Raw genomic sequence first — 144179 nt, 5'->3', positions numbered from 1 at the left:
CCCAATGAGACTTCTGTTCTCGTCCACAGGTATTTGGTCCACTCGTCGTACGCAAACTGTTCCTTGTGTCTCAAGTGTGAAGGTGCCTTCTCCAGACTGCAGGTTTCAGCTCCTTCCACAGATGTTCAATAGGATTTAGGTCAGGGCTCATAGAAGTGACGCGCCCCCTGGGCAGTGGGGGTACCCGGAGCCGGGCCTTGTAGATGCTGGGGGTTGTGGTCACCGTGGCGGCGACCCGGTCCCGTGGCTCAGGGCGGTCAAACCAGTCGCAGTCTATTTATGTGGTTTTTATTATTATTAAATGTCAGACTACGCCACCTGTGGATTGCGATTAGGAGGAACTGCCGCTGCTGGGCAGGCCGCTGAGGCTGATGAGGTGTGCAGCTAGATGGTGTGACTCCCCACAGGAAGAGTATTGCCTCAGGGCAGCATGAGTGGAAGATGAGAGTTGTGGTGCAAGGGCGCAGCAGAAACGACTCAGAGTCTTTGCAGTGCAGTCCAGGATCTTTACTCACAGTTGTTAATTCAGATTATTACAGCCGGTCATAATCTCCCGCGTCGTACTGCGTTCACCAAGTGAGGGGCTCGGCCGACTCCCAGATATCTTTGGAGTACTTATCAGGACCCCCCTTCATGTGTCCTTTCTCTGGCCCTTCGTGCCTCACACCTTACACCGCTTCTGTCCAGCTGCCTCGGGTCTTGGCGGGCGACGTGTGTTCCGTCCCCTGGACCCTATGTGGTGCCTTCCTAGCGTGGACTGTGAGGGGCTGTGACACATGCAATGCCACAGCCTCCGGTGATTAGCTGAGCGTGGTTTCTGCCTCCACTAGTTAAGGGAACCGGTTCCCTGTCTTGGCCTGACCCCCCTACCTCCAGGTAGCGGCGGGCGTACGGCCGGCTTGCTGCACGGCCCATACCCCTGGGGTCCCTTCACTCCTTCTCCTGGAGCCTTTCCTACTCCCTCCCCTCTCTGCTCTTTCTCCTCTCAGGCTGTGTGCCCACGTAGCGTTTTTCAAGCGTTTTTGATGCGGAATTTCCGCAGCGGAAACGCTTGTAAAACGCTTGGTAACCCGCACCCCATGGTCCCCAATGGGATTCCGCAAGTTCTATGCACATGCTGCGGATTTTTCCGCAGCGTTTATGCTGCGTTCAAAAATCCGCAGCATGTCATTTAATTTTGCGTTTCCGCAAGCAGAATTGCCTTTGTCCAATGCATAAAAAACGCAAGGCAATTCCGCATGTGGAAAACGCGTGATAAACGCGCGAAAAATGCGCGATAAACGCGTGCGGAATTCCGCATGCGTTTTTCCGGGAGAGGACTTGCAGAAATGAAGCAGAAATTTTCTGCTTCATAAATGCAACGTGGGCACATAGCCTCAGTCTTGGGCCTCTCAGGCTAGGCCCGCCTCCTGGAGCAGAGCTTCACAGAGCCCTGCTCTTTCACTTCTCCCCTCTGACTGAACTCCTCTCCACTTCTGTCTGACTACTGAACCAAGATGGTTCCTACTTTTATATGCTCCTACTCCAGTGCTCCCAGGATTGTCGCCCTGTCCCCCGGAAATGTGGTGTAGTGGATGTAGTGTTAGGGTCCTGAGTCATACTCCGTTCTTACCTGAGAGTGAGATATCACACCTCTGGGTGAGATGCAATACCTCTGTAGCGACCGAACCCTCGGGGTGCTACACTCCCCCTTGGTAAATCACAGCACGTCCGCGGGCTGGAACAGAGTAAAAGACAATTTTATTTCAAGACATGCAAAAACATTTTAAATGCAACCATATAAAAGCAATTCAACATTTTCTTTTTCCCTTTATGGGAGACAACTTTTCCTAACTGTTACCTTCAGCATTATTAAACTTTACTTTTTAATATATATAAAATTTTCTTTCAAATATATAACTCTCGGCATATATATGTATATAAAACATCTCTTCAAGTAGAAAGCACAAACTATTCTCAGCAGCATTCTTGCGACGAAGTCTCTTTAGTAGGTCACAGTCCATGCTGCGGCCAGGTATCCATATCAACAGGATAACAAAGTGCAATATACAAGGTGCAGCTTTCAAACGTTGCGGGGATCTGTCTCAACAAAACCCCAAGTTCCTAGCCCTGGGCGTGGCGGCAAGGCTTAACTAACTACTTGGACCACAAGGGGGCCACGCCGGACAGATTTTTCTTCCTTGGTCAACTTCAAAAGAGGGCACCTTACCAGATGCAACTATCTACATGGGAAAGTTTTCAGGGCGATCACCGTCCTCTGCCCCAATGTTTTTGTACCCTTACGGGTAACTAATAAAACAGGTAACGATTTTTCAACAGATTGTAACTTTTTAACTCGTTCTTCACCCCGACGGGTAACTATGTACAGTTCAGTCCCACTTACTGTCCTTCAGTAAGGGTGCTCCCTCCGGGGAGGCTCTTGTCCTCCATAGGCTGGCCAGCCTGGTCTTCAGCGCTGTAGGGTGAAGGACTTTTCTTTGTCTCCACCCTGTGTACATTCAGGGCATACCAGCCCCTCTCACTGCTGTGCCTGGTGCAGATGACGTGATCACCAGCGTACAGTTCTGGGGTGTGAGTGAGCGGGATAAGCGGTTCTGGCTGGGGGACCAGGGACTGTGCAGCGCCAGTTGCGTCCGGGACAGGGACATCACTCTTACCTGCTCCCGCGACCGCTTCAGCTCGGCACATCACCTCCCGATCCACGAGCAGCTCCGCCGGGGCTTGGGCGCCGCCGATCACTTGCAGCGCCACCCCCGGTGTGCACGGCATGGAGAATGGCATTACCGTGGCAGCGGCCGCGCCTGCGGCTGAAATTCCCTCCATATTGGGCGTCTTCCTCCCCCTTGGTGAACCGTGGCCTACCTTATTTTCTTTCTTCTCCGTAGGCCGCAGCTGCACAGGTAATGGTCTGCGTTGAGGACCTGGCGTCGCGCACTGCTGACGTCAGCGCTCGCTGGGCTCCTTCTAGGACCTTGCGCAGCGTCCGTGCGCAGGGCGGGGCTTCAGATCTCACGTGCTTTTGGCGTCCACGCCTCTATTCTTCCCACGCAGCGTCCTGAAGATGGCGTCCAATAGCGGGAAAATGGCTGCGGATGGCGGGAAACCTTCACCACGGTAAGTATCAGTCTCTGAAGGCGCGCAGTACCCGGTGGTAGCGGGCACGTAATCCTGCCGACTACGCCAAAGTTGACGCGCCCCCTGGGCAGTGGGGGTACCCGGAGCTGGGCCTTGTAGATGCTGGGGGTTGTAGTCACCGTGGCGGCGACCTGGTCCCGTTGCTCAGGGCGGTCAAACCAGTGGCAGTCTATTTATGTGTTTTTTATTATTATTAAATGTCCGACAATGCCACCTGTGGATTGCGGTTAGGATGAACTGCCGCTGCTGGGCAGGCCGCTGAGGCTGATGAGGTGTGCAGCTAGATGGTGTGACTCCTCACAGGAAGAGTATTGCCTCAGAGCAGCGTGAGTGGAAGATGAGAGTTGTGGTGCAAGGGCGCAGCAGAAACGACTCAGAGTCTTTGCAGTGCAGTCCAGGGTCTTTACTCACAGTTGTTAATCCAGATTATTACAGCCGGTCATAATCTCCCGCGTCGTACTGCGTTCACCAAGTGAGGGGCTCGGCCGACTCCCAGATATCTTTGGAGTACTTATCAGGACCCCCCTTCATGTGTCCTTTCTCTGGCCCTTCGTGCCTCACACCTTACACCGCTTCTGTCCAGCTGCCTCGGGTCTTGGCGGGCGACATGTGTTCCGTCCCCTGGACCCTATGTGGTGCCTTCCTAGCGTGGACTGTGAGGGGCTGTGACACATGCAATGCCACAGCCTCCGGTGACTAGCTGAGCGTGGTTTCTGCCTCCACTAGTTAAGGGACCGGTTCCCTGTCTTGGCCTGACCCCCCTACCTCCAGGTAGCGGCGGGCGTACGGCCGGCTTGCTGCACGGCCCGTACCCCTGGGATCCCTTCTTCTCCTGGAGCCTTTCCTGCTCCCTCCCCTCTTTGTTCTTTCTCCTCTCAATCTTGGGCCTCTCAGGCTAGGCCCGCCTCCTGGAGCAGAGCTCCACAGAGCCCTGCTCTTTCACTTCTCCCCTCTGACTGAACTCCTCTCCACTTCTGTCTGACTACTGAACCAAGATGGTTCCTACTTTTATATGCTCCTACTCCAGTGCTCCCAGGATCTACGTTCTCCACCCATCCACTACCTAGTTCCCCCTCTCTAGGTGGTTCCTCCCCACTCCAGCCAGGGATCAGGGACAGTTGTGCTTCCCCACAGGAGCATTGTCGCCCTGTCCCCCGGAAATGTGGTGTAGTGGATGTAGTGTTAGGATCCTGAGCCATACTCCGTCCTTACCTGAGAGTGAGATATCACATCTCTGGGTGAGATGCAATACCTCTGTAGCGACCGAACCCTCGGGGCGCTACAGAAGCCTCTTCAGATGAGTCCAATTCTTTGCTGTGAGCCATTCTTAGATGTTTTTAGCTGTGTGTTTTGGATCATTATCCTGTTGGAGGACCCATGGTCTACGACTCAAACCAAGCTTTCTGACATTTTGCTCCAGAATGCCTTGATAGTCCTGATATTCCATTGTAGCCTGCACAGATTCAAGACACCCTGTGCCAGATGCAGCTCCGAAACATAACCGAGCCTCCTCCATGTCTTACAGTAGGTACAATGTTCTTTTCTTTGCATGCTTCATTTTAGATCGGAAAACATAGAGCTGATGTGACTTGCCAAAAAGCCCCAGTTTTGTCTCATCCATCCAAAAGACATTCTCCCAGAAGCTTTGCGGCTTTCAAATATGCATTTTAAGAAATTTTGTCTGGCCTTTTTTTTATAATTTGCTTTCAACAGTGGTTTCCTCCTCGGTAGTCTTCCATGAAGTCCACTTAGGCCAAGACAGTGACGGAGGGTGCGATCTGATACTGGTGTACCTTGACCTTGCAATTCACCTCTAATCTCTTTGGAAGTTGTTCTGGGCTCTTTAGTTACAATCGTATTATCTATCTCTTCAATTTGTCATCAATTTTTCACTTTCAGGCATATCCAGGGAGGTTGGCTACAATCCCAAAGACCTTAAGCTTCTGAATAGGTGGCGCTATAGAGTTCAAGTCCTCTTTTTCTCTGACGAGGCAATTTGCATATTAAATTTCCCAGAGGAGCATTGCACGGTGAATAAGCCTCCTTACCTAGACATGCCAGAGCCTGTATGTCACTCTCCACAAGGAGAAACTTTACCCCTTAGACCTCACTCCAGAGCCTCTCATCTAGTCAAATAAGTTCTCATACTTTATACTGATGAGGGGCAATAGCCAGAAATACTGTGTCTCCAAATTGAGATTCTGATTTGGCTTTTATCCTAAGACATATTGTAAGACTTGTTAAAGGGTTGATTGTGACTTGTAGGATTGCTGCTTCCGATAGGTGGCGCTATAGAGTTCAAGTCCTCTTCCTGTCTGAAGAGGCAATTTGCATATTGAATAATATGTTCAACTGTAGTAAAAGGGAACATTAGGTTATTTGGAGATGATCTTATAGCCTTTACCTTTAACATGTTTGTGTTACGCACGCAGGTGGCGCACGTGGTTTTGAAGCCCACTGTGCCATGGGGCCCGACTTACCTAGGAGGGGAGTAGCCAAGCGGCGACCAGGTGTTCACTGGAGCTCCAGATGGTGGAGTGAGGCTTGGCTGCAGGTAGCCGCCAGGTACCACTCCTAGGCAGTCCCCGGTACTGCAAGTGCTGACTCCAGGGGTCAAGTACGCAGACATAGATAGGACTAGGGCTCTGTTCAGACTACTAAGTTCTGGATCCTTTGTAGAACGGTTACTGATACGGACACAGTCTCTATTCAGACTACTAGTTCCAGGATCCTCTCCTGAGCAGTTACTGACAGAACGGTTTGTGACATGGAGTCTCATCAGGTCTGATTCAGGGACTGGTTGTAGTAATCTGGATATATGGGGTACTCGGATACACACACGTTCAGACACAGATTTCGGATACTGATTCAGGGACTGGGACCAGGGGGATGAGGTTCAGGCACTGGCCGTACTAGGACCAGGGACTTCGAATTCAGGACTGGCCACACAAGAGCCAGGGACTAAAAATTCAGGACACTGGCCGCACCAGGACCAGGGGACCTAACAATTCATTAGTAGACTACCACACTGCCTAATGATTGTCAGTGTTGCTTGGCCCCTCCCTATTGGATGCCTCATTGGCTGGGAGCCATCTTGCAGGTGCACATTAATACTAAATGCCTTCCAGCCATTGGCTGGGGGCATTTTACTTTGTGCGCTCTGCCCCTTTAAAAGCAGGATTGCGCACACACTAGTCACGTTGCCACGATGTGCTGGAGACAGTGAGCATGCTGAGGACCATGCAGTGACAGTGAGTATGCCGGCGTCCTTGCATGGGGAGGGGAACCATGCAGGGATGCCGGCAATAGCATTACAGTTGGTCTATAATTTTCTTTCTAATCTCCTGAGACAAATCTCTCCTTACCTTTCTTTGGATCATGTTCAGTGTGGTACACACCATGACAACAAACAGCACATTGACTACTTTTCACCCTTTAAATAGGCAGACTGACTGATTACGTGTTTGTAGACACCTGTGATGCTGATTACAGGGCACACTTTAGTCTAACATGTCCCTATAGTCAAATGATTTTCAATCTTTTCTGTATGCATGTGTTCTGTATGGGTGGAGGAAAGTAAACCTCTGCCAGACGCCCCTCCAGGAAGAGAGAACAAAATGACTGGGCATTTAAATTTAAACTTCTTTTCCCAAACATCATCTGTCAGGGAGGAATTCCCCAACATCATCTGTCAGGTAGGAATTCCCCAACATCATCTGTCAGAGAAAATCAGAAAGGCCCCTATTAACATTAGATGTCTGGCCTGTCCAAGGGGAAAATATCAGAGTGTTCGGCCGACTTTCATTTCAATGTCAACAATTGTTCTGCAGGTGAAATTTAACAATTTTTGGCATCATCTGAAAAGAAGTTTGCATGCTTCACATTTTTGCCCCGTAGGCTGGGGCTTCTAAGGCCTTTGCCGTAACAAGAAAAACATTATAGTAGGCAAAGTATATTGAGAAAAATCTCAGGTTATTTTGTACATTGTCTAAATGTCCTGATGCAAGCCAGTGAGATTCAGAAAGCTCTCTTCTGGTTATCCTTCTCATTTCAGACTCAGACAGGTAATTAAAATGCAAATTAAAAATGGAAATTAGGCATGTTTAACACATCTCCCAAGAATACACCACAAGGAGCTGCTGGATCTTGTTTTTTTTTCTATATGCCCAGCAATGCAGAGAAAGATAGTGACAGCAGTCTACTTGGTACTCACCCGCCTCTCGTCAGCTTTCATTTGGTCAACAGTTTTGATATTTGCCAGGCAGGATTGCAACTTGATGGATTTGCTCATAATTGTTTTTTTTTTGACAATTTAATGAAAATAAAAGAAACAAATAAAACACGGAATCATTAAACAAAGTTACATTTATAGCATAAAGTGTCATAAGATTTCAGAATATAAACTGCATACACTATTTAATAGATCTCAGACCTTATGGAACTAGTGTACTTACTGTGAAAATCCATGTCAGAATGACTATAACATCCTTCTTGAAACAAAACTCATTTTCCACTCACTCAGTCTGATTGTCAGTTCCTCAGTGTCCCCCCTCTCTGCTGCTGAATCTATAAACTCACCTTGCCCAATTGACAGATCCTCAGTGTCTCTCTCTGATGCTGAATCTCTGCCCACCTAGCCTAACAGTTCCTTAGCATCCCTCCTCTCTGCTGCTGAATCTCCACCCACCTAGCCAGACTGACAGCTCATCAACGTCCCTCTTCTCTGCTGCTGAATCTCCGTCTATTTAGCCTGATTGACAGCTCCTCAGTGTCCCTCCTCTCTGATGCTGGATCTCCTGCCCACCTAGCCTGAGAGGTCCTCAGCATCCCTCCTCTCTGCTGCTAAAACTTTGCCCACCTAGCCAAACTGACAGCTCATCAATGTCCCTCCTCTCTGCTGCTGAATCTCCGTCTATTTAGCCTGATTGACAGCTCCTCAGTGTCCCTCCTCTCTGATGCTGGATCTCCTGCCCATCTAGCCTGAGAGGTCCTCAGCATCCTTCCTCTCTGCTGCTGAATCTCCGCCCACCTAGCCAGACTGACATCTCCTCAATGTCCCTCCTCTCTGCTGCTGAATCTCTGCCTATTTAGCCTGATTGACAGCTCCTCAGTGTCCCTCCTCTCTGATGCTGGATCTCCTGCCCATCTAGCCTGAGAGGTCCTCAGCATCCCTCCTCTCTGCTGCTGAATCTCTGCCCACCTAGCCAGGCTGACATCTCCTCAATGTCCCTCCTCTCTGCTGCTGAATCTCCACTCAGGTAGCCCCATGGACAACTCATCAATGTCCCTCCTCTCTACTGCTGAATCTTTGACCTACCTAGCCTGATTGACAGCTCGTCAATGTCCCTCCTCTCTGCTGCTGAGTCTGTCTACCTAGCCTTATTGACAGCACATCAATGTCCCTCCTCTCTGATGCTGATTCACTGCCTCTCCCCCAGACCGACAGTTCCTCAGCATCTCCCCTCTCTGATGCTGAATCTCAGCCCATTTAGCCTAATTGACAGCTCCTGAGTGTACCTCCTCCCTGCTGCTGATTAAATCTCACACTGCTCAGGACAATCATCTGCTTGTATCCCTTAGTCAGGCTTGGTGGGCAGAGACTGAAACACTTGGACTCATGAAGTATTTTACTCTTTAGCTTGACTTATAAAAGGCACATGGGGTTGAAATTTGAAAGCATGTTTAAATTGTTAACAACCTTGCGGGACTCATTTTCCAGGTATGTTCTGACAACCAAGGAAAAGATACAATAATACATTTAATACTGTTTAACAAACGGTATTGTATTTGTTCTTTTTGAACCCTCTATCTGTAATGAAGTACAATGTTAAATACCCTGTTCCTATCGTTGTTACGTTTCGTATTGGTTTCTTAAAAAAACATACAAGTGCGGAAGACGCAAGATTTTTTTTTCCAACCAATACTGTGTAGCCAAAATTACTATTTTTTAAATGAAGTCATACTCTTCTAATTAAAGGGTTGTCCAATACTTTCATATTGATTACCAATCTTAAGGATAGGTCATTAATATCAGATCGGTGGTGGTCCAACACCCGGCTTCAGCTGTTCTCAGAGCCAATCTGCAGTGGCCACTAAATAGTTGATAGAGGTGTTCTGTTCAGCTTTATGAATAGCTGATTGGTTGGGATGCTGAGTGTCAGGCCCCCATCGATCTGATTTTTATTCCAAAGTCATCAATATCAAGGACTTGTTCCAAAGTCATTAATATCATTATCAAAGTAGTGGAACAAACCTTGAGCTATCGGGGTTACTGGTCCCCCATTAGGTAGGGAAAATTTATGTGCCACATGGAAGCGCACAGGTTGTACACCCCTCATGGTGTCAACTCCAATTGATGATTATAAGTTATGTACAGGAGGGTGCATTGGTGTATTATAGATTATGGATGGCCGAGGACGACCATCATTAAAGAAGGGGGAAATGTAAGGAGATGGACATCTGTCTTACTCAATAGTGATTTGTTTGAAATATCCTGGTATATGTAAGATGATTTGCCATTGAGGACTCTAGAAACATTGGATGACCCCTCCTAAGAGGAGCTTTGGTGGCAGCCATGTTGAGTGATATACAGAATACTAGTTTAACTAGCTTCTCAAAAGGAAAATCAATGGCTAAAATTAATGGCTTCTGCTTACATGCATTTTTATATTTTTTTGGGGGTAGAACTTCCTTTTAGTGCAACATTGAAAGGGTTAACTAGATTGCCAAGTAATAGAATATCTTCCGCACGTTAACAGTGGACTGAATTGCCGCTTTCTGACGTGAAACTAGTAAACGTTTGTCATTGAAAATTTTCTGAGTGCCCATAAATCTTCAGCGTTACTTGTATATCGTGATGGACGACTCCCATCAGCTTCCAACGAAAACTCAGTGAGAGATGTTTTACCGGGTGCGCGGACGGCGCTTAATATCAGATTTGTGTTTTCACGGACAGAAACAGACAGAATATGAAATGTTCATTTAATTATGGCTTCAGAATCCCTACATGAAGCTGATCGATATTCAGCTCACGTTAAGATGAAGACATTGGGGATGAAATGTATTTCTGTACAGATAGAAAGCGGAGACGGCGGCAGCGGGGACGCCAGAAATGAATGAGGGATGAGTAAGAAGGATGTCCTTCTCACTTGTTTGTTACAATCAGGCGCGTAGAACAGATGCTTGATGATAAAGTACATCTGAAATGGATGTTTTTGTTAGGCTGAGTGCTAAGTGGATTGCTAAAATAACTGTTGATTAGGTTTATCAGACGCTAGAGCTTCTCGGAGAGGAGGAGACGAGATACACGAGCATGCAAAAAACAACACAAAAGCCGTAAAAATCACACCGTAGTCCGAAAAATAACTAGCATATACGTAACACTTCAATCAATGTACTGAAACGCAACTGGGGATGCAAATAGGTACTTGTACGGCTCTTTAAGGGCTAGTCTGCCAACTCCCAAAAATTCCCAGTTTTAACTATTTCAGCTTTAAAAAAAATTTGGGTTTGGATATTTGTTGATATTTGTTTTTTTTTCTTTACTTGTCATCATGTATGGGAAATCATGATGGGGTAGGGTCTTATTCTAGTGCAACTTTTTGTAGGTTGCAAGCCAACTTTAAAATACATAGCATTTTGATCAGCGAAAAAATGTAAAAGTTGTCGACGGGATCGGTGATAACTTGCTGATCACTAGGTGTTTGGTTGTTGGGACCAGCACTGTTCTTGAAATCAGGGGTCCGAAATGCCCCATAACATTGAAGTAAAGACTAATCGTGTACGCCACCACTCCATGCATTGCCTATGGGACAGCAGATGGGAGTTGAAAGCTGTGCTTCGCTACCTCCATGAGAAAATTAAAAAGGGTGATGGTGCACATATGCGGCTACCGATTCATTGTCGCAGAGAGTCAGAGCCCTTTTCTCAAGTTAGTTAAAACCCTTTTAAGAAAATAAAAATCTGATGAAATGATGATACTGATATTACACTAATGTTAAAGGGATGTTTTAAACTAAAAAAAAAACCATTGAGACAAAATCACTAAGTAATGCCATACAAATTCCCTGCCGCCCCCGTTTTGACGTTACTAGAGCCCCTGACCAGTCTCTGTGTATCCTTGTCCATCTGGGTAGCCTTGTGACTTCCAAGGCCAATGACTTGCTCTGGCAGTCACATGTGCTCCTAGTTTTTGTAGTTCCTGCAACCACTGCAGGCAGTGATTGGCTGCAGTGTACTCATGTTCATCTAGATGGCAAAGGAAGTACAAAATCTGAGAGGTCATCTGATCAAAGCCAATCAATTGGACTGATGGGGGAACCCAAGACACTTTGAAGCCTGAGCAGTGAGGGATTGGTAAGGTGTGTATTACCTATTTTTTTAAATTATTTTACACCATTTTTAAAAAAAGTGGTCGGACAGCCCTTTTTAACTGTCAGCGATAAGTTTTTGACTCTTGTATAAAGTTTTAGTAATGCTAAGATCTTCCAAGTGCCACTAAGGGACAAAATTATCTGCAGTTGTCAACAGTCAAGGAGCAAAATAAAGGATACCTGGGTGAATGGTGGGGAAATACTGTCCTAATATAATGAAGTCCCTCCCATCCTACGTTACAGAGTACTCCTGACTAAAAGAAATAATCAAGGCATACACATGGTTAAATTAAGATGGCATACAGAATAGAGCTCCAAAATGTAAAGCCTAGGAGAGAAACATTGGCATGGGATTAGTACATTTTCCATTGGTCTCTGTCACGGGTGTGTCAGAGGTGACAGACAGTCGCCCTGCAGTTGGTTGCAGGAGATCTCTACGTTTGACATTACAGACATCTTCTTAGAGGCTGTCTCTAGGACCCAGCGGCTACCTCCGTCTGGCTAATTAACACCCTACCTGGGTGCTGTGTTTCAGAGGGAGGTGCCAGCGATATTCATTACTACTTGTGAGTTTAGCAGAGCAGTACTTCGTCCTCTCTGGAGCTTGAGGACATGTGCGCATTTGTCTGAATTTGTCTAAAGCTAAGCAAATTCCCCTGTTTGTCCACCCTTGTTGTCTTTAGTGTTTAGTGGAGATCGACTAGTGCTCATCTTCTCCCTTCCCTAGCCTTAGCCATACGCCAGGGAAAGACTGGACGAGGCACGCGTGTGGCGATTGGTGAAGAGCCAATAAAGGGACGTTGGGGAGACAGGGTGATGCTAGATCAGCCTAGGAGGTCTCCACACACCCCTTTCCCTAGTGTCTGGGCTCCCTTTCCCTTCCCTTTGTGTTGCACTAAGTCTTTCCCACACCTTGCGCGACAGTTTCTTCCACATATTTCAGTTTCCATACACACTCCCGAAAATCCTATTAAATTCCTAGAAAATAGTTTCTGGTGATTACCTGTGATATTCAAAGTAAGAACCAAATTGGATATTTTTGCACTGCTTAACCCAGAACTTGAGTTGGTTCTCCAGCATTTTGTTGCTCTGCTTGGGCAGTGATCAGTCAGAGCTCAGTACACAGTGAGTGCACTGTAATCATTCCCGCAGCTCCTTCACTGCATGTACGCAGAGCAGGTCAAGGTGAATGTACTGAGCTGTGTGGTTGTGAATCCAGCACATACTAGAAAGCTGCAGCACAATCTCAATGTTTCTCACTATGCTGAGTGCTCCTCACTGCTCTTGACCTGTCTCCTCTACATAGAAGATAATAGGAGGTGTAACCTGATACCTCAGTGAGCTGACAGTCCATACTGTTTTGACCAAGATGTTTTTTTTTCATAGTGAATAATGAGTTCAGGAGGCAGATGGGTGGCAGTAAGAAGTGGCATACACCCGAATCCCGTTTTGTGGTTCAGATGCAAGCACCGACGGGACCACTGAACGTCGGCAAGAACGCAATGTGACAGGAGCCTAATTTAAATATACAAAAGATACTAAAACACTTTTATTTCCAACAGTGCTCTGATTTTCCCTGATCTGATACAGAAGAGAGTGTACCATGTTGACATGTGACCGGTGCTATTTTGGAAGCAGGCTGTCTGGCTGATCTTTTTATTAGCTAAGCCAGTCCCCTTCTCTATCAAGGCTTTAGTATAGAAAGAGAAGGGACCTGACTTAGCTATTGAAATGAGCTGTCAGACAGCCCTTGTAACAAATCGGCGAAGGAAACTCCTTTGCCTAGCACAAGCGAAAAGTGGAGCTTGTAGATTGGGGCACCTTTGAGATAAAAGTAATATTAGTATTAGGTTCTATATATTTACATTAGGAACAATTCTTAAAGTGGTTGTCCATTACTCAGACAACCCTTTCTTAAATATTATATCCCCAAGTGTAAAATAAAAATAACAGATCCTCACCTCCTGCACCAGTGCTGTCCTAGCACTATTGATGCTGTGTCACCCAGGGCTTGCGTGACATTGTTATGCCACTGCAGCCAATCAGTGGCCACTATGCTTGCTGTTCTCACACTTTGACCAGATGTCTGAGGTTAATCTGAAGGAAGTGTGAGCAACCGCTGATTCTTAGGCCATGTGAGTACTGCAGCCAATGTCACGCTAGCCCCGGGAGACCGAGCGATGATATCACTGGAATTTTGTCAGTGCGGGAGATGAGTAGCTGTAATTTTTATTTTACACTGGATACTATAGTACTTGAAGGGAATGTACCATCAAAAAAATTTTTTTCAACAATTGTGACTTGCCCCCTGGGCCGCATCTGGAACCCGGAACCGGGCCTCTGGTGGGATACTGGGGGTGGTAGTCTCAGTGTGGAGGCGACCCGGTCCGTGGCTCAGGGTGGTCAAACCAGTGGCAGTCTTAGTGTAATAACAAATGTCCGACTACGCCACCCGTGGATTGCGGTCAGTGGGGACCGCCGCTGCCCTGCAGGCCGCTGAGGCTGATGTTGTAAGCGCAGCCAAGTATGGGATAACTCCCCACGGGAGAAGTATTGCCTCAGGGCAGCTAGTGTGGATGATGGGAGTGATGGTGTGAGCGTCCCAGTACTAATGGTGCTGGTGCGGCGATGAAACACAGACGTGTGGTGCAGTTCAGGGTCTTTACTGATGGTATAAAGCAGACCCTCCCGGGAGTACTGGTTAGCAGTAGAGGCCTGGTCAGTCTGTGAGCAAGCAGGATCTCCCCCTGGCCAGGTGGAGTTGTAGGCCTCCCCGTCTATCTGCACTCTTTCCTGGCTACCTTGCTCTATGCGGGTAGAAGTAGCTCACGTCCCTGAGTATACCGTGTGGTGCTCACCCGTATGGCCGGTGACTTGGGGCCTTCTGTTAGCCTCCGCTCCATGACGGCGGTGCTGGTCCCTTGCTTGTGACCGTGCCTCCGGGCTTCTAAGGCCAGAGGGCCTGGAATCCTCTGCCGGTTGGATTCTGCTGCTGGACCTGGATGTCCCCACAGCCTCGGACTCCATGTCCGGGTATAGTGTCTTCAGCCAAGGCGAGCTATCTAGCTTCCAGCCTCTGGCACTCACTCCTGCTCCTACAGAGCTCTTGCTGTATCTTTCCCTCTCCAAGCTCTGACTCACTAATCCCGCCCCAGACCCAGTTTATAAGGGCAGATTCCTCCCCTCCCAGGTCTGAGCGGGCGGTGTTGCATGCTTAGGGCTCCTGACCAGAGAAACCTCCCACTTGCTCTCAGACATAATATTTCTATTACTGTGGCAACCAGACTCCTGGGGTGCCACAATTGCATTTTTTAACATTTTTTAATGCTCTAAAATATGAAAAATAATTTAAAAAGTTTGATGTTTCCCACTTTTAAAACACTAGGGGGAGCATCTGTTGAAGTTTGCATGAAAACCTAGTGTCTAACTAGCTCAAATTACGACTGCAGTAAAAGTGGGCGGGGTATTCTCACCTGTCTGATGTCTCCTCTCCTCCCCTTCTGGTTGTTTGTAAAAGGATAAGGGAGGATGAAGTTTAGGATCACAGTGCGGAGACATTGTGTTGGTGACTGCAATGTGATAGACGTGGACAATGTCACAGAGGACGGCCGGCAGCACCGATTCTGTTAGTTGGTGCTGCTCGTAGTATCACTTGCTGGCGTTAGATACGTGAAGGGTATCATGTGCTGGGATTAGACACATGGACTGTATCACACGTTGGAATTAGATACAGGGCTCTGTGTAGTGTATTACATATAATGGGATTACATTCAGGGATCAGCGGACTGTATTACACAGGGTAGGATTAAATAAAAGGACTGTATTATATGCTTGGATTAGATACACGCCATGTATCACGCACTGGGATTGGATATGCAGAGTATATAATGCACTGAGCTTGGACAAGCAGACTGTATAATGTGCTGGGATTGGATACATGGAGTTGTATCACATACTGGAATTTAATACGCGTCTCTGCATCACGCACTAGGATTAGATATGCTTTTCCTCGAGCTCATCACTCGTGATGGGGATAGGTACTTGGCTCTGCGAATGTATCACACATGGTGGGGTAGCTCTGCGGACTGTCTAACACAAGATGGGCATTAGTATGCTGGCTGTATCACACATGACAGGGGCTAGATACGTGGCTCTGCAGGCTGTATCACACAATAGGCATTAGATAGGCGGCACTGTGGGCTGTATCACACATGATGGGGATTAGATACGCAGCACTGCTTGCTGTATCACACATAATAAGCATTAGATAATTGGCACCGTGCACTGTAGCACACATGATGGGGATTAGATAGGCATTTCTGCGGGCTGTCTCACACATAATGGGCATTAGATATGTGTCTCAGCATTAGATACATGACACTTCGGGCTGTGTCACACATGGTGGGGATTAGATACATGGTACTGCGGGCTGGATCACACATGACAGGGATTAGATACGTGGCTCTGCAGGCTGTATCACACATGATGGACATTAGATATGAGGCACTGCGTGCTGTATCACACATGATGGGATTAGATATGTGGCTCTACAGGCTGTATCACACATGCTGGGTTAAGATATACGGCTCTGCTATGTCAGTGTAGGCCTCCTTCAGATGTCTGTAACGCAGGGATGTCTGAACCAGTTGTTACACTGACATAGCAGAGCTCAGTCAGTGCACAGAACACAGCAGCGTGATGGTTACACTGCTGTGCTCTGAGCACTGCAGGAAGAAGTCTCCGAGTACAAAATGTTCTCAATGCTGAGAGCAGTGACTTCTCCAGCAGTGAGAATGTGGCACCCCAGGGGTCTGGTTGCCACAGTGGTAGAAATACCATGTCTGAGAGCGAGCATGGGTTTTCCTGGTCAAGAGCATTATTGCATGCCACACCTCCTGCCCCAGTCCAGGGAGGGGAGGAACCTGCCCTTTATAAACTGGGTCTAGGGCGGGGTTAGGGAGTCAGAGCCAAGTCAGAGTCCAGGAAGGGACAGAGCAGCAGCTAGGAGCTCTGTAGGAGCCAGGAGCTGAAGACCAGGGCTGGAGCAGCAGAGCTCGCCCTGGCAGAAAGACGCAGATAACCTGACACTGGAGTCCGAGGTTGTGGGACCCTTCAAGCCCAGCAGCAGAAACCACCTGGCAGGTGATTTCAGGTCCTCTGGCCATAGAAAGCCCGGAGGCTCAGTCACACGCAAGGGGCCAGCACCGCCATCGAGGAGCGGAAGGAATCAAAGGCCCCAAGTCACCAGCCATACGGGTGTGCACCACACGGTACACTCAGGGACGTGGGCTACTACACGACTACAGCAGGGTAGCCAGGAAGAGTGCAGTCAGACGGGAAGGCCTACACCTCCACCTGGCCAGGGGGACTCTTGTTCGCTCACAGACTGACCAGGCCTCCAATGTTAGCCAGTACTCCCGGCAGGGCCTTCTGCATTACCAACAGTAAAGACCCTGAACTGCACTGCACGGACTCTGAGTCATTTCTGCTGCACCCACGCACCACAACCCTCACCATCTATAGACGCTGCCCTGAGGCTATACTCCTCCCGTGGGGAGTTATACTACCCTCGGCTGCGCACACAACATCAGCCTCAGCGGTCTGCCCCACAGCGGTGGTTCTCAGTGACCACAATCCATGGGTGGCGTAGTCGGACATTTAATCATAAAAAAACACATAAATAGACTGCCACTGGTCTGACCACCCTGAGCCACGGGACCGGGTCGCCGCCACGGAGACTACAAACCCTAGCATTACACAGAGACCCGGCTCCGGGTATTCCCCTACACACAAGGCCCAGGGGGCGCGTCAACTTTGGCGTAGTCGGCAGGATTTCGTGCCTGCAACCACCGGGTACTGCGTGCCTGAAGAAAGACTGTGATACTTACTGTGGTGAAGTTTCCCGCCATCCGCAGCCATTTTCCCGCCATCCGCCGCCATTTTCCCGCCATTGGGCGCCATTTCTGGGACGCCGCGCGGGAAGAAGAGGGGCGTGGACACCAAAAGCACGCGAGAGCTGAAGCCCCGCCTTACGCACTGACGCTGCGCAAGGTCCTGGAAGGAGCCCAGCGGACGCCGAAGATCGCCTGCGGAGCCGCGGCCTACGGAGAAGAAGCAACGGAAGGTAGGCCACGGTTAACTAGGGGGAAGGAAGACACCAGGAATGGAGGGAGCTCCCACCGCCAGTGCGGCTGCTGCCGCAGTGATGCCGTTCACGATGCCGTATATCCCCGGAGCGGCATGGCTACCCCAGTACTCAGGGGAGTCGCATACCCTGAGCGACTTTAAAGAAAGACTGAATAGCCTATTCAAAGTATACCCCCTGTCCGAGGAACAAAAAGTGAGCATCCTGACAGGCCAATTAATCGGGGCAGCCCAAAGAGAAGTGAAGTCCTGGTCAGCCAGGGAAAAGGGGACTGTAAAGGAAATACTGGCCCGTCTAAAGGACACTTTTGATACCCGCACCTCAGCAGAGATTAAACTAAAATTTTATGGATGCAAACAGTGGGCACAAGACAGTATACGGGACTATGCTTTGAATTTGCAGGAGGCCCTGAGAGCCATTAAGCAGGCAGACCTTGACAGCGTGTGGAATGAGGATAAGCTGTTGACTGAACAGTTCATTGAGGGTCTGCTGTCCAGCGCCCACCGAACCCAGTTGCGTGTAATTGCCTTGCAGAACCCTGATTTGGACTTTGTGCAGTTCAAAGACAGGGCCATCCGGGTGCTCCGAGAACCAGCACCAAGTGGCGCTGTAACCCACATGCGCCCTGCTATCACCTATCACCAGGAGGCGGCGCCCTTGTCTGCAGAGCCTGTGGGAGCCGATGCACGGGCTTTGGCAAAGACCCGGCTACAGACCTGCACCATCAGGTCCAAGAACTGACCAAAAGCGTTGCCGCGTTAACCAGAACTGTGCAGTCTTTACAGGTGTCTTCCCCAGGAAAGATCCAGCTGGCTTCCAGTCCAGAGGACGTCCCTTGGAGTCGACGGAGGAGGATCCCATCGCCCAGAGGAAGGCCCAGCGACCGCTACAACCAGGACGGACAACCCATCTGCCGCTGCTGCAACCAACCAGGACATATGGCAAGGTACTGTCATTTAAACGGGCTCAACCTGGGGCAGAGGGCCGACCCCCAGGCATAAGATCATCAGGCCCATCGAGCTGGCGTGACAAGTACGTAGGGGGACGACCGGTCTTGCCTGTGGTGCTGGATGGCATTCCTATGAGTGCACTACTGGACACCGGGTCACAGGTAACCACCATCCCCTATGTGCTTTTTAAGCGGTACTGGAATGACTCAGATATTACCCGCTACCCAGACGACGACTTGAGCATCATCGTCAGCAATGGTCAGCCCGTACCGCAGGTGGGATTCAAAGAGGTGACCATCAAAATTGGTAAAGTTGAACAGCAGCGCAAGGACTGATTATTGTGGACATTGACCGTCGTGAAAGCCACCCTAAGATAACCTTGGATACTAATGTTATTGAAAATTGTCTTGCAGAGATAATTCTCATATTACAGCAGGTTGCGGTGAATGCCAGCTCCAGCCAGCAGCGTGTCCTACAAAAAGAGATCAGAGCCCTGATGAAAAGGCAACAAGTAGAACTGTCTGGTGGTGAGATTGGTAGTGTAAGGATGAGTGACCCGTTCCCTATCGCTATGCCCCTAAAAAGTGAGATGATCTGGTGCCGGACTGCAATCGGGTTAAGAGGAAGGGACTACCAAGGTATGGTAGAACCCGTCTACTCAGACAGTAGGCCCAACATTTTGACAGCACGGGGGGTGGTCGATGTACGCCATGGGAGGGTACCCGTCCGTATCCTAAACATTGGGGAAAGAGAAGTACACTTGCCCCGGTATGCCACTCTAGCCAAATTATTCACCGTTAACCAAAACTCTGTAAAGGCCGTGGAACCCTTGCCTCCATCTCAACCAGACGAGGGTAACGGCTCCAAGAAACAAATGGAGGACTGGTGTCGGAAACTGCATGTTGGCACCGACTCCACTCTCCCACACCACAAACAGGGAGTCTACCGGGTGGTTCAGGAGTACGAAAGAGTTTTTAGCTAACACCCGCTAGACTTTGGGCAAGTAAAGGGGGTAGAACACCACATCCCCACAGGAGACCATCCACCCATAAAGGAAAGATACCGACCTGTACCCCCTGCACACTATCAGAATGCCAAGGGAATGTTGCGAGAAATGAAGGAGGCTGGGGTAATCAGGGACAGCTGTAGCCCCTAGGCAGCTCCACTAGTTCTTGTGAAAAAGAAAGATGGCACCATGAGAATGTGTGTAGACTACAGGAAGGTCAACCGTATTACACACAAAGATGCGTACCCGTTACCTTGGATAGAGGAATCTTTAGCTGCATTAAAGTCTGCTAACTTCTTCTCCACTTTGGATCTTACTAGCAGGTACTGGCAGGTTCCTGTAGCAGGGGCCGACAAGGAGACGACCGCGTTCACCACCCGATGGGTCTCAGCGAATTCAACTGTATGCCGTTCGGGCTCTGCAACGCACCAGGAACCTTCCAGCGGTTGATGGAGTGCTGCCTGGGGCACAGGAATTTCGAGACGGTCCTGCTATACCTGGATGATGTCATCGTGTATTCCAAAACATACGAGGACCATCTGAAACACCTGGCAGAGGTGTTTGACGCCCTGGCAGGCTACGGCCTAAAGGTGAAACCCTCCAAGTGTCATCTACTGAAACCAAAGGTACAGTACCTGGGACACGTGGTGAGTGCTGACGGAGTAGCTCCAGACCCTGATAAGATCACAGTGATTAAGGACTGGCCAAGACCCTCCAGCATAAAGGAAGTGCGGCAGTTCCTCGGGTTGGTAGGCTACTACCGAAGATTCATCTCTGGGTTCACCAAAATGGCAGCTCCTATGCAGGACCTCCTGATAGGCCAGTCCAGGAAGGCCAAAAACCAGAAGCCGTCCTTCAAATGGGACAAGCTGGAGGATGAGTCTTTCCGCCGGCTGAAGATGGCCCTCACAGGGGATGAAATCCTGGCGTACCCTGATTACGGCCAGCCTTTTATTCTCCACATGGGCGCGAGCAACATCGGGCTAGGGGCGGTGCTGTCCCAGATCCAACAGGGCAGAGAACGGTTAATCGCTTATGCCAGCAGGAAGCTCCGGCCCACAGAAAGGAATCCTGAAAATTACAGCTCCTTCAAGCTAGAGTTCCTCGCGGTGGTATGGGCAGTGACAGAGCGCTTTAAACATTACCTTGCCTCTTCCAAGTTCACCGTGTACACGGACAACAACCCGTTGACACACCTGGACACTGCAAAACTTGGTGCCCTGGAGCAGAGATGGGTGGCCCGCCTATCCAACTTTGAGTTCACCATCAAATATCGGGCGGGACGCGCAAACGCTAACGTCCAGGATGCCAAACTTGCCGGACGGAGGGGAAGATCCAGAAGAACTGGAAGAGATTGAACTCCCTGCGTTCCACCGTCATGGGATTACCCAGTATTCCCACCATGTAAGGGACAGGCTCTCTGCCACGTTCAATCCCTTACCCCACTACAGCTGGGCGGAGACGCAAGACAGTGACCCAGCAGTCCACCTGGTAAAGGAGATGCTGACACAGACTGATGCCCACCTTGACCCAGACGCTCCAGAAGAAACCAAACAGCTCTGGAAGGAGAAGAGTAAGCTGTTTCTCAACAAGGGAAAGCTGTGCCGGAGAATTGTCAACTCCCGGACACATGAGCTGACCTGGCAGGTAGTGGTCCCGAGACGAGACGTGGCTATGGTCCTGGAGGCATACCCCGACGGAGCAGGGCACTTTGGATGGAAGAAGTTGGAGTTCCTGTTACGTGAACGGTTCTTCTGGGTAGGCATGAGAGGGGCCATTGAGAGATGGTGCAGAGACTGCGGCCCGTGCAACCTGAGAAGAAAGGACCGTGCCAGCCAGAAGACTCCCCTGCAGTCCATCATCACCAAGCAGCCACTAGAACTGGTAGCCCTGGACCATGTGAAGCTGGCTCCAAGTAGGTCCGGGTACGTCTACGCCCTCACCATCGTAGACCACTACTCCCGGTTCCTGGTGGTGGTCCCTGTCAAGGACTTAACGGCTCAGACAGCAGCTAGAGCCTTCCAGCAGCACTTCTGCCGTCCACACGGGTATCCGGAGCAAGTGTTGACTGACCAAACTCCAGCCTTCGAAGCGGAGGTCTTCCAGGAGTTCTGTAACCTGTATGGCTGCAAGAAGATAAGGACAACGCCCTATCACTCCCAAACCAATGGATTATGCGAGAAGATGAACCAGGTGGTGATAGACTTGCTGAAAACGTTGCCCCTGGAAGAGCGCAGTCTGTGGCCTGAAAAACTGACTGATCTGGTGGACTTGTATAAACACATCCCAGTAAATTCCACCAACTGCACCCCGGCTTACCTAATGAGAGCAATACCCGGTAAGCTGCCTATTGACCTGGATATGGGAGTCCTGACACCTGAGGACACCTCGCCAGAGGCAGACTGGGATACAGAACGGCAGCAGCAGTACCGGAAAGTACAGGAGAGTGTTAAGAGAAGTCTGTCTCAAGCAAGAGAAAGGCAAGAGAGGACTTACAACCAGCATGCTTCCGCTGCTCCCCTGGCACCTGGAGAGCAGGTCTTGAAAAGGAAGAGGCGGCTCCATAAGTTGGATGACCAGTGGGAGAAAGAACCGTACACAGTACTGCCCTCAAGCCATGAAAATCCGAAAGTATGTGTTATCAGTAAGGATGGAGGAGAGACCACAGCCACTGTCTCCAGAGACCACCTGAAGAAGTGTCCCGAGCAGCTGCAAGGCACAGATGAAGACCAAGATAGCCCTCAACCCGCAGAGGAAAGGGAAGAAATGGTCAGTACAGTACTCGGAGAATTTCCACGGTCCTGGACACAAATTAACAACGCTATTGTGGTACCCATCCTTACCTTTCTCCAGCCAGCCCCTCAAGGGCCTACAGAAGAGCAAGTGGTGTTGGGAGAGCAACCGGCCCCGGAGGCAGAAGATTCCATACCAGCAGCCCAGGAGAATCAACCCTCTGCTAGTAGTGAGCCTGCCGCGCCCGTGGTAAGCCAAAGAGTACGTAGAAAGCTGCCCAACCTACCCGTAACATCTCCAAACACCTGTAGTGCAGACACTAGAAAGCCCACTACACAAGGGGTGGAAACAGGGGACCCAGAAAGAGCACCACCAGATAGTGTGTTATGTAGGTCCACCAGGAGCACTAGGGGTCAGATGTCCGCTCGCTGGAAAATTTAAATGTGATATATATCTGTATATTGCACCTGTTGAAACGTTTAATGTTTGTTGCCTGCATACTAATTGTGTTTTTCTAGTTACCCGACAGGGTTTATGGACTGACAGGTTATGGACAATGAATAACCGGAACTGTACCTTGTAGTTGCACCTGTGAAGTGCCTTTTTGTCCCAGACCACAGAACAAAAACCCGTGGAGGTGGCTGAAGACGTGGTCCAACGCCGGATCATCAATGCCCTGTAGCCACCCCAGGGCCTACGAGGAGGGTTTGGGACGGGTCCCTCAAAATACTTCTTGGGTGACATGGACACCTGGTTACGGAAGCGCCGTGACCTATAAAGACAAAACTTCTTGTATATATGTTGCATTATTGCTTATACCCTGTTATGTTATGTTTTCAAAAATGTGTTTAGTCCCGGAGTACTAAAATTTACTAGGGGGCCCTTTATAAACTGGGTCTGGGGCGAAGTTAGGGAGTCAGAATCTAGTCAGAGTCCAGGAAGGGACAGAGCAGCAGCTAGGAGCTCTGTAGGAGCCAGGAGCTGAAGACCAGGGGCTGGAGCAGAGCTCGCCCGGGCAGAAAGACGCAGAGAACCGGACACTGGAGTCCGAGGCTGTGGGACCCTTCAAGCCCAGCAGCAGAAACCACCTGGCAGGGGATTTCAGGTCCTCTGGCCATAGAAAGCCCGGAGGCTCAGTCACACGCAAGGGACCAGCACCGCCATCGTAGTGGGACATTTAATCATAAAAAAACACATAAATAGACTGCCACTGGTCTGACCAACCTGAGCCACGGGACCGGGTCGCCGCCACGGAAACTACAACCCCCAGCATTACACAGAGACCTGGCTCCGGGTATTCCCCTACACACACGGCCCAGGGGGCGCGTCAAGAACAGCACAGTAGCCTGACAGTAGTGCACCGCTTACTGCCCTGATACTCACCTCATCCCGGACCTCCGCCCAGTGTTCACCGCATCCCTGCACCTCCTGTCACCGCTTGTGCTGAGCACTGTGAGCGGTGATGGGGGTAAAGGGCACCTGACACCCCCCAAAGCTGTGACTTGGACAGCCCAGGGGGTACGCCCAGTTCACAGCTGAAGGCAGCAACAATGTAGGAGATGTGATTGGACACTGACCGCAGTCTCCTATGTAAAGGGGCTGCCATATCTGAGGTGTCGTGCTCACACACCAGAAAACAAAAATTGCAGTCCCTGGGCGGCTGCAGAAAAAAATTAATAAATAAAAAACTGTTTAAATATGACATTTCATTTTGTCTTAAAAATAATTGATTATATACTAAATTATTAATACAAAAATAAAAATCATGGCACCTTCCCTTTAAGAATAGGCCGAGTAGTGCACAACCCCTTGTAACATTAAAAAAAAGTGAAAAAAAAAAAAAAAAAGAAATAAGATTTTTGTGTTTAGATTATGCTCTTTCTCTGTAAAAAAAATAATCCAAATACTAGCATTTTCTTGAAAGCAAATAACTATATATTGAATTTACATATTGTTTCAAGTTAAATATATTTTAATATTTAATTTTCTAATTTCGAGTACTTTTTATATTACCTGTAGTATATAAAAACATGCAATCTTCTTAGAATTTAACTAAAAATAAATATATATTATTTTTTTCACAATACAGCGGGAACGGTTAAAGAATAAAAATAATTTCAGCCCCCGGTTTAAATGAAATGATGAGCTTGAGAAATTCCTTGGATTGCAGGAATGCCGATACCTGTATTAAGTCAAGTTAAAGATAATGCTACAAGCCATATGATAATTTCTTGCTTCGACGACTTCAATTTTAAGTCTATTATTTCCTCTCATGCATGTAAATAAATTTTTCTGATTCCAGACAAATATGAAGCCGCCTTACAGTGTGACGCCCGGCTTATTTGGATCCTATTATATTGTAATGAAACATTGTTCGTGAAAGTGTGCTCCATTATTATAGGGCAAAATGGTAAGGACAAAGGTACACTGTAGATTAATTTCACAAAAGCAAATAATATTTCTAGGATTTGTTTTCCCCTTATTATTCCTTGTACATCTGGAAAACGGTGTCAGGATAATAGTAGCATTTTATAGAGGCAAAATTAATGTTTTTTTTTTTTTAAATAATTTTAAAATCGTCATATTTAAAATACTTACGGTACATATCGTAAAATATATAAAAATCACCTACTTGAGGGGAAAAAATGAATTACAAAAAGTTAAAAAAATATAATTTAAAAATAGGAAAAAACCAAAACAAGCCATTTTTTTTCAATACCAAACTCATTTATTCAAAAAATATAAAGACAAAGTATTAAAATTATAAATGCTTTCTGCAAATAACAAAAGCACCATTGCAATTTATTTTTTTCTATTCAGAAGCAGATTTAATTAATAGTTTTATCGAATGCACAGATAATAATTATGTTTATTTATGACTTCTGTATAGTAAATGATTCGAAAAAAAACAACAACAAAAAACCCATCACATATCCCTCCATGAACTAGAGGAATTTTTTTGTTTGTAGGTAATAAATGTAATTTTTTTATTTTAAAGTGCCATTGTTATTTTTGTCTCAGTCTAGTAATTAGAGTAATTAAAGCCAACCCTTAAATTTGGAAATTCTTTTTTTTGTGTATTATGATGCGGCTTAGGAGCTGTGGTTAATTGTTAACATATCTTTGGTTTATTCCATAACATCAATTGATTTATCCTATTGGAGTCAAAGCAAAAAAAAACCTCACACATTTCGTGAGATAAATATTCACATTTCATCTTATGTAATTATTTTAGGAATTCCCTCAAAAAATCGCTGTAAGATATTTTAGACTTTAAATCTTTGTCAAAGTAACCAAAAATGTAGAAGAATTCATCCTCGGAAAGGTTGAAGCCAAATTTTCGTAGAACCTGCAATGAGAAATGGATGTAAATCACAATAATCAAACATACAGTACTAAATGCAATCGGTGATGGGATTACAGTTGGATATATACATCTTAGATATACAGTATATGTCATATATATATATGTCTACCTATGGCACCAACATCTATTTTGGAATAGGGGCTCTATCGTGTACTACAAAGAATAGAGATGCTTTATTGGCAATTTCCAAAACTCCCATACGAATGAAAGGAGAGAGAAGTCTTTGTCTGACCACCTCTCCATTCCTGGTCTCAAGTATGGCACCAACATCTATTTTGGAATTGGGACCCAATTGTGTGCTACCAAGAATAGAGATGCGTGCTTGGCAATTTCCAAAACTCCCATATGAATGAAAGGAGAGAGAACTCCTTGGGTGACCACCTCTCCATTCTTGGTCTCAAGTATGGCACCAACATCTATTTTGGAATTGGGACCCAATTGTGTGCTACCAAGAATAGAGATGCGTGCTTGGCAATTTCCAAAACTCCCATATGAATGAAAGGAGAGAGAAGTCCTTGGGTGACCACCTCTCCATTCCTGGTATCAAGTATGGCACTAACATCTATTTTTGAATTGGGGCACTAAGATCTATTTTGGAATTGGGGCCCTATCGTGTAACACCAAGAATAGAGATGCATTCTTGGCAATTTCCGGAACTCCCATGCGAATGAATGGAGAGAGAAGTCCTTGTGTGACCACCTCTCCTTTCCTGGTCTCCATTATGGCACTAAGATCTATTTTGGAATTGGGGCCCTATCGTGTAACACCAAGAATAGAGATGCGTTCTTGGCAATTTCCGGAACTCCCATACGAATGAATGGAGAGAGAAGTCCTTGTGTGACCACCTCTCCATTCCTGGTATCAAGTATGGCACTAACATCTATTTTGGAATTGGGGCACTAACATCTATTTTGGAATTGGGGCCCTATCGTGTAACACCAAGAATAGAGATGCGTTCTTGGCAATTTCCGGAACTCCCATACGAATGAATGGAGAGAGAAGTCCTTGTGTGACCACCTCTCCATTCCTGGTCTCAAGTATGGCACTAAGATCTATTTTGGAATTGGGGCCCTATTGTGTAACACCAAGAATAGAGACGCGTACTTGGTCAATTTCCAAAACCCCGTAAAAATAAATGGAGAGAGAAGTCCTTGTGTGACCACCTCTCCATTCCTGGTCTCAGGACAGATGCAGGTCCAAAAGGTGAATCCGATCTCAAAAAATGCAAAATTCTACACCTTTGGGTCCACCACAACCTTTATACACTTTTCTGTGATCATTCCTATGTTACCTGTTTAAAATCCTGAATGTTGATATAGCCAGACCTTGTCTCATCGTAAGACTGAAAAGTTCTTCTAATTGGTCTCCAGTTGCTCAGGATCTGTGGCTGGATCCTAAGCATGGCATCAAGGAAATAGGGTCCGTATAATCCAGTACCCATCTAGTCCAATAAAATATGCAAGTTAATGACAGAAACATCTTACAAGGGGTTGTTCACATTTGGGGATATTTTTTTTTACTTAAATGCATGTAATTGGGGCTAAAAATAATTTTTTTGTGATTAGCCTGTTTTAGCCTCTGGGTCTATTGATGCCTGCAGAATGGGTTAACTGAGAATATGTCAGTGAGTTCATTCTGATGGTCCAATGGGAGAGTTTCTATCTCTTTTATCTGTCTTTTTCTGAGCTCCTCTTAGCTGATTTATGACCACAGACCACATCAAAGTAGAATGTGAAAGGAAACAACATCTGTAAAAGCCAAGGGTGTAATTTTATTTAATGAAACCCAATTGCAAAAATGATATTAAGCTCCACATACAGACATATAAGAAAAAAAAACTTAGCCCTAAAAGGTGGATAACCCCTTTAACCATAAAAAATAACACACACAATGTGAATGCCACTTTTAGGTAGAAGGCAGCTTTGGAGAATTGAGACCTCCACTGACATTTTTATGCATTCTCATCCCTGCCTGTTTTTAATAAAAAGTAACAGGAGTGGCGAAGGAGAACTATTCTTCAATCCGAATGACAATAAGTAAAAGACATATCATATACCCCCCCAAAAAACTGTTAAAGTGTACACAAAACTGGTCGAAAAGAGTGGTCTTGCTGCCCCCATCACCTACAATAAGAGTAAAACTGCTTTTCATTCGCATAAAAGTCTGATATTCCCAGGACCGATCCTGATTCTCATACTTTGCAATTTGCCATCCACTTTTTATCAGTGCGCTGTTTCTCTTCATCAACATTCTGCCAGCACTATAGGTGCTGGAACTTCCTTTCTCCTCACTACCCAGTATGCATTGTTTTTGCATTGCCCATTGGCTTCCCTGTCATGAAGTGAATGCCTGTCTCTCTATTATTCTTATATGCAAGGTTGACAGATAGGAGAGCAGAAGCAGAGACAAAGACCTGCCCCATTTTCTATGGAGAGACATAGCCCCACCCTCACTTCCTGTAGAGGGACAAAGCCCCACCTTCACTTCCTGTAGAGGGACAAAGCTCCGCCCCCACTTCCTGTAGAGGGATAAAGTCCCACCCCCACTTCCTAAAACTGTCGTATTTGCAACTTGAGATGGATTACACTTGACAACAGGCAATTAACAGCAAGACGGGCAGAAGGAAAACACCTAGTGGTTGGCACTTTAATGTGATCTTCCAGGGGTAAAACAACATAGTTTTTAAACAAAGTGATTTGCAGATTGTCTAGTTATAACATTATCTATCAAATGAGACCAAGTTTTGTGAAAGTCCAGGAACACTTTAAGACATGATGATTTAGAGATCAGTATATTTCCTACATACCGGTATGCGCGGCTTCTGCAGTTTCATCCTGTGTAGGAGAGTATTATTTTGAGGTGTTGCTCCGGGGGTGAAGGTCCGAAGGAAATCTGAATAGGAGACCTTTCCACTGTTTCCCAAATCATATTTCAGTATTAAACTCTTCAATTCTTCATCAGAAAGGTCCATATTAAACTGATGCAGAACAGCTACAAGGTGTAGAAAGTATCTTAGTTGATATAAGGAGACTTATATGGCCATGTACATCACGTAAAAAAGATTTGGGGGTCAAAACAAAATAAAAATCGATAAATTTTAGTATTAGAGGTTATCTAACAAATAAATGTAGGACTGCTGGGATCTCAAGATCTTGAGAAACAAGGTCTAAAGTCCCCTGTGTGAAAGAAACAGTAGTGAGCATGTGCGACCACTGCTCCAACAGACAGGCAGTGGTCGTACATGCTCATTGACGTTTCATTCAAACAGGGGACTTTGAGATCTCCGTCTTTGTGATTGGTCGCCTGCGATCATTCAACGTACATTTATGACCTGTGATGTGGTTGCTGTTTATATGACAGGCCCTTAATATAAAAACAGTCTTTTGTGAAGACCCCTGTAGACATTAAGTCCTTCTCTCCAGCCAAGTATCAGTGCCTGAGGACATATGGGCCTAATTTTTGGTTCTTTTCCATTCTGGATCCCAGTGAAGATCCCAGTAGCGTTCCCATCTGCGATGGAGCAGCCACCGGCGAAGGGGTTCTACATTGATATGAGCCAAAGAGTTGTGCTTATCTATAGAATGGGTTAGTAGGTCCTAATTAAGGATTATCAGGGGATCGATTTTTACCTAGCTATATGGTTCAAGTGACCGCTGTAAACTGCAATACCACATCCAACCTGTGGACAATTGGGGGTGCAGTTTATATTAAAAATATAAAAGATTTGAGATATACTGTATACATATATATATATATAAATATATATAATCATTTATTGCTAAATTAAAGAAGGTTTAATGACGCTGGCCGTGGAATGGGTTTTTTGTACTAATGATCAAAACAAACTGTACAGTTAATTATCTCCATAAAATCTGTAACTCTTCATTAAACGTCATTAGCTGTGTGTTCATCTCAGCGTAGGAAACCAAGTTTTTGCTAAAAGGGAGGACCCCTGTGGGCATCTAACTTTAATTGTAGTGAGATAAACAATGATAAAAATCTATATCATCACTTCACCCATGATGCCGGGGCGGTATCGGACAAAGAAGTCATGGGCGCCACTACCACCTGCCTTCTATCAACAGCTCTGGCCTGTTACCACCAGGACTAGATCATGGTCAGATTATTATTATTATTATTAATTTATATAGCGCCATTGATTCCATGGCTCTGTACATAAGGGGTTACATACAAAATAAGAATATCACTACAGTAAACAAAGTAACAATGATAGACTGGTACGGGGGAAGAGGACCCTGCCCTTGCAGGCTTACATTCTATGGGAATAGGGAGGAGACAGTAGGTTGGGGGGTTGCAGTAGTAGTAGCTTCGGCGTGGTTGAGGAGGCAGCGTGGTCAATGTAGGCTGTAGCTTTCTTGAAGAGATGGGTTTTCAGGTTCCGTCTGAAGGATCCGGATGTGGTGGATAATCGGACGTGTTGAGGCACAGAATTCCAGAGGATGGGGGATATTCGGGAGACATCTTGGAGGCGATTGCGTGAGGAACGGATAAGTGTGGAGGAGAGAAGGAGGTCGTGGGAGGACCGGAGGTTACGTGAGGGAATATATCGGGAGATTAGTTCAGAGATATACGGAGGAGAGAGGTTATGGATGGCTTTGTAGGTCAGTGTTAGTAGTTTGAACTGGATGCGCTGGGTAATTGGGAGCCAGTGAAGAGATTTGCAAAGGGGGGTAGCAGAGGAGTAGAGAGGCGAGAGGTGAACGAGTCATGCAGCAGAGTTGAGGATAGACTGGAGGGGTGCGAGAGTGTTAGCAGGGAGGCCACAGAGGAGGATGTTGCAATAGTCGAGGCGGGAGATGATGAGGGCGTGCACAAGCAGTTTAGTAGAGTTAGGGTTGAGGAAAGGACGGATTCTGGAAATGTTTTTGAGCTGGAGGCGACAGGAGGTGGCGAGAGCTTGGATGTGGGGTTTGAAGGACAGGGCAGAGTCAAGGGTTACTCCGAGGCAGCGGATTGCCGGTACAGCAGAAAGAGTGATGTTGTTTATTGTGATAGATAGATCAGGTGGGGAAGATATACGAGATGGGGGAAAGATAATGAGTTCAGTTTTGCCCACATTGAGCTTGAGGTAGCGGGAGGAGAAGGAGGAGGATATGGCTGCTAGACATGCTGGTATTCTGGACAGCAGAGAGGTGACGTCTGGGCCAGAGAGGTAGATCTGGGTGTCATCAGCGTACAGATGGTACTGGAAGCGATAGGATTTTATGAGCTGTCCCAGGCCAAGGGTATAGATTGAGAAGAGTAGGGGTCCTAGGACAGAGCCTTGAGGGACTCCAACAGAGAGGGGGATGGGTGAGGAGGTAGCGTGGGAGTGGGAGACGTTAAATGTGCGGTTAGAAAGGTATGAGGAGATCCAGGATAGGGCAAGGTCTTTAACGCCAAAGGAAGAGAGGATCTGTAGTAGGAGGCAGTGGTGTATCGAAAGCAGAAGACAGGTCAAGTAGAAGGAGTACAGAGAATTGTCTGTTAGCTTTGGCTGTAAGTAGGTCATTGGTGATTTTGGTAAGGGCAGTTTCGGTGGAATGGTGGGGGCGGAAGCCGGATTGTCGGTTGTCGAAGAGAGAGTTAGATGAAAAGTGGGAGGAAAGTTGAGCGTGAACGTGTTGCTCAAGGAGTTTGGAGGCAAATGGGAGCAGCGATATGGGGCGATAGCTGGACAGGGCGGTTGGGTCGAGGGATGGCTTTTTGAGGATGGGTGTGATTGTGGCATGTTTGAAGGCAGCAGGGAAAGTACCAGAGGATAGTGATAGGTTGAAGAGATGGGTTAGGGATGGGACGAGTGTGGGGGTGATGTTAGGGAGGAGGTGGGATGGGATGGGGTCGAGTGCACATGTGGTGAGGTGTGATTTGGAGAGGAGACGAGTAAGTTCTCTTTCCGTGATGTTGGGAAGGGAGGTTATAGGGGTGGGGAAGTGGTGTGGAAGACAGAGGGGTTGTGGTGGTCGGACAGTAAAGACTTGCCGTGTTTGGTCAATCTTGTTTTTGAAGTGTGTTGCAAACTCCTCAGCAGAGATGATGGAGGTCGGAGGGGGCAGTGGAGGGCGGAGGAGATAGTTGAAAGTGTTGAATAGTTGTTTGGGGTTGTAGGATAGGGAAGATATGAGGGTTGTGAAGTAGGCCTGTTTAGAAGAGGTGAGTGCTGATTTGAATGCGAGCGTTGCTTGTTTGAATGCAGTGAAGTCATCTTGAGTATGTGTTTTCTTCCAACGCCGCTCCGCAACCCTGGACGCTTGTCGAAGCTGTTTAGTGAGGTTGTTGTGCCAGGGTTGCCTGTTGACTCGTCGCGCTCTGCCATGCATAAGAGGGGCGACTGAGTCAATAGCTGATGCGAGAGTGGCATTGTAGAAAGCAGTGGCGCTGTCTGTGTCATGGAGTGAGGATATGGATGTCAGTGGTAGAACAGAGTCAGAGAGTGTGTGAGTGTCTAGATGTGCAAGGTTTGTGCGGGGGTGTGTTAGTTGCTGGACATGGGTGACAGGTGAGGAGTACAGGGATCAGAATGTGAGTAGGTGGTGGTCAGATAGGGGTAGGGGGGAGGTTGTGAGGTTAGATAGGGAGCAGAGTCGGGTGAAGATGAGGTCTAGTGTGTGTCCGTCTGTGTGGGTGGCTGATGAGGACCACTGAGTAAGTCCAAAGGATGAAGTAAGCGACAAGAGTTTTGATGCTGCTGACTGGCGAGTGTCAGTGGGGATGTTGAAATCGCCCATGATGATTGTGGGAATGTCAGCCGAGAGAAAGTGAAGAAGCCAGGTGGAGAATTGGTCGATAAAGGCAGTGATCGGGCCCGGGGGTAGGTATATGACAGCCACTTGGAGGTTGGAGGGAGAGTAAATGCGGACGGAGTGGACTTCAAAAGAAGGGAGAATAAGGGAGGGAAGAGAAGGAGTAGGGCTAAAGGTGCAGTTGTTAGAGAGGAGAAGACCCACTCCTCCACCATGTCTGTTTCCAGGGCGAGGAGTGTGGGTGAAGTGGAGGCCGCCATAACACAGCGCAGCAGGGGAGGCAGTGTCAGAGGGTGTCAGCCATGTTTCTGTGATGCCCAGGAAGGAGAGATTGCGAGAGGTAAAGAGGTCGTGGACAAAATGGACCGAATAGGAATGATTTTCTCTTACTTTGTCTGGAAATGTAGAGTATAAAGAGTATAACCTGCCAAGTCCTGGCCAGGGACCCCAAATTGTAAATCGTTCTGAGGGTCATTTTGTCACACCTTTTGCAATGGTTATAGGCAGTCTCCACTTTGGACAATCCCTACTTGTTAGGAAGGTCTCTTGACAATAATAAGACTAGAATGTGTCTTCCGCAGAGTCCCCAAGTGATCTGCTGTCGTCAGCTGGGAAATTTGTCAGTAACTGTCCAATTTCCCTGCAGCACTCCCGCAGGAGAAATTGGTTATTACACAATACTCATTGAAATCACTGGGTTGTCTCAGTTGAGAAATTTGTCAGTAACTGTCCAATTTCACTGCAGCACTCCCGCAGGAGAAATTAGGTATTACACAATACTCATTGAAATCACTGGGTTGTCTGTGTAATCTCTTTCCAAGAGATAAGGATGCCCCTTTAGTAAATGTATACATGGCAATAGTTTTTCTAAACCGAAAAAGCCCTATAAATGTAAAGATCCAAAATCCTCCCTGCTGGTGTCACCACCTCCTATGCCAAGGGCTAGGAGTTACTCCATAAGAGGCCTCCAAAAAAAGATTGCAGTGTTAGCCCTGTGTGTTATTTACTCTACCTGTAAAATCCGTGGGTGTGACCTGACCCTCCTTTTGCAGGTCTTTTTCTCGAAATGCTCTATGAACGTCCAACCAGCGTTTGGAGATTTTACTTTTCAACTTATTTTCGATTTGCTCACAATTGATGATCGGAGCAGGGTGTGGTGCCGCTGTATGTGGTCTCGGAGCAGGAGTCTGTAGGAAGAAAGGGTTAAAGCTGTGGTCCTGAAAAATATGGCTGCTTTCTTTCGGACTACAGACTGTGCATGGTATTTCAGCTCAGTGCCATTCACTTCAATGGGTAAATTGGCATACACTAGGTGAATGGAGCCCTATGGATAGGTCTCACAGTAGTAATTCTAATAATCGTAGCTCACGTGATGCAAACAGAGCCTTAAAGGGGTTGTCCAGCCTTGGGGTAGAAAACTGCAGCCACTCTATGTGACTGCAGACTTGTGAACCTTTCCAACGAGCACTACGCTGTGAGGATTCTCTGGTGCTGGTGCCGGGAGTGGGCCGTCATGTGACCCCAAATATGTGATTTGCATATTTCCGGCCACATTCCGACTAGACATGTCCGGTCTCGCTCAATGCAAGTGTATTGAGCGAGGCCAGACACGTCTAGTCGGCATGTGATCGTATCTATGCAAATTACATACTTGCAGTCACATGCAAGTATGTAATCCTTGCAGCGTGCAATGTCAGGATTCACAAAGAGTGACTGCAGACTTGTACCCTAAGGCCGGACAACCCCTTTAATAGGTTATTCACATCTCAGCCTTTCAGGGCACAGACGGTAATAACTCCATTGTAGCCCCAACCAAAAGCTCTGCCTTCCTCCATTATTTCCATAGATCCACCTCCCAGGAAGAAGTTACTACCGTCTCTGCCCTTAAAGGCTGAGATGGGAATATAGACATTACATTAAAGTCGGGATCCTCCAGACTCACCCCAGGCAAATGATGTATTGGATCAGGGAAGGATGAGGGAGTCTGGATTCAAATGCCCAAACTTTTTTTTTCTCAGGGAAAATAAGCCGCTGCCAGAAATGTCTGGCAGGGGATTTCTCCCCTCTCTCAAATTGGCCAATCATGGGGAATGGGGAGAGACGACAGTCAGCTAATGGAGCGTTATCTAAGGTATTAAGGCATCTTTAGTCACTGTCATATCAACATGATAATGCTCATATTACTATACTATAACCCATGTGTAGGTTTCCTGTTTTCCATGTAATGGTCATATGTGAAGGAGAACTTACAGGAGGTTTATTTAAGGTAGATGGCGCTGTTTTAGGTCGTCTGGTCACCGGTGGCCGAGCTTGTGTGACCGATTGCTCTGGCTTATAGTTCGGTTCTGCATTACGTGGTAATGGTAACGGAGTAGTTGGCACTTCACTGCTAAACATCTTCAAGAAATCATGGTATTTGAGATTGCCATATGTATTCAGAGGCAAAATGCTCCAAAGGTGGTCAAACTGTGGAGAAAAAGGGACATTTCAATAAATATCCATAAATGTGAGCTAAAAGTAGTTGGTCCTACAGTAAGAGAGGATTAAAGAAGTAAAAAAACAACAAAAAAAGAAATAAAATGAATATAAAATACATATTTTTATTTAAATGTCCAATTATAACATATATATGGCAGAGGGCAATTTTCGCCTGTGCCGAATAGTGGAAACAATCAGTTTACTGTTTCCATTCTATACAGGATTGTTAACAGTTCTCAATGTTGCTGAGGAGCCTGTGCAACTCTGCTACATAACCGGCTATTCTGTTGCGTTAGACCTGTGTTAAAATTGAAAGAGGTTGAGGAGAACCTATGCCCATATGTCCTATTAAAGAGTTTTTGCCAATATTGTAAGCTATCTCCTATCCATTGGATAATTTACTGATCACTGGGGGGGCACAGATCGAATGGAACGTGGCTCTGCAGAATTGGGTAGAGGTGCGCATGCTCAACCTTTGCTCCATTCATTGTATATGAGAGTACCGACAGTCCCATAGATAATGAATGGAGCACAGGTGGAGCATGCGCACCCCTGCTCCGGTCAAGACAAGCTCAGCAGAGCCTTCCCCCACGGATTCAAAAACCCATTCTCAGAATCGGAGGTGGTTCCCGCAGTAAGTCACTATCAATAGAGGCTTGCCGGTCAAGACAAGCTCACCAGAGCCTGCCCCTGCGGATGCCGAAACCCATTCTCAGGATCGAAGGTTCCAGCAGTAAGTCACTCGATCACTAGGGGCTTGCCGGTCAAGACATGCTCAACAGAGCCTGCCCCCGCGGATCCAGAAGCCCATTCTCAAGATCGCAGGTGGTTCCCGCAGTAACTCACTATCAATAGAGGCTTGCCGGTCAAGACAAGCTCAGCAGAGACTGCCCCCGCGGATCCAGAAGTCCATTCTCAGGATCGCAGGTGGTTCCCGCAGTAAGTCACTCTATCAATAGGGGCTTGCCGGTCAGGACAAACTCAACAGAGCCTGCCCCCGCGGATCCCGAAACCCATTCTCAGGATCACAGGTGGTTCCCGCAGTAAGTCACTCTATCATTAGGGGCTTGTCAGTCAAGACAAACTCAACAGAGCCTGCCCCCGCGGATCCAGAAGCCCATTCTCAGGATCGCATGGAGTCAGTAAGTCACTCCTAATCCTAATTTACATTTTTAGAAATAACCCTTAAAATAGGTATTCCAGTCAAAAACATTTACTGTTTCCAACTGTGCCATAAACTTGAATGTAGCCGAGGGGCGAATGCTCGACCATCGCTCGGTTCAAATTACCAGCTAGAGGTAATGAAGTAAAAATGCTTCTAGCTGGAACACCATCTTAAAAGCATTAACAGGTCATTAAGGAGGGATCACCCACTAAGGACTCCCTTCAAGGAGCCAAATTGGAGAGCGCGGAATAATTGGCTGGGAAGTAATACTGCATTTTTCCTAAGTTAAACCATTAAGTTGATCACAAGGTCATTGTCTACATAAACACTTGATCTATTTTGGAAAACCCATGTTCTAAATATTAAATTAAAGGGTCACCCTTTCAGGATTCTAATCTGTAAGACAAACTAGAGAGTGGTTATCCCTTTTCTCTACGAAGAAGACAACATACTGATGTGAATTGGTGCAGTGTAATGCTGAAGTTCCCCTGTGATGGTACTGAAGGGAAACTGAACACTTACTACCAATTTCCACCACAGATCACGGGTGATCACTGAAGGTCCCAGCAGGAAGGCATCTTGTGATCAACTTTTTGGCCAAGAGTCCCTTCTAACAGTTATTAATGGCAGATAGTGGTGACTTAGATTCCCCTTACCTGGTCATCTGTTAGCAACATGAAATTTTTATAAAAAAACTCTCGGAAGTCTTCCTTTGAGATGACATTGATGCCGGCATAATCTATGTTGAAGAGGTCCTTAGCGACGGAGTAAAAGCGAGAGGCCGTAACTTCCCGTATATGTGTCACGATGTCCTTCATTGTCAGATCTTGACCAGATCTTGGCCTGGTGGCCCTCTCCACTCTCTCCACCCAGGTGGAAACCGGCTGTGACATGAGAAAAATTAGTGTTTTAATGGATTTTACATTAAAATGTTGAAGAAAGTTGTAGGTTTGATGGTCTATGGAGAGCTGTGGCCCCTGGGGGTGTAAGTAAATTCTGAACTTGTGGCATCATGGGCCACTGAAGTGAAGAATATAAATTTAATGTAGCGATCTCTAGGTGCTGGGAAGATGTGGGCATGCGCCTATGGCCCTAGACACAAGTTGGGAGAATGGGTTTAGGAAGTCTGTATTTTGCACCATAAGTCACTGGCAAATGGTGAGAATGCTAATGGTGAAAGACTTGAGGAATATGCCTCTGGAACCATGTACCAGCCACTAGTTGAGAGAATCATTGGGGTCTAACTCATGGTCCACCAATGGTGTCCTCTTCTGACATGTCCATGTGCCACCTAAAATAGGTGAAATCATAACTACGACTGGTCTTGAGCTGGATGGTGCCCTGTGTCCTCCATATTGTCTGCTGCCATATAAAATACCATGTCACTGCTTACATCCAGCCTCGGTGGGAACTGAAAATAGCCAACTAGTAGGGGCTACAGCTGAGCAAAAAGATGTGCAGGAACCTGCTTGGTAGTTTGTGGCTGCAGGACTAGAGCCCTGTGAACATCCTCCTATCTGCCGGCATTCCTGGTGCCTCTTTCGATTAGTAGGGTTGCTGTGACGTCATGCTTTTGAAATTGCAGGAAAGTAGAAGACATACCGGGGATATCGGCAAGTAGGAGGAGGTTCACGGGGCTCTGATCAACCCTGGTGCCTCTTTCTATCAGTAGGGTTCACATTAGGTCATGCTTTTGAAATTTCAGGAAAGAGGTATCGGGGATATTGGCAAGGAGGAGGAGGTTCTAAGGGCTCTGATCAACACTGGTGCCTCTTTCGATTAGTAGGGTTGACATGACGTCATGCTTTTGAAATTGCAGGAAACTAGAAGGAGGTACCGGGGATATCGGCAAGTAAGAGGAGGTTCACAGGGCTCTGGTCTAGTGGCCATGGAATGACCTGGTAAACTGTTCGCTCAACTCTAGTATGGGTGCAAGGTGTCCTATCCCCACCGATCTGATATTGATGACCCGTCCTGTGGATAAGAGGTCTGGAAAATCCCTTTAATCTTAAAATCCATAAATCCTAGGGTGTCAGGCCATTGGTGGATCCCCCGGAGTTGGGCTCCTCACTTTTCACGGTCCCCTAATCATCAGCGTGGTCGGCTCTGATGCCTTGCCTACACCTAGCCTTTTCGCGACTGTTCCCACACTTACACCAAGCATCTAATGTGACCATCCATTATGTAATAATGATTGTGTTTATCTTGACAGACGTTTTCTTTCTTTTTCCTGCAACAAGTAGTCGAAATCGTCACTCGTTAGTAAAACGTCCGTTCCTGGTAATCAAACTACGGAGAAGACAGACGGCCTCGCGTCTTATTGTTTGCATGTCAGCGGTGTTTTTTTTCTTAAAAGTGTTTTTCGGTCAGGAGCTTAATAGTCAGTTTTACACTAAATTATAGGTTTTATTTGGAAATTCTTGATGCGAGAACAACAAAGGAAGAAAAAAAAAAAATTCATAGTGCTTCTGTACGTGAGGCGGTCGTTCCTACCTCGTCGGTGAAGGTAAAGAAATTATGTAGGAAGCTTCTCCAGTCTATTGTGTCGCTCTCGCTCGGCGCCAGTTTACTCAGGACGTACTTGAATTGCTTGTCCGTAAGCTTAAAGCAGAAACTGTCAAGAATCCGGTGTAATTGTGAAGACTTTATTGTGCCGGTGTCGTCCTTATCAAATGAAGAGAACGCCTGAAGGTGACAGGAGAAGGGGCTGAATTAGTTTTCAATCGTAGTTATAATGCGCGATGACTTTATGGCCGACGTCTTCTCCGCCTGCCGTGTTCTTATGTAAAAACAATAGATTTCTCACACAACTCCCATCTTGGTACGACTGATGCAGGAGGTAATGACGGGCAAAATGTGACTGTCATAAAAATAGGGAGAAGAGAAAATTGTGATATTGAGCTCAGGAGGGAAGAAGATGATAGAAGGTTTAAAGGGATACCCTATGGACATCATAAAGGGGGAGTCTCAGGCACCAAACTTCCCGTCTATGACATCTGTGCCACTGTGTAAGAGTGTCTCCCTTTGTGGCAAATTTGAGCGGCGCCTTATATTTGATCTGAATGTCAGCCATGTAATACTATATTTCCCCTGCAGAGGTCACTGCAGAGAAAACGTCTAGTTGTTGGCTGGACCTGGGGCAATCAACTGATCGCTCTAGTAGCTGCTGTCCATGGTCACCATTTGGGGGGAGCTCAGGAACATATTGCATACTGTTTATATATTAAAGGGAACAATTAAAAGGGTTGTCCACTACAGGACCCCTTCATAATCAACTTAAAGGTGTTGGGGATGGGGGCAAAAAAACCAAACCGATACTCACCTCCCAGACTGCTGCTGTTTCTCCGTTCTCAGCGCTGCATTTCCAGCTGGAATCAACATCCAGCGGGGCGTGACGTGAGCAATGCAGCCGGGCTCAGACGAAAGGTGAACGTTGCAGCCACTGATAGGCTGCAGCGGTCACGTGATGCCCCACTGGATGTTGATGTCTGCAGACCGTGTGAGGATGCAGCACTGAATGGCACCAGGGAGGAGAATATTTTTTCTATTCAACTAATGTTAAGAAGGGGCTGTCCAATAGTGGACAATGCCTTTAAAGAGGACCTGTCACTTGCCATAAATGTTTCACTTTTGTAACCAACTATTAATGCCGCTGTTCTCCTGAATCAGGCGATGTTTTTCTTTTGTTCCTGCGCCTCTCCGTTCCTGAGATATGGCCTTCTGTTTCCTGTATGTAAATCTAGTCTTCTTAACCAAATGGGATTGAAACCCACGCCCACTTGGTTAAAAAGACTAAATATATACACAAGGAAGAAAAGGCCATATCTCAGGAACAGAGAGGCGCAGGAACAAAAGAAAAACATCGCCGGATTCAGGAGAACAGCGGCATTAATACCAAGTACAAAAAATACATATTTATGACAAGTGAGAGTTCCCCTTTAAGCATCTATGAACTGTACAAGCATGAAACAAGGCGTTTTTCGATATCGTGACTTTAAATACATGTGGTTGTCTTACCTCATGTAAAGTCCCCTCCTCTAAAAGGCTAAGGAATTTATGAAATTTGCAGATAACGTGATGATATAATAAAATAGAATAAATAACTTACCTTTCAAAATTCTACACTGTTCGGTGCCGCTTCCCCTGGGGTTCACACCTGTCCTCCAGCAACATCATCACTTACATAGCTCACATGACTGCTGCAGCCAATCACTAGCCTCAACGGTGATACTGGCGTGTAGGGCATGGGACCACTGAAGCCAGTGATTGGCTGCAGCGATAGCTTGATAGCATGTGACCAGCTGCATGACCAGAGACGACCCGTGGAGTGATGATAGAATGGAAGGATTTTAAAGGTAAGTTAAAGTTCTTTTATTATGGTATCACATTGCCTGCAAATAGGCAAATTTTATAAAATCGTAGAGGGAGTGAGCGACCCCTTAAAACCTCCACCCCCGGGTGATTTTCCGTTTTCACTTTTTCCTCCTCTTCTTCCAAGAGCCATAACTTTTTTTATTTTTCTGTCACATATTTGATGTTTTATTTTTAATGGGGCAAATGGGGAGTGATTTGAACTTTAGTGTTTTTTTTTCATATTTTCAAAACATTTTTTTTTTCACTTTTAACTGTTTTTAATAGTCCCCTTAGGGGACTTGAAGCTGCGATCGCTTGTGCTATACATACAATGCATCAGCACTGCTATGTATAGCTAAAATCACGATCTCCTATGAACACCAGCCACGGGCTGGCTTTCACAGGAGGATCGTAATGACAGGCACGGGGCTCATCAGCAGACCCCCGGCTGTCATGAAAACCCATTGGCGCCCTGCGAACATGTCACGGGTGTGCCGATGGGAGCGTGACACGTGCCCTTATGCCGACACGTGCCAAATGCCGTTGTCAGCGGGACTTTTTGTAGCCAGATTTTGATCTCTGAATATATGAATATATCTTATCAGAGAACCTTGCTTCTTTCTCCACTTATGAGCCACTTCTTATCCTTTTCCCTGGCCTCATGTACTCATAATTCGCTCCGAAAAGCAGCTAAAATCAGCCTCGGGCAAAAGAAGACAAACTGTCATCTCACTGAGGGATCAGATTACAGCTGAAGTCTATACAGAGGAGAGGAGGAGTAGCGAGAAGCACATAGCTACACGGACTTCTGGATACCTGGATACACATCTACACTGCTCAGTACTGCTGCTGTGGCTTCAGAGCATGTGGTGCATAAAGACGAGAGAGAGCAGGAATCGCTCATGTCTGTGTGCGCTGTATATGTAGGACATTATAGCAGCTAGTCACCACCCACCAGCTCAGAGACAACTGAAAATTAGAAATAGAGCCTGCAGAGGGGAAAACTGGTGACAAATGCATGATACAAGTCATGTAATGGGTATAAATTGTGTTATTCCTCATGTACACATAACAGCTTGTTCTAAAAAGTTACCTCAAAGTACAAGGACTATGTAAAACGAGATTTGGAGCTCTGACAGTGCTCTGATTATATGAAGACATATTAAGACATCATCACCGCCTTCCATTTTGCACCAGGAACAGATCTGAGAGAACACGGAAGGATGATATACAAATTATATAGACTGATCTGATCCAGGTCTTCTATAACCCCTGGCAAAAATTATGGAATCACGAGCTTGGAGGATGTTCATTCAGTTGTTTAATGCTGTTGTAAAAAAGCAGATCACAGACATGGCACAAAACTAAAGTCATTTCAAATGGCAACTTTATGGCTTTAAGAAACACTAAAAGAAATCAAGATTAAAAATGTGGTACTCAGTAAGGGTAATTTTTTTCAGACCAAGCAGAGGGAAAAAAATATGGAATCTCTCAATTCTGAGGAAAAATTATGGAATCATGAAAAACAAACACACAAAAAAACACTCCAATACATCACTAGTATTTTGTTGCACCACCTCTGGCTTTAATAACAGCTTGCAGTCTCTGAGGCATGGACTTAATGAGTGACAAACTGTACTCTTCATCAATCTGGCTCCAACTTTCTCTGATTGCTGTTGCCAGATCAGCTTTGCAGGTTGGAGCCTTGTCATGAACCATTTTCTTCAACTTCCACCAAAGATTTTCAATTGGCTTGAGATCCGGACTATTTGCAGGCCATGACATTTAGCTTATGTGTCTTCTTTCAAGGAATGTTTTCACAGTTTTTGCTCTATGGCAGGATGCATTATCATCTTGAAAAATGATGTCATCATCCCCAAACATCCTTTCAATTGATGGGATGAGAAAACTGTCCAAAATATCAATATAAACTTGGGCATTTATTGAAGATGTAATGACAGCCATCTCCCCAGTGCCTTTACCTGACATGCAGCCCCATATCATCAATGACTGTGGAAATTTGCATGTTCTCGTCATGCAGTCATCTTTATAAATCTAATTGGAACGGCGCCAAACAAAAGTTTCAGCATCATCACCTTGCCCAATGCAGATTCACGATTCATCACTGAATATGACTTTCATCCAGTCATCCACAGTCCATGATTGCTTTTCCTTAGCCCATTGTAACCTTGTTTTTTCTGTTTAGGTGTTAATGATGGCTTATGTTTAGCTTTTCTGTATGTAAATCCCATTTCCTTTAGGCGGTTTCTTACAGTTCGATCACAGACATTGACTCCAGTTTCCTCCCATTCGTTCTTCATTTGTTTTGTTGTGCATTTTCTGTTTTGGAGACATATTGCTTTAAGTTTCCGGTCTTGCCGCTTTGATGTCTTCCTTAGTCTACCAGTATGTTTGCCCTTAACAACCTTCCCATGTTGTTTGTATTTGGTCCAGATTTTAGACACAGATGACTGTGAACAACCAACAGCTTTTGCAACATTGCGTGATGATTTACCTTCTTTTAAGAGTTTGATAATCCTCTCCTTTGTTTCAATTGACATCTCTCGTGTTGGAGCCATGATTCATATCAGTCCACTTGGTGCAACAGCTCTCTAAGGTCTGATCACTCCTTTTTAGATGCAGACTAACGAGCAGATCTAATTTGATGCAGGTGTTAGTTTTGGAAATGAAAATTTACAGGGTGATTCCATAATTTTTTCCTCAGAATTCACTGATTCCATAATTTTTTCCCTCTGCTTGGTCTGAAAAAAATTACCCTTACTGAGTACCACATTTTTTTTCTTGATTTCTTTTAGTGTTTCTTAAAGCCATAAAGTTGCCATTTGAAATTACTTTAGTTTTGTGCCATGTCTGTGATCTGCTTTTTCACAACAACATTAAACAACTGAATGAACATCCTCCGAGCCCAGTGATTCCATAATTTTTGCCAGGGGTTGTATATGTCTTAGCTTGCAGTAAGCAAAATGGATTTAACAGGTCGACAGAGTCTGGAGAGCAAATACAGTGTCCAGTTCTTACTTTATGCAGCTCCTCCTGACAGTTCTTCACTGATTCCTTCAGCTTAACAAGCGCCTTCTGTGGACTGATGTGCTGGACGGTCTCCGTGGGCGCAATCATCTCGCGCCTCTGTCCGTATTTTGAAGCCCTCCCGTCGTCAATCATTTTCAGGAAGTCAAAGTAGGAGAGTTTGTTGTCAAAAACTCTTAGCCTTAACCTTTAAGAGAAACGAAGAGCACTTACACCGGGAAGTCATATCTTATTCATTTCCCAATCTAACTCCGATAAGTTGTCTATACTGATGAAGGCTCAGTACTGTAATCTGTGCTGCGCCACCATGAATAAGGCCCGGTGTCATACCTGCTGCTGGTGCCCCCACTGCCATATGGTAACCATATAATGTAGTGCCCAAATGGACGTGGAAAGATATTGGAGCACACGTTTTAATCATTCAATTCCAGTTTTTCATTCATCTCCATTGCTGCCAGTGTATAACATCCGTCCCCCTCGTCCCCCGGTGTATAACATCCAGCCCCTCACCCCCAGTGTATAACATTCCTCCCCATTGTCCCCGGTGTATAACATCCGTCCTCATTGCCCCCGGTGTATAACATCTGTCCTCATGGCCCCCGGTGTATAACATCTGTCCTCATTGCCCTCGGTGTATAACATCCATCCTCATTGCCCCCGGTGTATAACATCCGTCCTCATTGCCCCCGGCGTATAACATCCGTCCTTATTGCCCCCGGTGCATAACATCCGTCCTCATGGCCCCCGGTGTATAACATCTGTCCTCATTGCCCTCGGTGTATAACATCCATCCTCATTGCCCCCGGTGTATAACATCCGTCCTCATTGCCCCCGGTGTATAACATCCGTCCTCATTGCCCCCGGCGTATAACATCCGTCCTCATTGCCCCCGGTGTATAACATCCGTCCTCATTGGCCCCGGTGTATAACATCCGTCCTCATTGGCCCCGGTGTATAACATCCGTCCTCATTGGCCCCGGTGTATAACATCCGTCCTCATTGGCCCCGGTGTATAACATCCGTCCTCATTGCCCCCGGTGTATAACATCTGTCCTCATTGCCCCCGGTGTATAACATCTATCCTCATTGCCCCCGGTGTATAACATCTGTCCTCATTGCCCTCGGTGTATAACATCCGTCCTCATTGCCCTCGGTGTATAACATCCGTCACCATTGTCCCCGGTGTATAACATCCAGCCCCATTGTCCCCGGTGTATAACATCCGTCCTCACTGTTCCCGGTGTATAACATCTGGTCCCTCGCCCCCCTGGTCCCTGGTGTATAACATCTGACCCTCACTCCATAATGTATAACATTCAGCCCCTCGCTCACCGGTATATAACATCAAGTCCCTTGCTCCCCTCGTCCCTGGTGTATAACATCTGGCTCCTCGCTCCCCACTTTATAACGCCGGTCCCTCACCCCCCTCGTATAACATCTGACCCTCACTCCCTGATGTATAACATATACCGGGGGGCGAGGGGCCGAATGTGAAAAATCACCAGTGTTCTGCTGACTCCATAACTGCAAAGTCCAGGCCTCCTTTGGTATAACATCAGCGCAAACACTGCGTCCCCTCCAGGAGCTTCATGGCCGAGCAGCTGCGTGCAGCCGTACATCACCAAGCACAATGCCGAGAGTCGGATGGAGTGGTGTAAAGCCGCGACCACTGGACTCTGGAGGAAACGTGTTCTGTGCAGTGTCAAACCACACTTCTATATCTGGCGTCTGATGGACAAGTCTGGGTTTGGTGAATGACAGGAGAACGTTACCACCTGATTGCATTGTGCCCGCTATAGTTTGGTGGAGGATAATGCTATGGGCTTGTTATCAGGGGTCAGCCTTGGGCCCTTAGTTCCAGTGAAAAGAAATCTCAATGCTTCAGCACAAGACATTGTGGACAATTGTAGCTTCCGGCTTTGTTGGAACAGTTTGGGGAAGGCCCTTTCCTGTTCCTCATGACTTGGTAGCCAGATGGTTCGGGAGAATTGGCAAGTACGATTGAAGTCAACTAAGTCTACTAAGTCAGATGATATTATGAAAAAAAAATAAGCATTAAAAAGGCTGCGGGTGACATTCACGTTATACAGTGGGTACGGAAAGTATTCAGACCCCTTTAAATTTTTCACTCTTTGTTTCATTGCAGCCGTTTTGTGAATTCTAAAAAGTTCATTTTTTTTTTCTCATTAAAGTCCACTCTGTCCCCATCTTGACTGAATAAAAACAGAAATGTAGAAATTTTTGCAAATTTATTGAAAAAGAAAAACTTAAATATCACATGGTTATAAGTATTCAGACCCTTTGCTCAGTATTGAGTAGAAGCCCCCTTTTGAGCTAGTACAGCCATGAGTCTTCTTGGGAATGATGCAACAAGTTTTTCACACCTGGATTTGGGGATCCTCTGCCATTCTTCCTTGCAGATCCTCTCCAGTTCCGTCAGGTTGGATGGTGAACGTTGGTGAACAGCCATTTTCAGGTCTCTCCAGAGATGCTCAATTGGGTTTAGGTCAGGGCTCTGGCTGGGCCAGTCAAGAATGGTCACAGAGTTGTTCTGAAGCCACTCCTTTGTTATTTTAGCTGTGTGCTTAGGGTCATTGTCTTGTTGGAAGGTGAACCTTCGGCCAAGTCTGAGGTCCAGAGCACTCTGGAAGAGGTTTTCATCCAGGATATCTCTGTACTTGGCCACATTCATGTTTCCTTCAATTGCAACCTGTCGTCCTGTCCCTGCAGCTGAAAAACACCCCCATAGCATGATGCTGCCACCACCATGTTTCACTGTTGGGATTGTATTGGGCAGGTGATGAGCAGTGCCTGGTTTTCTTCACACATACTGACTAGAATTATTACTAAAAAGTTCTATCTTCGTCTCATCAGACCGGAGAATCTTATTTCTCATAGTCTGGGAGTCCTTCATGTGTTTTTGAGCAAACTCTATGCGGGCTATCATATGTCTTGCACTGAGGACAGGCTTCCGTCAGGCCACTCTGCCATAAAGGCCCGACTGGTGGACGGCTGCAGTGATAGTTGACTTTATGGAACTTTCTCCCATCTCCCTACTGCATCTCTGGAGCTCAGCCACAGTGATCTTGGGGTTCTTCTTTACCTCTCTCACCAAGGCTCTTCTCCCACAATTGCTCAGTTTGGCTGGACAGCCAGGTCTAGGAAGACTTCTGGTGGTCCCAAACTTCTTCCATTTAAGGATTATGGAGGCCAATGTGCTCTTAGGAACCTTGAGTAATGCAGAAATTATTTTGTAACCTTGACCAGATCTGTGCCTTGCCACAATTCTGTCTCTGAGCTCCTTGGGCAGTTCCTTTGAGCTCATGATTCTCATTTGGTCTGACATGCACTGTGAGCTGTGAGGTCTTATATAGACAGGTGTGTGCCTTTCCAAATCAAGTCCTATCAGTTTAATTAAACACAGCTGGACTCCAATGAAGGAGTAGAACCATCTCAAGTAGGATCGCAAGGAAATGGACAGCATGTGACTTAAATATGAGTGTCTGAGCAAAGCGTCGGAATACTTATGACCATGTGATATTTCAGTTTTTCTTTTTTAATAAATTTTCAAAAATTTCTACATTTCTGTTTTTATTCAGTCAAGATGGGGTGCAGAGTGTACTTTAATGAAAAAAAAAATGAAAAATGAACTTTTTAGAATTTACCAAATGGCTGCAATGGAACAAAGAGTGAAAAATTTGAAGGGGTCTGAATACTTTCCGTACCCACTGTAGAGAGGCCTGGTGTTGCATAACTTACCAAAAAAATTGGAGTAAAATATGCACAAAACTTGAGCTAAAGTCAAATATGCGACTGTGCTGTGTGACCGTATGTAGCCCAGAGCTATTAATATTTATGCCCAATATTACAGCACATTTTATTTATTCTAGTATCTTTTTCGCTGCCTTTTCAGCCTTTATCTCCTATCTGTCTTCCAGTTACCGGCCTCCTATGGGGCCGCACATATAATTAATTAGTGAGTAACGTTAAACAAACAGCCGTCTCCCCGTCAGCTTTGCCAGAGGGGTGCGCAGGGTATTGCCAAAATCATTCTGAAAGACCGTGGTACCGTAGAAGAATATTTCTACATTGTAAGAGGCTGTGATGTGCGGAGGTCTGGGAACACGTGCCTGCAAGTCAAGCTCCAAACATCTGCAGCCTATGAGGGAGGAGTTGGCACCGTACCCGGGCAGCTGCCTGTGAGGGCTCCTGTCAGCTGCCAGATCTCCCCTTTATGTTTTTCCAATATTACAAAAACTAGGGAGTGGGGCGACCATGGTGAGAAGAATCTACTCACAGAAAGGAACACACGGAATGCTCTCCTTTACCCGGCATTATACCAGCCATTGACACCCTAATCAGCCTGACTGAAATAGATAAATATGGAGAAGACCTTGCTAGTGAACTGTAATGATGGGGTGTAATACGTAGCCCACTCCTGAATTGCAATATTTGGCAACAAGAATTCAGTACGTCCAAGTGCTTATATACACTTGCTGCCTAAGATCTCAGGGAACCAAATGGACATGCAGTGTGCCCAGCAGAACCATGAAGACTCGCAGAACCATGAAGACTCCCAGAACCATAAAGACTCCCAGAACCATAAAGACTCCCAGAACCATAAAGACTCCCAGAACCATAAAGACTCCCAGAACCATAAAGACTCCCAGAACCATAAAGACTCTCAGAACCATAAAGACTCTCAGAACCATAAAGACTCTCAGAACCATAAAGACTCCCAGAACCATAAAGACTCGCAGAACCATAAAGACTCGCAGAACCATAAAGACTCGCAGAACCATAAAGACTCGCAGAACCATAAAGACTCTCAGAACCATAAAGACTCGCAGAACCATAAAGACTCACAGAGCCATGAAGACTCGCAGAGCCATGAAGACTCGCAGAGCCATGAAGACTCGCAGAGCCATAAAGACTCACAGCACCATAAAGACTCGTAGAACCATAAAGACTAGCAGACCCATAAAGACTAGCAGAACCATAAAGACTTGCAGAGCCATAAAGACTTGCAGAGCCATAAAGACTCGCAGAGCCATAAAGACTCCCAGAAACATATAGACTCCCTGAACCATGAAGACTCCCGGAACCTTGAAGACTCCCGGAACCATGAAGACTCCGGGAACCATGAAGACTCCCGGAACCATGAAGACTCCCGGAATCATGAAGACTCACATAACCATGAAGACTCCCAGAGCCAAGAAGACTCCCAGAGCCAAGAAGACTCCCAGAGCCATAAAGACTCCCAGAGCCATGAAGACTCCCAGAACAATGAAGACTCCCGGAACAATGAAGACTCCCAGAGCCATGAATATGCCCAGAGCCATGAAGACTTCCAGAGCCATGAAGACTCACAGCACCATAAAGACTCTCAGAACCATAAAGACTCTCAGAACCATAAAGACTCACAGAGCCATAAAGACTCACAGAACCATAAAGACTCACAGAACCATAAAGACTCACAGAACCATAAAGACTCCCAGAACCATAAAGACTCCCAGAACCATAAAGACTCTCAGAACCATAAAGACTCTCAGAACCATAAAGACTCCCAGAACCATAAAGACTCGCAGAACCATAAAGACTCGCAGAACCATAAAGACTCGCAGAACCATAAAGACTTGCAGAACCATAAAGACTCGCAGAACCATAAAGACTCGCAGAGCCATGAAGACTCGCAGAGCCATGAAGACTCGCAGAGCCATGAAGACTCGCAGAGCCATAAAGACTCACAGCACCATAAAGACTCGTAGAACCATAAAGACTAGCAGAACCATAAAGACTAGCAGAACCATAAAGACTTGCAGAGCCATAAAGACTTGCAGAGCCATAAAGACTCGCAGAGCCATAAAGACTCCCAGAAACATATAGACTCCCTGAACCATGAAGACTCCCGGAACCTTGAAGACTCCCGGAACCATGAAGACTCCGGGAACCATGAAGACTCCCGGAACCATGAAGACTCCCGGAATCATGAAGACTCACATAACCATGAAGACTCCCAGAGCCAAGAAGACTCCCAGAGCCAAGAAGACTCCCAGAGCCAAGAAGACTCCCAGAGCCATAAAGACTCCCAGAGCCATGAAGACTCCCAGAACAATGAAGACTCCCGGAACAATGAAGACTCCCAGAGCCATGAATATGCCCAGAGCCATGAAGACTTCCAGAGCCATGAAGACTCACAGCACCATAAAGACTCTCAGAACCATAAAGACTCTCAGAACCATAAAGACTCACAGAGCCATAAAGACTCACAGAACCATAAAGACTCACAGAACCATAAAGACTCTCAGAACCATAAAGACTCTCAGAACCATAAAGACTCACAGAGCCATAAAGACTCACAGAACCATAAAGACTCTCAGAACCATAAAGACTCGCAGAGCCATAAAGACTCGCAGAGCCATAAAGACTCGCAGAGCCATAAAGACTCGCAGAAACATATAGACTCCTGGAACCATGAAGACTCCTGGAACCATGAAGACTCCCGGAACCATGAAGACTCCCGGAACCATGAAGACTCCCGGAACCATGAAGACTACCGGAACCATGAAGACTCCCGAAACCATGAAGACTCCCGGAACCATGAAGACTCCCGGAATCATGAAGACTCCCGGAACCATGAAGACTCCCGGAATCATGAAGACTCACATAACCATGAAGACTCCCAGAGTCATGAAGACTCCCAGAACATGGGGATTTCTTCTGGAAGTGTCATCAGAGCTCCCAGGTTCCCCACATATTCATCACTCCCTATTCTTGAGTTTTCCTCTGCTCCTGGCCCACCATCGTTGACTGCATCCCGATACCAAGTGACAGCTGGATATTGTCCTGGCCTGTGGGGGCATCGCATGGCTTGTGGGGGCAGCATATGGCCTGTGGGAGAAGCATATGGCCTGTGGGAGCAGCACATGGCCTGTGGGAGCAGCACATGGCCTGTGGGGGCAATGTGTGGCCTGTGGGAGCAGTGCGTGGCCTGTGGGGGCAATGTGTGGCCTGTGGGGCAATGTGTGACCTGTGGGGGCAATGTGTGGCTTGTGGGGGCAGTGTATGGCATGTGGGGGCAGCGTATGATCTGTGGGGGCAGTATATGGCCTGTGGGGGCAGTATATGGCCTGTGGGGGTAGTACAACTTTCCAATACATAGCCCTGGGAATGCTGGAGATAGTTGGGCGTTGTACTCCACTATCTCTAGCAGTCCCATAGACAATAAATACATTGGTGTCGTGCTCAACTCCATCCTAACAGATAATCTTCGAGCCCTGCTCTCGAGATCGGTGGGTTCCCCAGAAGTCAGACCCCCAGCAATCAGCAGATTATCACCAATAATGATGGATGGATGATAACTTACCGAGATGGGACAACCCATCCCGAGACTAGAACGCCATTATTTGCTGGAGTCAGTAATTTCTTCTTCTGGTCCGATCTCACATTACCTGTACAAGAGGTTGAGGAATTGATCGTCATCTAAATGAAAGTTCAGGTCTTCAAGCATTAGCCGGAAATCGTCTGTGGTGATCAATCCGTCCTTGTTTTTATCTATTTTAGTGAATGCCGCCGCAAAGTCGGGGTAATACTCTCTGAACTTGTCTCTGCGGATACAAAGGTGTAAATATATCAGAAAGGTAGAAACTAGCCGACATCATGCCCAGTGTATTACTAAGCATCAGGATTATAACAGAAGGCGGGGGAATGAAAAAGGGAAAGTGTCATCAGATAATTGTTTCAAATCAAGTTTTAATTTTAAATATGTGTTTTACATTTTTTGCCAATTTTTTTTCATCTTTCTATATCATTGTGTTATATAAAAAAAAAACAGAAATCTTGCAATTTTTACAAATACTCATATTAAACTCATTATTATTGTGCTCTATAGAAAACTTTAAGTAGTCTCATTATCATCACAGACAGGTAACACCTCTATATACAGTAGATAATACAGAATCCACCATTCACAATAGGTGATGTCACAGCTCACCTCCTCCTCCTGTACAATGGCTAATAACACCTCTATATACAGTAGATAACACAGGATCCACCATTCACAATAGGTGATATCACAGCTCACCTCCTCCTCCTGTACAATGACTGATAACACCTCTACATACAGTAGATACGGTAATACAGGATCCACCATTCACAATAGGTGATGTCACAGCTCACCTCCTCCTCCTGTACAATGACTGATAACACCTCTATATACAATAGATAACACAGGATCCACCATTCACAATAAGTGATGTCACAGCTCACTTCCTTCCCTCCTGTAAAATGACTGATAACACCTCTATATACAGTAGATAACACAAGATTCACCATTCACAATAGGTGATGTCACAGCTCACCTCCCCCTCCTGTACAATGACTGATAACACTTCTATATACAGGAGATAACACAGGATCCACCATACACAATAGGTGATGTCACAGCTCACCCCCTCCCCCTCCCTTCACTATGACGTAGATTAGAGCATGCGCAGATGATGCCAAGAAATAGTGTCTGAGTCAGTCTATTAGTTCTAATGCCCATTTAAAGAACAAGAAGTTAGAGTCTAAGGCTACGGCCCCACTATCAGTATTTGGTCAGTATTTTTTCTCAGGAGTGGGAGCCAAAACCAGGAGTGGGTCAAAAATGCAGAATTAGTGACTTGTTTCTATTATACTTTTCCTCTGATTGTTCCTCACCTGGTTTTGGCTTACAAATACTGAGGAAAAATACTGACCAAATACTGATAATGGAGCCGTAGCCTAATATTAAGCCTAGTGGCCAGTACGAAAATGGCAAGATTTGGGTGTTTTTTTTTAATATGGTGATTTTAAAAATAAAAAACAACCCATCAATTTGGAGATATGATGGGAGTAGTGGGCAGATTTCCCAGGGCACCACACTCAGATACAGGAGATCCTTCCATTGAGAGCTCCTGTGACTGCATGTTGTGGGTTCACAGCAACAGATTCCAAAATGCAAATGCTACACCTGGAATCAGATCTAGACCTTTTACCTACTTAATTGATGATGGATTAACAAGTAAATAGCCTAGGCAGCCCATTAAAGAGCTTTTGAGATTATTGTCCAATTACCACTTTATGCCCATCTTGATTATATAACTGGATCTTGAATATGTTTTGGTAAACAGCTAAAGTGCCAAAACTTCATGGCCATTTATGAAAATGTGTGGCAAGTAAACCTACATTTTTTTTTTGTACAGTGACATTTTTGTGGTGCTTTAGTTTTGATTCAAAGCAGGCAGGGGCCCCGGAGTCACAGCTGATAATAAAGTTTCACCAAGTGCCACAATTGGCACAATGGTTCAATTAATAAATAACTTTAAGGTCTTACTTGATCTGCTGTTCTACATCGTTCATGTTCAGGGCTCGGGTTTGGTGCTTGTGAAACTCGTGCATATCTTGGAGGATCTTCTGCTGGGAGCTGTAGTGTTTCTCTAGAGTTTGGTGGTTGTCTTCTATGATGCGTTTGCTTGGACCGCTGTCTCCGGAGGCGAAGTTCACTCCTAGTTTCTGGAGGAATTCTTGATGGGTGAGATGGCCTTTACCTTCGGGATCATACCTAGGAAGACAATGTTCACAAGATCTTTGGACAACTTGACAATGGAATGAAAATGTCACAGGATAGAGCCTGGAGATGCATATCGATCACCGACGAGTCCCAGCTAGACCGTACTTCAAGTGTCACTCTCAGTGGAGAGAATCTGATTGGAAAAAATTCTTCAGGATGGGATTTATTATTAGGGTCTCGCATCTAGGCACCATGTGTCACGCATGGTGTGGGAAAGACTAAGTGCAACACGAAGGGATGAGGGGAGGATAGCCCAAATGCTAGGGAAAGGGGGAGTGGAGACCCCTAGGCAGATCTAATATCACCCTATCTGTCCAACCGTCCCTAAATAGGTTCTGCACCTATCGCCGAACAGGATATCCCTACAGCTTGGCCCTAGATAGGAAGGAGGAGTGAGCACTGGTCAGTCCCCACTATAAACTAAAGACAAAAAGGGAGACAAGCAAAGGGGGGAAAACTTTGCCTGAGCAGACACCAGAAAGATAACACCAAACGTCCTCCAAGGGCACCAGAGAGGAAGCTAGCCAACTGCTATTGCTCCAAACCTTCACAAGGGAAAATGAGAATATCACCGGCGACTCCCTGAAGCAGACTTAGAGTTTATAAACACCCAGACCAGGGTGTGTATATCAGAGCAGGAGGGAGGCTGCCGCTGGGTCCAAAAGTACAAAGGATTAAGAAGGCGTCTGCAATGCCAAGCGCAGTGTCCTTCAGCAGCCAGATCCAGAGCAACTGTCTGTTACATTTGGCAGACCCGTGACACCATGTGGGCTTTGTGATTGCTCCAATTAATATTTTTAGTTGAGTGGCTGTGGCGTAGTGCCAGAAGTACTATCTGCTTGGTAGGTTTTTGTCTGGGTCACTATTTGACACCAGGTTTGTTCAGGGCCCTGTGTAAGGAGCACTATAGTGGAAGAACAGGTAGCCGAGCTGCAGTACCGAGAATGGCCACTACACAGTGTATGGAGCCGAGCTGTACCGCCTCCGTCCACCACATCCGGCCACAGTGGGAGCTTCAATCATCTGATCATTGGTGTCGGACCCCCACCGATCTGATATTGATGACCTATCCCAAGGATAGGCCTCCAAAATATAAGTTATGGACCATCTCTTTATAGTGGCTGGAAATGATTGATTGAAGCTATGTCAGACAGAATTAACTTATGAGGGCTAGAATAATAAAAGAGGAGTAGATGTAAAAAGGTGAGACCACGTGGACTTCCCAGAAGAGTTGGTAAATCTCCTCAGTTTCAGAGAAGCCTCCCAATATCTCCCGGAAAGAAACTCTCTCCCTGCCTTTTTATTCAGGGGGGCATAAATACGGCACTGATGGGGGTAGCCTTCCAGAAAAGGGGTATGTTTACGCAAATAAAAATCCCTTGTGCCCCCCAAACCTCTATGAATATTGTAAAAACGATCACAGTTACAAGCAAACGCAGGCCAAGATGAGTCAGCGGAGAAGATGATCACTAAGGACTAAACCAGATATGGCGCTTTAAGTGGCGACTATTTTAGTTTTCTCCATCATCCAAGAACATAAAAAAAGATCAAAAACTTACGATAACTAATGTGACACTAGGGATATATGTGAGGGGAGATGTTTTCTCCAGCATGTTATGTGTTGGTGGTTAAACCACCATTTTTAAAGGGAGTGGGTTTTTGCGAATGACCATTGTTAAGGGTGGGAGGTCATTCACCATATCTCCACCTCAAGGGTGTAGCTGAGGAAGTTCAATGCTCAGTCACTGTTTTTTTTTTTACTCTGTTGTGAGTTTGGAGAAGGAAGTCTCCAGACTGTGTGGAACTTCAGCTCAGGAGGAGCTGAAGTGTGCTGCAACTTAAGAGGGTGAATCCTGCATGAATATGGACTGTGCCATCATTTATATTTTGTTTTACCATCATGCCAGCAAGGCCATGTTTATTTTGTGGAACCTGCAGTGCTTTATGACCTTGTACATAAACCAGTAGATGAAAACATTCCTGTGTATACTTCTGGAAGCAGCAGAGTGAGTCGTCTTATCACACTAATTACAAGCTCAGGTGTTCACAGAAAAACATTTTTTAATGCATTTAAGTAAAAAAAATAAAAACTAGAATGTAATTTCTCTTTTCAAACATTTCACATCAGAGTAGGAATTTTAATACAACGGAAATAAAGAAATATTTTCTAGCGCAAAGTATGATAAGTACAATAAAGTCCTCCAGTGTGAGCACTTAGACATGACAGAAATGTGCATATAAATTGTTTAAAAAAAAATAAATCAATTTTCATGTAGAAGATTTTTCTATTTCGGTATGAACTGTTTAATTGGCACTGATAAGGCTTCACCTTACGTGACACAGCCCCATGATTGTGACTGCTGTGGAGGACCAACCAATACGCTGAAATTAATTATGTTCACTATTAATATTAACATATTAATTACAATTATAATGATCATTTTATATTTATATTATCACTTAATACTGAGCTGAATAAAATATGCTGGCATCCCCTATATACAGCATGAGCCCCCACATAGCCCCCTATATACAGCATGAGCTCCACACAGCCTCCCTATATACAGCATGAGTCCCCACATTGCCTCCATAATACAGCGTAAGCCTCCTCATAGCCCTCTATATACAAGATGAGCCCACACATAGCCCTCTATATACAGTAGGAGTCCTCACATTTCCTTCTATATACAGTGTGAGCCCCCACATAGGCTCCTAAATACAGTGTGAGCCCCCACATAGGCTCCTATATATAGTGTGAGCCGCACACATAGCCTTCTATATACAGTGTGAACCCACACATAACCTCCAATATACAACTTGAGCCTCCACATAGCCCCTTAAATACAGTATGAGCCCCCACATAGCCTCCCTATATACAGCATGAGCCCCCTATATACAGCGTGAGCCCCACACAGCCTCCGTATATACAGCATGAGCCCCCATATTGCCTCCTTAATACAACGTGAGCCACCTCATAGCCTTCTATATACAGCGTTAGCCCCCATAGCCCCCTAAATACAGCGTGAGACCCCACATAGCCCCTTATATACAGTATGAGCCCCCACATAGCCTCTCTATATACAGCATGAGCCCCCATACAGCCTCCCTATATACAGCATGAGCCCCATACTGTCTCTTTAATACAGAGTGAGCCTCCTCATAGCCCTCTATATACAGCACTAGCCCCCACATAGCCCCCTAAATACAGCATGAGCCCCCACATAGCCTCCCTATATACAGCATGAGCCCCCACTTAGCCCCTTATACAGTTGTGCTCAAAAGTTTACATACTCCGGCAGAATTTTTGCTTTCTTGGCCTTGTTTCAGAGAATATGAATGATAACAAAAAAACTTTTTATTGGTTGGGTGAAGCCATTTATTATCAAACTACTGTGTTTTCTCTTTTTAAATCTTAATTACAACCAAAAACATCCAAATGACCCTGATCAAAAGTTCACATACCCCAGTTCTTAATACCGAGTATTGCCCCCTCTAACATCAATGACAGCTTGTGGTAGTTGTGGATGAGGTTCTTTATTTTCTCAGATGGTAAAGCTGCCCATTCTTCTTGGCAAAAAGCCTCCAGTTCCTGTAAATTCCTGGGCTGTCTAGGATGAACTGCGCGCTTGAGATCTCCCCAGAGTGGCTCAATGATATTGAGGTCAGGAGACTGAGATGGCCACTCCAGAACCTTCACTTTGTTCTGCTGTAGCCAATGATAGGTCGACTTGGCCTTGTGTTTTGGATCGTTGTCATGTTGGAACGACCAAGAACGTCCCATGCGCAGCTTCTGGGCTGATGAGTGCAAATTTGCCTCCAGTATTTTCTGATAACGTGCTGCATTCATCTTTCCTTCAACTTTTACCAAGTTTCCTGTGCCTTTGTAGCTTACAGATCCCCAAAACATCAGCGATCCACCTCTGTGCTTTACTGTAGGAATGGTGTTCCTTTCATCTCTCCAAATGTAACGTTTATGGTTGTGGCCAAAAAGTTGAATTTTGGTCTCATCACTCCAAAGTTTTGAGGCTTGTCTCTGTGCTGTTTGGCGTATTGTAGACGAGATACTTTGTGGCATTTGCGCAGTAATGGCTTTCTTATGACGACTCGACCATGCAGCCCATTTTTCTTCAAGTGCTTCTTTATTGTGCATCTTGAAACAACCACGCCGCTAGTTTTCAGAGAGTCCTGAATTTCAGCTGATGTTATTTGTGGGTTTTTCTTTGCATCCCGAACAATTTTCCTGGCAGTTGTGGCCGAAATTTTTGTTGGTCTACCTGACCGTGGTTTGGTTTTTACAGAGCCCTTGATTTTCCATTGGTTAATCACAGTTGGAACGCTGCTGACTGGCATTATCAATTCCTTGGATTTTTTTTTGTATCCCTTTCCTGTCTTATACAGTTCAACTACCTTTTCCCGTAGATCCGTTGACAATTTTTTTGCTGTCCCCATGACTCACAATCCAGAAAAGTCAGTGGCTGGATGAAAGATGCAAGAGTCTGTCTGGATCCCAGAAACTCACTCAGCTTTTATGCACACACTGCTTACAAGCAAACAGGTCACAGGTGAGGATGTTACCTTTAGTAGCTATTCAAACCCATTTGTGTCAAATTCTGTGCATGTTATCAGGCCAAAATCACCAGGGTATGTGAACTTTTGATCAGGGTCAATTGGATGATTTGGTTGTCATTAAGATTTAAAAAGAGAAAACACAGTAGTTTGACAATAAATGGCTTCACCCAACCAATAACCATGAGTGGAGAAAAAGTTTTTTTGTTATCATTCATATTCTCAGAAACAAGGCCAAGAAAGGAAAAATGATGCCGGGGTATGTAAACTTTTGAGCACAAATGTATACAGTATGAGCCCCCACATAGCCTCTCTATATACAGCATGAGCTCCCACACAGCCTCCCTATATACAGCATGAGCCCCTATATTGCCTCCTTAATACAGCGTGAGCCTCCTCATAGCCCTCTATATACAGCGTTAGCCCCCACATAACCCCCTAAATACTGTGTGAGCCCCCACATAGCCTTCCTATATACAGCATGAGCTCCCACTTAGTCCTTTATATACAGTATGAGCCTCCACATAGCCCCCCTACACGCAGTATGAGCCCCACATAGCCTCCTAAATACAGCATGAGCCCTCCCATAGCCTCCTTTATACAGTGTGAACCCCCACATAGTCCCGTTAATATAGTATGAGCCCCCACATATAAGCATTCCTCACATATACATGTAAACATTCCATACAAATAAGAACGAAAAAAAAAAAACATACTCGCCTCCCTCTCGTTCCCCCAGCGCTCTACTCCTGTGCCCGGACTCATCGCATCTGCTGTCTCGCATGCTGATTGGTGGAAGAAGGAGCCAGCAGCCCTGTCCTCCACCAATGTATTCACCAAATCCACATCCTGAGGATAAGGACAGTGGTGACAGCGGAAGGAGGCGGACGGGCAGTAGTGGGCTCAGTGTGGCCCGTGGGCCACGGTTTTCAGATTCCCACATGGAAGTCATAAGAGGAATAAGGAATAAAAAGGGAACAGAAGAGACTAATGGCACTTGCTCCAGCGATCACGTGTTCATCAGGTGTCGGCTGATGGCAGGAGCTGCTGGGTCTTAGCAAACGCAGATCAGGAGGCTGAATTTCCTCTTTAACTTGAATTTATATACTGACCCTAGTTACAGGGAAAATTAGCAAATAAAAAATATACACTGTAAACTCGAAATTACCACCAAAAGTCTTTTATGATCTTTTTGGGGGACATATTGTGTGAAATAGATAAGACAGATTTTTTTTTTGCTGATAACAGGGAAAGAAATGATGAAAGGAAAAATAGGAAATACAAGTGTATATTTCCACATATTTTTTTTTACGACCACAAGAGACTGCTAAAAATATTTTAAAATGCGCTCCTATTTCCATATAAATTATTTTTATATATTGGACATGTTTTTTTTTTTTACAGGGGTTCGGCGAAAAACAACAATTATGGACTGAAAATGTGTTGTTTATTTTGTTCCTTTTTTTTAGTTTTGCGTTACTTTTTTTTCTTGTTTTTTTTTTCTTCATTTATTTTACACATAGTGCCCCCCATTAAAAGACTTTGGGGGAGGGGGGCATTTTACTATATCAATACATTCTTTTTTTTGTCGATTTACCTTTTTACAGGGAAAATTCAGCCTCTTGCCTGCATAGAGGACAGTTGTGAACAACAGGGGCGCGCAATACTGAAGCAATAATATAGATAAATCAATTGGATATGTCATATATTATAATGCAGTAAACACAAAAGAAATGTCATATCATACAAACAATATAAATAATTCTGCATTGAGACTCTGGTAGATCTAAAAGGGCATATATAAGCATATTAAAATGTATTATTAAGCCCAGCGAGAGCTATGTTGCATTGCCTTTTACATCAAATACAGGAGCTTCCACGGTACGCGCGTCCGCCCCGACGCACGTTTCAGACTAGCCTTCGTTGGGGGCATCCTCTTGCCTGCATAGCAGAGCTGACTAGGTCTCCTAAGATCTGGTGGCTGCTGCTCTCCCAAAATACACTCAGAAGAGGATTGTTGTGAAATGTTTGTTCAGCCTATGTATAAAGCAATCAGGAAGGCAGTGATGGTAATAAACCATCTCCGTTTTCTCTATGAGGATTCCGGCTGTCTCTGACACTATCTCATGCCAGCAGCTGATTAATGTTTTAGTATGTCAGTACAGAGTAAAGTATGGACCACCCGGACATTTAAAGTCTGTGGGCGGTCCAGAACTGGTTAATAAATGAATACTAAAAAAGAAAAAATAAATTCATAAATGAAAGAAACTGCCTGTCCAAGCTGCAGTTTCTAGCCCCACTAACAAAAAAAAAAGTATATGTCCAACATATAAAAATAATTGTAACGCAAAGGGCATATTATTATGATAGCACATTATGTAATAAAAAAAATAAAAGTGGAAAACGGATGGTTTTTGTAGCATCGGCGTCTCTGCCCCGTTCTAGGCAGAGACGCCGTCCCTCTCACCTCCCCGCTCCTGGCGCGGCGTCATCCAGCGCTTCTCTCCCCGCTGCTTCCGGCACGCGCTCCTTCCCCAGCAGTGTGCTTAGGGCGCGCACGCGCGCGCTCCCCCTCTCTTAAAGGGACCGCGCGCGCCGTCCTAAGGAGTCCCTGGCCAATTGCCGGAGGACCTCCCATATAAAAGGCACCTCCTCCAAAATGGAGGTGCCCGAGCAATGTTGTAGCACTGTTCACTACTCTGCTTCAGCCCTCAGGTCCCGTTGCCAGTTACCTGCCAGATTCCTGCCAGTCTGCTGTCTAATTCCTGCCTGATATCCTGCTACCTGCCTGCTAGCCTGAGGTCCGACGGTCTGCCTTCCAACTTCTGTCAGTCTGTCTAAGGACCAGCTTGCCCGCTCACCTGGGAGCGCACATCTTCTACCTGCCTGCTTGCCTGAGGTCCGACGGTCTGCCTTCCAACTCCTGTCAGTCTGTCTAAGGACCAGCTTGCCCGCTCACCTGGGAGCGCTCATCTGCTGCCTGTCTGCTAGCCTACCAGGAGGCTCTGCCGTCACGTGCTGTGACCACCCACCTGTCCAGAGACTCCTGCCCGCTCACCTGGGAGCGCTCATCTGCTACCTGTCTGTTGGTCTTCCTGGAGGCTCCGCCGTCACATGCTGTGACCACCCGATTATCCAGAGACTCTCGCCTGCTCACCTAGGAGCTCACGTCTATCATCTGCTGCCACAGGTCGTACCAATCCTTTACCCAGAGACTGCCCCGGTCACTTGCCGTGACCTCCTGCCCGTTCATCCAGAGACTGCCCCGGTCACTTGCCGTGACCTCCTGCCCGTTCATCCAGAGACTGCCCCGGTCACTTGCCGTGACCTCCTGCCCGTTCATCCAGAGACTGCCCCGGTCACTTGCCGTGACCTCCTGTCCGTTCATTCAGAGACTGTCCCAGTCACCTGCTGTGACGGCCTGCCCGTCTACCCTGGTCGCCACCCGCTCCCTTACAAGGACCGCCCCCTTGTATAGTAGCTCAGAGGTTCCGCCTCCCAGACCCGTTACAGTTTGCTCGGGCCATGGAACCCGGTGGCGCCCAAGCTCTCTCGCTCTCGGACCTGTGTCATGAACTGTCCCGTCAGAGGTCCCAACAGGAGTCCATCCTGGGTCACCTGCGGAATGTCAATTCTCGCCTGGACACTCTGACTGCTCTGCCTGCAACCACCGCCAGTGCCATGACTCGCAATCCGGCAGCTCCACTGCCCACTAATAACATGGTATCCTACCCCGGACCCCGGCTTTCTGCACCTCCTCGTTTCGGAGGCGACTCCGCCCAGGCTCGGGGCTTCATAAATCAGTGCACCCTGCACTTTGAACTCCTGTCTCACCAGTTTAACTCCGACCGGGCCAAAATTGCCTTCATCATGTCCCATCTCACCGGAGAGGCCCTGGCCTGGCTAAATCCTCTATGGGAGAGAGGAGACCCCCTGGTGTCCGACTTGCCTGCCTTTCTCACGGCTTTCCGGAAAGTCTTCGACGAACCCGGACGGAAGACCTCATCCGCATCATCTCTGCTACGCCTCCGTCAGGGAAGTCTCACCGTGGGCCAATATGCCATACGGTTCCGTACCCTTGCCTCGGAGCTGGCCTGGGATAATGACGCTCTGGTTTCAGTCTTCTGGGAGGGTCTGTCCGGCCGTATTAAAGATGAACTTGCCGGTCGGGACATTCCTACCACTCTCGATGACCTAATAACTCTTGCCACCCGGATTGACCTGCGGTTCCAGGAGCGTGCCAAAGAGGTCACCCGTGAGAGGAGGTTTCCACGTCTAGCTCCTACTTTTCAGAAACCCGTCACTCCCTCCGTCTCTCCTCAGCTACACTCTCCTGAGCCTATGCAGGTCGACCAGACCAAGATGGTCGGTTCTCGCCAAGAATCTCGCCGAGCCGAGGGAAGCTGTTTCTATTGTGGCAGTATGAAGCACTTCATCCGTTCCTGCCCGGAAAAGCCGGGAAACGCCAGTGTCTAGGACCACTCGGAGAGGTCGTCCTAGACAAAAGTAAGCCCTCTCCGTCTCTGACCTTACCGGTCTCTATTGCTTGGGGAGAAAACCGTCTCTTTGAACTCGCCCATCTGGATTCTGGAGCTGCTGGAAACCTCATCTCCCAGTCTCTGGTAGAGAGATACCATAATCCCACCAAGTCCCTGGCTGAACCATTGTCAGTCGCCTCCGTGGATGGAAGACTTCTCTCGGAGACCATCCTGCTCGTCACCGAACCCATAACCCTGCAGGTGGGAATGCTGCACTCTGAGGAGATCTCATTCCATGTGCTGTCCGGACTTTCTCACTCCCTGTTGCTAGGTCTACCTTGGCTCCAGACACATGAACCCGTATTGAACTGGCGGTCCGGTGAAGTACTCCGATGGGGTCCTGACTGCCATAGGACCTGCCTGGTCCCGGTCCGTCCACTTCGCCCTCAGCCTACTCCAGCTAACTTACCTGGTCTCCCGGCTCCCTACTGGCCCTATGCGGACGTCTTCGGTAAGAAGGAAGCTGAGACGTTGCCACCCCATAGGCCATACGATTGCCCGATCGACCTGGTACCTGGCACCACTCCTCCCCGTGGTCGTATCTACCCATTGTCTGCAGCCGAGACCCGAGCCATGTCTGAGTACATTGAAGAGAATCTGGCTAGGGGATTTATCCGAAAATCTACCTCCCCGGCTGGAGCCGGATTCTTCTTTGTCAAAAAGAAAGACGGCTCGCTACGTCCCTGTATTGACTACAGAGGACTCAATCTCATCACGGTAAAAAACAAATATCCCCTGCCACTCATCTCCGAATTGTTTGACCGTCTCAAGGGCGCCAGGATCTTCTCCAAGCTGGATCTACGAGGAGCGTATAATCTGGTCCGTATCCGTCAAGGAGACGAGTGGAAGACGGCATTCAATACCCGGGACGGTCACTATGAGTACCTTGTGATGCCCTTCGGTCTCTGTAATGCTCCCGCGGTCTTTCAGGAACTAGTCAACGACATCTTCCGTGACCTCCTGTACTCCTGCGTAGTGGTATACCTGGACGATATCTTGGTCTTCTCTCCGGATCTCCCCACACACCGGAGGGATGTTCGTTAGGTCCTGCTTAGGCTTCGGCAGAACCACCTTTACGCCAAATACGAGAAGTGCCTCTTCGATCAGACCTCCCTTCCGTTCTTGGGCTATGTCATCTCCCAAACAGGTCTGCAAATGGATCCCGAGAAGCTCTCTTCCGTTCTAAAATGGCCTCGTCCTGAAGGTTTGAAGGCGATACAGCGATTCCTGGGCTTCGCTAATTATTATCGTCTTTTCATCCCACACTTCTCGTCTCGGACTGCTCCCATATCTGCACTTACCCGTAAGGGGGCTAACCCCAGGACATGGTCGCCTGAAGCCGAGGAGGCCTTCCTTTCCCTAAAGAAAGCCTTCGCCTCTGCTCCCGTCCTGCACCGTCCGGACTGTAATAAACAATTCTACCTGGAGGTTGATGCCTCCTCCTCCAGAGCCGGAGCGGTGCTCACCCAGAAGTCTTCTACCGGGAGAATGGTAACGTGCGGCTTCTTCTCCAAAATCTTCTCCTCGTCGGAGCGCAACTACTCCATTGGAGACCGGGAATTGCTAGCCATCAAATTGGCACTGGGAGAGTGGCGCTATCTGCTTGAAGGGGCTCTCTACCCGGTAATTATCTACACGGATCACAAAAACCTGGCATATCTCCAAAATGCCCAGAGACTCAATCCTCGTCAGGCCCGGTGGTCGTTGTTTTTTGCCCGCTTCGACTTCATTCTTCATTTCCGTCCGGCGGACAAGAACGTCAAAGCTGATGCCTTGTCCCGGTCCTTCCTGTCCTCCGATCAAGAGGAGGAACCTACGCACATCATCGACTCCTCCAAGGTGATGAATGTGGCCCCCTTGGATCTGACTCGTCTTCCACCCGGTAAGACGTTCGTAGCTGTGCCAGATCGGGAGAGGGTTCTTCGCTGGGGACATTCTTCTAAACTAGCTGGCCATGCTGGCCAAAAGAAGACCTTCCAACTTATTACCCGGCATTACTGGTGGCCTACCCTGCGTAAGGACGTGGTAGACTTCGTCGCGGCCTGTTCATCCTGTGCCCGTAACAAAGTTCCCCGACATCTACCTGCCGGCCATCTCCTGCCCCTTCCCGTACCTGCTGCTCCTTGGCAACACATCGCTATGGACTTTATCACCGACCTTCCAGTTTCTGACGGTTGTACTGTCATTTGGGTTGTCGCTGACCGTTTTTCTAAGATGGCCCACTTCATTCCCCTACCTGGTCTTCCGTCTGCACCCGAGCTGGCTAAAGACTTTATCCGCCACATCTTCCGTCTCCATGGTCTGCCCCTCCACATCGTGTCGGATCGTGGGGTTCAGTTCACCTCTCGCTTCTGGAGAGCCACATGTAAGCTGCTGGACATTACCCTGGATTTCTCCTCCGCTTACCACCCTCAGTCCAATGGTCAAGTGGAGCGGATCAATCAGATCTTGTCCAGCTACCTCCGGCACTTCGTTGATGCTCACCACTCGGACTGGGTGGATCTCCTACCATGGGCCGAGTTCTCTTATAACAACCATGAGAGCGAGTCCTCTTCCAAATCCCCGTTCTTTATAGTCGGTGGCCAACATCCCCGGATTCCACTTCCTGTCTCCGTTTCTGTGGACAACCCTGCTGCGGAGTCTCTTGTCAGCGAATTTTCTACTATTTGGGAGAGCACCAGGTTCGCTCTTCTTCTCTCCTCTGAGCGGATGAAGAGATATGCTGATAAGAGACGTCTGGATCCGCCCCAATTCCGTCCGGGAGACAAGGTTTAGCTCTCATCCAAACATGTGCGGCTCAAAGTACCCTCCTACAAGTTGGGTCCTCGATTCATCGGCCCCTTCGAAGTCCTCAGGCAAATTAACCCTGTGGCCTACAAATTAAAACTCCCGGCCACCCTACGGATCCCCAACTCCTTCCACGTATCTCTCCTCAAACCCGTTGTCTTTAACTTTTTTTCCAAAAATCCAGGTGCCCCTCCTGCTCCGGTTTCCGCTGATGACATCTTTGAGGTAGAGAGTATTCTGGCCTCCAAGAGGGTAAGAGGAAAAACCTTTTTTTCTGGTAGATTGGAAGGGGTTTGGTCCTGAGGAGAGAACTTGGGAACCCAGGGAGAACATCAACGCCCCGCTTCTCCTTGAGAAATTTCTTTCTGGCCAAAAAAAGAGGGGCCCTAAAGGGGGGGTACTGTAGCATCGGAGTCTCTGCCCCGTTCTAGGCAGAGACGCCGTCCCTCTCACCTCCCCGCTCCTGGCGCGGCGTCCTCCAGCGCTTCTCTCCCCGCTGCTTCCGGCACGCGCTCCTTCCCCGGCAGTGTGCTTAGGGCGCGCGCGCTCCCCCTCTCTTAAAGGGACCGCGCGCGCCGTCCTAAGGAGTCCCCGGCCAATTGCCGGAGGACCTCCCATATAAAAGGCACCTCCTCCAAAATGGAGGTGCCCGAGCAATGTTGTAGCACTGTTCACTACTCTGCTTCAGCCCTCAGGTCCCGTTGCCAGTTACCTGCCAGATACCTGCCAGATTCCTGCCAGTCTGCTGTCTAATTCGTGCCTGATATCCTGCTACCTGCCTGCTAGCCTGAGGTCCGACGGTCTGCCTTCCAACTTCTGTCAGTCTGTCTAAGGACCAGCTTGCCCGCTCACCTGGGAGCGCACATATTCTACCTGCCTGCTTGCCTGAGGTCCGACGGTCTGCCTTCCAACTCCTGTCAGTCTGTCTAAGGACCAGCTTGCCCGCTCACCTGGGAGCGCTCATCTGCTGCCTGTCTGCTAGCCTACCAGGAGGCTCTGCCGTCACGTGCTGTGACCACCCGCCTGTCCAGAGACTCCTGCCCGCTCACCTGGGAGCGCTCATCTGCTACCTGTCTGTTGGTCTTCCTGGAGGCTCCGCCATCACATGCTGTGACCACCCGATTATCCAGAGACTCTCGCCTGCTCACCTGGGAGCTCACGTCTATCATCTGCCGCCACAGGTCGTACCAATCCTTTACCCAGAGACTGCCCCGGTCACTTGCCGTGACCTCCTGCCCGTTCATCCAGAGACTGCCCCGGTCAATTGCCGTGACCTCCTGCCCGTTCATCCAGAGACTGCTCCGGTCACTTGCCGTGACCTCCTGCCCGTTCATCCAGAGACTGCCCCGGTCACTTGCCATGACCTCCTGTCCATTCATTCAGAGACTGTCCCAGTCACCTGCTGTGACGGCCTGCCCGTCTACCCTGGTCGCCACCCGCTCCCTTACAAGGACCGCCCCCTTGTATAGTAGCTCAGAGGTTCCGCCTCCCAGACCCGTTACAGTTTTCCTACTTTTCTTTTCATTTTCACCCAATAACGTCCCCTCCATGCCTTAGGATAGAAAACAAAAAACATACAGTATGGCAGAAAGTGTTTGCACCCTTGAAATTGTTCCAGAAAATGAAGTATTTCTCCCAGAAAATTATTGCAATTACACATGTTTTGTTATACACGTTTATTTCCTTTGTGTGTATTGGAACAGTGCAAAAAAAAAAAAAACGGAGAAAAAAAGGCAAATTGGATATAATTTCATCAAAAAAATAAAAAAAGGTCCACACAAAATTGTTGGCATCTTTCCAAAATTGTGGGTAAAGAACTTTGTTTCAATCATGTGATGATCGTTCAAACTCACCTGTGACAAGTAACAGTTGTGGGCAATATGAAAATCACACCTGAAACCAGATAAAAAGGGATAAATTGGCTCAATCTTTGCATTGTGTGTCTGTGTGTGCCACACTAAGCATGAAGAACAGAAAGAGGAGAAGAGAACTGTCTGAGGACTTGAGAACCAAAATTTTTAACATGTTTAACAATATCAACAATCTCAAAGTTACAAGTCCATCTCCACAGATCTTGATGTTCCTTTGTCCACAGTGTAAAACATAAATCAAGAAGTTTACAACCCATGGCACTGCGGATAATCTTCCTAGACATGGAAGGCAAAGAAAAACTGCTGAAAAGTTGCAACGCAGGATAGACCGGATGGTGCATAAGCAGCCCCAATCAAGTTCCAATGAATTTCAAGCTGTCCTGCAGGCTCAGGATGCATCAGTGTCAGTGCGAACTATCAGTCAATATTTGAATGAAATAAAATGCTATGACAGGAGACCCAGGAAGACCCCATTGCTAACACAGAGACACAAAAAAGCTAGACTGTAGTTTGCCAAAATGTACGTGAGTAAGCCAAAATACTTGTGGGAAAGCATCTTGTGGACAGATGAGACCAAGATAAAGCTTTTTGGTAAAGTACATCATTCTACTGTTTACTGAAAATGGAATGAGGCTTACAAAGAACATAGTACCTACAGTCAAATATGGTGGAGGTTCAAAGATGTTTTGGGGTTGTTTTGCTGCCTCTGGCACTGGGTGCCTTGACTGTGTGTAAGGCATCATGAATGCTGAATATTACTAAAGGATTTTGGGGTTGCAATGTAGTGCCCAATGTCAGAAAGCTGGGTTTGTGTCCTAGGTCATGGGTCTTACAGCAGGACAATGCCCCCAGAAATGGATGGAAAGAAAGATCTGGAGAGTTCTGTAGTGGCAGCAATGAGTCCGGGTCTAAATCCCATTGAACACCTGTGGAGAGATCCTAAAATTGCTGTTGGGAGAAAACGCCTTAAAATATGAGAGACCTGGAGAAGTTTGCAAAAGAAGAGGGGTCCACAATTCCAGTTGAGAGGTGTAAGAAGTTTTTTGATGTTTATAGGAAGCGATTGATTTTAGTTATTTATTCCAAATGGTGTGCACCAAATATTAAATTGAGGGTGCCAACAATTTTGTCCGGCCCATTTTTGGGGTTGTGTGTGAAATTATGTCTAATTTGCCTTTTTATTCTGTTTTTTTTTTTCCTGTTGTTCCAATACACAAAGGGAATAAACGTATATAACAAAACGTGTGTAATTGTGATAATGTTCTGGGAGAAATACTACATTTTCTGGAACAATTTGAAGGGTGCCAACACTTTTGGCCATAAAAAGAGAGTGAGTGAGAAATGTAGCAAAAATAATTTGAATAAACGAATGAGGAAAAAAAAAATATATATATTTTATTATTATTATTTTAATTATTATAAATATTTCCAAAATTAAAAACAAAAATTAGAGCACAAGCATGAAATAATAAAATGTACTGGTTAAACAAAAAAAACATTTTACTTTTACATTTTTGAGACTAATAATAATAATATTTTATACTTCGATAGTTTTACTGATTTCTTCACTTTTTAGTGACTTTAGAAAAATGTACTTTTAATGCATTTAGAAACAGAATGTGATTTTTTTTTTCTCTTTAAACGTTTCACATTAGAGAAGGAATTTTAATATATCGGACGTAATGAAATATTTTCAATTGTAAAGTATGATAAGTGCAATCAAACCCTCCAGTGTGAGCACTTAGCTACGTCAGAGATGTGCAAATACATTATTAAAAAAAATCAATTTTCATGCAGAGGATTTTTCTATTTTGGTATGAAGTGTGTAATTGGAGTTGATAAGGCTTCACCTTACGTGACGCGGCCCCAAGGCTATTCTATAAGATGCCATATATCTGTCTGTACTGTGCTAGTAATGAGCTGTATCCAGCTGGTAAGGAGGACAGTAAGGCCTACAGAGGTGGGGATAGGCCCCTTGAGTCGAGATCGGTTGGACATTTGATCATCTGGCATCTGTTTTGTTAATCCGGTATTAAAGGGTTTTATCTCGTAATTCCATAGCGCTCACCTTTGCCAGAGTTTCTCAAATTCACTCTTTGTAATAGGAAGAGAAAACCTGTACAAAACATTCCTCAGATCCTTCTTCTGAATGATGCCATTCCCGTCACTGTCGATTTCACAGAACGTCTACAAGACAGAAGCAGCGGAAACGGAAGATAAAAATGGAAAAACAGCGCCACACATGTCTACAGGTTTTAGGTGGAATTGCATCTCTGCAATTTACCTAAATGTTCTGTACATGGCCTTACTGTCATGCGAGTGTCAGCACTATGGGGGCCGTGAAAGCGTGAAATGGGGGGCAACAGTGTGTGCATGGGCACTGTACTGTGTAAGCGGCACCAGTGTGTGTCTGAGCAGCACTGTGGGATCATACTAATACTGTGGGGGTGGGGCATCAAGGGTGCGGGCATTGTATTGTGTAGGAGGCACTGTGGGGGAAGCATACTGTGTGTGTGTGTGGGGGGGGGGGGCATCAGTGTGTGTGTGGGCATCATCCTGTGTGGACAGCACTGTGGGGTCATCATACCATGTGGGGGGCATCCTTATGTGGATACATCATACCATGTGGGGGGCATCATTGTGTGGGCACTGTGGGGCTATCATACTGTGTGGGAGGCATCAATGTGTCTGCAGGCACTATACTGTGAGGGTATTATACTGTGTGTGGGCATCATTCTGTGTAGGCAGCACTGTAGGAGAGTAATACTGTGTAGTGGGCATCAAGGGTGTGGGGACTATACTGTGTAAAAGGAACTGTGGGGGCATCATACTGTGTGGGGGGGGCATCAGTGTGTGTGTGGGCATCATCCTGTGTGGACAGCAGTGTGGGGTCATCACACCGTGGGGGGCATCATTGTGTGGGTACTGTGGGGGCATCACACCGTGGGGGGCATCATTGTGTAGGTACTGTGGGGGCATCATTGTCTGGGCACTATGGGGGTATCATACTTTGTGGGAGGCATCAATGTGTCTGTGGGCACTATACTGTGAGGGCATTATACTGTGTGTGGGCATCAGTCTGTGTAGGCAGCACTGCTGGAGTGTAATACTGAGTAGGGGCATCAAGGGTGTGGGCACTGTACTGTGTAAACGGCACCGTGAAGGCATCATTCTCTGTGGGGGGCATAATACTGTGAGGAGGCATCAATGTGTGTGTGGACACTAATCTGTGAGGGCATTATACTGTGTAGGCAGTATCGTTGTGCGGGTTGGCATTGTGAGAGTACAATGTGTGGATGCCTGGGCGCAATAGTGTGTGTGGGCACTGTGAGGACACTTTACTGTGTGTGATGCACTGTGGTTGCATCATACTGTGTGTGTGACACTGGAATTATACTGTGGGGAGCGGCATTGTACTGTGTATTGGGATTTTACTGTGCTGGAACACTTACCGGCTTTACTAGGGGCAGTATTTCATTGTGGGTGCAAAAAAATAATGGAGCGGGAATAGGGGCATTGCTTAGCATAAAAAATTGCACTTATCCATTTTTCAAATTTGCTAAGTACGGTCAAGATGTACATTAATAAATGCCCATTTTTAATTATTATTTAAAGCCTGCATTTTTAGTATTTCATTTCTAACTTGATTCAAAAGTACAATGTTTGGGTACCGTAATGGGCACCACAGCTGTGCCCAGACAAGGGACCAGTGCTTTGTTTCTTGAATACAGAACACTAATCATTTGGCCTTCCTGGTACTGTTACTGGCCCACAGGTGGATTCAGTGGGCGTCTTTTGACTTGAACTCCAAATGGCAATTGTGATCCTCTAATTATAACTCATGATGCAATGGAGGATAGGGAACAGTTAAGGGGTATCCTCACAGCCCACACTTATCACCTATCCATAGGATCTAAGAGGTGATATCTCATCACTGAGATCCCCATTGTTGGGACCCCCATGATCGCTAGAACAGGACTCCAAAACCCTCGTCTTTTCTTTTTCAGTGAAGAGGAGCATGGAAGGTCCAATTAATCTCAAATTAACTCCTTCCTGACACTGTACGTAGTAGTTCGTCCTATGTCTGGTCCGTATGTATGAAGCGGGTTCAGGATCTCTTGTTTAAAGGAGTTGTCCAATACCCTTATATTGATGGTCTATTTTAAGGAAAGATAATCAATATCAGATCAGTGGGGAGTGTGACACAACTGGCACTCCCGCCGATCAGTTGTTCTTGGTGTGATCAGTTTCGGAGCTGCACAGAACACGCTCCACCACTTGTATAGTGGCTGTAGGAGAGTCTCGTGGATGCACTCCCATTTTGCCGCGAAAAAAAAAGGTTAATGTTTATGGGGTCGAAAACAGCCTTGTATGGGACTCGACTGCCTTCATCAGCAATACAGAAAGGATTGGAGTGGCCGCGAGCACTAAGCTCCTCCTACAGGAAGTGGGCAAAGGATTCTGGGTCTAGTGATCGCTGCGATCTCGGCAATCAGCTTATCTATATGGGAAATGAATATCCTTGAAAAAATAAATAAATTAACCTCTTTAACTCTTTATGGGCTGCGTTTTTGGTCCTTTTAGGATATCATTTGAATAAATCTTTATTTCGCCGGCTGATAGACGCTTCCTGGAGGACAAAGTGTGGCGCAGGGCTGCTGACGCTGCGAACAAGCGCTGGATTAATGAATTAAGTCACACATTTTTTTTTACCTTGGCTAAGTCGTGCCATCTGCCTTGTGCCTTTGTAACGAGATAGTAATGAGCCTGCTCACAGGCCAGATCTGCGCAGTCCTGGCTTTGTTTGGGCCTTCGAGAAATGAAAAGAGTTGGTATTAATTAACGGAGATGTATTCATGTGTGAGCTGGAGGCAGGGCTGCTGCTACAATATGTCGGCGAATGTACGAACGGCAATTATCCTGCAAAGTAACGTTATAATCTGCAAAGAATAGAAAATAATGTTATCAGACAAGAAGAATTATCAAGTGGCACATCATCCCCCCCAGATCTACAAAAAAGCTCTCGAGCATAAAAAATGGTCACCCTTTAGAAGAGCATCCAGAAGAAATGGCATATTAGTGTACGCAGAAAATGTGAATACCATTTTTTAATATCTTACTTTTAAGCTGAGATATGACCCCTTGAAGTTACAGGTCTAAAGCCATAGTCTGCACTACTGAGAGATTCTGATGACGGAGCTGGAAAGCATGGTCTTGGTGCACTCATAACCCAAACATCAGAGTTGGGTTAATATGTCCAGAAACTTCAACAATTTTTATGCTTTTTAGCAGCTTTCTGCCAGCACTATAGGTGCTCTGATTAGCTTTACCCACCATAGCAGCATGGATTACGCTTGGCAATGTCCAATGAACGTGCCTGATGTAAGCTAAAAGTCCCTCTGTTATGTTGGTATGAATTTTGACAGGCACGAGGAAAGGAGATGAGTAACGAAAACTAGCCCACACTTCCTGTAGCGAGAGGTAAAGACATGCTCCCACTTCTGTAGAGAGGTAAAGACATGCTCCCACTTCATGTAGAGACAAAAACCCTCCCAAATTTCCTGTAGAGAAACAAAGACCTGCCTGAACTTCATGTAGTGATAAAGGCCCACCCACACTTCCTATAGAAACTTCCTGTAGATAGACAGAGACCCACTCCCAACTTCCTGTAGATAGACATAGACCCACCCCCAACTTCCTGTAGAAAGACAGAGACCCACCCCCAACTTCCTGTAAAGACAGAGACCCACCCCAACTTCCTGTAAAGACAGAGACCCACCCCAACTTCCTGTAAAGACAGAGACCCACCCCAACTTCCTGTAAAGACAGAGACCCGCTCGCAACTTCCTGTAGAGATAGAGACCCAGTCCAAACTTACTGTAGAGACAGAGATCCTCCCCCAACTTCTTTTGTAGACAGAGACCACCTCAACTTCCTGTAGAAAGACAGAGACCCACCCCCAACTTCCTGTAAAAACAGAGACCCGCCCCCAACTTCCTGTAGAGACAGAGACCACCCCCAACTTCTTGTAGAGACAGAGACCTACCACCAAACTTCCAGTAGAGAGAAAGAGACCCACCCCGACTTCCTGTACAGAGAAAGAGACCCACCCCCAGCTTTCTGTAGAGAGATAGAGACCTTTTTTTGTCTGAGCCCTATATTTATTTAGGGGGTCTGCATTTCTTTATGGGTCCGATCTGGTGGGTGTCTGTATGTGTCTAGTAGGGGTTCTTGTCTGTGGTCTGTACTTATTTTCGTTGTGCTGAAGGGGGCATAACACTCCAAAATTCTGCATTGTGGATTATATATATGTAAGGGGCATGATCAGAAACTCAGTAGAGCCGTCACATTTTTTTATGTGGATTTAAGGGTCTTTTAAACATTTCTCCTGGTATCTTCAAATTTTCTCAAGACATAGAATGTGTGTGACCTAAAAGTAGCCCAGGAAAGCGGCACTACCACAATGGGGACAGTCAACTCCTTAACTGCCATGCCATATCTACATGGTTGACAAGTCTGCACATCAGTCCATTGTTGCAGGTGATATACTGTACATAGGCGTATAGATATACTGTAGGTACCTGTAGAATGAGTTGAGCCATGGCGGGTAGTCCTCTTTCTCCTGCCTTTGTAGTAAGTTAAGGAACTCGGTATAATTTAGGGTGGACATTAGATTCAGTCCGAGGAGGTGGAGGAGACGCTCATATTCCTTCTGATTGATGAGGAACATGAAGCTGTCCAGCAGGTGACGGAAGTCATGCATTGTGATGAGGCCATCCCGGTTGCTGTCCATTTTGTAAAAGGCGCTGTATGTGTCCTAAAGATTAGAAAATCAGATTGGTGACAAGGGTTCGGAGCACACGGGACTGACAGTAGAGTGGTTGGAGTTCCTTGCTGTACCTTCTGTTCAAATAGGAGTTGTGGAAATGTTCAAGAAACTGCTGATGGCTCTTTAAAGATCTGTATTCTATGGACCACGTCAGTATCCCATAATATACATCCATACTCACCCCATAACCTTCTCTTAATTTATCCAGCATCTGGCTGAGACACTCTTCCGCGGTCATGTAATGACACTTGGTCTTATTCACTCGATGATTGGGGCTACTATATAACTTCTCTCCTGGCCCATCTCCTGATGGGACTAATAATAAAATATATTCAGAATAATAAACTATTACAGTAATATACAGTATTTCTAGAATAAAAAAATATATATTTATTTAATCAATTCTTGTTTTTTGGGGGTGTGGCCTCTGAGCAGAATCTCCTTCCCCTTCTGGCAGCCTGAGTCTCCTTCCCCATCTGGCAGCTGACAATATAAGCTTTACTTACAGTGTTCTCAGCTATACTGCTATTCTTGACTGCTTGTCAGGGAAAAGAGCAGAGCCTGTGCATTAGCACATAAGCTCTGCTCCTTTCCGGACAAGCAGGCAGGGAGCTGTAGGGAGGTAGGGAGAATGACTGAGCATGTGTGTCCGCTAGTACTCAGGTTATTCCATGGACCTGCTCATTGTTGTTTACATTGAACACCACTATGCAAATAATTACTCTTCATTCAATCATTTTCTAACAGCAGGTAAATGGCAAACATAACGATCTAACAGTGAATGTATGATTTATTGGTGGTGTAACAATTTTAAAGACAGCTTTAATATGATAAGATTTACGTGGTGTTCTCTACAAGACACATATTTTCCCACATCATTTACAGAGACGCAGTCAGAGGAAAACAGGCTGATAAGGGTTGGAAATTTTAACATGCAATCACAAAACATATCTTATATATTAATTTAGCTGTGCAGAGAAATTACATCAGAGATGGAGAATGGCACATTAACCAGTTCAGGACTGGGCCACCCCCCACCCCCATTCCTGACGAGGCACATTTTCGAGTTTTTTTTGTACATTCTGTTTTAAGAACTGTAGATATTTTTCTCTTTCAGATATTCAAATAATTTTTGCATCTTTTTTTCATACTATGTGGGACCAAATTTTTAAGTTATTTTCTTTTTTTTTTTGCTACTATCAGAGGTAAAGAAAAAGAGAAAGTGTCAGTTTTTCCCATTTTTTTTTTCGGGCAGTATCAGCTTTTATTTCCTCCTTTTCATTAATTATTTATTCATTCATTCATTTCACACATTGTGCCACGCATAAAAGACCTCTTGGGGGGAGAATTTGCATCATTTAATTTTTTTTTTCCTGATTTTCCGTGTAACTGGGGGGCTAATATACCAGCCCCAGTTACAGGGAAATTAGGTAAAAACAATGAAATGATGAAATATTTTTTTTTACCTGATTTTTCCTGTAACTGGGGCTGGTATATTAGGAAGGGTATATCGTGTAGCCTTATATCATAGGGCCTGGTAGCATGGATAGGGATGTGTAGACTTATTTGTGTATGTGTTGTGTGTTTTTTGCACTATATCACCTTTTTTTGCACCTAGTCACTTTATCCTGAGGACACTCAATACCCAATGATCTGGGTCCACTCGGGTCACCGATTCAGCTGGTAATCAAAGGTTGAGATTGCTATTTGTATTTGTTAATTGGACATAGTACTTCATCCATGAGTTCAGATCTCACCATATAGTATGCATAAAATTTGAGTGACCCAACGTGGCTCTTTGTGTCCTCTAGATTGGATATTTGTCTGTCAGTCAGTATTTTAAAATTACCTAATAAAGTATAGATTTTATTTTTGAGGTTACATGTTAACTCTATTTTAGTCCTCAAAACTATTTATAAAATTGTTTATTCACTGGTATATTAGCCCCAATTACATGAGAAATTCATCCTCTTTGTTGCATAGCAGACCTAGGACCCAGCAACTCCTACTCCCTCCCTGCACATAGTTTGCTGGATCCAGAGGAGGAAGCACTGTAAGTGCGATCGGTAAGGCAGAGATGGCAATAAACCGTCTCTGTCTTCTCATAGAGGAGTTTGATAGAAAATGATGTGTCTTCAGACATAACTAAAATAATATATGATATTTATGTGATTATATTTTCCTATTTCCCAACCTTACTGTAATATTAAGTGATGTGTAGACTATCCCTTTATTTTATTTTTTTATTATATGCCATAGACGCATCAGACTTTGATATGATGATGCTGTTATTTAAAGAAACTATACCTTCGAATAATGACACAAAATCCAGATAACTAAGGCCTTCCTTTGTAAATCCCAATTTTTTAGTTAATGCATTAAACTGCTCCTCATCTAGTTGCAGCTCGTGATCCTGCAGAACCTGCGGAAAAGGAGACGTACACATTCAGATACGTGTGTGCCGAATTCCGAAGGTGCAAATTGTCAGATAACAGAAGAGTTGAGGAATTTACAGTGAAGGGATGTATGATATCAAGTATTTCCAAGTGTGTTAATGAATGGAACGTGCTCTCCGAGGAGTTGGGAAAAAAAAATAAAAAATACCGCCACAGGGAACCACAAAAATATTCCGTAACTTTATTATTTTATTTTTTTTCTTTCAAAAGTTTCCTTTGGGTCTCGTGGGTAAAATATCTTCCTTCTCCCGGGAAGGAGAAGCATCTTACATAACGAGGACTTGACAGATGAGATGCAATGAATTATTTCAGGAGACTTAACTGGTTGAATGACAGCAGCCATCCAAAATGAACATTTTCATTTCTTCCGTGCTTGACAGCAGGGAAATGTTTTTATTTTTTTATTCTTTTTTTTTTTTCTTTAAGACAACAAGTCTTTATAAGTTGTTAATTTAGTCATAAATAATTTAAATTAGGGCGCACATATGTATGGGCTTATGCTCTGTGCAGGTAAATATGCAAATCTAATACCTAGCGGGGGACCTAAAAATAAATACATTTCAATAAAATACCTATTTTTTTTTATATGTTACACTAAAATAGAACTAAAATAAAACATATTATACCTGCCACTAAAATTTAAAGGGATCCACCAGATTTAACAAATTTTGCCCTGGTCTGTCAGCTGGACCTTCCCCATCCAATTACTAAAATTAAGTGGTCCCATGGCATGGGGCCGGACTGATAAACCTAGAAAAATTATATTGTTTCTCTGTTTTTAGTATGCAGGACTTTCTACATGATCCTGTTAATCTTGTAGATGTCTTGCAGAGGGATATAGGGAGAGGTGGAGCTATTATACTGTATGTATTGCTGTGGGGCCATCATATTGTATATAGGGAGCTGTGGGGCCATCATACTGTATATAGGGAGACAATGTGGGTATCATACTTTATATAGGGGCTGTGGAGTCATCATACTGTATTACAGAGGACCTTTGGGGCATCATACTGTGTATAAGCAGGTGTGGGACCATCATACTGTAAAGGGGGACTATGAGGACATCATACTTTAAATAGGGGTCTGTGGGGTCATCAGACTGTATTACAGAGGACCTGTGGGGCCATCATACGGTGTATAGGGATCTGTCGGGCCATCATACTCCCTATAGGGAGCTATGGGGCAATCATACTGTACATAGGGGGCTATGTAGACATCATCCTTTATACACAGCTTTATACAGGGAGCTGTGGGGTCATCATACTGTATTACAGAGGACCTGTGGGGCATCATACTGTGTATAAGCAGGTGTGGGACCATCATACTGTAAAAAGGAGACTATAAGGACATCATACTTTAAATAGGGGGCTGTGGGGTCATCATACTGTATTAGAGAGGCCCTGTGGGGCCATCATACTGTGCAAAGGGAGCTGTCGGGCCATCATACTCTATATAGAGAGCTGTGGGGCCATCATACTGTACAAAGGGGGCTATGTAGATATCATCCTTTATACAGGGAGCTATGGGGTCATCATACTGTATTACAGAGGACCTGTGGGCCATCATACTGTGTATAGGGGGTTGTGGGGTCGCAGTACACTAGGCACCGCAATGCGAAACCATTTACTTGTAGGACACAGTGATGGAGCAGCTACACAGAGCGAAGTTTGACCATGCAACCTCTCTCGTGCTCTGTAACTCCAGCCAGAATACGATCCATGCCCTAATGGGATTTTGCTAAGTAGCCCTGGTCCTATTTTAATTTCAGAAAGACCCTAATAACAGAAAACTAGTCGGAGCCCATGACCTCTCAATTAAGGTCTATAAATAATGTGTTATATGTGAAGCATACTTGCCAAACATCCTCATTTTCACGAGACTTATCCACAAATTGGGTCCTCCAAAAGGGAGGGGCTTTTGGAGGTGGAGGTGGAGGTGAAGGTGGAGTCTCCGAGGAGAAAAGGGTGATACTTAGAATTCCCCAAAAGGTGGGATTCAAGCGTTGGAAAGTATGGCAAAACAGACGTGATCACATACTAGTACGGCCATTATCACTCCAAGGAAATTAAAGAAAAGATTAACAGGGGGTTTAATAAGTATCATTAATAAATAAGCTAGCCTAAGTTTTCGAACTCTCGGACAAGGACTTTAGCTAAACAAAAAGTGACATGGAGCTGATCTCTTGAAGTTGTTCGTGTGATTAGGCAACCTTCAAGATGGCTGAGTTTATGATATTCAGTCATTTCCGATCTTTACATATCGTGATATTTTAATGGTTGTCCTACAGCTTTCCTACAGTCGCAAAAAAAAACAAAGAACCGTCAATGGGGTCAAGAGGACCAGGATGTGTGAACTGTTTAGCCCCATATGGCACATAAAGGCCCAAAAACTCTCGTTACCGTACCCAGAGACCCATCTGTAGACAACATTGTTTCAGGGTTCTTGCCCAATAACCTTCTCTGCGCTGATGAGGGGCAAAAACCCTGAAACAGCGCTGTGTACAGATTCTTGCCCAATAACTTTCACTGCGCTAATGAGAGGCAAAAACCCTGAAACAGTGCTGTCTACAGATACATCTTTGGTTTAGCCGGTATTTATTTATTGTACTAACTTATATAGCGCCATAAATTCCACAGCACTTTACAGACATTATCGACACTGTCCCCATTGGGGCTCTCAATCTAAATTCCCTATCAGTATGTCTTTGGAGTGTGGGAGGAAACTGGAGAACCCAGAGGAAACCCACGCAAACACGGGGAGAACATACAAACTCTTTGCAGATTTTGTCCTTGGTGGGATTTGAACCCAGGACCCCAGCGCAACAAGGCTGCAGTGCTAACCACTGAGCCACCGTACAGTGCTAACCAAGGAGCCACTGTGCTGCCCATATGAGGTAATCTGCATATTTCTTTTTTGCCATGGGGCATTGCCTTTAAGATAAGTCTCCATACTGAGAGCCAGTATCCCACAACCCGTACTATCTAAATAATTACCGAATAGGCACAAACAATACAAACGCTAACGTTTTAAGCTTTTACTTATCGACTTATAATAAAAAATACAAAATATTTTATTTCAACTTTTCTAAAATATCATCTATGATTTCATCACTAATTGGGAGAAAATCTTTTTTTTTTTCTTTATTATTGGAGCTTATGTGGCAGATCGCTCCTGTTTTATCTACCGCGTTGTGTATTTTTTTTTCTCTTTTTTTTTGCAGTAAGTGTTAATTGCTAAGTGTATAAAGAGGATGATTTGTGGCTCGTGGGGCTACGCGATGTGTTAACAGAATGAGAAATCTCTCATTAACAACTTGACACTGTGCTCGTTGTGCTAAGAAGTCTCACAGTACAACAGAATGAGCCTTTTCATCAGCGCGAGCCCCGAGTCAACCTGTGATCGCTATTATGTAACATCTCACAATTAAATGGATTTGACATGTGACAAGCCAATGAGAATTGCATGGGGTGTGGGGGAGGGGGATGAATCGCTCTAATTAGCCTCTGATTATTTTTTTATTCCATGTACATTTTTGATGATGTTCGAAAAGTTTGCTTCCAACCAGTTAGAAATGATACAATGAAAGACCAGGCCGACCGTACCAGATACGGACAACTTCTGTTGATCATTGTACGGTTACAAAGTGCGACGGCGACATAAGTTAAAAGCCCATCTGTAGGGTGCTACTGGCAAACACTTATTCCCTCCCGCCAGTGGGCATGGTCTTCAGATTCCCCTGAGTGACCCTATAAACACTTAGTGAAAACTACATAAATAGAGTCAACAGAGTGTCCACCATAGTGTCTCATCACAAACAGTTCCTTCCCAGCACTAGGGGACACGCCATGCTGTTATTTGGAAACTTTCACTGGTCCCACTGAAGTCTATCTGACCATCCATCACCATCTACGGGCCTCAGTACTGGGGGACACCCAAGCTGTTATCTGGAAACCTTCACTGCCACAGAAGGTCCCACTGAAGTCTATCTGACCATCCATCACCATCTACGGGCTTCAGTACTGGGGGACACCCACGCTGTTATCTGGAAACCTTCACTGCCACAGAATGTCCCACTGAAGTCTATCTGAACATCCATCACCATCTACGGGCCTCAGTACTGGGGGACACACACGCTGTTATCTGGAAACCTTCACTGCCACAGAAGGTCCCACTGAAGTCTATCTAACCATCCATCACCATCTACGGGCCTCAGTACTGGGGGACACCCAAGCTGCTATCTGGAAACCTTCACTGCCACAGAAGGTCCCACTGAAGTTTATTTGACCATCCATCACCAGCTACGGTCCTCAGTACTGGGGGACACCCACGCTGTTATTTGGAAACCTTCACTGCCACAGAAGGTCCCACTGAAGTCTATCTGACCATCCATCACCATCTACGTGCCTCAGTACTGGGGGACACAACATGCTTTTATCTGGAAACCTTCACTGCCACAGAAGGTCCCACTGAAGTCTATCTGACCATCCATCACCATCTACGTGCCTCAGTACTGGGGGACACGACATGCTTTTATCTGGAAACCTTCACTGCAACAGCAGGTCCCACTGAAGTCTATCTGACCATCCACCTATAAACACCTTGTTGACTCTATTTATGTAGTTTCCACTGAGCGTCCACCATAGTGTCTCATCACATACAGTGCCTTCCCAGTACTGGTGGACACGCCATGCTGTTATCTGGAAACCTTCACTGCCACAGAAGGTCCCACTGAAGTCTATCTGACCATCCATCACCATCTACGGGCTTCAGTACTGGGGGACACCCACGCTGTTATCTGGAAACCTTCACTGCCACAGAATGTCCCACTGAAGTCTATCTGACCATCCATCACCATCTACGGGCCTCAGTACTGGGGGACACACACGCTGTTATCTGGAAACCTTCACTGCCACAGAAGGTCCCACTGAAGTCTATCTAACCATCCATCACCATCTACGGGCCTCAGTACTGGGGGACACCCAAGCTGCTATCTGGAAACCTTCACTGCCACAGAAGGTCCCACTGAAGTTTATTTGACCATCCATCACCATCTACGGGCCTCAGTACTGGGGGACACCCACGCTGTTATTTGGAAACCTTCACTGCCACAGAAGGTCCCACTGAAGTCTATCTGACCATCCATCACCATCTACGGGCCTCAGTACTGGGGGACACGACATGCTTTTATCTGGAAACCTTCACTGCAACAGCAGGTCCCACTGAAGTCTATCTGACCATCTACCTATAAACACCTTGTTGACTCTATTTATGTAGTTTTCACTGAGCGTCCACCATAGTGTCTCATCACATACAGTGCCTTCCCAGTACTGGTGGACACGCCATGCTGTTATTTGGAAACCTTCACTGCCACAGAAGGTCCCACTGAAGTCTATCTGACCATCTATCACCATCTACAGGCTTCTGTGGGTCACTGGTGGTACCCTTTATCAGAACAGGAACCCATTTCTCATGGATGTGGTGCACTAGAGCATCCACCATATTGTCTCATCACAAACAGTGCCTTCCCAGTACTTGGGGACACGCCATGCTGTTAATTGGAAACCTTCACTGCCACAGAAGGTCCCACTGAAGTCTATCTGACCATCTATCACCATCTACGGGCTTCTGTGGGTCAGTGGTGGTACCCTTTATCAGAACAGGATCCCCTTTCTCATGGATGTGGTGCACTAGAGCGTCCACCATATTGTCTCATCACAAACAGTGCCTTCACAGTACTGGGGGACACGCCATGCTGTTATTTGGAGACCTTCACTGCCACCGAAGGTCCCACTGAAATCTATCTGCCAATCCACCTATAAACACTTTGTTGACTCTATTTATGTAATTTTCACTGAGCATCCACCATTGTGTCTCATCATAAACAGTGCCTTCACAGTACTGGGGGACACGCCATGCTGTTATTTGGAGACCTTCACTGCCACCGAAGGTCCCACTGAAATCTATCTGCCAATCCACCTATAAACACTTTGTTGACTCTAGTTATGTAATTTTCACTGAGCGTCCACCACTGTGTCTCATCATAAACAGTGCCTTCCCAGCACTTGGGGACACGCCATGCTGTTATTTGAAAACCTTCACTGCCACAGAAAGTCCCAATGAAGTCTATCTGACCATCCATCACCATCTACGGGCCTATGGTGGTACCCTTGCTCAGCACAGGATCCTAATTCTCTTGGATGTGGTGCACTAGGTGACTAACCCCCAGTACGGTAACTTGCTTGAATTAGCCCAGTGGGTTCAGACCTCAAGCACTAGATTTACTACGGTCTCTATATTTGCAATGCAGTCTCATTCAGTCCTCTAAACCGTGGTTATGTTGGTACACCAGGTGCCCTCTTTGATTTACTCATTCTTTCTTCAGATGTCCAATTACAGTGGTCTTATTTGCTCCCGCTATAGCACCATGATTAATGTTCTCTCCGACTCTGAGCCCAAAGAAGAATATTAGAGACTGTTCTGGGTTTCCACTAACTTTACTGAACTTTGCAGAGAGCCACCACCTCAACCCCACTGGTCCTTGGGTCAATCACTCAGCTAACTCTGCTGCCACTCTTGGTCGATCTTTTTGCAGCACCCCTTAGCTACTGTCGCTAACTTGAGCCTACTCATTATAACAACCTCTACATCTGTTTCCAGTCACCCCAAGTTCATCTCCTCTTGAACTCAGCTGTATTTTTTACTAGCAGACACACCCCTAAAAAAAATTCCTCACACCCACTCTTATATTGCTGCATAGCTGGAGCTGGACAAATTTTCTGTGATTGAAACGTAGGAGACAACAAGCTGGAAGCTCTCATTTGTAATTTCAGGAAACTCAAAGAATTTGATTCTCCAACTACAGGGTTACCAATACACTGGCACAAGGCTAAGCTTACCTTTCTAAAATCTTTTTTTGTGACTTTTCCATTTGGTTGTTTGTTGCAGGCAAGAAAACTTTCCTTTATGGAATACTCATGTTTGGTGAAGCAGTCCTTTAACTTGTCAATCACCTCATCCACAGTAATCTTCCTGATCAGGTTGCTGGCCTGATTATCAATCTCTTTCATTCTTGTAATAAAGTGAAATACATGTCAGTAAGTTGGGACTGTGACATGGATAGAATTAAATAACTAAAAGAGGGGGAAATCCAGCCAAAAATATCATGGGTGGAGCTACTGAGCTCAGTCTTGGATAATGTCAGTGATCTAAGCTTTCTGGACTCCATCTTTGTGATCTTATGGATTGTTTACTCCACTTTCCGTCCCTTTATAAAGATAGTACACTTATATAACTACTTTAACTAATGTTGAGGCTGCTGTAATCACAGGACCTAATGTTGAGGCTGCTGTAATCACAGGAAGTAATGTTGAAGCTGCTGTAATCACAGGACCTAATGTTGAGGCTGCGGTAATCACAGGACCTAATGTTGAGGCTGCTGTAATCACAGTACCTAATGTTGAGGCGGCTGTAATCACAGGACCTAATGTTGAGGCGGCTGTAATCACAGGACCTAATGTTGAGGCTGCTGTAATCACAGGACCTAATGTTGAGGCTGCTGTAATCACAGGACCTAATGTTGAGGCTGCTGCAATCACAGGAAGTAATGTTGAGGCGGCTGTAATCACAGGACCTAATGTTGAGGCTGCTGTAATCACAGGACCTAATGTTGAGGCTGCTGTAATCACAGTACCTAATATTGAGCCTGCTGTAATCACAGGACCTAATGTTGAGGCTTCTGTAATCACAGGACCTAATGTTGAGGCTGCTGTAATCACAGGACCTAATGTTGAGGCTGCTGTAATCACAGGACCTAATGTTGAGGCTGCTGTAATCACAGGACCTAATGTTGAGACTGCTGTAATCACAGGACCTAATGTTGAGGCTGCTGTAATCACAGGACCTAATGTTGAGGCTGCTGTAATCACAGGACCTAATGTTGAGGCTGCTGTAATCACAGGACCTAATGTTGAGGCTGCTGTAATCACAGGACCTAATGTTGAGGCTGCTGTAATTACAGGACCTAATGTTGAGGCTGCTGTAATCACAGGACCTAATGTTGAGGCTGCTGTAATCACAGGACCTAATGTTGAGGCTGCTGTAATCACAGGACCTAATGTTGAGACTGCTGTAATCACAGGACCTAATGTTGAGGCTGCTGTAATCACAGGACCTAATGTTGAGGCTGCTGTAATCACAGGACCTAATGTTGAGGCTGCTGTAATCACAGGACCTAATGTTGAGGCTGCTGTAATCACAGGACCTAATGTTGAGGCTGCTGTAATCACAGGACCTAATGTTGAGACTGCTGTAATCACAGGACCGAATGTTGAGGCTGCTGTAATCACAGGACCTAATGTTGAGCCTGCTGTAATTAGAGGACCTAATGTTGAGGCTGCTGTAATCACAGGACGTTATTAATTCACCTCCATAGACAGCTTGAAATCCTCTCTTTCAACAAGATATTCTGGTTATTTTATCCATCTATCATATATATCATATCTATCTATCCATCTGGCTCTCAGCAGGGAGAGAGTAAAGGGTTACAGTAATACTGAAATATTGAGCCAGAGACACAAATGAGATTAAGGAGCTTCATGGTGTCTACATAAATAGAATATACTGTAGATTGATTGAATGGGAATCATGGTTGCACTTATTTTAGGGTTAAGAACATGATTTAAGTTACCTGTCTGAATGGTCAAACTGCCTTAATTCTTCTTGGAACTGGTTTCTTTCAAATATGTCAGTGCTTACGCCATTGGTGTCACCAGCGCAAGAGACACACACCCCCAAGTCTTGCAGGAACTGCATGATCGGCACGGCATCAGAAGGGCCATAATTGTATTGATCGAAAATCCTGAAAAGTACAAAATGTATCAAAATTGGAAAACTGAATGTAATATCAGAAAACTAGAGACTAGGTTGTCGTCTTTGTGGAGGTTCCCATTAAAAGGCATGAAAAAGAGATCTAAAAAAAATTCAGCAGTGGTGAAGCTGTGGGTCTGAACTGTCAATCAAGCAGGAGCACCTGCCCATCCATCAAGCAGGAAAACAGAAGACTGGAGAGGCTCCAGGAAAATCATCTGTGGAGTAACCCCTTAGACAAGAAACACCTTCAGTGTAGGTTATACAACTAAAGTCACCATTTAGCCTTAGCCGGTGTAGGCCAAGTATGGGCTGCAATGTCCGGCTTGGCCGTGGGTCTCCTGACCTGAAGTCATCAGGAGACCCATAGCTGGTATGACCATTGTCAGGTATGTGAAGCCGGCCTTCGTCATACCAAATGTATTAGTCTACACCGTACATCTGACAGTGATCATCTGACGCTGAGGGACAATATGACTGAAGGATTCTTTTCAACTGGTCCCTGCTGATCACTCCAGATCCTTTGGTGTCACATGATTGGATTGCCTTGTAGAAGTCCTTCCAGTGTGTAGTGATCTTGTCTCGGAGAATGTCTTCCACCTGCGATCAAAAAATGTACGAAATGTTGCAGCAGTCACTTATTTCAATTAATTTATTTTAAATGGGTATTTTTCTCCAATCCATAGTTATCCCTTATGTTTAGGAGAGGGGATAAACAAATGATTGCTAGGGGTCCGAACACCTGAACCCCCACACCACCACATAATCCATAGAACTTTGTTCTGCAGCCCCTTCTTAAAAGCAGTGAAAGTGCGTGTGCTCAACCTCTGCTCCATTCATTGTCTATGGGACTGCCGATTACAGAAAGTCCCATTGAGAATGAATGTAGCAGATAACGAGCATGCGCACCTCTTCTACATTCAATCCCCATTCTTGGGGTTCCAGAGCCCAGATTTTGGAAGCATTGAGTGGGGGGTCCCAGTGGTCAGCAATTTATCCCCTATCACGCTTGCATTTTTTTTGGAATACATTTTTAGTTTTTTTTTCTGTGTCCATTCATTTGAAGCTTCCATTATAAGCAGGAACCACAATACGGTGCCAGAGCTGCGGCACAGCAGACATTTACGTGTCTGTTATTTTGCAGGAAAAAAAATAGTGCTGCGTGCAATAAATCCTAAAAAATATTTTACATTGGCTAAGAAGCTACTTTTTTTTTTACACTAATTACTGGAAGAACATGCTGCCTGAGCCAAGAAAAGCAGCTTTCACATTGAAAATAATAAAAGCAACACTGTAGACATGTAACACAGAGCAGAATTATGTAAATGGGTACCCAGCATAAAAAATCCTTAAAAATGTAAAAAATGCTAAGAAGCTACAATTTTTTTTTACACTAATTAATGGAAGAACATGCTGCCTGAGCCAAGATAAGCAATTTTCACACTGAAAATAATAGAAGTAACACTGTAAATACCTGACACAGAGCAGAGTTGTGTGAATGGATACCCAGCGTAAAAAAACCTTAAAAAAATGCAAAACGCTAAGAAGCTACAATTTTTTTTACACCAATTAATGGAAGAACATTCGAAGAACGTACTGTCTGAGCCAAGATAAGCAGCTTTCACACTGAAAATAATAGAAGCAACACTGTAGACACCTGACACAGAGAAGAGTTGTGTGAATGGGTACCCAACGTAAAAAAAAAACCTTTAAAAAATGTAAAATGCTAAGAAGCTAACATTTTTTTTTACACCAATTAATGGAAGAATATTCTGCCTGAGCCAAGATAAGCTGCTTTCACACTGAAAATAATAGAAGCAACACTGTAGACACCTGACACAGAGCAGAAAGTTGTGTGAATGGGTACCCAGCAATCTCCGTGCATTCAATGTCTGACATAACAGAGGACAAGGGAATGTAGAATCTCATAGAGGATTATGCTGCATTATTTTTATTGTGTATTATAGTATTTTTTTATATTATATTCCCCATATAAATTATTATATTACCATACAGCTTTAATAATATTCTAGAAAAAAAACCTTTAAATCCTAAAAAAAATGAATGCACACGTGGCACATTTAATCATTTCTATACACTCACTGTATCCACAGCCAAAGCCGCCGGAGTCTCCTTTGCAGGCTGCCGCGTGTTATTTAACCATTTGTGACCTGTCTGATTAAAAAAACAACAAAAAACACATACAAAATATTAAATGAAGGCAAAAATGTACATAATATATTATTCTAGCACATGGACTAGCAATGGTTAAATTACATCAGAAGGTTGAAGAGGCAGTACAGCATTAAAGAGGTATTCCCATCTCTAAGATAGGATCTTGGAGATGGGAATACCCCTTTAAATACACAATCCTGTTGGCACAGACATTACTGCCACCCGGTCTCTCCTTGTACTTATAGGAACAAATAATACTGAATCAGTCTTGTCTTGCCCTGAACATGATATAGGCACAGGTATTACAGTTTTCCTATGATGAAAGCACAGATAGTACTGTGTACCAGTCTCTTCTAAGATTTACGGATGTCTACTCCTATATATAATTTAGACACAGATGGCACTGCCTTCCGGTCTCTATATATAATTTAGACACAGATGGCACTGCCTTCCGGTCTCTATATATAATTTAGACACAGATGGTACTGCCTTCCTGTCTCTTTCTATATATGATCTAGGCACAGATGGTAATTCCATCTATTCTCTTCTAATATAAGATTTAGGTTCAGATAGTACTGCCTTCCTGTCTTTTCCTTCACTTTTCCTCCACATATATACACATACTTTTGTCACTTTCTACATATGATGTAGGCACAGATGGTACTGCCTTCCAGTCTTTTTCTATACATACTTTAGGCACAGATAGTACTGCTTCCGTGCCTCTTCCTTCATATAATTTAAGCACAGATGATACTGCCTTTGTGTATATTTCTATATATGATGTAGGCACATGGTACTGCCATCCAGTCTCTTTCTACATAAGCTTTAGGCACATACAGTCCTGCTCACAATTATTGGCACCCCTTCATTTTTTTCATAGACTGTACAATATCTTCAGAAATAAATGGAAATGTACCAAAGTTATATCCTCAGGATTTTTTAATTAGTGGTCCAAAGTAATACAACAATAAAACATTGTTTTTTTCAACTTCCATGTTGCAATTTCAAAGAAGAAACAGAATAAACAGCAATAAAGGCACCCCTAATTAATGCTTGGTTGCACACACTTTGGTATTGCTGACAGCCTCCAAACGTTTCTTGTAGCCATCTATAAGCTTCTTGCTCTTCTCAGCTGGAATTTTCTCCCACTCTTCCTTTCCAGATTGTTCAAGCTCTTGAATGTTTCCAGGGTTCTTCTTCCCAATGGCAGATTTCAGCTCACCCCAAAGATTTTCTATGGGATTGAGGTCAGGACTCATTGTTGGCCATTTTAAAACAGTCCATTTTTTATTTTTCAATCATTCCTGTGTACTTTTGGCTGTGTGCTTTGGGTAAATGTCTTGCTGGAGGACCCATGATCTTCGATTCAAACCAAGTTTTCTTACACCCGGGTAGGACATTTTACTCTAAAATCTCATGATAATTCTTTGATTTCATGATTCCTGTGATACGGTCAAGGCCTCCAGTACCAGACGCAGCAAAGCAACCCCACAGCATTACAGATCTTCCACCATGCTTACAGGTTGGTAAGGTATTCTTTTCCTTATAAGCTTCATTGCGCCGTCTGTAAACAAACTGTTGCTTTGCCAAAAAGCTCTATTTTGTTTCATCTGTGCACTGAACATTTTGCCAGAAGGATTGTGGTTTGTCAAGGTATTCTTGGCAAGGATCAGTCGTTCCTTTTTATGTCTTTTCTTCATCAATGGTTTCTTCCTTGGCCTTCACACATAAAGCTCTGCCTGGTTTAGTGTGCGGCGTATGGTACTTGTTGAAACCATGACCCCAGACTCTTCCAGGTTGGCCTTCAGGTCTTTGAATGTTTGACGTGATGTTTTTTCCACCCTTCGCACCATCCTTCGAAGACCTCGCTTGTCAATTTTCCTCTTTCCCCCACTTCCAGGGAGATTCTTGATGGTTCCATGCTTGGCAAACTTAATAACATTGTGCACTGTTGAAACTGGGATACCAAGGTCTTTGGAGATGGCTTTATACCCTTTGGAAGTCTTGTGTTTGCTAATAATAGCAGTTCTGATGTCCTCAGACAACTCCTTTGTCTTCACCATTGTGACAAAGGAACAGGGCCTACCATGTGGCTTTTTAAAACACTGAAGTCATCATTCATTGGCTAATTCATGTCACATGGGCACCAACGAATAATCACAGGTGAATCTCTTTTGTGAGTCAAAATGTGTTTCCATGCTAAATTAATGTAAAGGGTGCCAACACCAGTGACACAGCAAGCTTTAGGTTTTTCTATTTTTCTCTCCCATTGTTTTTGGTTTTAAATTATTCTTTATCATTTGCTCTTTTGTATTTAACACGAGTCTCTATACAAAAAAACTGTTTCACGTGATTCATTTTTTTCAGGAGATATTCCACATTATGTACTTACACTTCATGGGTGCCAATAACTATGAACAGCACTGTATATGATTTAGAGATACCCTGTCTCCCTCTATGCATGATTTAGGCACAGATAGTACTGCTTTCCATTCTCTAGATATGATTTAGGCACAGATAGTATCGCAATAACTCCTCAGATAAAGTATGCCACTATTTTTTTTCTATCAGACCCATATGGACTTCAACAGAAAAGAAAACTCTTCAAGTCCATGGAGGTCGATGGGTGCCATATTTTCACCGTATTATGGTTGCACAATGATTTTGCTACATTATAAGTCAAGCTATTTTTTTTTTTTAATTTGGCTTCAGAATCTGCCTAAAGCATTTGCTAAACTATCAGGAAATGATCGCTCCCGCACATTCCAAATATGTAATAATTGATAATCATTTGCACCGCTCCAGACGTAGACGGCAATCATCCCGGTAAAGAACTTTCAGCCACCGTTCTCTGTAGTGTTAATGTATCATGCTCATTAGGCTGGTGCAGTACGAGCGAGCGCTCCGGCATTCATCCCCGCGCATCGTTATCTGAGCTCGGCTAATTCTCAGGAGCGGGAGAATGAGCCAGAAATGGAGAAAGAAAAAAAAAAAGGAAAACAGCTTTTAGCTGCTAATGGGCACGTACAACAGATTCCTTCTCCTCAAACAAGTCCAAGAAGTGGTGGTAGCTGATGAATCCGGTGTGCTCCGGGTCAAGGATGATCATTAACTCCTTGAACTGCTCGTCTGTGATTCGGAACATCATGCTGTCGACGATGCGGCGCAGCTCCTTCCTGCTGATTTTCCCATTGCGCCCCTTAGAAGACACGGAAACACAAAAATAACAATAAATCTTGACCGATACCGATGTCAGTCCAATTCAGGCCTAAAAGTGGAAAACAGCTACGGAAAAGGAACTTTGCGCATGTCTATGGTGTTCGATTTGGGAAGACTTAAAGGGGTGTTCACATCTCCAAGATCCTATCCCAATATGTAGTAGGTGTAATAATAATAATATTAGCAAATACCTTCAATTAGAAATGTGCCCTAATCGAAAAATCGGCTTCTTTCTCTTCCTGGACTGATGTTTTGTTCTTAAAATTCACAATTTAGGGGTAAAATGTGTCTTCACTGAATACAGATTTTCCCATTACTGAGATAGGAGATGGAAATTGGTGCTCATTAAGTTCAATGGAGAACTGCAACTGTCGTTTTAATTGAATTTGCAGCATAATGTCTGTTTCCGCCTCTAGCTCCTCCCTAGAATGTCCGTGTCTGCCTCTAGCTCCTCCCTAGAATGTCTGTGTCTGCCTCTAGCTCCTCCCTAGAATGTCTGTGTCTGCCTCTAGCTCCTCCCTAGAATGTCTGTGTCTGCCTCTAGCTCCTCCCTAGAATGTCTGTGTCTGCCTCTAGCTCCTCCCTAGAATGCCTGTGTCCGCCTCTAGCTCCCTCCCTAGAATGTCTGTGTCTGCCTCTAGCTCCTCCCTAGAATGTCTGTGTCTGCATCTAGCTCCTCCCTAGAATGTCTGTGTCTGCCTCCAGATCCTCCCTAGAATGTCTGTGTCTGCCTCTAGCTCCTCCCTAGAATGTCTGTGTCTGCCTCCAGCTCCTCCCTAGAATGTCTGTGTCTGCCTCTAGCTCCTCCCTAGAATGTCTGTGTCTGTCTCTAGCTCCTCCCTGGAATGTCTGTGTCTGCCTCTAGCTCCTCCCTAGAATGTCTGTGTCTGCATCTAGCTCCTCCCTAGAATGTCCATGTCTGCCTCTAGCTCCTCCCTAGAATGTCTTTGTCTGCCTCTAGCTCCTCCCTAGAATGTCTGTGTCTACTTTCTGCTCCTACCTAGAATGTCTGTGTCTGCCTCTAGCTCCTCCCTAGAATGTCTGTGTCTGCCTCCAGATCCTCCCTAGAATGTCAGTATCTGTCTCTAGCTCCTCCCTAGAATGTCTGTGTCTACTTTTTGCTCCTACCTAGAATGTCTGTGTCTGCCTCTAGCTCCTCCCTAGAATGTCTGTGTCTACTTTCTGCTCCTACCTAGAATGTCTGTGTCTGCCTCTAGCTCCTCCCTAAAATGTCTGTGTCGCATCTAGCTCCTCCCTAGAATGTCTGTGTCTGCATCTAGCTCCTCCCTAGAATGTCCATGTCTGCCTCTAGCTCCTCCCTAGAATGTCTGTGTCTGCCTCTAGCTCCTCCCTAGAATGTCTGTGTCTACTTTCTGCTCCTACCTAGAATGTCTGTGTCTGCCTCTAGCTCCTCCCTAAAATGTCTGTGTCGCATCTAGCTCCTCCCTAGAATGTCAATGTCAGCCTCTAGCGCCTCCCTAGAATGTCCATGTCAGCCTCTAGCTCCTCCCTAGAATGTTCGTGTCTGCCTTCAGCTCCTCCCTAGAATGTCCATGTCTGCCTCTAGCTCCTCCCTAGAATGTCTGTGTCTGCCTCTAGCTTCTCCCTAGAATGTCTGTGTCTGCCTCTAGCTCCTCCCTAGAATGTCTGTGTCTGTCTCTAGCTCCTCCCTGGAATGTCTGTGTCTGCCTCTAGCTCCTCCCTAGAATGTCTGTGTCTGCATCTAGCTCCTCCCTAGAATGTCCATGTCTGCCTCTAGCTCCTCCCTAGAATGTCTTTGTCTGCCTCTAGCTCCTCCCTAGAATGTCTGTGTCTACTTTCTGCTCCTACCTAGAATGTCTGTGTCTGCCTCTAGCTCCTCCCTAGAATGTCTGTGTCTGCCTCCAGATCCTCCCTAGAATGTCAGTATCTGTCTCTAGCTCCTCCCTAGAATGTCTGTGTCTACTTTCTGCTCCTACCTAGAATGTCTGTGTCTGCCTCTAGCTCCTCCCTAGAATGTCTGTGTCTACTTTCTGCTCCTACCTAGAATGTCTGTGTCTGCCTCTAGCTCCTCCCTAAAATGTCTGTGTCGCATCTAGCTCCTCCCTAGAATGTCTGTGTCTGCATCTAGCTCCTCCCTAGAATGTCCATGTCTGCCTCTAGCTCCTCCCTAGAATGTCTGTGTCTGCCTCTAGCTCCTCCCTAGAATGTCTGTGTCTACTTTCTGCTCCTACCTAGAATGTCTGTGTCTGCCTCTAGCTCCTCCCTAAAATGTCTGTGTCGCATCTAGCTCCTCCCTAGAATGTCAATGTCAGCCTCTAGCGCCTCCCTAGAATGTCCATGTCAGCCTCTAGCTCCTCCCTAGAATGTTCGTGTCTGCCTTCAGCTCCTCCCTAGAATGTCCATGTCTGCCTCTAGCTCCTCCCTAGAATGTCTGTGTCTGCCTCTAGCTTCTCCCTAGAATGTCTGTCTGCCTCTAGCTTCTCCCTAGAATGTCCATGTCTGCCTCTAGCTCCTCCCTAGAATGTGTCTGCCTCTAGCTCCTCTCTAGAATGTCTGCGTCTGCCTCTAGCTCCTCCCTAGAATGTCTGTCTCTGTCTCTAGCTCCTCCCTAGAATGTCTATGTCTGCCTCAAGCTCCTCCCTAGAATGTCTGTGTCTGCCTCTATCTCCTCCCTAGAATGTCTGTGTCTGCCTCTAGCTCCTCCCTAGAATGTCTGTGTCCGTCTCCAGCTCCTTACTAGAATGTCTGTCTGCCTCTAGCTCCTCCCTAGAATGTGTCTGCCTCTAGCTCCTCCCTAGAATGTCTGTGTCTGCCTCTAGCTCCTCCCTAGAATGTCTCTGCCTCTAGCTCCTCCCTAGAATGTCTGTGTCGCATCTAGCTCCTCCCTAGAATGTCTGTGTCTGTCTCTAACTCCTCCCTAGAATGTCTATGTCTGCCTCAAGCTCCTCCCTAGAATGTCTGTGTCTGCCTCTAGCTCCTCCCTAGAATGTCTGTGTCCGTCTCCAGCTCCTGTCTAGAATGTCTGTCTGCCTCTAGCTCCTCCCTAGAATGTGTCTGCCTCTAGCTCCTTCCTAGAATGTCTGTGTCAGCCTCTATCTCCTCCCTAGAATGTCTGTGCCTGCCTCTAGCTCCTCCCTAGAATGTCTGTGTCAGCCTCTATCTCCTCCCTAGAATGTCTGTGCCTGGCTCTAGCTCCTCCCTGCTCACTGAATATAGATTTTACAGATTATTTTCCAAAGAACTGAGAATGAACGATCAGGAGAAAGAAGGAGATTTCTCTGATAAGATATATTAAAAAGTTGCTTATTTTCTTCTGTACTATTGATTTATGAATTAAAAATTATAATGACGGTTTCCTTTTAGACATTTTCAGAGGATCCCCTATGTTAAAAAGTTTGAAGGGGTTGGCTACTACTTTTTTTTATAATTGGCCTATCCATATCGAATCAATGGTGGTGCACCACCAGGCACCGCCACTGATCAGCTGTTACCGGGGCCGGCAGTTCTCGGATGCTGTTGGAACACAGCAGCTCCACCATTTCTTAAGTGGCCATGGTTGGGTACTGCAGATCCATCCATTATAGTTTTGGTGGAGCTGCTATATTCCAGCAGCATCTGAGAACATAAAAGCCAATGCCGGTAACAGCTGCACATAAGCTGATCAGATATTGATGGCCTATCATAGGGATAGACCATCAATAAAGAAAATAATAAAGAAAAGTAATTGACAACCTCTAAGTATGAGTTGATGCTGTAGAAGGTGCCAACCTATAGCCACTTCCATGTGTCCCTTATAAATAAAACCTTCCATCTGGGTACTTAAAGTGGAATTCCCGTCTCCAAGATCCTATCCCAATATGTAGTAGGTGTAATAATAATAATATTAGCAAATACCTCCAATTAGAAATATAGTATAGTTCTTCTGATTAGCTATGTCCCTTACCCCATGTGCAGGGCATTGCATGGTTAAGACCACTCATATAGTGACAGTTAGATAGTTGTTAGTGGTCGTAACCATGGATATCTAAGCTACTGGAATGCCCTGCACATGGGGTAAACAATATAGCAAATCAGAAGAACTATACTACATTTCTAATTGGAGGTATTTGCTAATATTATTATTTCACTTACTACATATTGAGATAGAATCTTGGAGATGGGAATACCTCTTTAAAGCAAAGGACAACAAAAGCTTGGTAAACCAGAATACGCCCCTACTTCCTTGGTCGGGAGAAAGTAACTGTCACGGAAGACTGAGTCCATGGTGATGACTGATGAAATGGACAATAGGACTGAACAGACCCCCTAAACCAAAGGGTGACCATCGTGGAAGAATTGCCACCCTGGTCCCATTACTTCAAAGTTGCCATACCATAGGGAGTAGCCATTGATTACACCTACTTACCTCATCAAGGATCAGGAAGGCCTGTTTTAAGGAGGGATACGCCTCTTGGAAGTGCTGGTGAAGTTTCTGTAAGATGTGATCATTTGAAAAATGCAGGTCTTTGGCTTTTACAGAATTGACCCTAAAATGTAAAATTGAGTGTGTAACTAATGGTAGAATCCAGATCGGCAAATACAGACTGGATTGTATTATTCAATCTGATTCTACAGGAAGTGTATGAAGATTCTGAATCTAGGATCAGAGATCGTCCTACATGAAGTTATCTCGAGGCTTAGGCCTATCAATTTTTGAAAACACTAATTGTAATCCATTTAATAAAAAACCCTGATTTTCATAGGTCTTTCCTATGTTAAATAGTCCCCACTGACCATTTACCAACTAACCCAGATGAAACATCGGCGAAACGCGCGTTGGTGCTTTTCAGAACTCTGTCCTATGTTAAATAGTCCCCACTGACCATTTACCAACTAACCCAAATGAAACATCGTCGAAACGCGCGTTGGTGCTTTTCAGGAATCTGTCCTATGTTAAACAGTCCCCTCTGATTATTTACCAACTACCCAGATGAAACATCGGCGAAACGTGCGTTGGTGCTTTTCAGAAATCTGTCCTATGTTAAATAGTCCCCACTGACCATTTACCAACTAACCCAAATGAAACATCGTGGAAACGCGCGTTGGTGCTTTTCAGAAATCTGTCCTATGTTAAATAGTCCCCTCTGATTATTTACCAACTACCCAGGATGAAACTCACATCAGTGTTTTACTGGGTAGGTGTAAGTATAGATCTCCTTCATCATGACAACATAGCCCTCTGAACTTTTGACACTTTATATCTATTAAGCTTTTTTTTATAGGGTAGAAAGAATGAATATATTATATATATATATATATATATATAATGGTTCTCGACAGAAGGGGAGAATTAAAAAAAAATAAAAAAAATAAAAATGTCCACTCTGGAAGGGTTAATCTGATGTGTTTGTGGGCTTAAACAGCTGTCAGCACAAATCTCCCATAAATATGCACACCTCTGCCAACCATACATGTGGTTTCAATGGGTAGAGAAGAATAAGATGATGCCAGGCTCATCTGGCAGGAGCTTATCTTCTGTAGGAACTTGTTAAAATCCATCTTCGGACTCATTGGTTGGTCAGAGGTGTCCATGATACCGGGCTGAGGATAGTACCAGCTGCAAAGGTAAAGACAGCCCTGGTCCGGCTGCCACTGAGGACCACACTTAATACCGGAGCAGGGCAGTGCGAACCTTTTTGTTTATCTCTAGATAGAAAATTTTGTTTTTCTTCCAATGTCAGCTACATGGATGAAAAGTTACAGCAGCCCTGAAAGGCAGTCATGGGACAACCATGTTGTCACAAAGTCACCCATGCTTCATAGAAATGTATATCCCCCGCTCTATTTGTCACTTGCCCCACGTTTCACACCAGGACTGTGTAAGAATGACTGGATTTAACAGAGGGCGAGAGGATTCACTACCTGTGATTGGATTTCATTGGCAGAGTTTGTCCGTTTTCAATACAAGCGGGTCTTCTGAACATTTGCAGAAAATCTTCCCAACAAATCCGATCTGTGATTCTGAATTTGAACCTGGAATCAAAAAACCAAGAAGGCAATGTTTATGTGTGAGCATTACAATCCAGCCATGATTCGCTGTCATATGTCTGGCCTGGTCGGCACAGGGATGATTTTTATTTATTTCCTAGACAACTACCCCAGATGAAGCATCGGCGAAACGCTAATCCAAAAAACAACTTTATTTTAGAAAAAAAATTCTGTACTCTTCCCTATATCTTATTGCCTAACAGTCCCAATTCTGCCAGGAAAATCCTGCAGTCTAACCAACAAAAGAGGCAGACTTTTGCCAATCCAACCAAATGTTTCAACGGGCCGACTGGTAATTACCATTGGTGCTGATCATGGGTGCCCAGAACATTTGCTCCGCTGGGTTTCGACAGGGCGATTAATTTGCGATTTTGTGGCCATATTTACCAGTCGTGGATAGAATGCCCTCGCTCCTTCTTCAGGACCTCTCTGGTGGTCACAATCTGAAAGTAGTTGACCATGAAAAAACACACAAATGTCCACTACACTCTCTCCTTAACCAAAGCATCAATTCACCAGACCCAGGATAGAGCTCCACATGAAAAAATAGAACTTCTTTATTCCTCCATCACGTAAAAAAAGGTATATTTCGACCCAAATCAGGTCTTTGTGAATCATATGATGCATCAGGGTTGAGTTCAAGTCAACTAGATGTTCCCGCCATGTCCCATGGCCACTCTTTTTCCTGCCAACTGTGACTTAAAGGGAATCTGTCATCATTTTTTTGCTACCTAGTCTTAGAGCAGCATAATGTAAGAGCAGAGACCCTGATTCCAGTGATGTGTGACTTAGTTTACTGGGTGCAGCAGTTGTGATAGAACCACAGTTTGTTTGTTTTTTGCTCGGAATGTTGAGCTGTGTATAACCCCGCCCACACCTCTGATTGGCAGCTTTCTGTGCACGCTGTATAGAAAGCTGCCAATCAGTGGTGGGGGCGGAGTTTCACAGAGCAGGAGGACTAGGAGGCACAAGACACCTAGTCCTGTAGTGATAATCTCCTGTTGATAAAAAAAACCCTTATTTTATTGAAACAATAACACATGGTATAGTAAGTGATACATCCCTGGAATAAGGGTCTCTGCCCCTATATCATGCTGTTCTCATGTTCTCAGATTAAATAGCAAAACCTGCTGTCAGACTCCCTTTACCAGATCTGGTTTCAGCTATCCTCCACTCTGCTATAAAAACATTTAGGGTCCTTGGGAACTGGAGCTTCCTTTGACGTTACCCAAGTCTGCATTTCTTGTGGTCGTGGATCGAACATGTCTAACAGATAGACAAGCCATGGAATAAATTTAGTAAAGCCTCAGTCTATTTTCATTTCCTTCAGTTTGAGGTACTGTTCACACTTGTGTGGCAATTTTTGACTCTGTTCCTGGGTTGCGCTCATCATTCATTGGATTCGTTGCCCAGTTCTTACAGTTCAACTCCTGGTATCAATGTCTGGCTGTCATCTGGTTTATTTTGTCCTGGCTAATGTTTCGTTGATGACCCCTGGCTATGTTCTTGACTTTGCCACAAGTTGTTCTCTACAATGCCAGTGATAGCTCTCTTCGTATGATTTATCCAAATTAGAAAAATCGTAGCTTGGTGATCCTTGTGTCACGGGTGTGTCAGATGTAGCAGACAGTCGTTCTGCAGCTGGTTGCAGAAGCTCACTTTGTTTGGTATTCTTAAATCTGTCTTACTTTAGGACCCAGCGGCTACCTCCTTCCTGCTTTGATTGACACTCTGGCCTGCGTGTTTAAATACTTCAGCAGGGAGGTGCCGTTGATATTCACATGTTCCCTTGTGAAGGCTTGGAGCTATTACAGTCTGCTTACTTCCTTTCCGGTGCTTGGAAGACGTTTGCTGTAATCTCTCTGAGGTTGGCTCAAGCTAAGTTTCTTCCCCCTGTATTTGTCTCCCTTGTTGTCTTTAGTTTATAGTAGGGACTGACCAGTGCTCATCCCCCTTCCCTATCCAGGGCCTAGCTCTAGGGATTTACACGGTTTAGGTTCCTGTTCGGTGATTGGTGAGGAACCAATATAGGGACGGTAGAGGAGACAGGGTGATATTAGATCAGCTTAGGAGGTCTCCACTCCCTCTTTCCCTAGTAACTGGGCTCCCTTCCCCTCATCCCTTCGTGTCTTTCCTACACTGTGCGTGACACCTTGCTTTGAGTGACATGTCTGACTTGATTTGTTCCAAAATTGATTTACGTTAATTGTTCTTGCCATCCATGGTATTGATCGCATCCTTCTCCAGCACCACATTTTGAAGGCGTCGATTCTTCTTCCGTCTTGTTTCTTTATTGTCCAGGTTTCGCATCCGTATGTTACCACCGAAAAGACCAAACCATGTACGAGTCGTGTCTTCATCGCCAGTGAAATGTTCCTTGATTTGAATAGACTACTCATGACAATATGGTTCTTCTGAATTTAAGCCATCATAGCCATGTTAGACAAACGCCAATTTGGTGATCTCTTCCCATACACATTAGATGGTTGGATGACCTGGTGTGCCCTTTAGTCTTTTAAAGGTGGTCTCAGATATTGTGGGGTGCACTGATGTTCTAAAACATCGTTACTAAATTCTAAAGTCTGGAGTTTCTCAGGTACATGTAGGAAGGAGAAGACCCGGCCCAGGGCGTGTGCTAAAAGCATTAGTAGAGGATCACTTAACCAAACTGTGGCCATATTTTGGGGCCACATCCTAAAGTCGTAGCTATAAAATGCCTACGATGTTGATAGTCGTAACTCGGTAATATCATCAACAAAAGTATGATTCCATAGTGCGCCCCCGCATTCAGCCAAAAGTCATACTCGCATGCAGGAGCGAGTGAGTGTCCAAGGATTGTGGGGCCACTTTTGAATGCAGCAGCACACTTTCGGCATGCAGCAGCACACTTTCGGCATGCAGCAGCACACTTTCGGCATGCAGCAGAACACTTTCGGCATGCAGCAGCACACTATCTTGGGCATCTTTAACATTTACCGATGCCATTAACAATGAATCTGCTCGATTCTCTCGAATGTTATATTGTACCGCTCCACGCAACAAAGGGAGAGAGCAAATAATTCCAAAAAAGTCTGATAATCATCATATTAATTATAATAAAAGAAAGAAATGCTCATCTAAATCCAGGTATTACTGCAGCAGGCGGCGAGCTCTTTTAATTACTTTTCTTAATAACCTGCAAATTAACTAATTTGAGCCTACGTTCTGTTTATTAGAGACTGAATGCTATAAGCTGGATGGTGGTTTAGATACGTTAACCCCTTAAAGGGAACCGGTCAGGATTTTTTACTACCAAAACAAGTGCTGTGACTGTATAGATCCTAGTAGAACAATACAAATGATACCTGTCTTGTAGCAATCGGATGTGCCAGCACTGAGAAATTGAGCTTCAAAACTATATGCAAATTAGATTGGAAGTGCATAAGTGCACTGACACGCCCCCTAAGTACTTCCAGACTAATCTGCATGTGGACTCAAAGCTCGATTTCTCAGCACTGGGACATCCGATTACTACAAGACAGGTATCATTTTTATTGTTGTACTAGGACGTATACAACCGTAACCCTTGTTTTGGTAGTAAACTCATCCTGATAGGGTCCCTTTAAGGTAATAGCCTATTACTGTGGCAAAAGGATACTGCAATTTAGTCCCAATTATTGAGGCATCTTTATTTGTATCGCTATCAAAAACATGCCTGTACATCTGCAGGTAGGACAAAGAAGTGTAGGGTTAATAGACTCTATAAACGCACTAAATACACTACACTCATAAAGTAAAGGCTTTATTTTCGGGAAACTGGAACGTCTGAAAATTCTGAATATCGCCTCTCATTATAGATGTACTGCTCATCTCAGAAACACTGTTCCTATTTTTGGAGGCATTGTGCTTCTAGGAGTAAATCATCGCAGGTAAGGGAAATTGGAACACCTTCATTTGCCTTCCTTTTGAACACTGTAATCTATTAGTGTATGGAAAAGCGGCTAAAACGAGTCTGCGGATGCGGCGGTCTGTTTTCAGCTAAAGTAATGGCTTATTATTTTTCTGTGCCGCTATTCACAAAGGTAATTACTTAAAGAGTTTTGTACCAAGTTAGTAAGTTATCACCGATCCATAGGATAGGTCATAACTTACAGATCCGCATGGGGCCTGACGGCTGGGACCCCCACCGATTTTTGAAATCTCATTCGCTTTGCAGGTACTTGAAAAAACAGCGATTTTTGCAGCAGAAAAAAAAAGATGCACCCAAAAACGGCACGTGTGAACATACCCTTACTTGGCTTTCTCCGGCAGTCTCGTAGACGATGCTCAAATTTCGCTCAATTCAGGTGAGTCTCTGCAGGGTCCCGTTCTTGGGATAGGTGATAGTCCAAGCAGTTTAAGACCCCATTAGTAGGGTGTCACCTATCTTATGGTTATAAACATGTTAAAAACCCTTTAAAAGGGACACTCCTGATACTTTCGATTTTTCTAGTAGACGGTCAGACGAGGCGGAGCAAGAAAGTATTTTCTTATTTTGGTGACACTGCGAGTCTTTTTATGCATCGCCCCCTAAAGACTCCCCAGTCCCACCAGCCGTCTCCTCCTCCCACACGGTGCTTTAGTTGTTGTCACAAGGCCGCCGTCATTTTCCTTTGGCTGGAACCTCTGGTGCTCCCTCTAGGGTGCAGTTACGCTGACTCCATTAAATGAACAGTATGCATCTTACTCCATCTTCACCAATGTCCAGCTGGCTCAGGATACTTAAGAGACCCACCTCCAATGTTCCTTGCCTTAGCCATAAGGCTCTTTAGATGTTGTCTGTCTAAAATACTCTTCAGTGCAGTTCAGTTTTCCAGTTAGGCTATGTGCCCACGTTGCGGAAATGAAGCAGAAAATTTCTGCTTCATTTCCGCATGTCCTCTCCCGGAAAAACGCATGCGGAATTCCGCACGCGTTTATCGCACGTTTTTCACGCGTTTTCGACATGCGGAATTGCCTTGCGTTTTTTCATGCATTGAATAAGGCAATTCCGCATGCGGAAACGCAAAATTAATGAACATGCTGCGGATTTTTGAACGTAGCATAAACGCTGCGGAAAAATCCGCAGCATGGGCATAGAACTTGCGGATTCTCATTGGGGACCATGGGGTGCGGATTAACAAGCGTTTTACAAGCGTTTACGCTGCGGAAAATCCGCATCAAAAACGCTTGTAATCCGCAACGTGGGCACGCAGCCTTAGCATCCCAGATTGCACCCCAAGTTTGATTCTTGTCTGCTGCCTGCCCTGACCACTTGACAATCTTCCTTTCTGAGTGGAATCTTTTTAGCTTGCACCCACAACTTTGATTCTTGTTTGCTGCCTGCCCTGACCACCTGACAATCTTCCTTTCTGAGTGGAATGTTCTTTTAAGCTCGCACCCCCGACTTTGATTCTTGTTTGCTGCCTGCCCTGACCACCCAACAATCTTCCTTTCTGAGTAGAATATTTTTAGCTTGCACTACCAACTTTAATTCTTGTCTGCCGCTTGCCCTGACCACCCAACAATCTTCCTTTGAGTAGAATATTTTTAGCTTGCACGCCTGACTTTGATTCTTGTCTGCCACCTGCCCTGCCCACCCAACAATCTTCTTTTCTGAGTGGAATCTTCTTTTTAGCTTGCACCCAGAACTTTGATTCTTGTTTGCCGCCTGCCCTGACCACCCACCAATCTTCTTTTCTGGGTAGAATCTTTTTAGCTTGCACGCCTGACTTTGATTCTTGTTTGCCGCCTGCCCTGACCACCCGACAATCTTCCTTTCTGAGTGGAGTCTTCATTGACTGGAGCACACAGTGGAGCAGGCCACACAGAAGAGGCGCCAAATCCATTAAGTGGATTGCCTTAAACTAACTCAGCGTATTATCCTCCAGCAAGACAGATGTGTGCCATGCCAGTCTTGATGAATTGGCCCTATAGTATTCTTGCTACTTTTTCTTCTTTTTTTTCTAAAAAATACTATAAAGAACAACATAGCTAAACTCTGAGGAACTGGTTATCTTAGTTGACCAGTGCTATGTACAAAAGAAGCAAAAACGACTATAAAAACTGTAACAAACATTTTAAAAAAAAAGGAGCATAATAAGTAAAAAGTTTGCCTTTTTCATTCTTTGAATAAATTGGAATAATTTTCATCAAATGGAGCCAGAGGTTAATCCATCTTCCACGACACTTCAAGACACTCTGGAGGAAACATCAGGGGTCTTACCTGCTCATTAACTCGTGAAATGTTCGGTCGGGTAGCGGGAAAATAAAGTTATTAATGATTGACTTGAAGGCATCGAGAGGAACGCATCCAGTGTGATCTACGTCAAATGATCTGAAGGCTTTCACAAGATCTGGGTGGGAGGAGGACATCTGCATGGGAAGACATTGTACAGCCTTTGTTCATAAAACGGGCTTCATTAATTTTTGATAAGACGGAAACTTTATTTATTTTTTTTATATATTTCTCTTTTTTTAACATTAGCGTATTTGTATTTAATGTCAGATGAGCGTCTTCAGATGTTTAATTGATACGTTTTTACAGTTGCCTAAAAGCCGACTGTACTATACTAATTAGGCTCAAGTGACAAGTTTTATTCTTTTGGTATAATTACGACTTCTGAAAAGTGAGATGCAAAAATATTGGGACCGTTCTGTGCATTAAATACTACCTGCTGAGCTCAAAAAGAGTCTCTCATATGTATAGATATTAGGAATATTTTTCTAAAAAAAATATATATATATATATATATATATTATAAAATAAAATTTCCTATCTGGTAATGTATATGGAAACACACACTGAGAGGTTTGTCATATTTCAATTATAGAAAATTGAGTTACATTTTGTTTTTCAAACTGTTTATTTGATTTTTGCTTTTTATTCTAGTTTTTATTCTATTTTTTTATTATTTTTTTATGCACTTTTTGCTATTAAAAATAAAATAAAAATGATTAATTCCGTTCTCGAAGCAGACGCATATATGGACTGTATTTAAATATAGCGACGCAGCCTTGAGCCGTATTTACACTCGTTTTTCATCTGTCAGTTTATGCTAATTAAAATATTCATGGTGGTAATCTTATATTCCCAGACTGAATAAGAAAAACACTGGGGGTTGTGGGGTGGCAAGAGACAAAAAAAAAACAGGTTCAGGTTATGAATCTATTTACAGTAGAAAAAATAAAGGCTTAGACATAATTCTATGGAAACTTCTAAACAATTAATTATGCAAATTGTCTCTTCAGAGAGGAAGAGGACTTAAACTCTAACACCACCTATAGTAGCTCTAGAGTTCTAGTCCTCTTCCTCTCTGAAGAGACAATTTGCATATTTAATTTCCCAGAGGAGCATGCATGGCTTTTAAGTCTCCTCACTCTGACATGCCAGGCTTGACTTGTCACTCTCCACAAGCAGAAATATTAGCCCTTAAAAATTAAGAAATGATCCAACAGAGAGTCCCATAACATAAATAGGGATTGTTACAATCCTATAAGCCAGGGTCAGCTCCAGGTTTATTCCGGTCCTTCTGCGACAAAGTCACAGTGGTGCTCTCTTAGCTTTCGATTTTTCGGTACATGGAGAAAGAGACATAGCAAATCAGAAGAACTATACTATATTTCTAATTGGGAGGTATTTGCTAATATTACACATACTACATATTGGGATACGATTTTGGAGATGGGAATACCGCTTTAAGATCCTGCCTGGGCCATCTTTTTGTTTCCCCATTCTTATCTTCAAAGAGAGTTAACATTTTTTTTTTTCATTTTCCACTGGTATAGTTGTATAAAGGTGCAGTGAGACAGCCCTTAAAATTGGACGGAGATCGTAACGCAGTGCCTGGACTGGCCGGTGGCTCTACCTACCAAGTGTTACAGCTGCATAGAAATAAATAAAGCTGTCACACTTGGGTAGGGAGAGCCGGTGGCCAGTCCGAGCATTGCGTTACGATCTCCGTTCGATTTGTATGGCAACCCTAACTTATTTATTTTTTGTAGGTCGTGTTGTAATTATGAATTCCACAATTTAATTTACCATATAATGAAGACAAAATTCTTTGTGGAGTTACATGGGGAAAATTTATTTTTTTTACATTTTTATTATTATTAAGTGAATTTTTTATTAGTACTAATTTGAGGAACATGCAGCTTTTCTCTTGCTTTTCATTTTATATTTTTATTATTATTGTGAACTGATTTTTTAATCAGTACTAATTTAAAAGGATTTGTCCACTACTAGGACAACCCCTTCTTGATCTAAAAGTTTGGCCCCGATAAAATAAAAAAGTTTATCCTCACCTCCCATGCCGGCGCCGTTCCAGTGGTGTCGGTACTCGCGGTCCCGGGGCTCTCGTGTGGTTGTTGTGACACGTGAGCCAGGCGTCCAATCAGCGCTGGCTTCACTGGCCCCGCCTCCTGTCGAATTGACAATGAAGAGGAAGTCCGGGCTGCAGCTGATCTCTGACTTCCTCTTCATGGTCGATTTGTCCGAAGGCGGGGCCAGTTACGCCAGTGCTGATTGGACATCTGGCTCACGTGTCACAACAACCGTATCACAGTCCCGGTACCGCGAGTGCCGACACCGCATGGGAAGTTTGTATAGGCTTTTTTTATTTCATCAGGGCCAAGCGTGGGGTATAAGAAGGAGTTGTCCAACTTCTTAAAGGAACATGTACCTTTTTTTCTTGCTTTTCAAGGTGGTGATAAAAAAAAAAATAATAATAATAATTTCTGGCATTTTTATTTTAGTGGCCACACAGGATAAATAATGTGATAATTTAAAAGTTCTGACTTTTATAGATGGATCTAAAAGAAATGGGTTTATTTTTTTAGCTATAGAATTGGGAAAAGGAAGGTGATGGCACAGGCTTTTAGACTTTTTTAAAAAAAAAAATTAAAAAAAAAATTCCAATTGATCACCTTCTTAAATGGGGGCCTCCAATCTGTTTGACCACTTAGATGCTGAAGTCGCCAATAGGCATGTGATCCCCGACGGATGTCTGCTAACGCCGACCCTGGTATAGAAAGAATGAAAGAAACCTCTATGTGCCCCGGTATAAAACCAGAAACACATGGTGGTACAATATGGGCCTATATTGTGTGTGTGAGCCCCTCAGGGCCCTCGGAATCTGTGCCGAATTCCTAATAAGGATTTTATCTCTAATTTTCATCACATTGGTTCAATGTAAAAAAAAAAGAAAAAAAAAGAAATGTAACGGGTAAAAAAGTGACACAATGAAAAATGAAATCCCAGTGTAGCAGCATCTGCCCGTCATGTAATTGTAAAACTTGCCTTACAGCCACACATACACGGATAGTATTTTTTTTCTCTGTCGGCTGTTTACTTAAGCAACGACAGATGGTTTTTTGGATTGGAAATTAACTTGCCTTTAATTGAACACACATTTGCTTCCTATAATATGTCCGCACCACAGTCAAGCAATGTATCTAAATGCTATATATGTATATACAGTGGTGTGAAAAAGTGTTTGCCCCCTTCCTGATTTCTCTTTTGCATGTTTGTCACATTTTAATATTTAAGTTTGTTTTGTGATTTGAAAAGATTTAAGTGGGGCAATCACTTTTTCAAACAGGGTCCTGTAGGTTTGGATTTCTTTTTTCCCTGAATAATAAAGATCTTCATTTAAAAGCTGCATTGTGGGTTTACTTGTGTTATATTTGTCTAATATTTAAATTTGTTTTGTGATCTGAAACATTTGACAAATATAACACAAGTAAACACAAAAGTTAGTTTTTAAATTAAGGTCTATATTATTAAGGGAAAAAGAAATCCAAACCTAGAGGGCCCTGTGTGATAGTGATTGCCCACCCCCCTCTTAAAACATAAATTAACTGTGGATTATCACATCTTTGGGAAGCTGAATTCAATTTCCCTAGCTACACACAGGCTTAATTACTGCTACACCTGTTCTCAATCAAAAAATCACTTAAATAGGACCTGCCTGACAAAGTGAAGTAGACCAAAAGATCCTCAAAAGCTAGACATCATGCTGCGATCCAAAGAAATTCAGGAACAAATGAAAAACAAAGTAATTCAGATCTATAAGTCTGGAAATGTTATAAAGCCATTTCTAAAGCGTTGGGGCTCCAGTGAACCACAGGGAGAGCCATTATCCAGAAGTGGCGAAAACATGGAACAGTGATGAACCTTCCCAGGAGTGGCCGGCCAACCAAAATTACCCCAAGAGCGCAGCGATGACTCATCCAAGAGGTCACAAATAAAACCACAACAACATACAAACAACTGCAGGCCACACTTGTCTCAGTTAAGGTCAGTGTTCCTGACTCCACCATAAGAAAGAGACTGAGCAAACATTAGCATAGCAGAGTTCCAAGACGAAAACCACTGCTGAGCAAAAAGAGCACAAAGGCTTGTCTCAGTTTTGGCAGAAAACATCTTGATGATCGCCAAGATCTTTGGTAGAATATTGTGTGGACTGGGGAGACAAAAGTTGAAGTTTTTGGAAGGTGTAATTCCCATTACATCTCGCGTTGAAGTAACACATCATTTCAGAAAAGGAACATCATACCAACAGTAAAATATGGTGGTGGTAGTGTGATGGTCCTGGGGCTGTTTTGCGGCTTCAGGACCTGGTAGACTTGCTGTGGTAAATGGAACCATGAAATCTGCTGTCTACCAAAAAATCCTGAAGGAGAATATCCGGCCATCTGTTCGTGACCTCAAGCTTAAGCGCACTTGGGTTATGCAGCAGGACAATGATTCAAAACACTCCAGCAAGTCCACCTCTGAATGGCTTAAAAACAAAATGAAAACTTTGGAGTGGCCAAGTCAAAGTCCTGACCTTAATCCGATTGAGATACTGTAGCATGACCTTAGACAGCTGGTTCATGTTCGGAAACCCTCCAATGTGGCTGAATTACAACAATTTTGCAAAGATTAGTGGCCAAAATTCCCCCAGAGCGTTGTAAAAGACTCACTGCCAGTTATCGCAAACGCTTGATTGCAGTTGTTGCTGCTAAGGGCGGCCCAAACAGTTATTAGGTTTAGGGGGCAATCACTTTTTCACACAGGGTCCTGAAGGTTTGGATTTCTTTTTCCCTTAATAAAAACCTTCATTTAAAAACTGCATTTTGTGGTTACTTGTGTTATCTTTGTCTAATTTAATTTGTTTTGTGATCTGAAACATTTAAGTGTGACAAACATGTAAAAGAATAAGAAATCAGGAAGGGAGCAAACACTTTTTCACACCACTGTATATATATATATATATATATATATATATATATATATATATATATATATATATATATATATATATATATATATATATATATGTGTATGTGTGTGTGTATAAAAGTTATTTTTTGGGGTCATCAAAAATGGGCTCAAGCAAATGAGGTAGCGTTCTGTCTCCATAGCCGTGCTGTGTACTACTGATGGGCATTTTTTTAGGTTGTCCTTTGGTTACAATTGTAGAGTATTTCTCATGTTTTGGCTCGTTAACCGTGTAGTTACTTTTACTACTTACTTTACATAGGATTAAATATTATTCCTGATATCTTTCGGGATACTCATAATATTCTGTTTGTCTCATGTATCAATAACAATATTATCCCTGATGTCTAGGGGTTCAATATTATTCCTCGTGTCTAAGAGGTCAATATTATCCCTGGTGCCTAGGAGTTCAATATTATCCCTGGTGCCTAGGAGTTCAATATTATCCCTGGTGCCTAGGAGTTCAATATTATCCCTGGTGCCTAGGAGTTCAATATTATCCCTGGTGCCTAGGAGTTCAATATTATCACTGGTGCCTAAGAGTTCAATATTATCTCTGGTGCCTAAGAGTTCAATATTATCTCTGGTGTCTAGGAGTTCAATATTATCCCTGGTGCCTAAGAGTTCAATATTATCCCTGGTGCCTAGGAGTTCAATATTATCCCTGGTGCCTAGGAGTTCAATATTATCACTGGTGCCTAGGAGTTCAATATTACCCCTGGTGCCTAGGAGTTCAATATTACCCCTGGTGCCTAAGAGTTCAATATTATCCCTGGTGCCTAGGAGTTCAATATTATCTCTGGTGTCTAGGAGTTCAATATTACCCCTGGTGCCTAAGAGTTCAATATTATCCCTGGTGCCTAGGAGTTCAATATTATCTCTGGTGTCTAGGAGTTCAATATTATCCCTGGTGCCTAGGAGTTCAATATTATCCCTGGTGCCTAAGAGTTCAATATTATCCCTGGTGCCTAGGAGTTCAATATTATCTCTGGTGTCTAGGAGTTCAATATTACCCCTGGTGCCTAGGAGTTCAATATTACCCCTGGTGCCTAGGAGTTCAATATTATCCCTGGTGCCTAGGAGTTCAATATTATCCCTGGTGCCTAGGAGTTCAATATTATCTCTGGTGTCTAGGAGTTCAATATTATCCCTGGTGCCTAGGAGTTCAATATTATCCCTGGTGCCTAGGAGTTCAATATTATCCCTGGTGCCTAGGAGTTCAATATTATCTCTGGTGTCTAGGAGTTCAATATTACCCCTGGTGCCTAGGAGTTCAATATTATCCCTGGTGCCTAAGAGTTCAATATTACCCCTGGTGCCTAGGAGTTCAATATTATCCCTGGTGCCTAAGAGTTCAATATTACCCCTGGTGCCTAAGAGTTCAATATTACCCCTGGTGCCTAGGAGTTCAATATTACCCCTGGTGCCTAGGAGTTCAATATTATCCCTGGTGCCTAAGAGTTCAATATTATCCCTGGTGCCTAGGAGTTCAATATTATCCCTGGTGCCTAAGAGTTCAATATTATCCCTGGTGCCTAGGAGTTCAATATTATCCCTGGTGCCTAGGAGTTCAATATTACCCCTGGTGCCTAGGAGTTCAATATTATCCCTGGTGCCTAAGAGTTCAATATTATCCCTGGTGCCTAGGAGTTCAATATTATCCCTGGTGCCTAGGAGTTCAATATTACCCCTGGTGCCTAGGAGTTCAATATTACCCCTGGTGCCTAGGAGTTCAATATTATCCCTGGTGCCTAAGAGTTCAATATTATCCCTGGTGCCTAGGAGTTCAATATTATCCCTGGTGCCTAGGAGTTCAATATTACCCCTGGTGCCTAGGAGTTCAATATTATCCCTGGTGCCTAAGAGTTCAATATTATCCCTGGTGCCTAGGAGTTCAATATTATCCCTGGTGCCTAGGAGTTCAATATTATCCCTGGTGCCTAGGAGTTCAATATTACCCCTGGTGCCTAGGAGTTCAATATTATCCCTGGTGCCTAGGAGTTCAATATTATCCCTGGTGCCTAGGAGTTCAATATTACCCCTGGTGCCTAGGAGTTCAATATTACCCCTGGTGCCTAGGAGTTCAATATTATCCCTGGTGTATAGGAGTTCAATATTATCACTGGTGCCTAGGAGTTCAATATTATCCCTTTATCCCTGGTATCTAGAAGTTAAATTTTATCCCTGGTGTCTAGGGGTGTAATATTATTCCTGGTATGTTTTGGGATACCGATAATAACTTTTGTATCTCATGTATCAATAAAAATATTATTCTTCCTGTTTATTATATTATCCATGGTGTCGAGGGGTTTAATATTATTCATGGTGCCTTTTGGGATACTGATAATATCTTACAAGTCTAACAATATCATCCCTGGTGTCTAGTGGCCTTTAACTACAGTATATCCTTAGTGTTTTGTAGGAATTCAATTGGGTACATCATTTATGGAACCCAATAGGGGGTGAAGATTTTTGTTTTTATCTCTTGTATATAGTTGGTGATAAATCATATGTCTGGTACCTGGTGGGAATAAAAATATTACTCCTGGTGCTCTAGTGTCTAATGGTTTAATAAATATATCTTTTTTTAATTACCTTTTTCCTGAAAATCCCTTCGAGGTCTTCCAATGTACAATCCTCAGTGTTAAACCCCTTGGATACAGAAGGTGACCTCCACCTTTTCTGCTTCTCCTGTTGTATCTTGGTTGCCTCCCAGGTTAATGCTTGAAAACATATATGTATATATATATATATATATACACACAGTCCACATTCAAAACAAAAAGTACAGCAAAAGCATGAAAGTAATGAGAAAACATCTCAAAGGGGTATTCTGACCTTGAAAAGTTTTAGGGTATCATCTGTTTTAAGAAAAAAGATGTGTCAACTACAGTCTACATGTTAAAGTGTACCCATCAGTACAGGTAATGACTTTATTATAGGGACCAACTACTTAAAGGGTTACTCCTATCTTCATAGATGGATATTGTGTTGGATAGGGCTAATAAAAACAAGAACTTTTGCAGTTTACTGCTTTTAAAAATTTGCAACCGTTCTTGAGATATTAGCTATTAGATATTTTGTTTACAGCTTGTTGCCTTGGAGACCGACCACCTCTCCAAGACCTCGGTCTCCAAGGCAACAAACTGTAAAATGAAAGAAAAGTGTTAACCTCTCAAGAACAGTTCAAAATTTTAATCAGGAGTAAATTGCAAAAGTGTTTGTTTTTACGAGCTCTATCCGACAATACCCATTTGTGAAGAAGGGAATATAACCCTTTAAGGCATTTCTTAGCTGGGTGACAACCCTGAAGGTCACCATTTTGCTTCTAAAAGGGGTCGTCACGAAGCTCTTACTGATTTCTTCTTTTCGATGTTTATCGAAATGGGTCCGAATTTCTGTGCTGATGGAATTTTCATTCTATTTTTATATGGGGACTGCTTACACACGAGCACAGAGGTATAGAATTAGTTAAAAAATAACATAAAAGAAGCATGAATCGGTAATGAGAACACAACAGGAGATGTACAGGACTAAACCCTTTCCTTAGAGATGTCAGTTGCTTTTACCTATAAAAGGGGACGGGCAAATGTAACGCAAATAACCACAGCAAAAAGAATAAAAAAGGAAATATAACAAGTACTGGAAACCGGTGAGCACTCACTTCATCAGGGGAGAAGTTGATTCCATGAAAGTAACGAAAAGGGGAAAAAAAGAGTAAAATGCAGAAAAGGTTACATTTCAGATTCAGTTTTCATGTCGATAAATCTGCTTACATGAAGGTTATGTGCCCTGATCTGCGGCCGCTGCGCTATCTGGGTGACCAGAGCTTTGTGTGAAGGGCTCAGGCGGACCACTCGTATCAATAGTCAGGCCTTGGTACAGCCCGTGTATGGAAGGGGCTGGCGTAGCTACTGAAATCAGCCTTTCCCCTTCATTCACAACTCTAGTCATGAGGGCTGTGACAGGGAAGGGGGCTGGTTTTATTATTGAAATGAGCAGTCAGCCAGCCCCCTTCTATATATGGGACACAACAGTAAAGGGCACTGGCTTTACCATTGAAATGAGCTATCAGCCAGCCAACCTCCTTCTGTACATTGGACGCAACAGTAAAGGGTTTGGCTTTTACTATTTAAAGTAGCTGTCAGCCAGCCTCCTTCTATACATGGGACATAACAGAAAAGGGCACTGGTGTTTCTATGGAAATGAGCAGTCAGCCAGCCCCCTTCTATACATGGCATACAACAGTAAAGGACACTTGTTTTACTATTGAAATGAGCTATCAGCCAGTCCCATGCTATACGTGGGGCTCAACAGTAAAGGGAAACTGGATTTACTATTAAAATGAGCAACTCAGCCAGCCCCGTTTTACACATGGGATACGACAGTAAAGAGTTTGGATTTACTATTGAAATAAGCAACCAGCCAGCCCCCTTCTATAGATATGACACAACAGGAAAGGGCTGTGGCTTTACTATTGAAATGAGTTGACAGCCAGCTCCTTTCCAACACAGGACGCAACAGTAAAGGGCACTGGCTTTACCTTTGGAATGAGCAGTCAACCAGCCAGCCCCCTTCTATACATATGACACAACAGTAAAGGGCACTGGCTTTACTACTGGAATGAGCAGTCAACCAGCCAGCCCCCTTCTATACATATGGCACAACAGTAAAGGGCACTGGCTTTACTACTGGAATGAGCAGTCAACCAGCCAGCCCCCTTCTATACATATGACACAACAGTAAAGGGCACTGGCTTTACTACTGGAATGAGCAGTCAACCAGCCAGCCCCCTTCTATACATATGGCACAACAGTAAAGGGCACTGGCTTTACTACTGGAATGAGCAGTCAACCAGCCAGCCCCCTTCTATACATATGACACAACAGTAAAGGGCACCGGCTTTACTAATGAAATGGGCTGTCAGACCACCCCCTTCTATACATGGGCTGTAGCAGGGGGTTGATTTCACTAGTGAAATTTGCAATCAGCCAGCCCCCTTCAATAAAAGGAAAGGGGGCGGAACAAGGATGACATTTTTGGCCAAATCTGCACTATAAGATGAAGATTTGATAGCACATCTTACATCTAACAGACACATGTTAAAGGAGAGTCGTCCAGAGATTGAATATTATCACTGCTTTCTTTCACAAGCAGCGCCCACCTGTTCACAGGTTGTGTGTGGTATTGCAGCTAAGCCCCTATTCACTTTCTTAGAGCAAATCTGCAGTACAAGACATTATTCAAAGATTGGACAGCCCCTTTAAGGAAACATCAACTAATCATATGACGAATTGAATCCTTTAATTCACAGATGGTTGAAACGAAGACGCTCCCGCCTCCGGGGTCCTGTTACCTTGTGCGACACCCTCCTGCCCGGGTCTGCTCTGCCGTTCTACACTGACCCCGAGATTTCTCAGCAGCTCCTTGTAGTCCAGCGTGTGCTTCTTACCGATACAGTATCGGCTCCAGAATCTGAGAGAGATGAGCAGACGATATAATGGCGGCTGGTAATGGTCAGGCAGTATGTAAGGTCCCGGGGGGCTCACCAGCCGAATACAAGGACCATGGCTGTATTGGGACCCCGAACACGCCAAGGACAGACTGAGAGGGAAGGTAGATTGTGAGCCCCGATGGGGACAGTGATGGTGATGGTGTAAAGAGCTGCGGAATATGATGCCAACATATAAGAGAGGATACTAAATAATAAACTGCACAAAAAGGCGACATCTGACATTCCCCCTCCGAAGGGGCCGGTAAGAAGCGTCCAGAGGTGCACAGCGAGCAAGGAGGTGTGTGACCATCAGATGAGACAACTGCAGGGTGTGATACTGCCCTAACTACACAGTGTGCATCTACCGCTCTACCTGTACTATATGTACCGTACCACTCCACCTGTACTGTACCGCTCTACCTGTACTATATGCACTGTACTGCTCTCTCCACCTGTACTACCTGTACAGTACCGCTCTCCCTGTACTATATGTACCGTACCGCTCTCTACCTGTACTATCTGTACTGCTCTCCACCTGTACTATATATACTCTACCATGCTCCACCTATACTACCTGTACTGTACCGCTCTTCACCTGTACTATATTTACCGTACTGACCTCCACCTATACTGTACTGCACTCCACCAGTACTGTAACGCTCTACCTGTACTATACTGCGCTCCACCTGTACTGTACCACGCTCCATATACTACCTGTACTATCTGTACTATCTGTACTGTACCGCTCTCCACCAGTACTGTACCGAGCTCCATCTATACTACCTGTACTGTGCCGCTCTCCACCTGTACTACATGTACTGTACCGCTCTCCACCTGTACTACACCGCTCTACACCTGTACTGCTCTCCACCTGTACTATCTGTACTGTACCTCTCTCCACCTGTACTACCTGTACTGTACTGCTCTCCACGTGTACTACCTGTACTGCCTGTACCGCTCTCCACCTGTACTGCCTGTACCGCTCTCCACCTGTACTACCTGTACTGTACCGCTCTGCACCTGTACTATATGTACTGTACCGCTCTTTACCTGTTCTACCTGTACAGAGACAACTGAGTTTTAGACTTATAAAGTGACAGGGACACACACACATGCCTATCTCTCCACCTTGTCTCAGCTGGACAGGATCCCCATTGAGTAACCCTCTTTAGCACAGGAGTGGAGGAATGTATATACCACCTATAAGAACAGCGATGCCCCTGGCGTATTGGAAAAACGATCTTACATCGAGGGCGGGCGGCCCACGCATTACCTAGAGTCCAGCCCTGCTTTATCTATCTCCTTCTTTAATGCCCCATGTTTCTTTCCTTCATATATTTCCATACATTAGATTTTTAATTTATTTTGTTTTATCGCCCCACATGCGAGCGTTTCTTTATTACGGACATGAAAAGTTACAGCGCCGCCGCTACTCGCTGCGCTCTTTATTCCTGCGTGCACTGGCTTGTGTCGTACTAGTGCCGTCGCCCGCCCCTCCACCACCAGTCCTACTTACCACCACTACTACCACCACCATCCGCAATCGCTCGCTCTTTTTAAACCCTTTTGCAGTTTAATTGAAAACTGTGCAGGCGTTGTGTAATTTACTGCTTATGTGATTCTGGAATGGATACAAATTCAATTTAAGGATCTAAGCTGTTTTTTGCGGAGATTGCGGTGAAATACGCTGGGTTTAGTGCGAAATAAAACACCGCGCTGGGTTATTGCCTTCCTAATTTCCTAAATGCCGGCGGGATTTTGGCCGGGGAACAGGGGAGCTCGGCGTCAGACTCTGGGTATTATTTTAATCGGGGGGTGTCATGTTTAAGGACGACGTCCCGTCCCTATAACGTATGCCTTTAGTATCGGCGCTGGCTTCATCCGGTGGTAACTTTCTGATCCTGGGATGAAAATAGGAGCGGCGACACCGGATATAAACCCCGAGCCTTCGTCTAAGTGATGATCTGTGAAATATCGCAGCGCTTCGCCTGATCTTAAGAGCGGCAGATGTGTTTTTATTTCCACTTAGTATGGGGGTTTATTAATGGCGTCTGTAAGAGAAGAGCGTTTTATTGTACAAAAGGGGTTTGGACATTTTTTTTTTTTTTTTTTTTGCAAACTAGAACAAGGGAAATATCCGTAGTTTTGAGGGAGTTCTCGCTTGGTCATGACCTTCTATAAAAATGAATAAGAAGTGCTTTGTCGGCACTTTTTTTCTGTATTTTACGGAGCGGTACCATTCAAAAGACACTGGAAAAAAAAGTTGTCGGAACACACCCTTTTTTGCAGCGTCATTTTTGACCCCTTAGAATAAAACTCCATAAAGTTTCAAAGTGCAATCTTCATTTATATTCAGATGCCTTGATATGCAGTTTGTAGCTACCTACTTTTAATTTCAGACTTCCCTTTCCCTACAGTTCTGCCTTGTGTTCTCTCCTCTCTCTTTCCCTTTACTCGGACATAGTATATTCCTGTGTGATCTTCCTTCTGACAACTTGGATGCTTTGCCCCCTCTCCACACTGTAAATACTTACTCAGAGAAGGTAGATCACACAGGATGTACTATGTCGGAGTAAGTATTTACAGTGTGTAGAGCAGGGAAAGCATCCAAGTTGGTAGAGAAGGTAGAACACACAGGATGTACTATGTCAAACAACTTGGATGCTTTCCCTGCTCTACACACTGTAAACACTTACTCTGACATTGTACATCTTGTGTGATCTACCTTCTCTGACAACTTGGATGCTTTCCCCCCTCCCCACACTGTAATCAGCCGTGTATAACTATCTCTCTTTTACCTGAGAGAAGAGATGGATGGAGCAGAGTGCACCGACACAGCCAGGAGCAATTTGCTTAAGACTCCCCATTCAGCTCTGAATTGTGTTCTCTCCTCTGTCTCTTACCTCCTCCCTCTTTCCCCTTATTCTGACATAGTACATTCTGTGTGATCTACCTTCTCTGACAACTTGAATGCTTTCCCCCCTCTCAACACTGTAAATAGCCATGTATAACCATCTCTTTTCTCCCTGAGAGGAGAGACGGGTAGAGCAGAGTGAGCCGACACAGCCAGGAGCAGTTTGCTTCAGATTTCCCCTTTAGCTTTGAATTGTGTTCTCTCCTCTCTCTTTCTTTCCCCCTCCCTCTTTCCCCTTACTCTGACTTCATACATCTTGTGTCATCTACCTTCTCTGACAACTTGGATGCTTTCCCCCATTTCCACACTGTAAACAGCCGTGTATAACCATCTCTGTTCTGAGAGGAGAGACGGGTAGAGCAGAGTGAGCCGACATAGCCAGGAGCTGTTTGCTGTTGAAACTGTGTCGGAATCAACAGAATAGCCAGTTATGTAGCAGAGTTGCACAGGCTCCTCAGTAAAATGGAAGGAAGTTTTTAATGAAACTTATTTAGAAAGCTGTTCATCTTTGTATTTAGAAAGGAAATAAACAAAATAAATAATAATTACAGTAAAAATGTGTCCATAACCTTTGAACCAAACGCTTATACTTGTTCACACAATTGGAAATATATTCCATCAGTTGAAAAACGTTGCTTTAGACTAGAGTTGGTGTGAATAGATTGACATGACCCCATCCATCGGCCATGACAGTAATCTATGGCCGCTGAACGGGAGCCAGATTACCGCCGCTTAACAGCTCTTCTTTCGATTAGCCGGCCTGGCATGTCATCATTGTTGCAGCGTAACGCCCCATGTGACGTTGCTTCAGGCTGGCTAATCAAAAGAAGAGTGGCGGATGTCATCAGGTAAGAGCCGGTTCTCACGGTTCCTGTCCACAGGAGCTCCACCAATTTCAAGAACGGAGCACTTTTGGCCTCTATATCAGTGGAGTGGCAATGCGCATGCTCAATTTCCACACTATCCCTTCACTATTGGATAGCCATTGGCAGTCCAATGCAGAATGAATGGCGTGGCAGTCAAGCATACGCATGGCCGCTCCATTCAAATGAGGAACAAATGAGCTCCATCCTGGAAATCAGCGGTAGTCCCGCTGATTCAGAAGCCATCACCTATCCTGGAATACCCCGTTAACATCACTAGAAGCAGAAAGTGGTCAAAAATTCCATCCGAATGCTAATGCCTAGCGGCTCGTCACGCTTACTTCTCGTACTCAACGGTTTTCATCTTGAAGCAGTAATTTTCTAGGACACGTCGAAGCTCATGTTTCTGGATTTGCCCGTTCTGATTGTAATCGAAGAGCCGGAAGGACCTGACAATGTTTTTCAGATTATTGGATATCTGTTGGTGGAAGAATGGCAAACATCAGAATTGAGGTCATCAGGATCTCCGCAAGGAAAACCGGGACCTACCAACAGCTTCTCATGTGAACAAATAATAGGTGACACCAAGGAGACAGTGTTCTCCATCCTGGAGGAGACAATTTGCATTTTTTTCCAAGGAGCATTGACTGCAAGACTCCCTGTACCAGCTGGGTCTTCACAAGTAGAGCCTGGACCTTCCAAGGACTCCATTCACGGTTATCACTACACCTCCCCTATGTATGCCACCACACTGCCCGAAACCTGGGGTGGGGAACAATCCGAGATCCTGACGATCATGAGCTTCATGAGCCAGTCTGCTCTAATGACTTGGTGACATCAACGGTCGGTGTCCCTAATAGAGAGGTGTGTAGATGTGGTACTCAAAGTGCCCCAGTCCCCCAAAAACAGACATTGTACTCTAGAGCTAGCCTTAGGACCCCCAATAACAGCCATTGTGTACCAGTGCTCTCAATAGTCCCCCAATAACAACCCCGATGTCCCCAACAACAGAAATTGTCCCCCAGTGCTAGCCTTTATAACAGCCATAGTTCCCCAATCGAAAAGAAACAGTCCCCCAATATCAACCCTAATGCCACCACTAACATTCACTGTGCCCAAGTCCTCACCAAAGATGCCCTAATAATACAGTGCCCCAAGTAACAGCCACTGTGCCCTGATACTAGCCATCATCCCCAATAACAGCCAATGTGCTCTGATACTAGCCATCGTCCCCAATAACAGCCATTGTGCCTCGGTGCTAGCCATCGTTCCCAATAACAGCCATTTTGCCTCGGTGCTGGCCATCGTCCCCAATAACAGCCATTGTGCCTTGGTGCTAGCCATCGTTCCCAATAACAGCCACTGTGGCACGGTGCTAGCCATCGTTCCCAATAACAGCCATTGTGCCTCTGTGCTAGTCATCGTTCCCAATAACAGTCATTGTGCCTCGGTGCTAGCCATCGTTCCCAATAACAGTCATTGTGCCTCGGTGCTAGCCATCGTTCCCAATAACAGCCATTGTGCCTTGGTGCTAGCCATCGTTCCCAATAACAGCCACTGTGGCACGGTGCTAGCCATCGTTCCCAATAACAGCCATTGTGCCTCTGTGCTAGTCATCGTTCCCAATAACAGTCATTGTGCCTCGGTGCTAGCCATCGTTCCCAATAACAGTCATTGTGCCTTGGTGCTAGCCATCGTTCCCAATAACAGCCACTGTGCCTCGGTAATAGCCACGGTCCCCAATAACAGCCAATGTGCCCCGGTGCTAGCCATAGTCCCCATTAACAGAAACTCTGCCTCGGTGCTAGCCATAGTCCCCAATCACAACCACTCTGTTCTGGTGCTAGCCATAGTCCCCAATCACAACCACTCAGCTCCGGTGCTAGCCATAGTCCCCAATCACAACCATTCTGCTCCAGTGCTAGCCATAGTCCCCAATCACAACCATTCTGCTCCAGTGCTAGCCATAGTCCCCAATCACAACCACTCTGCTCCGGTGTTAGTCATAGTCCCCAATCACAACCATTTTGCTCCAGTGCTAGCCATAGTCCCCAATCACAACCACTCTGCTCCGGTGTTAGCCATAGTCCCCAATCACAACCACTCTGCCTCGATGCTAGCCATAGTTCCCAATCACAACCTCTCTGTTCCGGTGCTAGCCATAGTCCCCAATCACAACCACTCTGCTCCAGTGCTAGCCATAGTCCCCAATCACAACCACTCTGCTCCAGTGCTAGCCATAGTCCCCAATCACAACCACTCTGCCCTGATGCTAGCCATAGTCCCCAATCACAACCACTCTGCCATGATGCTAGCCATAGTCCCCAATCACAACCACTCTGCCCTGATGCTAGCCATAGTCCCCAATCACAAGCACTCTGCCCCAGTGCTAGCCATAGTCCCCAATCACAACCACTCTGCTCCGATGCTAGCCATAGTCCCCAATCACAAGCACTCTGCCCCAGTGCTAGCCATAGTCCCCAATCACAACCACTCTGCTCCGATGCTAGCCATAGTCCCCAATCACAACCACTCTGCCCCAGTGCTAGCCATAGTCCCCAATCACAACCACTCTGCTCCGGTGCTAGCCATAGTCCCCAATCACAAGCACTCTGCCCCAGTGCTAGCCATAGTCCCCAATTACAACCACTCTGCTCCGGTGCTAGCCATAGTCCCCAATCACAACCACTCTGCCCCAGTGCCAGCCATAGTCCCCAATAACAGCCATTGTCTTCCAGCTCTAGCCATAGTGCCCAATCACAACCAATCTGTCCCTTGGGCATCATGTCCTGCGGCAAAAGGACTAATCTACTGAATTTTGTGAATTTGGGAGCCTCATCAAAAACTGTGGGACACCTCACCGATATGGCCACCCTTACAACATCAAACAGAATTGCTATAAAGTTATCCTGGCAAGAATTTGGTAAAAATTTTGGTAAACCTTTAACCCTCTGCTCTATTAACCACTAAGCAAACTCCTTGTCCTTTGACTGACTGTGAAAGTCGACCACCATTCTCTCGGAGTTTGCAGCCCTGTTACGAGCTCCCGACACTCCTTGGCACTCCAGACATTTACATAACAATACGAAGCATGCAATCAAGGCGGAAATAATGAAAAAAATTGTTCCCTGGAGGGGTCCTTTTATCGACATCTTCAGCCGGAGTCGGCACGGGGCAACTGGTCACGCGAACCCTTCGAGAGAAGTCAAACCCGAACAATATGGGTCATTGTTTGTTTGTTTTTTCTCTTTTTTTGTGCGTTATTGTCTTGAAAATTGTCATTGTGGAAGAAAGAATGAAGACGAAGAAGATAAAAAAAAAAAAAAAAAAGACACAGATGAGCAGATATCAAGAGACATTCGCTACTAAATGAACTGGAACAGGATAAGTATCTAGACAGTGAGGTTGTGCGTTCCGGCGGTATTCCGGCAGTATTCCGCCAGTCGCGCGCTCTAACTGGTCTTTCTCTATTGATTCCATCTGTTTACACTCTACAGAGTATTGGCGCCCTGCTGTGCAGATATCCTATTTACCAGCTGGTCGCTTTGGAAGCCTTCCAGGCCCTGGCAGCCTGCCTAGAAAAACAAATGGAGTTTATTACTTTGTTCGTCTTCTGTTTTTAATTAACTGGAGTGTCCAGTATGGCTAGTTGACTTGCATTTACATAAAAATTAATGTGTTTTAGGATGAGACGACATGCCCCCCCTCCTTGGTCGGGTCCGGTCTTGTTGTACGCAGGGATCATCACTTGCTCTTGACGAGGATGCACTGGACACACATACAATCCATTCAAGTCAATTACCGGATTTTCCGGACTATAGGAAGCAGCCGAGGTTTCGAAAGCAGAAAATAGGAAATAATGTATTAGCTACTAATTAAAACTTCCTTGGTGGGGTAAGGAAATGGAAGGGTCATTATGACTAACTGTAATGCACTAGGTTACAATAAGGAGGTAATAGATCTGTTGTTATCGTTTGTTATACATGTATAGCTTTACAGCACACACATTATGTACACTCTATGCAGAGCACACATATGCACTACGCTGCTGCACAGACAGTATATGCTCACTCAGCCCTGCTATATATACATATACACACACAGCTCAACTATGACACACATAGCTCAGCTACAACACATATACAAACAGCTCAGCTATGACACACACAGCTGTGCTATATATACACACAGCTCAGCTACAACACACATAAATACAGCTGTCACAATACCCACATGTAGCTCAACAACAACACACACATCTCAGCAACGACATTCACACACACACACAGCCCAGCTACTATACACACAGCTCAGTTAAAATACACAAAACACACATAGCTCAGCTGCAATACACACACATACAGCTCAGCGACAGTAAACACACATGCAACTCAGAGACAGTACACACACATACAGCTCAGCTGCAACACACACATACAGCTCAGCTGCAACACACACATACAGCTCAGCTACAGTACACACACATACAGCTCAGCTGCAACACACACATACAGCTCAGCTGCAACACACACATACAGCTCAGCTACAGTACACACACATACAGCTCAGCTGCAACACACACATACAGCTCAGCTGCAACACACATATACAGCTCAGCGACAGTACACACACATACAGCTCAGCTACAGTACACACACATACAGCTCAGCGACAGTACACACACATACAGCTCAGCAGCAACACACACATACAGCTCAGCGACAGTACACACACATACATCTCAGCTACAACACACACAAAGCTCAGCTGCAATACGCACATACAGCTCAGCTACAACACACACTATACAATACATTTTTCCTTCTAGAAATGTGACTGATCATATGATCTGAAAGATCCTACAGCTAGACAGAACAGCTATGAGTTGAATTCCATGGGGGGGCCACAATGTTAAGATGTTACAAAGTCCATGTACTGATTTGATTGGTATCTCGGTGAACCTTTATTTTGCATGTATCCAGGACTGTCATGTATATATGGGGATCAAAGAGGCGGCTTATTAAGGGGCTGTTCTAAAAAAAATGTATCTTCCCATCTGGAAATACTAAGTATCGATGGGAGCTGGATGACAATCAATAAGGTCACTATTATACTTCCCACAAGGGTTGTCAACTCTTCCGGAGACTTGGATATTAAATCCAATCTCCCAGTCTGTCTAATAATTACTTTTCATCAATAGCAGACTTGGCAGGAACTCCAAATTTTGGTAGACCTTGTCCGTGTGAACTGCCGTACTAGTGAGGTGTTAATGCCTGTATATGCATAATTACCAGGGAAGCGAAAATAACAACTACTATGTCCGCCAACATTAAAACCATAAGGTGATGACTATGAATGGTGACATTCAAAACTTAGCCCATGTAGATTATCCCTGTATGGTGACACCACTGTGTGCATGATTCCAAACACTGGTCTTCAGATTTCTGGGGGTTGTAGTCAACACCTAGGAAATTTGTCTACTGGATTCAGGGAGGTCTCCCCTTTATCTTCTGGATGTTCCAGGAGAGCTGGCAAGTATGCTCGATTCCTGTGCACTGTATGGCAGTTTTAAGGAGAACCTATCACTTGCCATAAATATGTATTTTTTTTTAATCTGGTATAAATGCTGCCGTTCTTCTGAATCCGGTGTTGTTTTTCTTTTCTTCCTGCGCCCCATCGTTCCTGAGATATAGCCTCTTCTTCCCTAGGCTTTTTATCCAAACAGGTGTGTTCCTATCCCGTAAAGCGTTGTGGACCACGCCCTCTTGGCTAACAAGACTAGATTTATAGAAAGGAGAAGAAGAGGCCATATCTCAGAAACGGAGAGGAGAAAAAAAAGAAAAGCATCGCCGGATTCAGAGAACAGAGGCATTTACACCAGGTAAAAAAATAAAGTCATATAGCAAGTGTCAGGTCCTCTTTAAAATAGCTACTGTTATGGGATTTTCTCTTTCCTCCTTCCAAAAAAAAAGCGGAGAAACCTTAACAGATTTGCATACAGTCTTAAATCATTGATACCAATACACCATACTTAAAAATGTTTAGGAACTGATCATATGGGTGGTGTACATAACCAGACCATGCAACCTTCATGACCATTTCTTACCCAGGATGCCAGGGCTTCTTCTGAAGACGAAACATCTTGCTCAGGAAACCTGGAAGCACTGCTTTCTGGGAGGTTTCGCAAGTTTTTCTTCCCTTTTTCAGGTGGTGTATGGGGAGAATTGGAAAGTATATAATATTGAGACATCTTGTCACGGGAGTGTCAGGTTTGACAGACAGTCATACAGGGTCGGGCTTTAGTAGGTCACTGCGTTTGGCCTTGCAAACATCTTCCTGATCCTTTCATGATCCCTCTCACTTTAGGACCCAGCGGTGATCCTCACCTTGCTTGGGGATTATACCTTTAGGACCCAGCGGTGATGCTCACCTTCTGTTGCTAATTAGCACACCCTTGCTGTATCCTTAAATACACTCAGTTTCTCCAGAGAGTTGCTGGCTGATAGAATGTTCTGATTCTATTCAGGCCTGGAATTCTAGTAGTCGACTAGAATGTTCTTGGAGTTCCTTTGTGGATTGTTGCCTTTTTCTCTCCGGTGTTGAGTTTAAGCTAAGATTATTCTCTTGTTTGTTTCCCTTGTGTGTACTGTAGTTTGCAGTGGGGCTGACTACTGCTCACCCCTCCCCCTCCCTACCTAGGGCCTAGCTTTAGGGTTAGCTAGGGCCAGGTTTCCTGCTCGGTGCTGGGGGCATAACCTATATAGGGTTCATAGGGGAGTCAGGGTTTGTCGTTTGAGCTGTTTAGGGGTCTCCACTCCCCCTTTCCCAACTAGTAGGGCACCCTTCCATTTTCTTCTCGTTATACGCTGGGTTCTCCCCATACCCAGCATGATGCAGCTCCTCCAGCTGAAGAAGAAAGGCTTAGCTCGGATTAATTCCTCATTCCCCAATGGGACTCCCATAGGTTTGAGAAAGGAATTGTAGCAAGGATTACAGAGAATGGTGATGAGTGGTGCCCCATTTTGCCCTTGCATGGTAGGATGAATAGGCGGATGGGTGATTCAGCAGACAGGCATGTAGATGGTTAATAATTGCCGTATAATATACAAGCCATTGGCATATATTCCAGACAGACCCTCCAGCTTCTCCCGCAGCCGTTCCTCATACGCTGGCAGCACTCGGGTGACCCTGTTTATCACGCTCGGCGTTCTTCTCCCTCTCCCCGATAGCGTTTTATTTATAATGTCTGTATAATTTTTGCGGAGACGTGATTAAAGTCAATAATTTACAAAAGACTTTTATTACGAGCGAGCAGAGTCGTTCATCGCTTCTCCAGACCCCACCGGCAGTGAAGGGATTACCTGATGTACAATAAGCAGTTGTCTTTTTATCATCCCTCTGACAAACACGAGATCGGGCCGGGACGTCGTAATACTCGACAGCGCCATCGAGGGGCAAAACACTCGTAAATCAGGGAAGAGTTGGCAATTATGAACCACATGTAATTTTCTAATATTTTCACTCCTCAGACTAAGAAAAGCGGGGAGTCTGGACTAGAAATGACGGAAGACGCCGGTAAGAAACTATCCTGCGGAGAAGAAACAGAGCGGAGATGTTATATGGTCTGTAATATGTCTATCATCTCGCTATTTGCCCCCTAAGAGGGTACATAGCATGGACTGACACTGACGACACCATGGAGGTATCATCCTCACTGGAAACCAATGGAAGAGCTAACGGGCAGAGGACACCCTATGTAAGACCATGATAGAGGCGCGGTTACAAGATCAGGACCTCGGAGCTTCAAGGTACACATCCGAGGAAGTGAGATGTCAACGTCGGAGAGTCATTCAAGAGGGGGATACTGGCGTGACTGCTAGAGGCAAAAATGGCAGTGGCCTTTTTGATGGGCACTTGTTCTACAAAAGAGCCCCCTATATTAATATCAGACCTCCAAGAAGATCTTATATCAGAACCCTATTTTACCATCAGGCCCCAGACCAGGCCCCTATTTTACCATCAGTCCCCAGACCAGTCCCCTATTTTACCATCAGTCCCCAGAACAGTTCCCTATTTTACCATCAGTCCCCAGAATAGTCCCCTATTTTACCATCAGAGCCCAAACCAGGCCCCTATTTTACCATCAGGTCCCAGACTAGGTCCCTGTTTTACCATCAGGTCCCAGAACAGTCCCCTATTTCACCATCAGAGGCCAGAACAGTCCCCTATTTCACCATCAGAGCCCAGAACAGTCCCCTATTTCACCATCAGAGCCCAGAACAGTCCCCTATTTCACCATCAGAGCCCAGAACAGTCCCCTATTTCACCATCAGAGCCCAGAACAGTCCCCTATTTCACCATCAGAGCCCAAACCAGGTCACTATTTTACCATCAGTCCTCAGAACAGTCCCCTATTTTACCATCAGGTCCAGGACCAGGTCCCTATTTTACCATCAGGTCCCAGAACAGTCCCCTATTTCACCATCAGAGCCGAAGCCAGGTCCCTATTTTACTATCAGGTCCCAGACAAGGCCCCCATTTTACCATCAGGCCCCAAACCAGGCCCCTATTTTACCATCAGTCCCCAGACCAGGCCCCATATTTTACCATCAGTCCCCAGAACAGTACCCTATTTCACCATCAGAGCCCAGACCATGCCCCTATTTTACCATCAGGCCCCAGACCAGGTCCCTATTTTAGAATCAGGTCCCAGACAAGGCCCCTATTTTACCATAAAACCGCAGACCAGGACCTATTTTACAATCACATCAGGACCCAGGAAAGGCCCCTATTTTACCATCAGTCGCCAGACCAGGCCCCTATTTTACCATTAGGCCCCAGACCAGGCCCCTATTTTTCCATCAGGCCCCAGACCAGGCCCCTATTTTACCATCAGGCCCAAGACCAGGCCCCTATTTCACCATCAGGCCCAAGACCAGGCTCCCCAAGCCTTCCCATCATTCTGGTACAGGTTTATCTTAGTTTCATCTGCCCAAAGAATGCTTTTCCAGAACTGGGTGGCTTCTTCAGATGTTTTTTTTGGCAAAGTCTAATTTGGCCTTCTGATTTTTAAGACTGATTAATGGTTTGCACCTTGTGGTGAATCCTCTGTATTTGCTCTCATGAAGTCTTCTCTTTATGATACCTAGACACTGAAACACCGACTTCCTGGAGTGTATTCTTCACTTGGGTGGATGTTGTGAAGGGGTTTTTCTTCCCCTCTCGAATGATTCTGCAATCATCCACCACTGTTGTCTTCTGTGGACTTCCAGGCGGCCTTTTACAGTTCCCGAGCTCTTTTTTTTTTGCAGAAGATACCAAACTGTTGATTTGGCCACTCCTAATATCCCTGCTAGCTCTCTGATGGATTTCTTCTTGTTTTTCAGCCTAATTATGGTCCGTTTCGCTTCCATTGAGAGTTCTTTTGATCAAATTTTGTGGGTTCACAGCAACAGATTCCAAATGCAAATGCCACACCTGGAATCAGCTCCAGACCTTTTACTTGCTTAATTGATGATGGATTAACGAGGGAATAACCCATGCAGCCCAATAAAGAGCTTCTGAGCTAACTGTCCAATTACTTTTGGTCCTTTTAAAAAGAGGCAGCTACATATTGAAGAGCTGTAATTCCTAAACCCTTACTCCAATTAGGATGTGAAGACCCTCAAATTAAAGCTGAAAGTCTGAACTATAAGCCCAAATTGGTTATATAATTCTATCTTAAATATGTTTTGGTAAACAGCTAAAATGCCAAAACTTGTGTCACTGTCCAAATATTTCTGGACCTAACTGTATATATACACACACAGACACACACTAATTAGTAATATACAGCGATCATGTCGATCACAATTTTTTTCCAAACCTCAACCAAAAGCAACAGCGCCATCTATGAGGCAGTATGAAGTATTGCACTCTGCTCTAATACCCAGCTAATTGAGATTATTTCATGCCTGTGTATCAGTATCGGCAGGCGGCTACGCAAGATATATTAACTAGTTAAATCTTGAAAGAAAAAAAAAAAAAAGATCTGTAGGGTACAACAAGATCAGGCAAATTGTAACGAGGTGCCTCTAATTACTAAGCAATTAGCTCATTCCAATTAACCTAGATTTTAATTATCACCACCGCTAACCCGAAAACCTGAGGGCGTACGTATAGCATGGTAAGATACGAGGATGTGCGAATTGAGTGACTGTCTGGCTCTATGAGGAAGACATTAATCTTTATTTTCTCTATTATATATGTCTTTATCCCAATACATTAGCTTATGTAGATGTTATGGGAACCCAAAATACGGGATACATTTCTGATCACTTAGGTCAGGGCTGGGGCCCATCCAATTTTCGGCTGATGACACGGTCTCCGGAGCTCACTCCATACAGCGTGGGTGCCGGCTGTGTTATACAGCCAGGACCTGAGTCTAACGGCTGTGGATGGAGCTCCGATTGCAGCAGTTTAACCCCTTAAATGCCACTGTCAACAGCATTTTAAGACGGTGGGATTGCAGGGGAGTTTTCCCTTCAGACGTCCATAAGCTCCTCCAGAACCCGGGCCGACTAAAGTACCTTGTTTCTACTCCTAACCTGTATATACTCTGTATTGATAATCATGCAGAGGCTCATACAAAGCGATCAAAAGATCGCAGGCTCATGTCTAAGGGGGACCAATTAAAAAAAAAAAAAATTATATATATATATATATATATATATATATATATATATAAAAATACATATCATTCCCTTTTTTCCAGAACAAAATAATAAGAATAAAATATAAAATAATAAAATCTAGAAAATAAAATATAATATAAAAAAATATATATATATAAAAAAAATCCCTTTTTTTCTGGAAAAAAAAATAACAAAAAGAAAACAAAATAAAATATAAAATAATAAAATCTAGAAACTAAATAAAATGTAATATAATTTTTTTTTTTGTTACAAAAAAAACTAAAAATGCACATCATTCCCCTTTTCCCAGAACGAAATAATAAAAAAACAATAAAATAAAATATAAAGTGATAAAATCTAGAAAATAAAATATAATACAATATAAAAAAAAATCTAAAAATGCACATAATTCCCTTTTTTTGCACTAAATAATAAAAATAAAACAAAACAAAATCTAAAATAATATAATAAAATCTTGAAACAAAAATAATTACATATATATATATATATATATATATATATATATATATATATACACACACATACATACACACACATAAAATAATGAAAAATGTATATACTTGGTGTCGCCGCATTCAATATAATGTATATATATATATAAAAAAAGAATAATAATATAAAAATAATATTAAAAAAAATGATAAACTTGGTGTTGTAACTGTACGAAGTAATAACATAGCAGGATAATTATCCCATATGGTGTAAGACAAATAAAAAAAAATCAAAATGACTGTATCTATATTTTTTTGTCACTTCACCTCCCAAAAAAAAGCGGTCATATTGTTATATGGATCCCAAAATGGTGATAATAAAAAATACAACTCGCCTGCAAAAACAAGCCACAATTCTACAACTCTATTGACCATAAAAATAATAAAAATAATAGGTTTTATCAGGCGAAAATAAAAAAAAATCGAAAGCAGAGAGGGGCCCCCAGCCTTGGTTTTAGTGCTGGGACCCCCAGCTGAAGTACCCCACCAGGATAGCTCGGCTGTTCTAACAGGACTCTTCAGAGTCCATTCTCAGTAGCGGTGGTGGTCCCAGAGGTCGGACCCCGAGTGATCAACATTTCTCCTGTGGATAGGGACCTACCTTATCTAAAGAAGAGGGCCCCATCTTACGCCAAAGGGGCATCAAGAGTTAATAGATCGGTTTCTCGCCTTATAGGAATTACTGACGACAGGTAATGTGTTACCTGCTAGTGAGATAACACTCCAGGAGCCGCAGGAGGCTGAGCCAGATGTCTCCTCTCCCTTCACACCTGCTACCCATTTTCATTAAAAAAAATGTGACAGTGTAAAAATGTATGCCAGATAAAATATAATTAACTCTATCAAAGCCAGTCATCCTAATCCAAAAGGCGCCTTAGTTTAGATCCTAGAGACGAGTCGACAGGTCCCTCTTTATTAGTCAAAGGTCTTTACACCATTATGCGTTTTACTTGTAATACCAATCCTCACCACTTGGTGTGCTGTTCAGAACAAACCAGCACAAACAGCTTTCTTTCAGGAGACATGGAGCACAACGCACCACCTAGTGGTCAAAAGAGGTAGTGCAATGGGAAAAAAAAGCATAGGGGTAAAATAAAAAAAAAAATAAACCTTCCCCCAAAGCTAAATTAATTAAGGAGATATCAACGTATGAAGTCACTTTTTGGTGTAAATGATGATAAATTTAATTTGCCTGTCACACTCTTTCCCGGAGTTGGGTGTAAAAATGCCAATTTTTTTCTGCGATTTGTACAAAAATTTGATGAAAACTGTCAAAACCGGCTTTAGGAATGTTTTTCATAAAGTGACAGTATATCGCCATTATTTGGCGGGGGTCTGATCTCTGACACCCCCACGGATCCTAGAAAGCAATGGGTCGCAGAGCCTTTTGAGCACTGCTGAATCTTACCCTGCACAGTGGCTGGGGAAACTCTAACACAGCTCCATTCATATAGAGCCTCCAGCACAATGTGCAGGGAAAGACAACGGCCATTCATTAAAGGGGTATTCCCTGATCTATAGGACCTTTCGGACCCCCACCAATACAGAAAGTAAAGAGTCAACTTGCGTAGCACCTATTCTCCTTCTAAGTCTTCCCTTAACAGCGCCTCCCTTGGACTTGTGGCTCTGAAGAAAACTGCATTTCCTTGAATGAAACTATGCTGCAGAACTGTGCGGAGAAACCCAATGGAGGGCCCCCTTTATTTTCAAAATCTGTGCGGTCCCAGAGGTCAGACCCCCACCACTGATCATGTTTTTAAGATGGGAATAGTAATGTGTTACCATTTGCTTCAGTCGGGTTTCCAGCTCGTTCAGAGTCATTACTTGGTTTGCTTGAGAACAGCTCAACCTGAAAAAAATACAAGATGAAACAACCATAAATCGAGAGGTCAGAGTATTTTATGAGTAGGGTCACGTGTAGTGGTCGGCGTGCGACCGAAGTGACGACATAATACAGCTGTGTCCTGAAGTGAACCATTAATATTCAAATCCAACTTTCTATCTAAATACACCAGCTATGTTATTGGCGTACTCGCATCTTCATTTTTCACGAGCGCACTGCTCCTCTGCCTCCAGACTTCATGTTTGCCAGTAGGAGCGGTGCGCTCCCGATGAGTGACAGTTCTGACCAGCAGCATTTTCACACTGAGGATCCCAACTTTGTCTCTGCCGCACCAAAGCCGGCCACATCCAGTGATCCCGCCATCTCTATAGTAAAAAGCTTGTAAACGCTGCGCTCCTTGACTAAGAAACCGGCCTCCTCTTATAGACTGCAGAAGTGGCCGGTATCGTTGGCAAAAAAAAAAGCATTAAACTATAAAATTAGAAATCCCTCCATTCTTGAGAACATAGAGGATTTTTAATAAAAGGTAAATTGCACAAAAACTGTTCATTTTTTTAGAAGCACTTTTTTAATTTGACCTATTTAACCATATGAGACGACCCCTTTTAATACCACCTCAAAATGTACGGCGGGGGCTTTACTGTGACTTTTTGCGGTTAATTTGCGATTGTCATGAAGGTCTTGTGAGAATCACAAGAATTTCAACCATGTCGGAAGTTGACGCGACTTTCGAGGTCACGTGACGTTATCCGGCCAGTGTTACTTGACGGCAATACCGTGTCACAGCCTCAATGCTACCGTCCTAGTCAAGAACACCGGCGTTGTGTTATGGTGGGAGTAATGGACTAATTTGGTGGCTCGTGGGAAACCGCATATTGTTAAGGAGCCGTGGAGCGGTGTGGGATTCCACAACCAAGGATTTCAGGACCAACTTTTGCTAAAAACGAGGATCCTTTTTTGGGGGGTGTTGGCATTGGAGTTACTTTTGTTAATATTTTTCTAGAAACTATGATCCTTTTTTTTGGAGGGTTGGCATTGGAGTTACTTTTGTTAATAGGTGATAATTAGAAAAATCACCCACTCTTAGGGTATCTCCAGACTGGTGATAAGTACACTTTAAAGGGGTATTCCGGTAATGAGAAATTATCACATCTAGTTCGATGGGGGTCCGATGACTGAGACCTGCACGCACCAGAATAAATTCTCCATTCAAGCGCGGTGAAGAAGTCCTATATTCTGGTGATCGGTGGGGGGCTCAGAAGTCATAGTCCTCCAATCTAGAACCTATTATCTATCTATCCTTTAAGTTCAGGGTTAAAGGTGAAGCCCCCCTGCTCTGAGTTCCCGTGGGTAACACATGTAAGAAAAAGTCAGACCCCAGATTAGACTATATACGGTCCCTCCTCGCTCCTGGCTCTTGTGCTGCAACCCACGACAAAAAAAAATGGTTATCTGTTGACGTGTCTGTAGTTTTGGCCGTACCATGGACAGCTCCTGATCTACAACTGTTTGCCGTATACACAAACCCAGGAACGTTGCTATGTTTCCGCGTTTCTTCATGTGTCACCACCTGCGGACGACTTTACACACGAGGCAGCAGGAGGTGAACCGGAAGAGAGGAAGCTTTCTATTGATTCAATGGTGACGGAGGACGATGTGATTATTAGTCTTGTGTTTGATCCTTCTTTTGTTCCCGCATTGTACGGTCTTTGGTTGTGTTCCATGTGTTACTACCCACCTTCTCTTCACCTGGGATCCGCAGGTGCCAACTCGGAGGAATTGTGCCAGAAACTCGAGATATGGGATTGCGCCATTGTCAAGGACCAGAATCTGAGGACAGAAGATCACGAGATGTTGAAGGAAATAACCCTAATTCTGTTTCATGGCTCAAAGCTTGGGTGATGATGTGAGGTTAATTGATGGTTGTTGGACCCCCATGGCCATCAAATCTTGTAAAACTATGAGATTGCCCTTGTTTTAGTTTTTCCTTACGGACCTCAACAGCTTAAAGGGGTTGTCCCGTAAACAACATCGTCAATTATCCATGGGTATGTATGTACCACCCATGGCAGCAGACCATGTGACCAATATGGAGCCCATAAGAAGCGTGTCTTGTTGCCACCTACCTGGCGTCCGCCCATTCCTCCCGACATGGGAGGATTTGTATGGCGCGGGCTCACGCACAGAGCCTGCTCCATACACGGCAGCTGCCGGCTGTTTTACAATGCAGACACCCACCGGCAATGGCTATGTATGGAGTTAGCAATGATGGCAACCCCTTAGATGCAAGAAGAAGAGCGACCATGGCATTTAAGTGGTTAGACGGGATGGAGAGGTCCTCAGTCCTCCACCCCATTGGGCCCTGGATCCCAATTGAAAATGGGGACCCCAATTCGGACCTTATGCCCCTGATATGATCACTAGAGGTCCACCACTTGGACTCTCACCACTCACAAGAAAGGGAGTGTAAATAAACCAGTACTGAGCATGTGCGACGACTGATTCAACCACTGTCTATATGAGTGGTGGTCGCACATGCTCAGTACCTCTCCATTTACACAGGGGACTTTGGGACCTCTGTTCTCAGATTTGGTGGTCCTCTCCGTAGCCGGATCACCAGCGATCATACATTTTTCACCTATCCTGTAAACAGAGGATATATATTATTTTTTGCACAAACTCTTTAATGACCAGGAATATTCAGGCCTTACCGACAAACTAATTTTTTTAATTTTACCCTTTTTTGGGGGCAGATTTAAGCCACATTTTATATAGGAGAAAGTTTATACTTTTTTTTTGCCGCGAAAAAAAAATCTGCAATAAATCCATATATGGATTTTGCAACAGATTTTCTTCTCGTTTTACCTTCCCTGTGGAAGTCCCCCAATACATCCACAGTATGAAAACGGGGCAGAAAATAAGTTATATACCGTTATGACAGCTTACCTTTGTCAGTAGTTCCTCGTACTGGGGCTGAGTCAGAGATATGATAAAGTTTTTCAGAATTTGGTACATCTGGCCTTTGGTCACCGTGAATGACTGATCGACATCCAAGACTAGAAATGCATTTTTCAGATCTTCCTGAAGCTCGTTGACCCTTTGGTATAAGATCTTTTCAATGTCTTGTCCTGAGAGTTTGGGATCCGGGACTGAGATGACTGAAGAACCTTCAATAGTAAAAACATTAAAGAAGAAATGGCGGAAAATTAACTTTAAGTGGGGTTGTCCAGTGAAAAAAAGTGATCACCTATCTTCAGGGTACCGCAGCATATAGGTGATTGGTGCTACAGCTGGGTGAAGAAACACTGCTCAAAATAGTCACCTTCACATATTTCAAGCAGCAACCTGTCCAAGTCACACATCAGGATGGTTCGTAGTGTGAAGTTACACAGTGAAAAATGGTCACCTTAATATATTTCAAGCTGCAACCGGTCCTATTCACAAGTCAGGACGGTTCACAGTGTGAAGTAACAGAGCTCAAAATGGTCACCATCACATATTTCAAGCTGCAACCTGTCCTAGTCACAAGTCAGGACGGTTCGCAGTGTGACGTAACAGAGCTCAAAATGGTCACCTTAATATATTTCAAGCAGCAACCTGTCCAAGTCACATGTCAGGATGGTTCGCAGTGTGAAGTAACACAGTGAAAAACGGTCACCTTAACATATTTCAAGCTGCAACCAGTCCTAGTCATAAGTCAGGACGGTTCGCAGTGTGAAGTAACACAGCAAAAAATGGTCACCTTAATATATTTCAAGCGGCAACCGGTCCTATTCACAAGTCAGGACTGTTCGCAGTGTGAAGTAACAGAGCTCAAAATGGTCACCATCACATAATTCAAGCTGCAACCTGTCCTAGTCACAAGTTAGGACGGGTCACTGTGTGAAGAAACACAGAAAAAAAATGGTCACGTTAATATATTTCAAGCTGCAACCTGTCCTAGTCACGTGTCAGGACAGGTCGCAGTGTGAAGAAACACCGCTCAAAATGGTCACCATCACATATTTCAAGCTGCAATCTGTCCTAGTCACATGTCAGGACAGGTCGCAGTGTGAAGAAACACCGCTCAAAATGGTCACCATCACATATTTCAAGCTGCAACCTGTCCTAGTCACGTGTCAGGACGGGGCGCAGTGTGAATAAATACCGCTCGAGACATGTGTCTCAACTGTCAGAGGAGCGGCATGGTGAAAAAACTTACGTGGTCTGCTCAGTCAGCTGAGGGGCATGGCTGGTGCAGAAGAAAAAAAAACTTCTATATTTTTCTCCTGTTCTAGTCCTGCCAGTGTAAAGCTGTCAGACTGATGAGCACATGGAGCAGGATGAGGATAAAAAAGAAGGTTTTTATCACCTGCTGAGTGAGCAGGTATATTTATTCAGGATGCTGCTCCTTTTCTAGTCTCGAGCGGAGTTTCTTCAGGCTATAACCCGTCTGGACACGTGACTAGGACAGGTTGCAGCTCAAAATATGTGATGGCGGCCATTTTTTAGATCTTTTATCACATTCTCAGAAAACCCCTTTAATCCCTTCCCACCAGAGCCATTTTTCCACGTGTTTTCTCCTCCCTTTTATCTTTTCGGTTTCACGTATGGGGGCTTTTTTTTTCTTTTTGCAGGAAGAATTGTAGTTTGGAAAACAGCATTCAATTCCCCATTACAAATGGGTTGAAAAAAAAACAAAAAAAAAATGTAATTCTGTCATTGTTTTGGGGGTTTTGTTTTACACATAACATAAATGTATTTTGTGATATACTTTCTACTTTGTGTTGGTATTTGTGAAGTGTAAAAGGAAATCATACAAGGTTTTCTAATTATTTAAAAATATAAAATATGAAAATTGTGGCGTGTATTTGTACTCAGCCCCCCTGAGTCAATACTTTGTGGGACCACCTTTTGCTGTAATTCCTGCTGCAGTCTTTTGGGGTCTGTCTCTACCAGCTTTGCACATCTAGAGGTGACATTTTGACCCTTCTTTGCACACTCGCTCTCGCTCAGTGAGATTGGATGGAGGCGTCTGTGATCAGTAATTTTCAGGTCTTGTCACAGATTCTCAATGGGATTTCGGTCTGGACTGTGACTGGGCCGTTCACACACATGAATATGCTTTGATCTAAACCATCCATTATAGCTCTGGCAGTATATTTAGGGTCGTTGTCCTGCTGGAAGATGAACCTACGCCCCAGTCTCAAGTCTTTTGCAGCATCTATCAGGTTTTTCTCCAAGATTTCCCTGTATTTAACTCCATCCATCTTCCTATAAACTCTGACCAGCTTCCCTTTCGCTGCTGAAGAAAAGCCTCCCTACAGCATGATGCTGCCTCCACCATGTTTGGCGGTGGGGATGGTGTTTTCAGAGTGACGTGCAGTGTTAGTTTTCGACCGCACATAGCATTTTGCATTTAGCCCAAAAACTTCTACTTTGGTCTCATCTGACCAGAGCACCTTCTTCCACATGCTCACTGTGTCCGCTACAAAATGCAAATTGGACTTCTTATGGCTTGCTTTCAAAAATGGCACTATTCCATAAAGGTCAGATTTGTGGAGCATACGACTAATACTTGTCCTTATTCTCCCGCCTGAGTTGTGGATCTCTGCAGCTCCTCCACAGTGACCAGCTTGGGCTATTTTTCTTATAACCTAACCCCGCTTTACTGTCCTCCACAACTTTATCCCTGACCTGTCTGGTGTGTTCCTTGGTTTCATGGAGCTGTTTGATCTCTAATGTTCTCAAACAAGCCTCTGAGGCCTTCACAGAACAGCTGTAGTTATACTGAGAATAAATTTCACACAGGTGGACTCAATTGACTAATTATGTGACTTCTGGAGGCAACTGGTCACTCAGGATTTTATTTAGGGGTATCAGACTACAGGGGGCCTGAATACAAATGCACGTCACAATGATCAGATTTATATTTTTAAAATATTTAGAAAACCATTTATCATCTACTTTACAATTCACAAATATTTGCTACTTAGTGTTGGTATATCACATAAAATCCAAATACACCCACAAGCTTATATATATATCTCCTCTAGCGGGACCAAAAAAAAATATAATAGAAATTAAAGAAGTTGTATCTACTTTGACATTGATGCCTTAGGGCAGCAATATATGACCATCAATGTATGATTCAATTGAATGGGAGGCGGATGTGCAGTTACAAGCGGCGGCCACTCCAACTTGACGGCCAAGCACTGCAGGTAAGGACTTCCGGCCGGCGGCCGCCGCCACCGATAACTGATCGGCGGGGGTGCCGCGTGCGGGTCCCCGGCCGATCATACATTGACACCCTATCCTACGGATAGGGCATCAATGTCGAAGTAGTGGACAACCCCCTTAAATATTAAAAAATAAGTATTTAGAATGTTTTTTATTCGTTTTTTTTTTACAGTTTTCAATTGTTTTCTGTTATTTTTTAGTCCCCTGGGGATTTGAACCTGCAATCATTTGCTCCGTATTTCATTATCTAGGGAAATTAAATGAGTATTCCCATCTACAAGATCCTTTCTCAATATTTTGTAGGTGTAATATTAAAAATATTGGCAAATACCTTCAATTAGAAATGTAGTATAGTTCTTCTGATTAGCTATGTCGTTTACCATATAGCTTAGTAGCTTAGGTATCCATGGTTACGACCACTCATTTAGTGACAGTTAGTTGTTATTGGTCATAACCATGAATATCTAAGCTAATGCAATGCCCTGCACATGGGGGTAAGTGACAAAGCGAATCAGAAGAACTATACTACATTTCTAATTTGAGGTATTTGCCAATATTGCTATTATTACACCTACTACATATTGGGATAGGATCTTGGACATGGGAATACCCATCGGCTCTCCGCCCCCTTGAGCAGTGATCATGACTAACTTGTAAATCCCCACCATTGGGCTGAGAGTCAAAACATTTCCCCTTGTATTTCCAATCTATTTTAGGAATAGATAAATGATCATGAATCTGTGAAACTTACGAAGAGAAGATCTCACGGACGTGGCACTGCTGCCTCGAGACGTGGTCAGGCACGGGGAAGAACATGGCCGACCGGTGAAGGTGATGCTCCGAGTGAGGGGACGCAGATCAGTAAAATGTCCAGAATTCATGATTTTGGATTCTACGTTTTTTTTCTGCTGGAAGGAAAGTGACAGAAGAAGAAATAAAATCTCGACTGAAGCATTCACAGAAATAATGCAGGAATCATTGCCAAGAAGTAAAGAAAGTAATCGGGAAGGGGTCGCGCGCGACCACCTTTTTCCACCGATCATATTAAGTCTTCATGTGACTCCTGAAACCTCTGCGTGAGTCTGTGATTGACCCCGAGGGGGGCTCATGTCAATCAGGATGAGACCGAAAAATGAAAAGATCACACACCTGCCGGGGAAACTGATAGGACCTTGTCAAAGCACCTGCTTTGCTTCCCTGCAGCCGCCACTAGAGGGAGCTAACTGAACAGGAACTTTTACAGCTCCCACGGAACTAATATTGGGTCTGTCTTCGTAATCTCTTCAGCTCCATCTAGTGGTTGGACAACCCTGTCAAAGTTGGACAACCCTGTCAATCTGTGACACTGGCGTCAATTCAGAAGCCCATCGCCTCCGCCCCACAGTCTCCACCATCTCTGCACTCCTAAGAAGCCTCGCTAGAGACTGGGCATCAGTATTTTAACATTACGCTGCAATACTATAGTATTACATTATAAAGTACATGTGATACATCGCCGGTTCAAGTACCCTAGGTGGCTAAAAAAAGTGAAAAATATTTTTTTAAAAAGTTATTAAAAATATGTAAAAAAATAATAATAAAAAAAAATACTAAAAATAATAATAAATAGAAAATTAATCACTCTCTTTTCCCAGTAGAAAAAAGGGAAATAAAATAATAATAAAACAATCATTGTGTCCATAAAAGACCGATCTATCGAAAAATCTAAAATTATTTAATTGATTTATTAATTATTAATTTATAAGTAATTTTGACCTGTATGGTAAATACCGTAAAGAAAAAAAAAATTGTGAATTTTTTTTTTTCCTTTTGGTCGTTGCACCGACTCAAAAAACGCACTAAAAAGACATCAAAAGTGTCCAAAAATGGTATTTTTTTTACAATTTCACCTCATTTGGAATTTTTTTTCTTCTTATTCAATAAAAAGAATGGCGTCACTCAAAATACAAAAAAAAAAACCCCAAGCCCTCATACGATTATGTCGGCAGAAAAAATATAATACTTAGGGCCCTTTGAAGAAGAGGAAGAAAAAATAAACATGCAAAAAAATAGAAAATGGCAAATGTGAACGCTGCCCTAACGCAAATGGAGCTGGTAAAGTGGAGTAAATTACCACTTAAAGTGATTTCTGGCCACCGCCATGTTGATTCCCAGCAACCAATTACATCACAGCTTCTATCTTTTATTCTGCGCTGAGAAAATAAAAGCTGCAATTTGATTGGTTGCTATGGGAAACCAGCTCAGTGAGTATCACAACCTACCTGGACACCTAATTAAGTGTGGTTGCACGGTACAGAAAGCCGACGTGTCCTATAAGAAGTGCGCAGCCTCTGTATGCGGGTGGGTCACATACCTCAGTCTGTTGTGGGGCTCACACCGGACCTTCAACTTCAATATACTCCGCACCCGGCATCAGTATGTGTTTCCAAGACGCCGTTGCTGTGGGAACGGGCGCCGGACATAGTGATTGGTTAAAAATATCACGTGGGAGAGAATCTGCACATTCCTATTGGTGGAAGGGATTCTGTGACTAGCGAGGGGACGAGAACAGGAGCCGGCGAAGTGATTGGTCTAAAAACGTCACGTGTGAGAAAGAGGCAGAATTTCTATTGGTGGAAGCGTTTCCATGGAGAGAGGGCGGGACATTGGTAATAAATATAAGAGGGAGTGCAGGCAGGGAGGAGAGGAAAACAGTAGCCAAGTCAAGTAGTAACGTGTTATATTATATACTGCGTTACAGCCTCGTGCCCTGATATGGTATACAGTGTTACGTTGTAGATTCTGCACTAATACCGCACAGCGAGCTACGTTACCTATGTTATACCGCGCTATATGACATTTTTCCATCCTCATAACCATGTGAGGGCTCCTATACGGGTTGTAGTTTTCACAGACACCATTAATTTTACCACATAATCTACTGAGAAATAGAAACAAATCAAAATAACACTTCCGCCATTGTTTTTTTTTATTATTATTTACGCTGATCACCGTGCGGTAATGAAGGATCGGTGATCAGATTCTCCCGCTCAGGACGCAGGCGGCCGTACCCCGCACTCATACCCATTATTACAAGTATTGTAAAAAAAAATTCCAAACTTTATAAAGGTTTTTGCCGCCCTTTTCCGAGACCCGAAATTTGTTTTTATTTTTCACAGAACCGTGTGAGGGTTTGTTTAGTGCACATAGAGAGAGAGAGTTTATAATTATATATAATTTTTTTTCTTGCATTTTTTTTTTGGGGGGGGGGGGCTACGACTTGAAACTGCTAATTCTGGAGTTTCCATTTTTTTTATGCAGGTTAACAGGTTAATTAATTTTATATTTTCATATTATGGACGCCGCAAAAACAGATATTTTTATTTTTTTTTGTAAACTGGGAAAAGGTGTGTTCTCACTATATATATATATATATATATATATATATATATATATATATATATATATAATTTATTATTAAAGCGCCATTAATTCCATGGCGCTTTACATGTGAGAATATATATATATTTAATAGATATATAATATACTGTATATATAATTTTTTATAAATATATCTATTTATATATATTGTAAGGTTCAGCTATTGATCATGTTGAGGAACACTCACTTCAATTAAAGCACACATGCACCTTTTTCCGGTAATCTGAAGTCCAGCAGTTTATTACACATCATAAACTGCTTATAACATCGTCCATCTCAGTGGCTCGCAGGAATGTTACACATGCAATATCCTAGAGCCTCTTCAGTGGCAGCTATGCCCGCTTGGCTTCAGATACAGTCTTCAGCAAGGTAACAACATCAATGTCCATATCAAGCACCGTATTTACCTCTGCCAGGTCTAGCTGCTTCCGTCAGCTCTGTTCTGCCAAACCTGTGGTTTAAGGCTCACCAGACGTGATCTCCAGGCCTCATGCCTTCCAAGTCTAATGGTGTCCCAGACACCGGGATCAGGTCTCTTGCCTCCTGTGTTTCAAAACCACCCGGATATATATATCCCTCTGTGCGCACAGGACCTGTGATGATGTCACAGTCATGTGATCAGTCACCTGAAGGGGAGGTACGTGGTCAGCCAGAACTCACCCCCTCAGACATTTTGGCAATGCAGCAAGCCGCTGCATTACATATCCTCCCCCTCTTGTTCAAGCCCATGGTATTGAACACATGATATATACAATCACATTATAACCCACGGTTCACACAGAGTCCATGTACTTGACGTTTGCGCTGCTCAACTCCTGGAACATTAGTCATCAACATTAGCCCATTCCTTAGGGACCTACCATCTGTCATTGTCACTAACTTCGTCAAGTCACATTTCCAAGTCGTAACCTTGTCAGACCTCCCCCGCTCCCAGCGGTCAAAACAGCAGTGTGACTCACTTGCCCTTATATCTAAGGTGAGGTCCGACTCCGTACTGTCTCGTACTCTATTGGGTCGTTTGCATGGGCCTCTGAGACCTGAGTTACTGGAGGACTCACTACCTCTAAACCCAAGCCCACTATCCTCAGGACATCTTGAAAGGTCTCTAACTTATGCTGTGGCCATTCTATTATTTGGAGGGCCCTTTCTCTGTCTGGTCTCACAATTTATAGACGGCTGCCATCTCCTGCTGCTCAGGCGACGCTGTCTTTCCATTCGCAGTGTTATGATCTGCAACAAGTACTAAGGAAAAATAGGGGAAAGCTGTCCCTACAGTAAGACTAAGCTGAATCCCTACGATGTAGTGAGCTGACTGTTCCTAGCGAACAGACCCGCCTTAGTCCTCGGCTAGTCTGAACGAAGACCTATAGCATAAGGGGAGGGGCCCCTAAAAGAACTAAGGACTGGGACAAAAATGGGACACCTCCTAAACAGAGAAGTTGTTGCAGAACACAAAAAGACAAACTGACAAAAAGGTACTAGAGGTCCCAGAAGGGCCAAGCGAACTGACAGAGAAAGGCACCAAAGCACCTGGCTAGAGAAACAGTCAAACACTGAAGTCCAGCACAGTCAAAAGGGTGGAGCTGGAATATAAAGGCAGATGGTCACGTGACCGCAAAACACAAGATGGAAAAAATGAACAGGAGGGTTCTAACAGTACCCCCTCTTTTATGAGGATCCTCCGGATCCTCCAGGCCCAGGCCTATCCGAAAACCTCTTGTGGAAAGCTTTAACAAGCCTAGGAGCAGAGACATCATCCGTCCTTACCCAGGAGTTGTCTTCGGGACCGAAACCCTTCCAGGAGACAAGATACTGTAATTTCCCTCTACGCCATCTAGAATTCAAGATACGAGAAATTTCATATTCGCCGTCTTCCACCACAGGAGGAACTGTGACAGTGGAGTCCCTTTCTGATACATCAGCCTTTTTCAACAAGGAAACATGAAACACAGGATTAATCTTCCAGGAAGTAGGGACATCCAACCTAACAGCAGACGGGTTAACAACCTGAAGCACTTTAAATGGACCCACAAACTTAGGACCCAGTTTTTTAGAGGGAATCCTCAACCGCAGGTTCTTTGAGGACAACCAAACCATGTCACCCACAGTAAACAAAACCTCCTTATGATTCCTGTCAAAATACTTCTTGGACTTCTTGTTAGCCTCTTGAAGGTTGCAATGTACAGTACCGTCCAGATGAGTGGTACTGGGTGGCTGGACAGGAGGCCGCGAGTCTCTTATCTTCCGGTGTCCCCGGCGGCTTTTGATCACCCGGGGCAGCGCAACGTCATCTGTGCGTCCTGCTCCTCTCTAGTTGGGACCTGTGAATTATTTTTTGTTCCTTCATTCACAGTCGGAGCCGCCAGAACTTTCTCATCTTTATGTAGCTTCACTACATGACATATGACTTTTTTTGTTTCTGTAAGGGCGAGTTCACACGTTGCAGAAATACTGTGTTTTTTGTTTTCAGCAGATGTCCACACCAAACTACGCAATAACAATCTTCTCCCCCTTATTTGATGCATTTTTGGTGCAGGTGTGAAGCCGCTTTTTTTAATGTGCTTTTAATAGTATAGAAAAACTGATTCTGCACTTAATATAGTATCTGCCTTTTTTTTTAGGCTCCACATAGAAGCATCTAGAGAAAAAAAAGCACCAAAACCGCAGCAGCGTCCTTGGGTGCACAGTGAGCGCCTTTTTTGGTAAAGTAGTTTTTATTATAATCGCTACAAAGAAACTGGCTCACATGAGGACCGCACCAGGAAAGGAAGACCAAGAGTCACCTCTGCTTCTGAGGATAAGTTTATCCGAGTCACCAGCCTGAGAAATTGCAGGTTAACAGCAGCTCAGATTAGAGACCAGGTCAATGCCACACAGAGTTCTAGCAGCGGACACATCTCTACAACAACTGTTAAGAGGAGACTTTGTGCAGCAGGCCTTCATGGTAAAATAGCTGCTAGGAAACCACTGCTAAAGACAGGCAACAAGCAGAAGAGACTTGTTTGGGCTAAAGAACACAAGGAATGGACATTAGACCAGTGGAAATCTGTGCTTTGGTCTGATGAGTCCAAATTTGAGATCCTTGGTTCCAACCACGGTGTCTTTGTGCGACGCAGAAAAGGTGAACGGATGGACTCTACATGCCTGGTTCCCACCGTGAAGCACGGAGGAGGATGTGTGATGGTGTGGGGGTGCTTTGCTGGTGGCACTGGCTACCACAGCATCTTGCAGCGGCATGCTATTCCATCCGGTTTGCGTTTAGTTGGACCATCATTTATTTTTCAACAGGACAATGACCCCAAACACACTTCCAGGCTGTGTAAGGGCTATTTGACCAAGAAGGAGAGTGATGGGGTGCTACGCCAGATGACCTGGCCTTCACAGTCACCAGACCTGAACCCAATCGAGATGGTTTGGGGTGAGCTGGACCGCAGAGTGAAGGCAAAAGGGCCAACAAGTGCTAAGCATCTCTGGGAACTCCTTCAAGATTGTTGGAAGACCATTTCCGGTGACTACCTCTTGAAGCTCATCAAGAGAATGCCAAGAGTGTGCAAAGCAGTCATCAAAGCAAAAGGTGGCTACTTTGAAGAACCTAGAATATAAGACATATTTTCAGTTGTTTCACACATTTTTGTTAAGTATATAATTCCACCTGTGTTAATTCATAGTTTTGATGCCTTCAGTGTGAATGTACAATTTTCATAGTCAAGAAAATACAGAAAAATCTTTAAATGAGATGGTCTGTACTTTACATTAGTCCAAACTCTCTCCAAATCACCGGAAAATTTCTCCTCCTCTGGCACCGCCGACCCCAATTTGGAGAACGAACCTAAAGACGGATGTCTCCCAGTACAACAGAAAAATGGAGAACACCCAGCAGAGGAGGATGTATGATTGTTAAGAGCAAATTCTACGAGAGGCAGAAACTCAGACCACACCTCTTGATTGTCCGCCACAAAATAATGCAAAAACTGTTCAACATCCTGGTTCTTTCTTTCAGTCTGTCCATTAGACTCAGGATGATAACCAGACGAAAATGACAAATGGACTCCCAACCTGTCACAAAAAGCACGCCAAAAGCGAGCCACAAACTGAGGTCCTCTATCAGAAATAATATCCGTGGGAACACCATGGAGCTTGACAATCTCCTTAACAAACGCCTTAGCGAGTGTCTTGGTGCAGGGCAACTTAATGAATGGGACCAAATGACACATCTTACTAAAACGGTCCACGACCACCCAGATGACAGTAAAACCCTCGGACACAGGAAGATCAGTAATAAAATCCATTGTGAGATGCGTCCAAGGTGCACTAGGAACCTCCAGAGGGCAAAGCAACCCCGCAGCAGGAGTATGTGAAGCCTTTGACCTAGCACACACAGTACATTGACGCACCCACTTGATGACTTCCTTCTGCCATCCAGGCCACCAAATACTGCGACTGATAAGTCTCTTAGTCTCCGAAATTCCTGGATGACCTGCCAACCGAGACTCATGACACTCCACAAACAAATCTCTCCTAAAGGCTCTAGGCACGAACAACCTCCCATGGGGAGTGTTAGATGAAGCATCATCTTGAG

General features: G+C 44.7%; 1 protein-coding gene across 4 annotated transcripts; it reads right to left on the bottom strand.

Annotated features, from left to right (window-relative positions):
- Positions 1–25122: 25122 nt before the first annotated feature.
- On the bottom strand, positions 25123–138642 carry EFCAB6 (EF-hand calcium binding domain 6). 4 transcript variants are annotated; one of them, XM_073650009.1, is made up of 31 exons: positions 138534–138642; positions 136932–137088; positions 132908–133128; positions 131700–131791; positions 129901–129967; positions 117275–117411; positions 113019–113137; positions 110258–110385; positions 102626–102774; positions 96277–96387; positions 94781–94901; positions 90203–90373; positions 87103–87174; positions 85439–85599; positions 84821–84991; positions 83031–83202; positions 75986–76100; positions 73860–73993; positions 73431–73666; positions 71563–71659; positions 68918–69036; positions 52851–53078; positions 50947–51102; positions 43487–43682; positions 38588–38779; positions 36751–36978; positions 34702–34917; positions 33464–33638; positions 28515–28699; positions 27000–27149; positions 25123–25690 (listed from the first exon to the last, which is right to left on the bottom strand). In XM_073650009.1, the coding sequence occupies exons 2-31, from the start codon at positions 137059–137061 to the stop codon at positions 25568–25570; spliced, it is 4572 nt and encodes a 1523-aa protein (XP_073506110.1). In that variant the 5' UTR covers positions 137062–137088; positions 138534–138642; the 3' UTR covers positions 25123–25567. The 4 variants fall into 4 exon arrangements, with proteins under 4 accessions (XP_073506110.1, XP_073506109.1, XP_073506111.1 ...); XM_073650008.1 differs by having other exon boundaries at positions 136932–137085; XM_073650010.1 differs by having other exon boundaries at positions 136932–137085; positions 138442–138538.
- Positions 138643–144179: the final 5537 nt, after the last annotated feature.

The sequence above is a fragment of the Phyllobates terribilis genome, unplaced genomic scaffold (genome assembly GCF_046119375.1).
Source record: "Phyllobates terribilis strain yellow unplaced genomic scaffold, ASM4611937v1 Scaffold_10__3_contigs__length_209671492, whole genome shotgun sequence".
Lineage (NCBI taxonomy): Eukaryota > Metazoa > Chordata > Amphibia > Anura > Dendrobatidae > Phyllobates > Phyllobates terribilis.
The sequence above is the reverse complement of the archived record's forward strand: the minus strand, read 5'-3'. Positions and strand labels throughout refer to the sequence as shown.

What these genes read in the sequence shown, in the direction of transcription:
- EFCAB6 (XM_073650009.1), bottom strand. Translation starts at nt 137,061, where the DNA reads ATGAATTCTGGACATTTTACTGATCTGCGTCCCCTCACTCGGAGCATC. An exon ending in GCAGGAGGGTGTCGCACAAG is followed by an intron (nt 110,386 to 113,018) that starts GTAACAGGACCC and finishes TATGTTTTCAAG; the next exon opens with CATTAACCTGGGAGGCAACC. An exon ending in CCTTCCTGATCCTTGATGAG is followed by an intron (nt 90,374 to 94,780) that starts GTAAGTAGGTGT and finishes GTGTCTTCTAAG; the next exon opens with GGGCGCAATGGGAAAATCAG.